A 144,179-nucleotide genomic window follows, 5' to 3' on the forward strand; every position below is an offset into this window, starting at 1 on the left:
CGAAAACTGCTCACTTCATTCCATTGAAAGGTCTTCCATCCTCCTCCTCGTTGGCTGATATTTTCATCAAAGAGATATTCCGCCTTCATGGTTGTCCTCATCACATTGTCTCCGATCGAGGATCTCAGTTTATATCCAAATTCTGGAGATCCTTTTGTCATAAATCTGGGATCAAGCTTGATTTTTTCCTCTGCATATCACCCCCAGTCTAACGGTCTCACAGAGAGAACCAACCAGGAGTTGGAGAAATTTTTAAGAATATTCATATCTGCCAATCAAGACAACTGGGTGGACCTCCTTCAATGGGCTGAGTTTGCCCATAATAACCATTTCCATGAGGCTCTCTCTAATTCTTCTTTTTTCGTTCTCTATGGCTGTCATCCTAGATTACCCACCTTTTCCCAAATTACTGCTTCTGAAGTCCCAGCAGTGGACGTATTATTTCGTAACTTCGCACATATCTGGGAACAAACCAAATCAAGTCTCAGAAAAGCCATCTCTCGTTCTAAAGAGTCTTATGATAAAAAGTGAGGAGCTGGCCCTAATTTCTCTATCGGGGATAAAGTGTGGCTATCTACACAGAACATCCGGTTAAAGGTTCCCAGCAAGAAATTTGCTCCCAGGTTCATTGGTCCATTTTCCATCTCAGAGATCATCAATCCAGTAGCGTTCAGATTAAGCTTACCACGTTCTCTACGTATCCCAGATGTTTTTCATGTATCATTGCTGAAACCAGTGGTTACCAACAAGTTTTCCACCCCTCCTAGGGCTCCTACCCCTGTTATTATTCAGAATCAGGGTGAATATGAAGTAAAACAAATCTTGGACTCCCGTAAAAACAGAGGTGGTGTACAATTCCTAGTAGACTGGAAAGGTTACGGTCCCGAAGAACGCTCCTGGGTAAGAGCAGTCGACCTTCATGCACCCCGTCTACTCAAACTCTTTCATAAAAGATTTCCCTGTAAATCTGTATAGGTGTTCGGAGTCCACCTTTAAGGTAGGGGGTACTGTTACGATACTTACCTTTCCACGCTCCCACGCCGCTCCGTCGGACCCGGAAGCCGCACTTCCGGGTTCAGCGATCACGTGACCGCTACCTAGGGCGGTCACATGATCACCCAGGGCAGGGAATTCAAATGGGACTCTGCATAAAAACCTAGCTCTGACACTTGGAGAGTGTCAGAGCAACTTACCAGTTCCTGGCTCCTGATTCCTGTGTCCTTCCTTGTTCCTGCTTCATGTGTATTGACTCCCAGTGTACCGACCCGGCTTGTTCACTCTTCTGGATTCCGTTGTCCTCTGTGTACCGACCCGGCTAGTTGACCTCGCTTCTGTTCTTGTGACCCGTGTACCGACCCGGTTTGATTGACTCCGAGACCGCTTCCTGATTCTGTCTGCATTGCCTGCCTGTGTACCGACCTGGCCTGTCCGACTACTCTCATCTTGTTCCTGCTCCGCTGTACTACACCTTGGGGCAAACCTGCGACTCCTGGCAGCAAAGCCCATCCTGCCTTGCGGCGGTTCTTGGTGAATACCGGGGAGATCGTTAGACTCCGCACCTCAGGTAAGCCAGCATTAATCAAGGTTAGTAGAGAATCCAGTAAATCCGTTACACTATCTCCGCTGTGCCGCTGGCTAAAGAGCTTACGCTCCGCCTGTCTCCGCTGTGCCGCTGGCTAAAGAGCTTATGCTCCATCTGTCTCCGCTGTCCGCTGGCTAGAGAGCTTACGCTCCACCTGTCTCTGCTGTACCGCTGGCTAAAAAGCTTATGATCCATCTGTCTCCGCTGTGCCACTGGCTAAAGAGCTTACGCTCCATCTGTCTCCGCTGTGACGCTGGCTAAAGAGCTTACGCTCCACCTGTCTCCGCTGTGCCGCTGGCTAAAGAGCTTATACTCCACCTATCTCCGCTGTGCCGCTGGCTAAAGAGCTTACGCTCCACCTGTCTCCGCTGTGCCGCTGGCTAAAGAGCTTACGCTCCACCTATCTCCGCTGTGCCGCTGGCTTTAGAGTTTACGCTCCACCTGTCTCCGCTGTGCCGCTGGCTAAAGAGCTTACGCTCCACCTGTCTCCGCTGTGCCGCTGGCTAAAGAGTTTACGCTCCACCTGTCTCCGCTGTCTAAAGAGCTCACGCTCCATCTGTCTCCATTGCACTGCTGACCATAAGAGCCTACGCTCCTCCATTCCATACCTTTATCCTCCATAAGAGCTTACGCTTTACCATTCAGCTACATTACTGCCTACAGAGCCGGTGTTCCTTCTGTTTTACCGTATCTTGTTCATCTCTCTCTCCACTCATTTCCCTAGAGGGTCTCGTCTGACACTTCTGGCAAGGGATGTGACCTGCGGGCGGACGCAGCTAAGACCAAGCCACCTTACAGTGGTCCCTGGTGAACACCGTCCGTTCGGTAGACTCCGCGCCTTGTTAGGAGTAGCGTCAAGTTGGGCAGATCAGAGAATCCAACCCCCTAAACCGTGACAGTATCAACAGGCCATAATGGATTCTACTGGGAAACCATCTGCTAAAGATATGCTTCAGCACCTTCTCAATCGGGTGGAACAACAGGACGGAATTCAGCGGCAACTTCGTCAATGTTTTCAAACGCTGGCCTCCAGAATGGATTCTATCCAGGTTGCTGCCTCTACAGCTCCTCCTGCCATCCCTGGCACCAGAACCTCCTGCTCTCGAGGTACCAGTTACCACCTCCTCTACTCTTCGGATTCCTCCTCCTTCCAAGTTTGATGGGGATCCTAAGATTTGCAGAGGTTTCCTCAACCAGTGTTCAATTCTATTTGAACTACAACCACAAAATTTTCTCACTCAAAGAGCCAAGGTGGCCTATTTAATCTCGTTACTTTCGGGTCAAGCCCTGGCCTGGTCCTCTCTCCTCTGGGAGCGTGATAATCCACTTCTCTCTGACAGCACTGGCTTTATTGCGGCCTTCCAAAAAAATTTTGATGAGCCCGGCCGAGTTGCCTCTGCAGCATCCAGTATCCTTAGACTCCACCAGGGTTCACGATCGGTGGCTGAATATGTCAACAGCTTCCGCACTCTTTCATCTGAGTTGCATTGAAACAACGACACCTTGGTGGCTACATTCTGGCAGGGATTATCCAATAAAATCAAGGATGTCCTGGCCTCCCATGAGCTACCAACTACCTTGGATGCCCTTATCTCTCTATGTAATCGTGTGGAACTTCAGCTGCTGAAAGGGATAATTCCCGACGTTCCATGCGTAGGCCAACACCACGTTTCTTCTACCCAACTTCTGAGGACGAACCAGTGCAACTGGGACGGTCTCGCTTGACTCCAGAGGAGCGCAACCGAAGGTTTAAGAACAAGCTGTGTATCTGCTGTGCCGACCCTGGCCACATGCTTATTAATTGTCCTAAGAAGTCGGGAAATGCCAAGCCCTTATCTGTTCCAGGGAGGTCAGATTGGGTAATGTTAAATCCTCTCCTCTATCCAACCTACCTAAGATTTGTTCTTTTTCTATTACGTTGTATGGCCCATTAGGTCCTATCCATTCCCACACCTTGTTGGATTCTGGAGCCGCTGGGAATTTTATTTCGCTCTCCCTCGTGTCTCAAGCTTCTTTGCCTACACAGCTGTTGGAATCTCCTGTCTCCATCCCTGCTATTGATAGCTCCCGCATCTCTAACGTGTTAATCAAGTGCAGCACTAAGCCTATCACCCTTCAGGTGGGAGCATTACACAGAGAGTTAATCTCCTTCCATGTGTTACCATCCTCCACCAGTCCTGTCATTCTGGGATTGCCATGGCTTCAACGACATTCGCCTCAAATGGATTGGACCACCTCTCAAGTTTTATCCTGGAATCATGAATTGTTTTCGGGACTGTCTTTCTCAAGTTCGACCCATTGCCTCTACTAGCATATCTCCCGAGACCAAGTGTAAACTTCTCGAGGGCGTGTATATCCTCTATCCCTGCCAGAGACCCTAGCTATGTCCGATTACGTTCAAGAAAACCTCCAACGTGGGTTCATTAGACCTTCCTCTTCTAATGCCGGAGCTGGATTCTTTTTCGTTAAAAATAAGGACGGTTCGCTGCGACCGTGTATTGACTACCGGGGTCTCAATGCTATAACGATTAAGAACCAGTATCCCATCCCACTCATTACGGAACTTTTTGACCGCATCAAAGGAGCCAAAATATTTTCTAAATTAGAGCTCGGAGGAGCCTATAATCTCATCAGAATCAGATCTGGCGATGAATGGAAAACGGCCTTTAACACCCGTGACGGCCACTATGAATACTTGGTTATGCCCTTTAGATTGTGTAATGCTCCGGCGGTCTTTCAGAGTTTTGTTAACGAGATTTTCAGGGACCTCCTCTATCAGTATGTTGTAGTCTATCTGGACGATATCTTGATTTTTTTCTCAGAATATTCAGACTCATCGTGTCCATGTGGCAGAAGTCCCTTCTCGACTCCACAAGAACCAACTTTTTTGTAAACTTGAAAAGTGTCTTTTTTAAAAGCCTCGGATGTCATTTCTTGGCTATATAGTCTCTGGTACGGGATTACAGATGGATCCAGAAAAAGTGAGAGCTATCATTGAGTGGCTTCTTCCTCTCGGTTTGAAACTTGTGCAGCATTTCCTAGGATTCTCAAATTACTATCGACGCTTTATTAAAGGATATTCTACCATTGTGGCACCCATCGTGTCACTCGCACGGAAGGGCGCCAATCCTAAATCCTGGTGCCCGGAGGCCCTGGAGGTCTTTGAATTTCTCAAGAAAGCATTTTCCTCTGCGCCCATTCTCCAGCAACCCAACACCTCTCAGCCGTTTTTTCTTGAAATTGATGCCTCTAATATGGGAGTTGGGGCTGTCCTTTCTCAGAAATCTCATCTCAATCTATCTCATCCTTGTGCATTCTTCTCCAGAAAATTCTTACCGGCAGAGAAAAATTACGCTATCGGAGAGAAGGATTTACTTGCCTTTAAAAGGCCCTGGAAGAGTGGCACTATTTGTTGGAAGTCACTATTTTTGCAGATGACAAAAATCTTCTGTATTTGCAGTCTGCTCAGTGTCTAAACCCTAGACAAGCTAGATGGTCTCTTTTCTTTTCTCGTTTTGATATTCGCATCACATTTAAACCTGGAGATAAAAACAAACAAGCTAATGCCTTTTCTGTATTGATGCCAATACTAAAGAGATACCATCTCGACCTATTTTGGATCCTAAATGTCTACTTTCCTCTACTTTGACGAATGCCTGCCTACCTCCACCTGGGAAGACTTTTGTTCCACCCAGTCTCCAGAAGAGACTTCTAACGTGGTTCCATTTCACCCGTTTTGTTAGTCATACCGGGGTTCGCAAAACCACCAAATTAATTTCTCTGAACTATTGTTGGCCCAAGTTCCATCTCGATGTCAAGGAATTTGTCTCCTCCTGTAGTACTTGTCCTCCCGTCAGTCTCCTGCTGGTCAGCTAATTCCTCTGCCCATTCCGGATAAACCATGGACTCATATTAGCATGGACTTTATTACTGACCTACCACCCAGTAAGAAACATATCTGGGTTGTGGTAGATCGGTTTTCGAAGATAGCCCATTTCACTCCACTCATTGGTCTTCCTTTCTCCCCGGTCCTTGCTGTACAATTTGTCAAGGAGATTTTCCGGTTGCATGGCTGTCCTACTGAAATTGTTTCGGATCGAGGTGTCAAGTTTGTGTCCAAATTCTGGTGAGCCCTTTGTAAACTTCTTGGGATTCAATTGAATTTTTCATCCTCCTATCATCCTCAGTCCAACGGACAGACGGAACGTGTTAATCAAGATCTGGAAACCTTCCTCAGAATGTTCTCCTCTGCTCTCAGGATGATTGGGTAGACCTCATACCATGGGCTGAATTTGTACATAACAATGCTCTCCATGAATCCACCTCTGCATCTTCCTTTTCAATTGTCTATGGTGTCCATCCATCTTTTCCTAAGTTCTCTTCCCTCCCTCCCACCCAGGTACCCGCTGTTAACACCTTTCAGCATAGATTCATTTCCATTTGGAGCCAAGTGAGAAATTGTCTTAAGAGGTCTTCCAAACGTTATACGTTCGCGGCTGATAAAAAAAGGCTGAGCTACGCCTGCTTAAAATGGCTGAGGGGGAGATGAGTTGGCTGTGGGGATGGATAATCAAATAACTGAATGGGTGATGAAATCACTGGGTGATCAAAAATTGGTCACTGGGGATGGATTCATTGGCTGTGGGGGAGAGGTGATGAAATGGCTGGTGGGTTACATGATCTCTGTATTGTGTGGCATTCACGAGGATGCTCTCTGTGGTCTAAACAGTCACTAGAATGCAAAATAGTAGTCAGATGGGGGTGGGAGATGTTAATTTATCATCATAAATAATTTTTAGATATTTTATTGTCTATATATGCCTGTACTAGGGGGTTGTTTATTTGGTCATAATGGAGAGTTGTGTTTGAACAGTCAAATCTTCAAGAATAAGGAAGAGTGAACATTAGGCAGTCAACGCTGCAAGATGAGGTAAAATAGAATGGTTTTATTTGTCTAAATTTTAAATATTTATAAATTTGTGTGTGGGTCAGTAAGAGCCGCACAACACATCCAAAAACTGTCAGGCGCCATCCCCGCTGTTCCTCCACGAAGCGGGGATGGTCACCTTACGGATCCAGCCGGGGGCTGGGCAACAGGCACGCAGTGTCCCTGGCCATCCTGGCTTCGTCGGGCACATGCGTACTGCCTCTGGATGGTGAACCCTCTGCCCGTGACCTCCTTCTACACCTGGCTCAATGTGTGGAACAGCAGGAGACTAACCGGGCGCAACTACTTCAGTGCATCCAGGGAGTAGTATCCAGACTAGACTCCCTTCAGGGGTCCTTGAATCCAGCACAGCCACCACCTAGTGTGGTACCTCCTGTTAGCGCTAGCACTAGTGCTACCACCACCAGAAACTTACACATACCTGCCCTTTAGAAGTATGACGGCAATCCCAAGGGTTGTCGAGGCTTTTTAAACAGTGCCCTATCCAGTTTGAACTTGCCCTGCAGAACTTTTCTTCTGAGAAAGCTAAAGTGACCTACATCATCTACCTCCTTTCCAGACAGGCTCTGGCCTGGGCTTCTCCTCTATGGGAGCGTGATGATATTTCACTCCGTAACTCCTCTGTCTTCATTGAGAAATTTCATAGAGTATTTGATGAGCCTGGTCGAAATATAATCTGCCGCTTCTAGTTTTCTGGCTCTCCGGCAAGGATCCCTCTCAGCCGGACAGTGTGCTGTCCAATTACGAACTCTAGCATCCGAGTTAAAATGGAATAATGAGACTTTAGTCGCCACCTTCTGGCAAAGACTTTCTGACCAGATTAAGGATGTTTTAACCTCTCGAGACCTTCCTCCTAATCTGGATGATCTAATTTCGCTTAGTATCAAGGTGGACATTTGTCAGCAGGAACGTCCCTTGGAGAGGGGTCAAAGTCGACGCCTTTCCTCTCGATTGGCTCCCTGCTTTCAGGCTCCCGTTTCTTCTGCGGAGGAGGCCATGCAGATTGGAGGCACTCATCTTTCCCGGGACGAACGGGAGCGCCGCATTAAGAACCACCTTTGTCTTTATTGTGGAGAGGCTGGTCACTTATTGTTTGCTTGCATCAAGAGGCCGGGAAAGGCTATCTCCTAGGCGTGAAGAGGGAGATCGTCCTAGGATCCAGTTCTCACAGGAATGCCAACTTTTTGATGCCAGTCACCATTAATACATCGGACGATTCTCTTGTATGTGTTGCCTTTATGGATTCTGGATCTGCGGGGAACTTCATTTCTGCTAATCTCGTGTCAAGACTCCATATTCCGTTTCATTCATTGTCGCAGCCCCTGGTTCTAACTGCAGTGGATGGTTCTATCACCTGTATCTCCAGTCCAGTTCGGTTGCAGGTAGGAGTCCTTCATCACGAGTGGATCACGTTCCAGATTATTCCGCAATCTGTAAATTCCATCATTTTTGTTTTACCCTGGCTGAGGACACACTCTTCTCGCTGAGGACGCACACTCCTCAATTTGATTGGCACCAGGCCCAGGTTATTTCCTGGGGTCCTTCCTGTTTCCAAAACTGTCTTTCCAAGATTCCTCGTGCAGTAATACTGCTGGCTTGTGTTTCACTTTCCTCCAAAGTGACGCTTCCTAAACTTTACTTGGACTTCCTCGCTGTGTTTAGCAAATCAGCCTCGGAGAAACTGTCTGCACACCATCCATGGGACTGTCCCATTGAGCTCGTTCCTGGAAAAACCATCCAAAAGGGAAAGGTATACCCCTTATCGTTACCAGAGACTAAAGCCATGTCCCAGTACATTTCTGAGAACCTCCAGCATGGCTTCATTCGAAAATCCTCCTCTCCAGCGGGGGCTGGATTCTTCTTCGTCAAGAAGAAGGAAGGCTCTTTGAGACCCTGTATCGACTACCGCCACCTGAATGCCATAACCATCAACAATCGCTATCCTCTTCCCCTCATTCCAGAATTATTTGATCGCATTCACAGTGCTCAAGTCTTCACCAAATTAAACCTTAGAGGAGCCTATAATCTGGTACGCACCTAGTAATGCCTTTCGGGCTCTGCAATGCCTCCGCTGTGTTTCAAGAATTCGTCAACGAAATCTTCAGAGATCTTCTCTACCAATCAGTCATTGTCTATCTCGATGATATTCTAGTTTTCTCTCCCGATTTGTTCTCTCATTGCAATCATGCTAAAGTATTTCTCTCCCGTCTCCAGGCTCATTTCCTATATTGCAAGTTAGAGAAATGTCTTTTTGGATGTTCGCAAGTCCCTTTCCTCGGCTACCTCGTCTCTGGAACAAGTCTCCAAATGGATCTGGTAAAGGTAGAGTCCATCCTCAACTGGCCACAACCCTGTGGTCTCAAAGTCGCTCAGTGGTTCACTGGGTTTTCTAACTACTACCGTCAATTCATCAAAGGATTGTCCTCCCTCATTGTTCCAATTACTGCTTTGACCCACAAAGGAGCCTGCTGCAAGGCCTGGCCTCAGGATGATGTTTCTGCCTTCAAGTCGCTTAAGGAGGCCTTTATTTCTGCACCGGTTGGGATTGGAACTATACTATCCCCAAAAAAAACCTTCTGGACCCTTTGAACTTTGTGGGTTTTTCTCTAAGAAATTCTCTTCCTGTGAGCAGAATTATGGGATTGGTGATAAGGAGCTGTTAGCCATCAAGAACGCTCTGGAGGAATGGCATTACCTCTTTGAGGGGGATCAACATCCTGTTATGGTGATGACAGATCATAAGAACCTAACCTACCTGCAGGAGGTTCAATGCCTTAATCCCCGCCAGGCTCGCTGGTCTCTTTTCTTTTCTTGTTTCAAGATAATTCTCACCTACCATCCCGGTTCTAAGAATATCAGAGCAGATGTATATCTAGAATCTTTGATGATTCAGACTCCTTGAGTCATCCTGACACTAAGCTCAATCCCGTTCAAGTAGTGGCTTTAACTAACTCTTCAGTAAAGTCTCCTCCTCCTGGACGCTCTTTCATCTCCGTTCCAAGCTGTTATGATGGGCTCACGATTCCAAATTTGCTGGTCATTCGGGCTACAAGAAGACTATTGCTCTCTTATCCAGATATTATTGGTGGCCCTCTCTTGGCTCTGATGTCCGTAAATATGTTCAGACTTGCAGCACTTGTACACGTCACAAAGTTTGCAGACAATGTCCTCCTGGTCTTCTTCTACCTCTTCTGATCCCAGATTCTCCCTGGTCCAGCGTCATAGCTACAGTACCATCTGGGTCGTCGTAGACAGATTTTCAAAAATGGTTAATTTCACACCATGTAAAAGACTACTTTTGGCCTCTGAACTTGCACAACTATTCCTGAAGAACATCTTCCGTCTCCACGGCTGCCCACACAAGATCATCTCTGATTGTGGAGTTCAATTTGTGGTAAAGTTTTGGAGAGCCTTCTGTGGGAACCTTGGAGTCAATCTCAAGTTCTCCTCCGGATATCATTCCCAGACGAACGGAGTGTTAATCAGGACCTGGAATGTTTTTTGCGATGCTTCTCTTCTAAACATCAATCCTCTTGGAATGATTTTTTTTGCTGGGCAGAGTTTGCACACAATAGTCATGTGCATTCTTTTACAGGTTTATCTATGTTTTTCTCTGTCTATGGCAGACATCCGGTAACTCCTTTGTTACAAAAAATTCCTGTCTCATCCGTTCCTGCTGCAGACTCTCCTACTCGCAATCTTTCTCAGATCTGGTCTCAGACCCAAGCAAGACTTTTGGAGTCCTCCCTGCATTATAAAAAACACTGCTGATCACCATCGGAGGAATTTTTCTGTATTAAAGTTAGGAGATCGTTTATGGCTATCCACTTGCAACCTCAGACTCCGTGTTCTTTCAATGAAGTTAGCTCCACGCTTTATTGGGCCCTTTTCTATTTCGCAAGCCATCAATCCCGTCTCTTACAAAACTTGCCTTACCACCCTTTCTCAAGATTCAGAACACCTTCCACATCTCATTATTGAAGCCCCTGGTCCTCAACAAGTTCTTTAAGGAGCCTGTCACTCCTCCCCCCATCAAGACTTCTCTTGGAGATGAATATGAGATTGAAAGAATTTTGTAGGTCTGTTCCCTTCGTGGTAAAACCCAGTTCCTTGTACACTGGAAGGGCTATTGTCCAGAGGAGAGATCCAAGGTTAATGAAGTCGACCTCCATGCTCCTTGTCTCCTTGCTGAGTTTCTGGACAGAGGTAATCTTTCTTTAAGGGAGAGAAAGGGAGGGAGTACTGTCAGGCACCGTCCCCGCTGTTCCTCCATGAAGCAGGGACGGTCACCTGATGGATCCGGTCGGGGGCGTTCTGTTGCTGGGCAACAGGCACGCAGCGTCCCTGGCTGGCCTGGCTCCGTCGGGCGCATGCGCACTGCCTCGGGACCGCCTGTTCGGCGGTCAGCATCTCTGCCCGCCCCTGTCCTCAACCAACCAATCTGCTACAGCCTCTATTTAAATCTCACTCTGGCACTATTAGGGTGCCACTCTCTGGCACCATTAGGGTGCCAGAGTATCAGGTTCCCTGTACTCCAGCGTTTTCCTTTGTTCCTGTGCTTATTTGGTTTTGACCCGGCTCCCTCTGATTCCTCTCTGGTTCGTGTACGCTGCTTTCATTATTCACCCCATCTTGCTAACTATTCTCTGAATTTCTCGTGACCCTTGACCTCGGGCTGTCTGACTTCGCTTTGGATCCTCCCTTACATATTGCCTGTCTCCGTTTGGCTTGACCCAGAAAGTCCTGACTATTCTATCACCACTCTGGTAACTGTCTAGGTGGACCGAGACCTGCGTACCTCTTGCAGCGAAGCCCAAAGCTCCTTGCGGGGGTCCCTTGTGAACACCAGGGGTACGTTAAACTCCGCACCTCCTAGTTCAGTGGTGCTAATACCAGTTGGTGTTTCAGTATTCTGCGTTCAGCAGCTATCCCAGCCTGACAAAAACCTAATAGTTGGTGCCAGTTCAATAAATTGCACATAAATTTCTATCCAGGCAAGAATGGAAACCAGCACTCCATATTAAAATAATCTTTATTATTGCTTGTAAAGTCCACAATAAAGCTGTTCTATTATACGGAGTGCTGGTTTCCAGTCTTGTCTGGATAGGGATATAGATATATATATATATATATATATATATATATATATATATATATATTGAGTGTATGCAAGGCTTCTCTGAACAGCAGCAGTGAAGGATTTGTATCTATTTATTTCGGTAGTAATATTATACATACATTGGTCGGTGGACTGGTATACGATCAGTCTTCATTGACCACAGTGGTGTGTGTATGTGTGTGTTGTGTATATATATATGTATATATATATATATATATATATATATATATATATATATATATATATATATATATATATATATATAATACAATTTGTATCAGCAATCAATCATTGAATCTGTAGTGAATGTAGACACATATTTAGAGTTTTGTAGCTAATTATAAGTGTAAATGGGGCAGGGGGGTGCTACCGGTGTATTAACCTAGGGCGACAGGAACCCTTAATCAGGCCATGGCAATGACTGCCCTTCCAAATGCATGTTAAGGCACCTGGCTTGGGCATTACCAGGGGCACAAGCATTTTGGGCTTCTGGACACTGGTCTCTTGGCCTCTAATCAAATCTGCATGACTTTCTCTGCTGCCTCAGCATGTATCACGAAACTAAGGTAGTATGTTCATTGTGGAAGAGGTAACCACTCTCTCCTAAATCAGATCCTACACTTGATCTTGAGAAGCCATGAAGTTTCACTCATATTATAGGGATTTGTTTTCTGTGGAAGTTAAACTCCCTTTCACAGGATTAACAGGATGTCTTGAATACAGCAATATATAACAAAAAAGGTGATTAAATTAAACAAAAACTATATGAAGGCTGATGTGTAAATAAATCTGTTGTCTAGTAGTGTTTCTTAAGCTGGGTACACACTGAAGAATTGTTCAGACCGACGTGTTATCTCAAACGATTGTACCTACGACTGAAGGTCCGATCAGTCTGTCGATTCATGCATACACACTGACACGATTTACCTTCAGATCTGTGCTCTTCATCTGGTCCTTTGTCTGGTCCTCTAGTCCGGAGAATGACAGCACAATATTCATTCATTCACTACTGTCACTTTGTCACACTGATTAAAACCACCTTGTTATAGCTATCCACATGTCCTAACGAATTACGTTAGCTTCTGTGACTCTGAAACGAAATATTCTGTCTCGGAATGAATAAATGAATTATTCCTTCTACAGCACTCTCTACATTTATTCACTCTGACATTCAGTGCTAACATCGGCTGAAAAAAGCCCGACTCTGTAAACTCTATGGAGATCATCAACATGAGTGCATACACACTACATGATCGTTAGGTGATTGATCGGAAAAAATTGAACGGTACGACCAAGCAAATGAGGCGATAATCGTCTATTTGGGCAGACTTTCGACTATCGTGTCACTACACACACTGACCCGACTTTCGAACGAGCAGTCGTATGTCGGCTGGTTGAGCCGATTATTGGACAAAAACCCTGTAGTGTGTACCCAGCTTTACACAGTATGTAAAAGTGTGTCTGCTGTAAAGCTAGGTACACACTACACAGTTTTCATCCAATAATCGGCTAAATCAGCCGACATACGACCACTCGTTCAAAAGTCGGGTCAGTGTGTGCAGTGACACAATGGTCGAAAGTCTGCCCAAATGGACGATTGTCGCCTCATTTGGTTGGTCGTACCGTTTAATTTTTTCGTTCCAATCTCGTTTCCGTTGTGTAGTGTGTATAAACTTCCGACCGATCCACAAGAGTGAGTACGAAATTACAGTCATTGCTCACGACATCATGGCTGTAAAAAGTCGCTAAAGGGACGTCCGCTCTTCCCTTTATCATCCTAAACAAGGCTAGTGTGTATGCAGTCCATGGACCGAGCGATCGGACCATCAATCGCATGTAAAATCGCTCTGCAAAAAAAGTTGGTTGAAATTCCTGTAGTGTGTACCCAGTTTAACAAGGTACCACACCTAAAATTCGCCTCTCACACTAAGTGGCTATACAATAGCAAGATCTCTCACATAGTGGAGCCTTTTGTTATTCATTGGGGTTTTTCATTAAATGTTATTGTGTGCACAGTATTTAGGCATGCTTTTTACATTAGTTAATTTACCACTGATTGACTAGGACAAAAATCAACATGGCATATAATTACAAAGCTTAAAACTTAAGCTTAAAACTTAAACGTAAGAGTTAAAAATAAATTAAAAAATTCAGTATAAAACAATCTGTATAAACCGAAGCAAGTATTCTTTATTTTCAAATAACTTCATTTTGAACTCCTCTTCCCCACACTTTAACGTCAGCAAATGTGATATGGTGATGGTGCGCATGATATTATGTTCCCAATATGTGCTGTTTGGAGGAGGCGGGCTGTGATCCCACATTCACAGGATCACCAGCCAGGACTGATAATAATATTTAGAGCAAGCTTCATGACAGCAGCAGTGACAGCCTCAAAATGTATATAACTTGGAAACGGGGGGGGATTTTAAACATTATAATTGTATTTTAAAATGCAAGTCATCTGATATAAAGTGTATTTATAACTGAACAGTAACTTATATATTCTGATACTGGGTGGAATATATCTGTTTATGAAATGGGAATATTATTAATTTAACATTGGTGCTAGTGATTATTACATGGGGATGCTGTCAATTTAATGTTTCGAATGGTGGGGTGGAGCATGTCAGGAGAAATGAGTCTGTTTATTAAATGGCAATACTATTAATTTTATGTTGGGGCTGGTGGGGAAAAAATAGGTATGTTTATTAAATGGGGATGATGTTAATTTAAAATTGTGTCTGGTGTGTGGGGAATATGTCTGCATACCTCCCAACAGGAGGGTGCATAATGATTTTGAAGTGATAGGCTGTCCCATTCTCTCCTCCCCTCCAAACACCTCCATTGCTGTGCAGACCAGTGCACACCACACCAGTTCACTGCTCCTTTCCCTTGTACAGTTCCCAACTTTCCCACCCGCAGGACAACGCAATTAAATATAAATGCTATTAATTTAATGTTGTGGGTAGTGGGAGGAATAGAATTACATATAAAATGGAAACACTATTAATTTAATGTTGGGCTGGTTAGGGAGAAGGAGGTCGAATTATTAAACATGGTTGCTATTAATTTAATGTCAGGACTGTATGCGGGGATATACGCATAATTATTAAATGTGAATTTTGGCTGTCGCTGATTGGTTGGAAAGAGGCCTGTTTATTAAACAAAAAGGCTACTGCTTTAATGTCAGGCTGTTTGGGGGAGGGAGGCCTAGATTATTTAGTCACTGCTCTGCTTTCCAGGAGGTGAAAAGTAACTATATCTTTCTTAAACAGGACTCCAACATTCCACGATCTGGCCAAGCAGTATCTAAGCTTCAGACACCAGCAGCAGCACCAGGTAGTCAAAGCAGCAGGTACAAGTAGGAGAGCACAGCACAGGGTTGGAGAACGGTCTTGCTCAGGTGTGTGTGTGTGAGGGGGGGGGGGGGGGGGTGCAATGACATCATGTTGGTCCCAGCCCGTACGGAGAAATGCCGCAATCACGTCTCCATGGCACAGGGAGCTGGCCAAAATGACAGGTTTCAATGTGCCACCCACTTTGTTCGGAAGTGGGCAGGATGTGGAAGGATGGCCTGCTCTCCCGGGGGTATGGTAGCGGTATCCTAAATTCAGTAATCTCCTGGACTTTCTGGGAGAGTGGGCAAGTATGGACTAAGCATGTCTCCCCGTAGAATGGCTAGATCTTCTCCTGCAGTGCGATGTCACTGAGAGGCAGCTTCTACTCCAAACAAGATGCAGGGGTGAGTGCGCCAGGGAGCTCTTAAAAGGTGTGAAGGCTGCAATGTTAGCTTACAATCACTGTACATTTTTTGTGAATATGTACTGCTCAGTACGTATTCATAAAAAAATATTTTCAAATGTTGAAAACGATGTTATGACATTATTCTAAAAATAGTCGAGAAATTATTTACCACGAGATGGCACAAATTAGTGTGCAAATACACTTTATAGTGCTGCATTTCACCACCAGATGGCAAAAAGTTCAGAATAACATATAGTACAAATGCTATTTATGTAACCAAATAACATACAAGTGTCATCATATTTGTACTACATATATTTCTCCACCAGAGTGCATACACTGTGAGGCTTTACTGCTAATATACAACTTCCAATACTTCTTAACTCATATGTTTCATTGGTTCAGCACTCTACATTTTTTAACTCCAAAAACAGTTACAGAACTGGGTTTATTGATTTTTTTTCTCTCTCCTCTGACCCATGAATTTCAGATTATATAAAAAAATGTATCTATGACATGCACTTCACAAAGCCATAGATCTGTTCCACTAAAGCAGAATTATACTCCTGAAAATATGTTCAAGCTGTTGTTTGAGAGATAGATAGATAGATAGATAGATAGATAGATAGATAGATAGATAGATAGATAGATTGGTTGAAGTGCAAATTTATAAGTGGTGGTGGGAAAAATGTAATAGAAAGGTTAATAAATATAACTTTATAGTTGTACAATAAAAGTAGTAAGAAAAAAGAAATAGCGGTATGGTATACCACCGTACATCCCCCCCTCCCCCCCCCAATATATATATATACAGTACATATAGTCAACACAGGCAGCATGGTGGCTAAATGGGTAGCACTTCTTCCTTACAGCACTGGGGTCATGAGTTCAATTGCCAACCATGGCCTTATCTGTGAGGAGTTTGTATGTTCTCCCCCGTGTTTGCTTGGGTTTCCTCCGGGTGCTCCGGTTTCCTCCCACACTCCAAAAAACCTTACTCGTAGGTTAATTGGCTGCTAACAAATAGACCCTAGTCTGTGTGTCTGTCTGTCTGTGTGTGTGTTAGGGAATTTAGACTGTAAGGGACTGATGTGAGTTCTCTGTACAGCGTTGCGGAATTAGTGGCGCTATATAAATAAATGGTAATAATAATAATAATATATATATTATAATTGGCATTAAGAATATATTTTACTTAATTTTAGTTAATTTCACTTGAGGTTTGTCTGTGACATGTAAACTGTACCTGAGTGAGTTATCCATTCTAAGAATTATTATTGACAAAAAAAATTCATCACTCCGTTGCAGAATGGATAAACACAGCCCTGCTGATGTACACTGTTATCGGTGATTTTTCATTTAAATAGTTCATATAAAAATAGCAAAACATAGCCATAGAATGATGTAAAATCTTTAAAAGAAAAAATCATGTCTTGCAGTGTCAATAGTGAAATGTGTGAGTGTCTTGTTACATAAGTCCTAATAATGTTATATAAAAAAAGTTATAGCTCTTACTACGGGAACAGTAAGATGATAAAATGCAAGAAATATAAGTTTTGTGTGCCACATGTACTGTACATAAATCCAAAACAGTGGAGGTCACTTACAAAATAAAAAATAAGAGAAAACCCAAATCAGAGAACTTAACTGAAATTCATTTCTTTTATTTTTTGCTAAATTCCAATTTTACATAATTTCAAAAAAATGTAGTCAACAATTATGTATTGCTTTATTTAACGTATTTACTCATGTTTTTTTTTTAAAATAAATTATTATGGTTTTACCTAGTAGTCACAGTAGCCTGGTATGTGGTGGTATGCTATAAAGGGCAGGGTGGGCATCTCCCAGTGACACAGCCCAAGGTAGTGCTACCTTGAAATATATATAAATATATATACTGAATTGTACTAAAAAATCCATGTTGAGAAATGAGGGTAAATTGAGTGAACGGTATAGTGCAGATAACAGAGCGCTTCCTCTGCCATGTCCGCACTGTGCAGTGTCCTCAGTCTCGGTCAGTTCTATGCTGCACCTGTGTGGATGTAACAGAGAGTTCTACAGAGCACATCCTCCTCGTACTACAAACGGCCAACATCTCTCGCTTAGCCGGGAAACAGACTCTGAGCCAATAAGGAGCCGAGAATCCACGGCCCCGCCCCCTGCACACAGGACATATAAGGAGCGGAGAATCCAGTACAGATCATTGATCATTACCGGAGCGAGTACTTGTACAGGGGAGGATTTGGGTCTGTTGGATTATTCCAAATCATTCTGGATTACACCACTCTCTATTGAAAGCCTCTTATTACACTATGACATTGGAGGATAACGATACCTGCGACAACCACGACGAGAAGTAAGTAATGTTTCCACCTGCATACGTTATATTCCATAGGTATACGTGCATAACATATTGTTGTCATATTGTAGTTTTACCTGTTGCCATCATCTATGGATGTGTCGCTTCCATCCTGACATTAATATGAGTAATATGTATATACGATCGATTGTCTACCACAATACTTGGTCTTGTTGTTCTACCTCTCCCCTGTCCATGTTTATCTCTGTATAATGCCCAGCTTCCCTCTATGGTCCCCTTGCACTACCCGATATGTGCACATTACACTTTCATCCCTGTCTGTGTATATTACACCTGCTCTCCTCCGCGCCGTGTACATTACTCACCTGCTCTCCTTGTCTATACAGAATGCATCCTGCCGCCTCAGCTCTGGAGCAGGTCCTGGCTGCAGCCCAGAGACGAGATTCACTGACTGTGGGAGTGTATGAATCGGCCAAGCTTATGGATAAGTAAGTTCCATGGGGCTGTAGCAGTTTACTTATTTTCGTCCATAGTTGTATGCTAGATGTAAGGGTTCTGCAGACAAATCAATAGTAGCATTATCACTAGCTAAAAGTTTCCAGCCTAGTGCTTTTGCAAAACTTGATTCTTTATTAGTTCAATGTAAATGTACATAACTGCATATAAACATAGCTATAAATGATGTCTGCATACAACCTACCTGTGTGTATATGTGTATGTAGATATAGATAGATGTATTTATAATATTAGGAGGAAGAGATCTAGGGAATAATCATTGGGCAATATGACCATTGAAATATTAAAACACATTGGAATGCCAAATTTTTACTTTATTTTTGACTTATGTTTTGGGTTTTTTCTCACTCAGGGATCCTGACAGTGTGGTACTATGTCTTCTAGCAGCAGATCCAGAACATGAACATAATGTTGCATTAAACATCCACTTCACACTGATACAAGCCTTCTGCTGTGACAATGACATTGATATTTTGCGAGTGTCTGGCCTGCAACGCCTATCGGAGATTATCCAGTGTAAGAGCGAACCAAGCTCAGAGACTATGGACTTGCATTGCATTCTAGTTTCGGTAAGATTCCTCCTTGTATATTTGTACTGCCTTATTTTTTATGCAGTATTTTGACATGATTTTCAATTAATTTACATTTGTATTACCTCTGCAATCTGTCACTGCGGCATTGTTTCATTCTAGACTTTGCTAATTCTCTATTTACTTTTTACAGACTCCACACAACAATCCATGGAAGTGTTCAAATTTGGATGAGGTCTTCAATTACTGTGCCGAATGCAGGTCTCGGAACCAGTGGATCCCCTTTATGTCACTAGGGGACAGATAATGCGGCTGGTGACGCTGTTGGACCATTTGAATGTCAATGAATTTGTGAACTTGCAACGGTGTAAAGAGTCTGTGTGGATTACTTTAAATCATGCCATTTTCAGTGTTATGGAGTCTAAGTGCTGCCCAGTCAATGGAAAAAAAAACACTGACATTGAATAGGCTTTGCTCTGAGCAATAACATTTTGTATTAAGAAGTGAAGAAGCAGCTGGATCTGCCACTTATTTAACCCTTTTTTGTAGAAACTCTGGACAAGATGGATTTAATTTTATACATTTGCAGGGATTTGAACTAAGTGTTTCTGCCAATGTTGCTAGATGTATGCTTTCCAGTAGTGGTGCCTTGGTCATGGATATACTGCCAGGACCTCATCCTGTTGCCTTCAAGCCTTATGTCTTATTCGTTGATGCCTCCATTTAGTTCTAATCTGCAAAGAGTTGTTTTCATAATTAAGGGTTGTAAAATGTTGTCTGCTTAGAGAACCATCCATAATGTTACCTTGAAGTTCTTGGGAAGACCTGAGACACGATTTTCAGAAACAAGTGGATGTTACATGTTTTCATTTTTTGTAATAAATTTTTGCAACTAGTTTTGTGTCAGTTATCTGAATTATCTTCATCTTTTCCTTTTTACAATTGCTAACCATGCAAAGGGAATTTGGTAAAGGGGTTACATTTTGCAACAAAATTACTGGTTTGCAGACGTCTTGCTTTCTGGCGTACTGTTCACAAAGAAAGGGTAATTTCATTTTAAGGTTAATCCACCAAAACACACCACACTCCTCTTCTTATTAAGTTGTGCTGTGAGTTCTTAGTTATAAAATAATTATTCACAACACACTACATGGTTCTGTCAGTTGATCCCAGATCCCCAGCTATTATACTTTACTTATAAAGTACTAAGATATCATGCTGTACATTGTGGGGGTCATGTGACACATAAACATGGTTATGTCCTGTGTTTGCTGTGTTACATGTATGCATGGTCAGCTATAATCTGTATTTAATTCTGCAGACAGAATAAGATACAGAGGAACAGCTCACATGGATATCGCTAGAATAGGAATTAACACAATACCTTCAAAAACAAGAAAGAAATGGATGAGTGCTATATACAAGGTGCTTAGCGAACATTGCTCCATGTGATTGTGTTTTTTATCCATTTTACTGCTGGCACTGGACAATATCTATTTCCTGAAATTAAGGGGGATCTTGAGTGACGTTGGAAGGGGGTTGAAAATAGACATTCTAAATACAAAGTGATAAGTAGGAATATCACAGAATCAGCAATGGTGACTGAACAAACAATGAGGTAGCTTTATTCAAATACAATCTATTGCCTTTATGCTCTACAACATACTTTGCTGGATCAATCCGTTTCTATATCACAGTTGATCCACTTCACATTTCAGCACAGGTTGTATCATTACAAAAACAAACCTGTATTAATCTCTAGTTCATCTCACAGGTTGTAGTGCCTCTTTACTAAGATGGCATCTCTTTCCCTGTTCTTCTACACTGGTCTCCACTCTCTTGGCTCATATGCTCACTGTCCATTTCTCTGCCTTGCCTCAGCTGTAACAGCTTTTAGGGGACATGTAAAAGCAGCATGGGGGTTACCATGTGATGCCTGGTTAGTATATCATAAAAGCACCACGCTTGCTGCGGCTCATGTGTCCTTAACCCTTGAGTCCCAGCTTTGAACAGAGCAGGGATTAGAATAGGTGCCTGAGTATGGGGATGCTCACGTCCTGAATTTTCTCAGTTCTGGAGAACATCTCTTGGAATTCAGACAGGGAGTGAATTGAATCAAAGAGTGATCCTACTCGACTTACTGGCTGACCTACTCATGCGACCAACTTGGACCTTATTGGGACTTTATTGGGAGCCCAAACACTGCCACGGTTACCCTGAGTCGCACATCCTGAAAATCTCTGGTCCTGTCCTCACTCTGGCTGCTGTTTCTAGTCCCCTTACATGTCACAAAGAGCATGGTATTCAGAATCTCACACTTTTATGGCATTACTTTAAATAAAATGGACTTTAATCCTGTGAATTATTTGTAAAAGTTTATTCTGGATCCCACATACTGCACTCTATGTCCTCCAATTCTCAGCAGTGTTCTGAAGACATCATTCTGTGATGTCCCTCATATCTAACTGCAGAATTTCTCTTTCAGCCCAAAGCTCTTTGTGCTACAATATCTCTATAAACAGCCATGATCAATTGTTAACACCCTGTAAAGGCTCACTCACTTGCAGGTGGTTGCCTTACTCATTGCCACTGTTAACTATACTGTACCCTGCTGGTCTGCTAATGTGTCCTGTCCATTGCATCAAATTATCTGAACTTAATAAGCCCCTACTAGAACAGGTTCAGTGCTGGGGGCAACCAAGGATTTGTAAATATATAACATTCTAAAGGAAAGGGGGCTGCTAAAGGTGAAGACCACATGCAGACTTATTATCTAATGGGTATTTTACACCCTTTACATGTTTATTTCACTCTCAATCTTTACTTAGGAAGGGTATTTTGTTTCTATTTTGTTAGAGACTGTAACCAATGTGTCTGATTGTAGTTAATTTACCAGTAGAAGCAGCTGTTCTCAGTGCTAGATGGCAATGTAAACAAAGTTCAATCTGCTTACATCCGAGTACTGTGGCAGTTCTTGAGTTTTTCACAATTGTTTCACTGCAATCAAAAAGTTCAGTTACAGGGGGGTATTCAATTGTTAGCGAGTTTGGAAGTTCGAGCGTGCAAAGTCATTTTTTTGCTATTTTACCTTATTTTCGAGCGCAAAAACTTCTCACGCAATTCTAATCTTTTTTTTTTTTTTACCGAAACGGTGTTATCGCGCTCCAAGCGTTTGCCAATGTTAAAGTATAGGCTGGCTGCGAACCCTTAGCGGAAAAAGCTATTCAATTGTTTTTTAACGCCGAGTGTGAAAAAGACAAATATGCTGTTTTATCTCGCACCTCCATGGTCTGCTCAAAGAAAATTGTTTTTTATTAAGTTAAGAAAAATATACATTAACCTGAGAAAATAGGTGTAAAAGTTCATAAAAGTAACCTAAAAAAAGAAAAGTACTAAAAAAAAGTGTATAATAATTAATAATTTTTGGAAATTTCCCCCTTTAGAAAAAACCATAGTGGTGCATGTATTTAAACTTTTTTATATTATTTTTTAGTTTTTAAGGGGGGGGGGGGATAGTTGTGCCAAAAAGTATCATGTTTTTTTATTTTTTCTTTAAAAGCAAAATCGTTTGCTCCCCACTCTATTTAGTCTTCGCCCTAGTGCTGGCAGCCTATTAATGTGTGAAAAATTTGACGTAGGGTTCCCCCTAATTTAATTGAACCAGCACTAGGCAAACCAGCCGGGGCACTATAACAGGGGGGGGGGGGTTTGGGTCCCATGGCCATAATGACTAAACACCCACAGACTGTTCAGCGCTGGCCTCGAATCCCTAGGGATTGTGGTCCGCTGAAAAATGTAAGCGGGCCACCCAGGCCAGTGCCGATAGCACTAGGGCTCTTCCTACTACCCCTGGGCTGTGGGTAGTAGGGTAATAAATGGGGATTTTGTATGAAAAAAAACCCCCAAAGTTTTTTTACTTGTGGAACTACATGTCCCAGCCAGCCATGTTGTCCTAAATAGTGTGGGCATGCTGCTACTTGTCTAACTACAAGCACCAGCGTACCCATAGCACCCAGGGCATGTTTGCACTTGTAGTAGAACCACAAGTGCCAACATGCTCTTATACCCACGGCTGGCTGTGATCTGTAGTTCCACAAAGCAAAATGTTAAATAAAAGCACAACACCCTCATTCCAACCACAAATCTTTATTAAAAATAATAAAACCCCAAGAAATACAGTAAACACCCTCATGTACACCATAGATTTTAATTAAAAAAAAACAAAAAAAAAAACTCACCATGGACGAAATCCTCAGTTTTATGATGCTTTACTTACACACACTCATTTACATAAAGTCCCAACAAATATTTTTACCTTCGAAGAAATGTCCGGCTTGCCCACTGTCCCACAAATATTTGTACCTTACAAATGTCCATGCTTGGCCAGTGTTCAAATGTTTGTAAATTTCAAAAAATGTACCTCCTTGTAAAATCTTTAATTCTGCTGTACAGGGGGGGCATTGTTGCTTGCAGTGCTGGGGCCCTTCTTCATTGCAGTGTGGGGGCCCATTCTCTTGTGCAGTGCTGGGGCCCTTCTTGATTGCAGTATAGGGGCCCAATCTCCTTTGCAGTGCTGGGGCCATTCTTAATTGCATTAATTTACTTTTATTTTTTTATAGAAAAATGAGTGCCTTAACCACTCCTCATTTCAAACTCACTAGGACCAATAATAGAGCGCGAGGGGGTGAATGCAAAAAAAAATTGAATTGAGCGGTTTTTTTTGTTAAAACGCACGATCGAACAGGAAAAAACGAGCGCGGTTTTTTTTGGTTTTTTTTCGAGCGCGAAATTTTAACGCATCTCTCTAGCAATTGAATACCCCCCACAGAGTCAGATGTTGGGAATACATTGCTGCATGCAGACCACTAATTGGCTAATTCTTACCATTTTAGTTAAGACGGAAATATGAGAGAACTGAAAATGGAGGAAGAAAAGTGCAATCCTATTTTGCACATAATAAACGATCTTCATATTTAGCTTTGCCACATAATGTAAATTATATTATACATTGGGGGGATATTCAATTGTCAGCGAGTTGTTTTTTTTGAGCGTGTTAAGTCATTTTAATGCTGTTTTTTATCATTTTCGGTCGGGCTAACTTTACCCGCAATTCAATTCCATTTTTAACGCTATGTTTTTTTTTCATCAAACGGTCCTCTCACTCTCCAGTGGAAGGTCTACTGAAAGTATAGGGCAGGCCTGTCCAACCTGCTGCCCTCCAGGTGTTGTGAAACTACAAGCCCCAGTCCCACTTGTAGTTTTACAACACCTGGAGGGCCGCAGGTTGGACAGGCCTGGTATAGGGTGTGCGAGAGACAGCCGCGTTAAAAGCTATTCAATTGTTTTTTAGAGCGGCGGGTAAAACAGGAAAATATGTTTTATCTCGCACCTCTTTGAGGTTTGTTAAAAATAAAAAACCTCTGAAAAGTGTTTGAAATCATGTAATAATGTTGAAAAAAAGTTAAACTTATGTTTATCACTAATGCCTAACTTGTGTAAGTTGATTTTCTTGTGAAAAAATATTGAAATAAAAAAAAAACATTAAAAAAAATAAAAAATAAAATCACTAATTAATTAGATTTATGTATGTTTTTGGTACAAATATGAATGTAGTAATGTATTTTGACATGTTATAGATGATTGTATGGTAAAAAATATTTCAATAAAAAAATATGCTAAAAGAAAGTACTGTAATGTAGATATTATCAATGTGTATCAATTTGTAATGCAATCTAATGTGTGGAAATGTATGCATAACACCTTTTAATTGTATTATACATGACAGCGGTAAAACTCCCCTTCACTCCCTAAAATCTCGCAAACACAATTTTTAACACGCGGGGGCAGCGTTCCCTCTTTTTCAATTGAATTGCACGAGTTTTCCCGCTATGCTAACTCAAAACGGTCGCTATTACCGGCAAAAACCCGCAAGAGATTTTTTTATTTTTTTTAACACGGCGAGGAAAAATAAAATCTCGCTAACAATTGAATACCCTCTTATGATATTTTTAGTTGGCTATCTAAGGTATCCTATTATGTATGTTGTTTAATTATATAAGTGGCTGCTGTTAAGTCAGTATTACTGTAAATATGGCACCTAAGGACTAGTTCTTTACTAGTGAATCCTTAGGTGTTTTGAATAGATAACAGTAGAACACTATGTATAGACACCAATATGTTCTTGAGTCATTTGTTCTAACTGGAATTACATAATGAAGGAAATTGTAATAAATAAGTTAGTCATCTCTGGATTCCAAGTTAGTTAATCTCTAGATCAGTGGTATTCAACTTCTTTTTTTATTTGGACCTTAACTGTCAGTGTATCATAGTTCTGGGACCCCAGTAGAGGTGGTTCCCAAGAGAATGTATTGTATATTGGACAATGGGTTGATTGACAAGATTTCTCTATGAAGTACAAGAGCTTATATCTAAAGAATCTGGTAAATTACCCATGTCAAGACATTTGTAATCTTTGTACGAGACATTAAAAATATGACACAAATTAGATTAAAGAAAAAAACAACCTTTTTCAGCAGACACATTAAGTTTTTAAGATCCATTTTCAACTTTGGTTTGTTCCAGACAATTATATCCATATGTATAATAGGTTCTGTAAGTCATTTTACTCAGATTATTGATCCACTACATGGGGTACAACCCACAGATTGACCAGCTCTGATCTAGATCTACGTTAATACCATACAGTGGAAGATCTGGTCATTCAGTTAAATCGCCAAACATCTGTGGAGCTTATACACACATGTAGAGGGAAGGATTCAAGTTTCAGTTCTGTTTTTCAGTCCGAGATTCTAATTGTACAAAATAATTACTTTGGATCCCAGACAAAGTACAGCCAGGTTAACTTGGTGAAAAACAAATAATATTCCAGTGTATTAGTGGCTTTAGTGCTGTGGCACACCAGGCTCTCCTAATGTATTTCCCATTCAAAGTAAAGGGTAGAATATATTTATAAAAACACAGGAGCAGAGCATTTTGCACAGGGTGGAAGGGATTACTTTGAAAGGTCTAGTAATTTCTAAGCAACACAAATGAGGAAGTGGGCAGTAGGTTGTTTTGTAGGATAATAACGGCAGCAACTGGACAGCACACACCACAGGGAGACAACTAGTGTAGTGAAAATATATGTCATTTCAGGTCAGCTGATCTGTAGGTCATTGTAATCTGGTCACAAGAGCTCTGTTGCAACCAGAACTAGAGGATACATATTAAAGCTGGGTACACACTACAGTGTTGTCAGCCGATTATCAGGTCAATGAGACGATGAACACCCAGTTGGCCCGATATCATATTAGTGTGTACTCTGCGACAACTGATGATTATCGTTCTGAAGCCCATTGTATCATTGAACAATATAAACTGGACTAAAAATCTCGTTCATCGCTGGAACTGTGTCGTTCCAATCCTTCAATGTGTACGTGTTCACTACCAATGGCCCGACAGACTGCTGATAGTTCCTCCAACAGCGACACCCTTCTGGGCATTTATTTTTAAATTTATGATGTCTCTATATCTCCCACGTGGTCAAAACGTCAAGCAAATGGGAATAATGTGCTTTTAATGGAGAAGCAATAATAAACCTGTTTTAAATGCTCCATATGTTATTTATGTGTTCATGTATGCAAGTGTATAGAACATGCATTGTTAACACATGTGAAAATACATATTCTCATTAAAGTACCATATATTTACTGGTGTGACGTGTCCATCTCTTCAATTCTGTATTATTATATTAATATTATTACATGTTTTTTTCCTATACCTCTGAGTATTATTGTTTTTTTTTTAAATATAATGGTAGTGTAGGGATATATATATATATATATATATATATATATATATATATATATATATCTACATTTATAATTTACAAACATTTGTTTAGCATATTTCTGCTGGGAGGTCATATATCTGGACAGTGCGTACAGAGTCACTATCTTTTGAGACAATGTTATGACAGACAAATATCACAGCCTGGACACTAAGACGTGTAAAAAATGTTTACAACATATAGTCTGTACGCTTGTATCTGCATGCTGATTGGATATTCAATCGTTGGTAAAAACGTTATAGATAACAAATTGGTAGAAAATTTTGGTAGTGTGTATCCAGTCTTATTATATGTACTGTAAGTTAATAATTATATATATTAATTTAATCCACAGTTCATAAGTAGTGTGTTTATTCACAATTATAGATATCTTCAAAAGCATCCCTAACTAGGTCTCTTTATTTTTTTACATTTTTCAAAGGATTTGGCAATCAGTTTTCTAAGAAATCTTTTATGAGGGATGTTGTATTATGTCTAATCCCAAAATTGAGGATTTGGTGCATCCCTATAAATCACTAAATCAATTAATGGGACACCTGTTCTGAGGCAAAGTAAATGACAAACAAACATAACTTGTTTGGTTAAATTCACACTTGATAATTAATCTGTCCTAAACTGTATGAACATGTTACAATGTGCTGGATGGACCAAATCAAATAAAAGCAGGATTGCCCAAATCCTTTATATTTATTATATGGAAATGACAGATAATTCATTTTAAACTACAACTTATGAAATACATGTTGCATGAGTGCAATGCAATTATATACACTATATGGACAAAAGTATTTGGACGCTTGACCATTGCCTCAAAAGTAACTAATGACATTGTATTGTAAATTGTCATTCACTGCAGATAAGGGGTCTATCCCAAACCCTGAAAAATACTTTTGGTCATATAGTGTACTGGACAACATAATCCATTTTACCTTTGGGCAGAATGCACTGCTCTTGATTTTCACACTTAGTTCTCCATTCAGTTAACCTGGTTTGAATTATGTAACTGATGTTTGGTTTTTTTTTTAAAAAAAAATGCATATACTTATTTGCAGTAATTGCAATGCTGCCATACAAAAGATTGTTTATCACCTGAGGAAACTATATAAAACTGAGATGCTCAAAGAGAGTGACAGTTGCAGCACAGTTCAGACGCTGAATACAACAATGATCATTTTTGCACATGCTGGCAAGAGTAAAGGGTTGAAGGAAATATAAAAATATGGTCTGAAGATCAAATCAGTAACAGATTAGATTGTTCACAAATCTTTCCACAAGAGCATTCCACAAAAAAAAGTGATTAGGTTACCAAATTTGCTACTCACAGGGCCAAATAGAAAATTTATATAATCAGATTTTTATTATTGATTACAAGTGTAGATTTTTATTAGGTTTATTTAAATTGTATTTTACCTACTATGTCTGAGCAAGACAGTCATCAAATCCACTGGCAGTGACACATGAGCATAATCACACAGGTGAGAACTTTTCTCCTGGAGTGTTGGACAGTGCAATAGTACACTGGCCGATTGGAGCAGGGATTAGCATTGGTACATAAAAACAACCAGAAGGTAGAGACAGACTTGTTGTGAAGGGGAATCAAAACTTGTTACTGTAAGCCCCACCTGCACATTGATGTTATTATTTACATGGACTTTAAGCCTTGCCTACGACCCATCAGTGTCCACTAAGAAACATAGAATTTGACGGCAGATAAGAACCGCTTGGTACATCTAGTCTGTCCATATTTTAACCTATGGTAACCTCAAATCCTATTTAATCCTTTATTATTTGCAAGGATATCCTTATGTCTATCCCAAGCATGTTTAAATTGCTGTACTGTATTAGCCTCTATCACCTCTGATGGGAGGCTATTCCACTTATCCACTACCCTTTCTGTGAAGTCATTTTACTTCTCCAGGTGAAACGTTTCTAGGTACTGATATTGAATGAAACTGTACAGCTCCTTCATTTTTATGACCTATTAAAACACATATTGTAAATACAGCCCTGATGTTGGCAATTATCAGGCTATTTACATTCATTGCTAAATAGCTTACAATACAATCCTAATTTCTAACACTTTTCTGACATACACACAGAGAAACATTTCCTTGGTGCACCATAATCTGTCTCTAAATGCAATAGTTGATCTTTTCTTGTTTATCATATTGTTTTTTTATTAAGCCTTCATCATCTCTTGTGGGAGACAATGATCCTAACGCCTTTAAAAGAGAAACTATAAAATGTATATTAATAAACAAATATATTTTAAAGTCATTTAAAAAGCACACATTAAAGGTTGATAGAAATACCACTATGAAAACAAAAAGATGATAACTTAATGCACTGCCTAAACAGCATCTATTTTGGGAGTATCAGACAACAAAAATCACGTTTCCCAGAAAGTGTCATGGCAATACTGTTCCTTATGCATACTGTGGTACTTCTCCTGCCAAGCAATGTTTTATTCTGCAGGTGATGCACACAGTTATTAAGCAATTGGTTGAACATAATGACTAATGTGAAGCGGCTCACAGCATTCCTAGCATAACTATAAAGGTGGAGGCGACTTCAGGAATTTATTTAATGACATGATAATAAAAATAACAATAAATGGAATGAAAATTTCCCTGCTGAGTGGTAACACCCTGGAGGGAGCGTGTGCCTTGAAAGACATAAAATAAACAGACTGCTTTAGCTTCAGATTTTTTATAATGCAACAAGAAAAACATTTTAAGCATTCACACAATTTTAATACATAGATCCTGCAACTGTGCAAACTACAGATTGAATTGCCACATATCTATGTACCTTAATTAATAAATGGCTGTGCACTAAAATGTTTAAAAGTAAACATAAAAAATTAAAGTTACCTTTTGGTATGTTTCAAATTCATTGTTATGTTTTGTTTTGAAAAAAAACCCAATAAAAATTATTTTCAAAAAAAAAAAAAAAAAAATTAAAGTTACAAAGCTGAAAGAAAGCAGCACTGCAAAGCAAATAATGGTTTGTGATGTCATGGCGAATTTTTTGTGCTATAGCACCCTTTTGTTTGGGTACGTGCATGGCTCAGGGCATCAAGATGGTGGTGAATGTATGGGTGCAAATATCAACATGTGGCACACTTGATCTTATCTGGTGTATTTATGCCGGGGCACAGTAAGGGGCATGTCATTTTCTTTTGCACTTCCTGCTGTGAACAAGACTCAGATAAAGCTGAATTCTGGTAATGAATATAAACGTGTCTCTACATGACTGTACTGTTAATTCTCCTTGCAATGCATAAAAAGATGTAATTATATATAAGGCACACTTAGATGAAGGCACACATGACCACATTTGTAAGTAAAGTGTAGTGAATATTTTTATTTAAGTAAACATCGTAACAAGTACACCACAAAATATATCATTACAATGCAAAATTATTTGGCACATGATAAAAGATAACAATAAAATTGCAAGGATTAGTATGTAAAGATAAACACTGTACAGGTATTTTGTGTGTTATCAACACCTCAGTTATACAGGCAGCAAACACCAAGATGGGAAAATATTGTATACATCAAGAAAAGTAAATTAATCTCTTCTGTTTCAAACACATAACTACACAAAGCAGATCTGAAAAGACCAACCATGAGACACTGGGATTTAGTATAATACAGCATATGGTATCACGCCTACAACTTGCAGATAAACGTATACTATTCAATACAAAGGGAACCGCTATAATAACAATTTCTTTATCAGAGTACTGCAGATACACCAGCAAAAGACAAAGGGATGGAAAGTTTCAAATAATCCTATGTAAAGAAGGAATCATAATGTGAACAGGGTTTTTACAGCAAATTAATGATAGTGGCAGTCAAAATACTATCAACTTTTAAATGAAAACTGAAGTATTTATCACTTGCTGCAGTAATAAAAATGCGACTTCAGAGAGCGGTTCCTGCTGGTTTGGAGTGGTATACTTGAGTGTCTGGTTAGAACATGAGTTTTTGTCCGAGCTGCATATGTTAAACAAGCCTATTTACGGCACTATAATCATCATAAAAACAATCTACTGCCCCCTTCGATTCCCAACCATGGTCTTTTCTGTGTGGAGTTTGTATGTTCTCCCTGTGTTTGCGTGGGTTTCCTCCGGGTGCTCTGGTTTCCTCCCACACTCCAAAAAACATACTAGTAGGTTAATTGGCTGCTATTGACCTTAGTCTCTGTCTGTGTGTGTGTGTGTGTCCATGTTAGGGAATTTAGACTGTAAGCTCCAATGGGGCAGGGACTGATGTGAGTGAGATCTCTGTACAGAGCTGTAGAACTAATGGCGCTATATAAATAGCTGATGATGATAATAATAATCACATAAGCATCTTTTTCTACTGGTATATATACATACATGTGTGTACATAAATGAATATATATATATATATATATATATATATATATATACACATATATATACACATACACACACACACACATATATATATATATATATATATATATATATATATATATATATATATATATATATATATATATACACACACTCACAGATATGCAGAGCTAGGACAATGACGGTTTCACGACCAATCTCCTCAGAGTCACACCAGACAAGGAAAAAAATCCAAATTTTCACTAAATAAATACCCAAAGATGTACAATACTCTCAAGAATCCATTATTTAATTAAATATATGACACAATTTATTGAATATTCATAAACTACACACAGATGTCTTTGATCCCCACAAGGACCGTTAGCAATTCTAGCAAATATTAAGAATTTTGCAGGATTAAGAATTGTTTACGTATGAAATGTGTCGGTTAACACATCATTCTCTTTAACAGACACTGTGTTTTCAGTTAAAAACTGTTTTGATCTATATATTGAAGATGCACTGGATCATATGGGAAGTTGTTGGTTCAGGTCACTGTAAATATAGTGGTTGAATGTCATACCTTAAGTGAAAACAAAACTAAAATTGGCTACTATGGAACCCATCCTGTCCACCATGAGCAGGAGATGTATTCTTACCATATTATAGTAATTCTTCATACCATTCCATCTATAACATACTGCCCTGTGTGTTCAATTTAACACATATAAGCTGTGTTGTTTAACAGGACACATCTTATTCAATATAGGTATCACTGCAGCATTTCAAGTATCAATGGGTGTTTTACAAAATACCATGCTGAGCATTACAGTGTGCATAACAAGGTTTAAAGGAAATCTTAAGAAAGGATAGGTAAACTTCCATTCCAATCTTTCAATGACATAAAATAAAATGCATAACACTATGCAAAGGAAATATCTATATGCTTACTTGTGTTTGGAACATTTTATCAGCTATAAGAAACAAAGCCTGTCCAAAGCACAGAATGCCAAGTTAAAAACTTCAGTAGATCTAAAATGCCATGTTTTAGAAAAGAACATATCTCTCTAACCATAAAATATTTTTGGATCAGTGCCAACCACTGCTGGGGGTACGCCCGCTGCAGGGACCCGGACACTGCCCCGAGGGCCCTACTCTGGTCTCAGAAGAGCAGAGTGGGTCCTCTTCTCAGCATATGTGGGTCCAACGCATTTGGAGCCGCACATGTTCAGTAGAGGACCCACTCTGCTCTTCTGAGTGGGTGCCCAGGAGGGTGAAGCACCATCGCTAAGCCCTCACCCAAATTTTGCTATGGAGCCCTGCAAAACAGTTTTCTGCCCACTAGTACTGTACCCTCATATAAAGATCAGTATGAGCATCATATTACTTCATCACACAAGATACATTCCAATTTGAAAAACAATCCTGAAACATGTATTTCATCTCACACATAATGTTGTTTTAGAAGCAGAGTGCATTTGGAGATTCTAGTACAGCGCATACAAAAACTTTAATATTTTTTTAATAAACACACATTTTATTCTAGGAAAAAATGTAGTGTAAACATTACCCACTTGATCAAAACGAATTTCTAACAAACAGGCTTTTAGTTCAGTGTCAAGAGTTTCCTTCGTATTCTTATATCATTGTTAGAACAGTATCATTGCGTCATATTAGTTTTAGCAATGTCCCAAAAATATATGTTAGAGAGTACTCGAAAATTCCTACCAAATCACTGTCTGCTGACAAATAAACCAAACTAAAATATATAACCATAAAAAATAGTCAAATTGTAATTGTATGAAACACACACCACACAGGCCAGTATCAATGTTATCTGTTCAATCCTTGATGGTACACATACACAGAACGATAAAGACAATTAATTGAAGTATTGGAACAAATCTGTTCGGAACAATTACTGATTATTACTGACACAAATGCTTCTCCTCCAAAAACACCCAAAAAATAATACCTACCCCTGCAATCATTTGAATTTATGAACATAGCATTTGAAATCTAAGCGTCTCCCATATTATGTGCAATACTTTGTTCCTTTATTTTGCAGTTGGCAAAACATTTATCACTCTCAGTTATCTGCAGTTAACATGGAATTGATCAGACCATCTGTCTCAGACACCATCAGCTGGCCATACTTGGAAAAGAGAAATTATAGAATAGAACATGGCTTTTTGTCCTTGAAGGGGTTCTCTGAAGTTGGCACTCCAACCAGCAGTGGGTCATTTTTGGCATGTTGCTCGCAGTAATTCATAAGGTCTGCTGCTGCTTTAGAAATCTGAAGTTTGATAAAAAAAAGAACACATGCTTTACTATTATTTCATCATGACTTCATTTATCTAAGTTAAATAATGTATGATTTCCTTCATTAAACTGTAGGCACCTGTTTGAAACCCTAATCTAACCCCGCAGCTTTTTTACATTATGTAGCCCTGGCAGTCTTATCGAAGAGCAGGATGCATTGACAACACTCTGCACAATTTATGCCCTTACCTAACTGACATTCCTCAGGGAAGGGAAGCCTCATCCAGTTAATTTAACATTTCTGCATTAGTTTAAACTACGCCTGTTGAAGCGTAGGTTAGATTCATTTTTCTGTGGAGGGTAAAAAAAGCTTCATATACACTAGTCTGCAAAAGTATGGAAAGGGGAAGCACTGCTTTGTTTCAGTGCTCACAGTTCCTGACAGAAAATGTCTGCATCTTGAAATCTATGGTATTTTAAGTATCATTTTAATAAAATAGTCAAAAGTGAGCCTAACAAACTAGATCAAAAGAGCAGAAATTCTGAATGTAAAAAGAACAGGTCTGTAAAAAGCCGATATACAGACCACCAATGGGTTAAATGATTTCACATTGGTGTGGAAGAGTCAATACTAAACCAGCATATACATTCCACGTATTTGCAAGATGATGGAACTGAACATGCAACTTGCCATATATTAAAGTATAAAACGTGTGTATTTATTTATGACGATGATTCCAACAGTAGGAGACAGTAATTGTTATCCAAAGCAACAGTTGTGTCACATAGCTAAACTAAACCATCTCAAAATATGATGGGACAGGTCAGACATTGAAATCTCCAATACCATCATACAGTGAGAAAGCAGTTGAGCTGCAAATTTTGCGCAAAAACTGTTTTCTGCTTCAAGATTCTGTGTTCCGATTGTTTTATCTTGCAAGATGAAAGAATGTTCTGCCTTTATTCCAAGGCAAACAGAAATTGCCTTTGTTACAATCATCAGACATGACAGCCACACAAAGGGACTGATTGATCTTCGAACGACATGTGAATGCAACTTGCGTTTAAAAAAAAGGCTTGTAATTTTACACGCAAGTACGACCGTGGATCTCAAAAAACGTTTCAATTTGAATTCTTCTATAAGTAGGCTCTGGCTATATTTGCCATATGCAGACAGAGAGAACACAGTGCACTATAGGCACATGCATATGTGCAATATAAAGTCCCATCAGAACGCATGTATAAAATAAATTAACAACTCAATACTATAATCATTAATAAAAATATATATACATTCATTACATGAAATATATAAAATAGATTGTTCTTAATGCATACTGTACATAAAATGCATTTTTATAGTTTCTCTTACTTGCAAACACATGTTCTGGCATACATACGTGTAGTTATCACTATCAGTCAGCACTTGCACCTGCCCTGTAGCTGGTGCAAGTGATACGACTAAAAGAACATATAAGAGATGCCCTGAATGTGAATCGGCCGAATGTGCGAACCTCAGCACATCCTTACTGTACATTGTCTATATCCGTCTGCCACTTCCCACCCCCATTCAGCCCACTGAGTTGTAGGCAGTCAGAACTGTCATTTGCATTTGGACATGAATTTCATGCAATTCTGTTCACTGGCATAACGTCCGTTTCTGAGCATGTGCAGAGCAATTTCACGCAAGATATGGCACGCAAAGGAACTTATGTCCGAAGATGAGTCAAGCCTAAAATGTTTAAAATGTATTCATTTGTTTCTGAAAAGTCTTGCAATGAAGATTGTTGAAAACTAAGCTCAAATCATGAAACATATTGCTTTTCAGCATATCATGTGATTTAGCATAACTTACTTGAAGGCAAAGCATCATAATAATCAAACATACATTTGGGTATAGACAAAATTATTTGGATTCTTGCCCATTACACCAACAGGGACTGTAATGACACTGTATTCAAATACATATACTTTAATATGTAGTTGGTCACCCTTTTGCAGTGACAACAGCCTCCCCTCTTCTTGGAAGAATTTCCACAAGATGTTTGAGTGTTTCTTTGGGAATTTGTCCCCATTCATTATGTAGAGCATTTATGAGGTCAGGCACTGATGTTGGATGAGAAGGCCTGGCTTGCAATCTCCGTTCCAGTTCATCCCAAAGGTGTTCAATGGGGTTGAGACCAGGGCTCTGTGCGGGTTAGTCAAGTTCTTCCACACTGAACTCATCAAACCATGTCTTTGTAATCCTTGCTTTGTGCACTGGGGCAGTCATTTTGGAATAGAAAAGGGCCTTCCACAAACTGTTGCCACAAAGTTAGAAACATAGCATTTTCCAAAATGACTTGGTATGCTTAAGCATTAAGATTGCCATTCACTGGAGATAAGGGGCCTAGCCCAAAGCCTGAAAAACAGCCCCATACCATTATTCCTCCTCCACCAAACTTCACAATTGGCATAATGCAGTCAGGCAGGTAACGTTCTTCCAGCATCTGCCAAACGCAGACTCGCCCATCTGACTGCCAAACAGATAAGCGTAATTCCACAGAACACGTTTCCACTGCTCCACAGTCTGTGTGCTTTATACCACTCCATCTAACGCTTGGCATTCTTCTTGGTGATGTGAGGCTTGCATGCAGCTGCAGAAGATTTGCTCAGTCTTTGATAAACTTTTACTTTAAAGGCTGCTCTGAGCATGCTCACCATCTCAGCAGAATCAGATGACAAATAAAGGCAGAATCAAATGCTAATGATAGTATGGATGGAAGTTTGTCAGCAGTTTCTGATTGTGGCAGTGAGTTTGAAGCAAAGGCATATGACACTATTCCTTTCCCCTCTACAAAGAATGACTACCAGACATCTTAGGTTTTGGAGCAGAGAAAATTGCAGCATGGTAGACAGCAATTAATCTGGGAGCGGATACATCTTGTGCTACCCCCCAATACCTCTCTTTGATTTCATAACCCTTTTGCTTATTAAATGCTGAAGTCCCTGTCAAGATGTGTGAGAATCCATAATCTAGAATGTATTTGAGTTGATCCTTGACCTTACTAGTGGCTGCAGTAGTGAAGAAGTAGTTCCAGCAGCAGCAGGCTCAAGCAGCAATGTATGTACTACTGAATGGCAGCTCCAGATGATAATTCACTGGAGACTTTAGAAGGGCCCAATACATGTTTCAGGAAACTTCGATGTAGGTCTATCGAGGCATAAGTTCTTCGGTGATAACCAGACTACTTGGCTTACCTGATCATTTTTGTGCTCAGGATTTATCAGTGTGTTTCTTGTAGTGTGATTAAGTTCCCAATAACATCTATATTTGGGGCAGCACAGTGGCCTAGCGGTTAGCACTTCTGTCTCACAGCACTGGGGTCATGAGTTCGATTCCCGACTATGGCCTTATCTGTGTGGAGTTTGTATGGTCTCCCTGTGTTTGCGTGGGTTTCCTCCGGTTGCTCCTGTTTCCACCCACACTCCAAAAACATACTGGTAGGTTAATTGGCAGCTATCAAAATTGACCCTAGTCTCTGTCTGTCTGTCTCCCTCTCTGTCTGTCTGTGTGTTAGTGTGTGTCTATATTAGGGAATTTAGACTGTAAGCTCCAATGGGGGCAGGGACTGATGTGAATGAGTTCTCTGTACAGCGCTGCGGAATTAGTGGCGCTTAATAAATAAATGATGATGATGATGATGATATTAAAAATTCTTAGGAGTACTGTAATAAGATCCAGGGCCAGAGTTGGACTAAAAATCAGCCCTGACATTTAAAGTACACAGGCCCACCTCAGTTCCAGCAGGAAAGAAACTGAGTGCCACCATGCAGCAGCGCCACCGAAAAGGGCGTGACCACATTGTGTTGTGGGTGTGGCCAACATGGGGCATTGATACATACATTATAATAAAACATTATATTTATCACGCCATCCCCCCAGGCACATTATGACACCCCAGCCTACTGTACTTATTTATGCGTCTGGTGCTACTGACATCCATAAGGGTGGGAACTTCCTGTAGAGTGAGCAGGGAAGCTCTTTGTCTCACAAGATTACTTAGATACAAGATACTTAGAGCTCCTCGGCTTGCTCTGCAGTCTGTGTCCTGTCCGGGAACTGGGAGCAGCTATCAGTTCCCTTCCCCTAACCAGAGGTGGATTAAGGCTCAGGGGGTCCAGGGTTTTAAAGATAGCAGGGCCCCTATTATGTAACATGGTTATCATTTTAGACAAATACACAGGCAATACTGTGTGCACTACTGTTAGAAGCACACAGCTCTGCCTTCACAAGCAGTACGTTGTGAAGCGTGACATACCTCCCAACTGTACTTGCAGTTGGACCAAATCCTGACTAAGTGAGACAGTCACCCAAATTCAAGACTGCCCCACCAAATTCAGGACAGTTGGCAGACTGTCCTGCTCTCTCCTACCTAACTTGGTCACTTTCACCACTTGTAGCAGCTGGTTCTTTAGCTCAGTTCCTTCTTGTCTTAATCCTGGAATATTGGATGCCCTATTTTGAAAAAAAATGGGTACATGAGATGTAGAAAACTCCAACCAGCCCCGGTGTTAAAACAATAGAACTCACGTTTTATAATTAGGCCTCCCTCCAGTCCCCACAATAATAATATTCACATTTAATAAGTAGACCTATTTCCCTCCAACTAGCCCCAAAATTAAATTAACAATATACCCATTTACTCAAAACATATTTCCCTCCCTCCAAACAGTCACAGCAATAAATTAAATAGCATTAAAGTTTAATAAATAAAGCCATTTTCCACAACCATCCCCAGCAATAAATAATTAATATTTACATTTAAAAAAAGCCATCCTCCCCAAAATCAGCCCCATATTCAATTGTTAGCCCTAAATCCCCCCAGCATTATATTAAAGGTTCTTTCACCTCACCTTAAATAATTAGCCCCCACCTACACTCCACCATTAAATAGCCTACCTTCCACACTATATTAAGATCCTCCCTTCCCTCACATATTATATTAAAATACTGCACGCACACACACGCACGCTATATTAAAATACTGCACGCACGCACACTATATTAAAATACTGCGCACACACACACACGCACACAATGTTAAAATACTGCACGCACACTATGTTAAAATACTGTGCGCACACACACTATATTAAAATACTGCGCGCACACTATATTAAAATACTGAGCGCACACACACACGCACGCTATTTATTAAAATACTGCGCGCACACTATATTAAAATACTGCAGACACACACGCACACTATTTGAACATGGCCAAACACACACACACACACACTAAATGAACATGGCCAAACACACACACACACACACACTATATGAACATGGCCAAACACACACACACACACACACTATATGAACATGGCCAAACTCACACACTATATGAACATGGTGAAACACACACACACACACTCACACACTATATGAACATGGCCAAACACACACACTATATGAACATGGCCACTCACTCACTCAATATGAACATGGCCGGCCACACACTTACCTTGTTACCTCCCTGCTCGGCGGATAGAGTTTCAGTGATCTGCGGCCGATGCAAGTAATCACATGGGACGCGCACCACGTGACAGGTGCCATCCCATGTGATTAAAATCATATGGCCGCACATCATTGAAACTCCTTCCACCAAGCAGCGCGCAGTGGGGTGCTGCTGCTCGGGCAGGCATGCTGCCAGGTGGATCGGCCCAACTAGCCATCGGCCCTTCTGGCATTTGCCAGAAGTGCCAGATGGCCAGTCCGGCCCTGATAAGATCTGTCATAGCAGGTAAGGATCATCCCAAGTCAGAAAAATGCCCATCTGGGGATAAAATACACAGTTAGTATAGAAAAAACTTTGACCTGCACACTGATTTATTGAAATCAAACTTAACTGTAGTGGCCTGTAAACTGATACTAGAGGAAAACAATCTTTAATGCCCATGAAGAATGACTGGAGCACAAGTGTGCAAAGTACACTGACAAATGAAGCACTTTCCAAATTCTCAGAAATGCATTATTTGCATGTTTCATGCTAAATACATCATGAAATCTGTATATGAATTCAGCAGTGTTTCTATACATGAACCATTGGTCATGAGAATTTGATGTGCAGTTGGCTGGCTTTGGTATTAAAGATTTTCGTTGTAAAGGATAATATCCTCTTCTCCTAGTTTACTTTGAGGTTATGAAAACATAACCATGGAAAACCTAGCACCACCTTAAAATTTGCAGTCTTAACTACGTTGAACTACAGTCTAAGATGATAGTAGAGCCATCTTCTGTCTGCAAGGGGACTGGCTGATCTTCAGACTGTGTCAAATTTTTCTGCAGTTGCACAACGGATACCGGAAGCAACAGATTCAGACAATGTCAGTATCCATATGGTAAATGCTTGAAAGCCAAAATGAAGCTCAAGAGACAAGTACTGTGGTCTCTTGTATGGTATGCACCCAGAAGAGAGGAGATAATGAAGGACATAAACAGCGTTTGTATCAGTGCATTTTCTTGACTGCTGCTGAGACTTCCTTCATAAGGGACACTCCTAAAGGAAGATCCCATGCTGCCACAGCAAAGATATAAATAATTATTCTGTCACCCCATGTGTTTTTTTTCTGTGATTTGTCCACATATAAAACCAAATTGAGTGGGTTCTTCTATTGCCCTGGCAGTGTTATTCTTTTATTTCAGAGGAGAAAAGGCAGCAACTACACATTTAGGCAGAATCTGGGTACTCATGTTCTATCAAGGGAGCATCAATGGTGAGACATCTTGAAATAAAATCCTCCAGCTTCTCTGGTAGATCCAATAGAGTGAAGTTACCCTTGATGTCAACTCTCAAAACATATATGAACTAATGTCACTGATTAGCATTATTCCAGTCTGCATCGTACACCCAGACTCCCAGGTGGATTGAGGGCCTTGATGCTAGTGAAGTAGAGCAGTTTCATCAATCAAATCACGATAAGGATCATTGAAAGCATCAGCAAAATCCTCCAAGAAGCATGATATGAAATTCAACAGAGGGAGCCTTATTTCCAGGCCAGGGTGTGCCTTTTAATGATGGTGAAGATCATGGGCACCTTGAGTGGCATAATATCTGGGATGCAGGTGAAAAAATAGTCAGCACTGTGAAAGCAATTTCTGGAACTACCCTTGGTCTCAGGCTATTTATCAGGCATTGCCACTCAAGTTCAGGCACCAAAACAGAGTGAGAGACCGGCCAACTGCATTCACTAACTGGCTTAGACCAAGGGGCTTTGGTATGAAATTTTTCCAGTTGAGTCTGTGGGGTAAATGTATTAAGCTGCAAGTTTCCAATGGGTTTAAAAAGTGGAGATGTTGCCTCTAGCAAACAATCAGCTTCTAGCTATCATTTTGTAGAATGCACTATATAAATGATAACTAGAATCCGATTGGTTGCCACTTTTCAAACTCGCTGGAAACCTGCAGCTTGATACATTTACCCCTGTATCTTTTTCATCAGTGTTTGTATATCTTGAAAGACCTGTGAACTCAGTAAGCAGCAAAAGATTACAGAAAACAGCAACAGAAAAGCTGGAATATTGTATGATCAATATATATATATTTTTTTCCATAAACCACCTTAAATAGGAGTGGTAATTATTTAGATCAGACACAGTGACTGTGGGCGGAGTGCAAGATTTGCACTATGCATGGTCAAAGTATGATAAATTTCCACTTTAAAGTTTTCACTGAGCATGTTGAAAGTATGTGATAAATTGTCACATAAAAAGGTTGCTTTGAGCATGCTCATTGTCTTCTACACAAACAAACAGCAAAATTAGATGATCTTTATATTATTGGAGAATAATAGTAGGTCCAGAAATCCAACTGTGACAGACTGATGTTGGAGCAGAGTCCCGTTACAGAAAGTACATCAGAGATATTTGTACAAAGAAATTGCTTGACATTTTGAAGAACTCATCTAGAATTTACCATCTTCCTAAAGACAGACATGGAAGTATTAGAGATTTTTATTACAGAAGGAATCCATGTAGATTTTGTACACCTTTGGACAAAATAATGAATTTAACTTTTATACGGATGTTGCCATATTTACTTTAGTCTTTAAATATATATATCTTTATGAATTATACATTGCAGATTATTTCAATTATTATCGTTTTTGCTACACTATGAAGATTTTCACACATTTGCATTTTAATGAATATAAGTACTTGTGTGATATAGTCATCATGTTTTTCATTGATCATCAATTAATAATATATCTTATCCATTATTTCATTTTTTATTTTTTTTGCTTAGGAGAGGATCTTGTCTCAAGTGTTAGAATATTAGGGACGGCAGAGACAAGGTACTGCTCTTGCCTCACAAAAAACAACCTGCTTCCCCTCCCTGCAATATTTCCACTTCTTATACCTTCACTACAAGAGGAGCCACATGATAGCACACAAAGTAATCACTGTGTGCTTCCTCCTGCAGTGACTGCAAGAAATGCACTGGTGATGGACAAGAGAAAAAGATGAGGCAGAGGAAGGATACTTCCTCTCCCCCTTTTTCTCCCACTGTTAGTTGCAAGCACTATTTTAATACAGTCACTGCAGTTGGAAGCTCACATTGAGTGTATTGTTATGCGTCAGAGGTACTGGGGAGTCAGATTCTTGGGAAAGAGTGGTGGAACTCAGAGGACTTAAGAAGCAGAAACTCTCCTGAATATGATAATTAGAAGTGCTGTCAAAATGCTCACTGGGAGTATTACAAAATAAAAATAGTAAAATAAAATACATAAATTTAATAATATTGTAAAACACTTTAAAGTAAAATGTTCAACAATAACACAAAAAATAATTGTATGCTGTAGATGTGTTGTTTATTAGAAGAGAACAAATAAAATGTTTAAAGGTGGTAGAGAGAAGTCATGACTTAATACTTTTACAGTAATGTTCATATCTGTAGAATTACTTGAGCTTACATTGATGTGGAAAGCATATCTCATTAATTAACTAATGGCTAGCATTGTGGTAAGAGAATGAATGGTAACCCAATGCTAGTTCTCCATTGACTTACATATACATTTTGTGTTTTAATCTCCACGGGGCTAGCATCAACATGCCAGACTGGTCAGGCATACAGTATATTATGCAAGAAAGTATGAAGCAAAGCAATGGATAAATGAACATATATGATATACAAGACCTCTGTATTTTAATACCTTGATTCTCTCAAAACCAGCCTCGATTCGGAGCTGCTCCACCAGCTTCCGAGCTTGCGCTATGTTGTTAGAGGTTGACATTATCTGCCATTAGATCTTCATCCAAAATTGGAGAAATATCTGTAAAAGTCAATGAAATATTTATAGCATAATATAATGCAAGTCAAGACCTGGGACATTTGATCACAATAACTTGTAATGTAGGTTATATTTACACATAGAAGGCCTGATTCACCTTCTGACTTAAGTCCTGTTGCATGCGGTATCTTGTGTGAAATTGCTCAGAAATGGACCTTATGCTAGTTAATGCAATTGGATCTAGTTCATGTCCAAACGCAAATGATATTTCTGACTGCCTAAAACTTCAAGGGCGGAATGGGGGCACGAAGGAGCGGGCGCATGTAGACAATGTACAGTAAGGTTGTGACAATGTCAAGCATACGCACATTCGTACAATTCAATCTCAGGGCATCTTTGAGGTATGCTTTTTTAGCTGAATCACTGGCACCAGCCACAGGGCAGGTGTAAGTGCCATCTGATAGTGATGATGGACACATATGCATAGCAGAACAAATATTTGCAAGAACCAGAAAGTATAAAAAAGCATTTTATGTACAATGCACATAAAGTACATCCTGAATTCTGAATTTCATGTAAAAAAAATGTTTTAAATATTTTTACATATATCATTTATTAATGATTATAGTATTAATAGTTGTAAATTAATTTTATGAAATCTTTTATTTTTGTTGTATGTATGTCACATCAGAGTGCATGCAAGTTATCTCTGATTTTTTAAAACGCAAGTTTCATTCACATTGGGTTTGAACATGAATCAGGCCCAGAGTATTTAAAGTAATGCACTTACAGACAATTTAACTGTTCATTCCAGAATCCCTGAAGTGATAAAGGTAAAGGTAAGTGGTTCTGAAGGAAACCTTTTATAATTTTGTAAAGGGCAAATCCGGAGGAATGCTCACAAACCAATTGCATAGACATATTTGTGCAGAATTAAAATTAGCAATGTGTGTGCATCATTTTTAATAGTGTGTAATAATGTAACTAATCCTCACATTAAAGGGGACACACAGCTAAAAATCAAGCCTGGTTAAATTACCTTTTAATAATGTGTAGTTTGCAGTTTCAGTCTATTTGATGTGTACACGTAACCAGCTGGAATTTTACACACATAAGCAGAAGACATGTTGCTGGACCATTTACCAAAATATAATCAGACAGTATGTGCAAGGACAAGACCAAATAACCCAGTGTGTTTAAGTGGCGCAGTGGCACAGCGTTTGAATTTGATTCTAAGCATGGGCCTATGTGCATGGAGCTTTTATGTTCTCCCCAGGTTCGCATGAGTTTCTTTCAGGTGCACAGGTTTCCTCCTATGGCCCAAATTAGAAAACACAGTGTAAAAAATGTGCCGGGCTCACTGACCATTAACATTGAATTACATTGAGGGTGAAGATTTCCACTACATTTGTAAAAAAGTTTTTGTTTGTTTAATGAAGTGGTAAAAATGGAATTTTGGTTGTTTAATGTTTATTTCAGTCTTTGTGTGCATTTATTTATTTTCTATTTCAGCTATTGTGGAACTGCATGTTGCACAGCACACATTGGCAATCAACGGGCACATTGGAGTTTGTAGATAAACAGACTTCAGCATGCACTTACAGTCAATGGCTGCCGGTGGTCCAGATTTATTTATACTATTGATGTCCTGGTACCCAAAGCCCAACAATTTTGGGATGAACCCAGTACTATTCAGCAAGGGGCTGCTGGCCAGTAGTAGAGAGTTCTGCTTATTGTTTTTTCTGGGCCTCTCCGCAGAGGCTCCAGCCCCGTTCTCACCAAGCTCGAACTTGATCCCACAATAACAGGGGAATTGCGTGTTTCCCTGGCATAGTGAGACTGGCCCAACCTGCCCTAGTCTGGTGCTATTTATCACTTTTCTGGGGGAACTGATGCTGGCAGCACCTCTGCTGCCAGCAAGTGAAAACCAGTCCATACTGCAAGTACTGGAGCTGGTTAAAGATTTTAGGGGTGGGGATGCACTATAAATATAAAATAAATACAGCAGTCGTCATTAACAACATATAATCTTACATCAAGGCTTATAGATGTGCAAAAGATGTGCCTCCTAACAGGCATCTAAGTTACTTTAAATTGTAAATAAGATGTACCTCTAAAGGGTGTAATTAACTTGCGTGTGCATGCCCTTGCTGTTTGGCACTTACATGTGAATGCCTCCGGCCTGGCTTTGCAGGTGCAAACGACCACAAGTCCAAGTTTCATAGCATGCAAAGTGCATTAAAATGCATTTTACATGGAACAAATAGACTTATATCCAACTTTAAAAAGGACCCTAAAAATGTATCAATGCAAAATATGAACTCATACACAGAAAAATAAACCTGAATAACAAATGGTAACAGTATACATTTTTTTTAAATCCAGTGAGAGAAATTAATTTACTTAATAGAGGAGTGACATTTAAAGCTGCTATGGAGTGTAGTTATCTTCGGGAAGGCATGTTTGTGTTCAGGCAGGTGCATAGGCGTGGGCTATAAGAATGTAGTGCAGAAATTTGGAGATGTATATAACAACTATTTCCATTGGAATCTGAACCAGCTCCATTTTTACATGTTCTCCACCTTCCTCAACAAATTGTTAATGTTGGTTTCAGTAATTTGCATGCAAAGTTAAATAAAGAAAAGACTTGCTGTGACATGCTGGAGCTGCAGAAACATCAACGCCTAGAAATAATGAACTGGTCTGAGAGGTATGGGATAGTATACTGCTGCATTGTATGTTTTCTCTTTCAAGTTTCATTTTATTATAATGACAGGAAGTAACATTTAAAAAGATGCGCTGGAAAGGAATTCCATACATATTTCTCTCTGCTACATAGCAGCTACACCTCAATTACGGGATAAACAAATTAAAGCCTTGTGCTGCACGTGAGTAGATATTTATATTATACATGTGCAGATAGGACATAATATGGCTTTGTGTAGACACAATGTTTAGGGCTATGCAATGACTGTGGGTCATTTGTGCCATCGTGAAGAGAAGCCACATGAAAGACACATGCTTCATAATTAGAGGTCAGTTTAGTCCAGGTATAAGTCATTTGCAACTTTACGCACCGGCTGCAATTTTTAACTAAAACTGTAACACTTACCTATAACCTGGTGTTGTCCTTGCAATTTAAGGATATTTGGTAACTATAGAAATTCAATTAAATAAGTAAATAAAATAAAAAAAACAAAAAAAAACAAAACAAAACCTATACAAATAAAGGGTCAAACGGACCTGTTTGTTCTTTCTGCCTATGTACAGATTCGTAGATTCACACACAAAGGCATGAATAGTGACGTCATGCCCAAAATTTGAAATAAAATAACTTACATGCTAAGATTTGAATGTATTTTACTATTGTCTAAAACGTGTGATGTGGCTTTTGATGTTTGTGAAAGAGAGGGCAGAAATGTTTAATGGGGGCAGCCATCCCAGAACGGCACAGACCCCTCGAGAAATGTTAAGGATGAATCACAGTAGTGGAATTTTGAAACTGAAATTTTACCTACTTTTATTGCAGGCTTAAACATAAAATATTGCCTGACCATAACACAAAAATATTTCTTGTCTTGCACCCAGTGTCCTGAGATTTTAAGCACTGAAACACATCATCTGATCAGTAAAAGGGCATTTAAAAAAGCCTATTATTTTCCCTAATAGAGTATTATTATATTGGTGCAGACTTGATAGTATCCATATGGAAAATGCAGTCTGCCCGTGGCAGCATCATTCATGCTGCCATTTATTTCAAGGTGCAAATGACAACAACAATGGACATACTAATCACAGCTTTATGCTACTGTTGGATTTATAAAATTACAGTGTTTTGAAGCTAAAAGAAAAGCAACATCTTATTTTTCTTATTACAACATTCACGCTATACCTCAGCGTCCCCCAGATGGGCCCTGCCAGTTTCATATGTAATGGGCCCTGCAAGTTCTGATGGCAGCCCTGCCTCTGCAGCAGGCTTTCCTCCAAAATGTCAAAATCTTGCTCCATCAATTATGCCCTCTATTTTGCTAAGCTTCCCAGCCCCTGAAACAGAGAAACATCACCACATAATTATGCACCTGCCACCATGGTTCAGATGGAGTTCTTTGGTATGCTTGCACCAAACACAGCGTTTAGAATGGAGGCCAAAACGTGAAATATTACTCTCATCAGACAAAAGACTCTTCTTCTACTTTCTTATAAGTGAGATCTGGGGCATTATTATTATTTATCAAAAACATAGTTTTCTTGAAATTGCGTATGTGAGGTTGGAAAATATATATTATTTTCCAACTCAAAATGGGGGGTTTTGCTTCTAATAAAATTACAGTTTTAAATCACTCTGGTAAAATTGCTGAAAATCGATGATTTAAAAAAAAAACCAAAACAAAACAATGCTTGATAAATAATGTTCTTTATGCGAGTTTTCTTCAGCAATTCTTTTCTTATTGCCATTCTCCATTTAAAAGCAAATTTGTGCATTGCCTGGGCCATTGTCCCATAGACAGTTTCTTCAACTTCCTGCCATGAAAGTCTGTTACTCTGCCATACTTGCCATTGGCCTCTTGCTGGTCTGTTCTAACCAAAACCAGTGCTTTCAAATAATTGTTTCTCAGATTTGCTTTAAATGTTCTTTGATCTTCACTTGATATTCTTGTTTGAAAATGCACTAACCAACTGACCTCTCAGTAAAAGCTGAATTTATTTTGAAATTAATTAATTTTTTAAATAAAATCTGCAAAAAAATTAATCAAAATAACAAAAATAGAAACTGAAAAACATATTGCTAAAGCAAATTTAATCCTAATGGTTTTCCAAGTACATAAATAACAACAACAACAAAAAAGATAGTGTTGAGCCACTAAAATACTGTTAGGGGAGTTTGGCTGGGGAGATAAAGGAAAAATAGATCTCGCAAATTCATTATTTTCAACAGTGTTCACAAAGGAGGAAATATGCTGGATAATGTATTGTGTAGTATGGATACATGCATATCTTTAAATATTACTTAAATAACTCAGCAGAAAATGATAATTTGTCTAAACAAACTTTAGATAGATAAGTCACCTGCACCAAATAGCATACCACCAGGTGTTCTAAAATAATTAAGTAAGGTAACAGATAGACTACTATATCCTATAGTTATTATTCCTATATAGAAGTAAATTCTTCCTTCCTTCTTCAATTAAATATAGAATACAAACAGCAAGCTTAAATTGTTGTCAAAGTTCAAAGGTCCTTAACATCTGCATTGCTAAGGACAAGTGTCATTTGTTTTCAACATATACCTCAAAAGTGCTAAGGAAGCATCCCAAATGAGGGAAAGTCATAGTTACCTGTGCCCAACCACCGCTAGTTACTGCCAGGTGGAGGAGGAGGGAAATGATGACATCGCACTGATGTCATCATCTCTGTCACCTCCCAGTCACTACACACAGAAAAATCTGTAGAGCCAGGGGATGGGGTAAGGGCTTCAAGTGCACTATCTCCCCCATTCTGGCACCGAGAGACTCGGGCGTACCCTCGATCGAAAGATTAAGCATTAAGAAGCATTGAGAAATCCAGAAAGCAATAAGAAATCCAGAAATAGGGGAGATATAATGGCCAGATCTCATCCATCCTGGCTTCTTAGAGTTGTGGCAGGTTGTCTACATTTCAAAATGGTATGCATTGTTGGGCTACCATATTATTCCTAAACATTTTCATTCAAGATGAAAACCTATGTGTTGATCCCTTTTTTTGTGGTTTTGGAAACGTGGATGGATGCTAAAGCAAGAACCACAAAGTGTTTTTTTGTGGTGGTTACAACCAAACCCACTCAACTCCCTCTTCCCTGTCTGGTGGTAGTCATATCTCCTCAGCCGAAAATGCAGACACCAATAACCCTGACAGTAAAATGGCGACAAATAAAATAGTGACAAGTAAGAAATACCTAACGTCATAACCACAGATGGGAACTAAATCCCGACATCATAAATACCTATATCTAAGAAATGCAGACACAATAAAATGCCAACAGTGTGATTGCTGACATTTATGGCACTAAGGGGGCAATACAAGTGGGTCCAGAGGCTGTATAGCTGCAGGACACGCTGGCTGTATAATTTCAAAAACAGAGGGATAAAAAAGAAAAAAAAAAGCGTGGGGTTACCTCTGTATTAACCCTAGCACTGCTGACCTTGTAGCAAAATCGGGAAAAAACTGCGTGGGGTCCCCCTGATTTCAGCGCAACCAGCACTAAGCAAACCAGCCGGTATGGGTGGCACTTTAGCAGGGAGACACGTGGCATGGACTTGTGGATATAATTTGGGGTCTTTGGACCAGAGGACAAGCAGATTATTTACATGAACTATTGGAATTTTTTATTTTTGGGACAGCTACTGGACCTTTTGGAATATTAGGGGTTTTTTTGTACATGGATCCAAGCACCCCTTAAATCAGTGTAAAAACAAGGCTGCCCAGTGTTTGTGAGCTACAAGCAAAAGGAGACAGTATTTTCCCACATTTGCTTCAAAACATGGTTTGTCCAGGTCCACGTTTGCACTCTTCAGCTGGATTTACTCTTAACTATAAATGAAAACAATAATCTATCTCTAAAAGAATTTGGACAAACTGGTTTTATGAAGACTAATACAGTCATGGCCAAAAGTTTTGAGAACGACACAAATATTATTTTTCATAAAGTCTGCTGCCTCAGGTTTTACGATGGCAATTTGCATATACTCCAGAACGTCATGAAGAGTAATCAGATGAATTGCAATTCATTTCATAGTCCCTCTTTGCCATGACAATGAACTTTATCCCCAAAACAACATTTCCACTGCATTTCAGTCATGCCAAAAAAGGATCAGTTGACATCAGGTCAGTGATTCTCTCGTGAACACAAGTGAGAGTGTTGATGAGGACACTGCTGGAGATCACTCTGCCATACTGATTGAGTTAGAATAACAGACTGGAAGCTTTAAATTGAGGGTGGTGCTTGAAATCATTGTTCTTCCTCTGTTAACCATGGTAAACATGTGTAGTCATCATTGCTTTGCACAAAAAGGGCTTCTCAAGCAAGGATATTACTGCTAGTAAGATTGCACCTAAATCAACCATTTATTGGATCATCAAGAACTTCAAGGAGAGAGGTTCAATAGTTGTGAAAAAGGCTTCAGGGTGCCCAAGCATGACCAGCAAGCGTCAGGACCATCTCCTAAATTTAATTCAGCTGCAGGATCGGGGCACCAGCAGTGTAGAGCTTGATCATGAATGGCAGCAAGCAGGTGTGAGTGCATCTGCACGCACAGTGAGGCGAAGACTTTTGGAGGATCGTCTGGTGTTAAGAAGGCCAGCAAAGAAGCCACTTCTCTCCTGGAAAAACATCAGCGACAGACTGATATTCTGCAAAAGGTACAGGGATTGGGCTGCTGAGGCCTGGGGTAAAGTCATTTTCTCTGATGAATCCCATTTCAGATTGTTTGGGGCATCTGGAAAAACTCTTGTCTGGAGAAGGAAAAGTGAGCACTACCATCAGTCCTGTGTCATGCCAAGAGTAAAGCATCCTGAGACCATTCATGTGTGGGGTTGCTTCTCAGCCAAGGGAGTGGGCTCACTCACAATTTTGCCTAAGAACACAGCCATAAATAAAGAATGGTACCAAAACATCCTCCAAGAGCAACTTCTTCCAACCATCCAAGAACAATTTGGTGACGAACAATGCCTTTTCCAGCATGATGGAGCACTTTGCCATAAAGCAAAAGTGATAACTACATGGCTCGGGGATCAAAACATCAAAAGTTTGGATCCATGGCCAAGAAACTCCCCAGACCTTAATCCCATTGAGAACTTGTGGTCAATTCTCAAGAACGGGTGGACAAACAAAAACCCGCAAATTCTGACAAACTCCAAGCATTGATTAGGCAAGATAGGGCAACCATCAGTAATATGTGATTGACAACATGCCAGGACGAATTGCAGAGGTCTTCAAAAAGAAGGGTCAACACTGCAAATATTGACTCTTTGCATAAACTTAATGTAATTGTCAATTTTACTTCAGTATTACATAGCAACATCTGACAAAAAGGTCTAAAAATAATGAAGCAGCAAACTTTGTGAAAACCAATACTTGTGTAATTCTCAAAACTTTTGGCCATGACTGTAGATTAAAAACTAAAAAACAGCACTTTGGGATACATAAAAAAGGAAACAGCTGCATAGGATGCAACCATCATTTTATTGGTGCATAAGTAACTTGTTAGAGCACACCTTGAATATAGGGTTTTGGTCATGTGACTACAAGAAAGACATAGCAGAAGTTCACATGGTTTTAAAGCATAAGAGTACTCAAACTATGGAACTTTTTACAAGTGATGATGCACATTTCATTATATAATTTAAACAATGGATTTATTATCTTTGTTATCTTCAGCTATGATTATAAGGCGGGCATTGATTTAGGGGAGTAATCACCTTGCCACTTAACGGGGTCAGGAAGCAACCCCCCCACCACCCCCCCCCCCACAGTGAGGATAAATCGGCAGCTGTCTGGTGGATATTATTTTGTTTTGGCTTCTTCCAGATCAACACAACTAGACCATATAAGAATATGTTTATAGATTTCTGCTTTTTTTCAACCTTGCCATATAATTTTTCGCATGTGGTCTCCAAACAATTAATTATGTGACCTCTGGGGGCAACTGATTCTGCCAGGGGCATCTTAGAAAAAGGAGTGACTACTTATATAATCCATTATTGTCTGTTTTTTATTTGTAATAAAGAGAAAAGCTTTATAGCTGTTTTTATAATATGACATAGCGGTCTATTTATGATCTACCGCAAAATTGACATATACATTATCATCTTTTATTGCCACAATAAGGGATAAAGTACCGGGCCATTATCAAAAAAGTCATGCCAGAACAGTGCATACGATAAGGGGCTGTAACGACAATGACACTGTTTCATTTACAACTCCAGATTACGCCATCAGAGTCAAGCTCTTGAAATGCAAGCTTTTTGGAGCTTGATAAATTTGCCAGACCACAGCCCCCATTGAGAATTATAGGGACTGCAGTACTGTGCGTTACTTTGCTTAATGCAGGAGACATCTCTGATATCTCTTGCGTTAGGCTTTTGGTAAATTGTTAGATACATGAATATGCCTAAACCATGTGGAAACGGCTGTTTGATAAATAGGCCCCATAATAGAGTATGTTGTGATCACCAGTGGCATGAATTTCCTAATAATTCCATTTTCTAATGAAATCCATGGTGTAAGAAAATATAATGTGAAAAATGTCAAAGTGAGTTAACACTTTTTATAGCAACTATTTCCTGTTATCAATATTGAGCTGCACATAGCATTCATTGTGAGTGCTGTGTACAGTGACTATGTGGCTAGGAACCGCTACTGCAGTGGAACTTGAGGCATAGACAAGTGAGTTTCAGGTATGCAGCTGCATGCTCTATAATAAGCGAAAGTTTATTTAACTCAACTGAGCACAAATCCCACCCAGCATGTATAGCTGTATGTAACAATTCTCTATTTTCCATATATAGATGAGAGGAATTGCCTTTCTGGACAACTGGAGGATGTACACAGAACCTAAGATTTAATTAAATGCTTTTCTATACGAGTTATATAGTCATGCAAATGGGCCAAGAGGGCAACTAATTTTACACAGAAAGGTATTTTCAAATCATTGATGTCTAATTACAAGAGTCACATAAGTGGTATGTTTAGGCTTTCACAGCAGTTTCACCTGCAGGAATACCTTGTAACTCATAACTAGAATAAAAAATTTATTAAAATATTTATACTTCTGGGACACAAAAGAAAGAGGTCACTGGTATAGTAAAGGGATCATAAAATGTCATTCACTTCTAATAACATGGAGAAATAAAATGTAATACAAAAAAATGTGTTTAATTACAACTTTCAGAAACTTTACATGCAATTTTATGCCCTCGCTAATCAAAGATACACTATGTATCTTAACTGAGTATAAAGAACACTTTCCCCACTGTTGTATTAGACTTAAAGAAGAACTTAGGGCAAAATAATATTACAATTGAACGTCCCACTCCTCCAGTTACTAAAACCATGGGTCCAATAGAATGACCGATGTAGTCTTGTAGACCACTGACCACAGGGTACCACCCCCTGTAACTCAGAGGCAAGCAGAGGATTTTGGAGCAGGGATGTGAAATGTAAAATATACAGTAGAATGGGAGCGTTAACATTGTCAGACATAGGACACCTGGGTGCCATTCCTCCTTTACTTTTACTAAAGTTTAGAATATTTTATATATGCATACCTTAACAGAATACAATATACAGTCCTATATGCATGAATCCTGTCTCCAAACTGCATATGGAGAATTTTGAATCCATGAGGATATGAAAGCAGGATGTTGGAAAGGACAGATAACGGGGAAAGGAAATAAGGGAAGCAAATATGAAGCATGGCATCGAAAGGCAAGATCTACATGTGAGGCACTGGGAGCATGCAAAAGGCTAACAAAGGAGACAAATGTGAGTCCACATCAAGACAGAGAGCAGTGAGTAGAACATGAGACTTTGTAGAAACTTCAAGAAAGACATGGGGTGCACAAGGAAGGACAGAGAAGAGGCAAAGGGATAAGGCAGCTAAGGATAGGTACAAATTAGAAATCAGACAGATGAGACAATGGTTTGCAAACATAAGGACATGGGAGATAATGGGTGGTGGTGGGGACTAAATGAGTAGAGGTAAAAATAAGAAGAAACAGAGGGGAGCACAATGTCATCCCAATGGAGGATTATTCACAGTCCCACCAGATTGGAAAAGAGCACAGAACGTGCACTACACTGTAGAAAAGTAATTGCTGGAAACACAGTAAGGCCAGACAAATAATAAAAATGATCACAAAGAACACCTTATGGACCAGTCCGAGGGATCCACCTGCTACTGCAGTAGATTCCAACAATCCCTTACATTCCATGAAAAATGGTTTTTACACCTCGACACTGCTTTCGAAAAGGATGGTACCAGCCGATAAAGACAGTCCAGAAATTCTAGTAGCCTACTTTGTGACAGGTTACTAACACTTTTACTGCTTCTCATTCAGGGAACTTCAGCAAGCACTTTAAGGAGCCTGAACACTAATAATGCTGACTCAGATGCTGCCTGGAAACTAGACAGCACAGGTCACTAGCAGCTCCTGCAAATGCAAATCAGTGACAGTACAAAGAAGGGGGTAAATAATAATGGGGCTATTGGAGAGCTATCACATGATAGCTGTTTGAGTGAACTCCTCAGAAGAAGCAGACACTATTATTATTTCATAAAAGACCTTATGAAAAAGTACCTTGGTAATCTTTTCAAAAAAAGGCACAGGAGTATTATGATAACTGACCAAATTTTCATGAAGTCTCATGCTCATCACATTCTACAGGGTCCAGAATGCTCTAGCAGTCAGTCACCAGCATGCTGGCACATGTAGTTTCATCTACTTTCCCTTTCTGGCACCCACCGCAGCATAACTACAAGAAAGAAGCCTAGTGCTATTCAGCATGGGAATAGCTGTTTGTAAGGAGGGTGCAGTTTTTTGTGAGCCCCATTCCCACAGGAATTTCAGCCTCATGCTGAGTAATTCACATTATGGTAGAAGGACCTCACGCTGTCAGTCTACCTGTTATAATGTGACTAGCCCACCCTGGCAAAGACAGGTTCTGGTTACTGCTTTTACAATAGAACTCCACACATTTTCTTTCTTGCTTTGTTGGTAATCATCCCAAATTATAGCACATTTTTATTTATTATTTATTTATTTATATCTAATTTTAAAACAGTAAAGATATGTGCTGATGCTGTCATCATCATCAGCATGTTTCTTTGCACCTGGCAGAGATACAGATAAGATATCTTGAAATGTGCAAGCACCCGATCTGCCTCTTCATATGTAAAGAGCAGCAAGTGTAAGTTTCTTTAAACTCAGAATATTTTCCAAAACAAAGCACATTTTTAGATGCCTCTGTTGGATGTACATCCAAATCTAAATCAAGCTTATTTATAAAAAGAGTCCCAATCACGGCAATAAGGCTGAGTTATTATCGCCACTTATTGAGATCATAAAAATCAGTTATTGATACAATTTAACAAAAAAAAAAAAAGATATATTGTTGTGCAGCTTAGCAGTACTCAGATGCTCCAGCAATACTGACCTGGGGGTAAATGTATGAAGCTCTGGGTTCTTCAACACCCGCGAGTTCGGCGTCTTCAGCGCTTAAATTTAAAGCGGCGCTGCCTTGTAAAGGGAAACTTCCCTTTACAAGGCAGCGCCGCTTTAAATTTAAGCTTCATACATTTACCCCCTGGAGTGATAACTGTTACGATACTGCTTCAGTGGGACAGTCTTTGCAAAACAAATGTTAAAAAAATAGCTAAAATTTAAAAAAAAAAAAATTTAAAAACTTTTACTAATTTCTAAAATTTCTAATTTTACTAATTTCAAAGAATAAATGGTGATAACAGATTAAATAGTGTAATAGAATACTATAAATGTTGTAAATTAACTGAAAACTCTGAGCTGTAAATATTTTGGGGTTGATGCAGAGTTGGATGTATGCCAGTTTGTGTAGTGCAAAATTTGTACTGCACATGTCCACAAAGGGAACACATGCATATGTGCATATACAAACTTGCGCACATCTGACGCTTGCCAACTTTGAAACCATGTGCCAGGAGTATTAGAGAGTGTGGTGACACCAAAATTGCGTCACTAAACCCCACCTCCACCAAGGTCCAGGAGAATGTCTACTCTTCTGGGCGATTAGGCAAGTATACGCTTGCACCCCCTTACAACTGGAAGAAGAGACAGCGAGGGAAGCGGTGGTATACAGTGAAGTACAGTAGGGCATGTTCACGCAAATGAGGCTGATATAAATCACCATGGAAGCACATATATGCCGGTTAGGAGCTGTATCCTGCACCTGCTAGGTGGCAGTTGCAAAAACACACTGCTGACAATGGCGACTGACAATATTACCTATTCGCTTCTGATTGGATTGCAGATCAGATTCACCTCTGATAAAACTCCTTTTTGCAGGCAGATTGAGTTCTATACAGGTATATTTGCACTTGGTGTAAACCTGGTGCATATGCGTGCAATGCAGAGCCTGGAAGCAGCTGGTGATAGATGCGGCTCAGTGTATGTACGCAAATACTTTATTTTTGTTTGTGCCTTTTTTTTTTTCATACCATTAATTGTACCCAATTTGTGTCCAGCTCTGCATCAGGTCCCTTGTGTACCTTCCCTTTAGCATATATTTTCATAAGCCTTTACTCAACAAACATTAGCAGACAGAATTTCAGAATTTTTTTTAATGGGAGTAACATCCTTCACATGAGAAAGAAATGACTCCAGAAAATTGCTGCTCCTTATCTGTGCACTATTCTGCAAAAGAAATAAATCAAAATAAATCATCCTTGGGTCATGGTCACTACTATGTGAATCACTTATATAAACAGGAGAGTTATAAACAGTTTTAACTATGGTGGTTAAAAATAAAGCATATCTAAAAATAGACTCTGTAGTATCCAGCAAAAGATATAGGTCATCTGGGAAGAAATTAGGAGACAAAGGACTGACCTTGTTGAATCAGTGTTTTGCAGTATGTTTGTCGGCTGATGCCTCTTTTACATTTGCCCACGTTTTAGCCACAGACAGAAAATAAAGTCAAGCCTGTGATTTCCCGGATCTGAGCTTCTGTTTGAATGACATCATAATCATGTGAGTTTGTGAAGAAGGCGAGAATCCCTTAGTGTAATAGAGAATCAGGGCAAATAGAGCCCCCATTGTTTAGTGCTTGTTTATTGGGTAATTACTGGGATGAGTCTTGGACTGGAAAGAGCTGAGCATCAACACATGAGTGGGTGTAGAGAATCACTGACATGGTTTGACAGAATATCTACAAATGTTTCAGTCAGTCTTATAGGTGGGCTAAGCCTTTTATGAATATATCTGCGTACTCCGCCATAAAGGTCAAACCTCTTTGGTGTCTTTCACATATTGATTTTATTGCGCATTTTATATTTTTTAAATTGCAAGATAGGGCTGCAGACAGGAAGCATACTGCCACTTCTCCCTTTACATATAGTAAACATACACCAGGGGAAAACTTTATTAGGTACACCTGCCTTTTCTATGTAATTGTCAGTGACAACAGATTATGTGCAGACAATGCTATTAAAGAATGTAGGCAGGTACCAATGGAGTGCATGTGAAATTTACAGAGAATGAGCAAGGCAAAAGTTTTAAGTGACTTTAAATACAGCATATATATGAATGTACCATTTCTTTCCAGTAAACGGACACTTGGGGCCACATTCTGATGAGGTGCCAAAAATTAGCATCTTTCTGGTGACACCTAACACATATAATCGGTGGTAGAAGTTGAAATTTAGAAGTGGCGCTATGGATAATGTAAGTTAATAGAATGTGATGGTTTTACAATGAAAGCAGTAGAAGTGGTGTTAGGACATATCACTGCATACCAGCCCAATGCGACCAGTGCATATAATGATACAATTCCAGATTTATGTAATTTAGTGAGTTTAGTAAGATTGTTGTACTATATATTTCCATGAATATACTAACCTATTGTTAGCACGTGCTGATATCAATAGTGGTAATTACCATCTATCCTATCTGTCATTATCTACTGTTATGGGAATACAGGCTGATCACTTGTATATATTTGAAAATTATTGTGCTAATAGCCTGTCACCGATCAATATAGTCTATAGTTTAGACGTAAGGCCCTCTCATGAGAATCTCGGTCGTCCGAATCAGGGACTTTGAGTTCCCAGTATAGTAAGGAAATGAGACCTTTGGTAGAAGATCGCCAGAGCGAAAGCGCTTCGAAAAAGGTCAACGGTCTACGACCTAGAGTTAATTTATTGGTAGAGTAAAAATTTCTTAATTGCAGGTATTGGAAAAAATATGTGTTTGGGGTATTAAGTTTTGTTTTTAATTCATCAAATGAGGGAAACGAGATGTCTTTGGTGATATCATTGAGGTAGCGTATGTCTTTTCGTTTCCAGTGTTCAAAAGATGAAGCTATACACCCTGGTGGAAATTTGGGGTTATCAAATATTCTCCTTAAACACTTTTAATTAGAAAATGAGTAACACAATATAGAAATTAAAATCAGTATAGGAGATAAAACATATACAGATACACAATATTTTCAATACTTTACTTCAATATATGTTGGCATCCACATTGTACAAGATAAGAAAAGGCTGCCTAGATATGTGTAGACAATAATGAAAATAGGATTTGAAGAATTTGACTATTGCATGGACAAACAATTCTGAGAACAAAGCCTGAAATATGGGACTGTCTTAGGAAAACAGAAATGGTTGAAAACTATTTACAACAGAATGGCCTATTTTAAAAACACTTCCCATGAATAAAGTGCATGTCCTTAACTTGTTACATTTAGAGATAAGTTTATCTTAGTGACATGGAAACTGCAGTGTTCCTTTTTCAGCACCCAATGTGTAATGTAACTGGTGAAAAAAGGAGACAGTTAAATTCCAGCTAGAAAAAACTACTGCCATTAAAGGTCCTTTCGGAAGCGCTAAAGTGCAGTGCAAATGCTGTTTTCTGATGTCATGCCTTTATTATAGCACAAATGGTTTATATGAAGAATTAGATGGCATCTGCGGGGATGCAAAATTACCAACTTTTGATGGGTGGAGCAGGTGGATTGCGTTCATTCCTTGTTGAGTGTGCTAACTTATGCACCCACATGCAAAAATGAGAATTTTGCATAATGAGATACTTTAAATGGCATCAAGGGGTGGAGACAGAGCATTTAGGTGGCGGCCCCTGTTTTGTGGGGGGCCAATAAAGCATTTTCATCATTGCAAAACAACATACATTTTACAGATACTGAAATGGCCCCGGTAATCAGGAGATGTCCTATATCAGGTGCACTTTTTTTTGGAAAAATGCATTCCATGAAATACACAGTATAGGTATATGTAAAAAGGAATGCACATCTTGTGGAAATACTTGGAAAGACTAAAGTAACTCTAACCCATACCTTACCCTAATCCTCCAATACAAACAAATCCCACGTTATTACAAAAATTCAAAAGTGTTAATCCCCTTCCTCCAAAACTAAGCCTAAACGTGTTACTAGTCCTAAATATATTACATTTCCACTGACTTTGGCAGGCAGTTACATTATGGAGTACAGTTGTCTGTCTCCTGAGTTTTAGAAATGCCCCGCAGGTGTGCACGGTACCAGGTTCTGGAAACTGCATCCCTGAAGGGGCTGGAAAGTTATTGTCCTGCATGCCAACTTTCATGTAACTCCGTCATAATAAATGTTACCTATATCGTCTGCACAAAGACTATTATATGCGAGTTTAAAATCAGAGAGATGAGTCACAACAAAGCATAACACAAACACACCCAAGACTCTCACTCAACTAGACCTTCCTGGTTAAATAATTATGCAGCCTAACAGGGTCAGAACAAATGTATATCTAAGGAAATCCACAACTATTCATGTGATACATGTGTGTGCAAGTAACTAGGTCACGTTTTAGCATTAATAGCTTCATCTCGCCACACAATACATGACAATATAAACATGCAAACTTGAAGAGACCTCACAATGCTCTGAGGCAAATAAATGTATATTGTAACTGAAAGCATTATTTGTCACACAAGCTTTTATATAATAAAAAAACAGCACACACACATAGACTAATGTCTATGTTTAAACATAAGATCCAAAAATGCAACACAAAAGCCTATTGCATTATAGTCGTATCTAAATTTCCTAGGTTCCCTGACCTATTGTCTGAAGCATAGGAACAACCTCACTCCTGTAAATGTGCTACTGATTCTCAAGCCTGCAGATCACTTTTATGCAACAAAGAAAATCTGCTTACCATCCTCGTTATGTGAATAGCATATAAACAGTGCTAGATTATTTACTGTGACAAGCATTGGACACAGATTGTTAATATAAAATCGTGTAATTGCAAAAAACTCACACACTCACAGCATCTTTGTGACAAGCAGCTCTACGTAGGGCCTGGAGAAACCATTCTTGGAAGGACAAATAAGGTAGCAGGAAGTTGCTGGATTTGCTTCCAGTGAGAGAACAAATGCAGACGCTGCTTGCAAGGAAAAGCAGTGATTGGCTAGCAGTTTCTGCACATCCAGCAGCAGATAAATCCGAGCTATCAGCGTTATTTTCAGCACACACTGAACCATTTCAGGAGCATTCACAAGATAAACTACTATAAAGCTATTGCAACACCTGAACGCTAATGTTAGATTTTATGTTATGATAATGACTGTTGAATAGTGTGTTTTATGTAACATAAATAATATATAGGGTTATATAGGGTTAACATAGTACAGACAATACAGTGCTCTACCCCAAAATATTGTGAAAATTGATTCTCTGCAGTAGCCAAAAACAATATGCTATTATAAAGTCTTCAAGCTGAACTCTGTATTGAAAGACAATGAATGTTAGTTCCACATATTGCAATAAATATTAAGCTTACCAACCCACTCCAAGGGGCATATTCAGTTGTCCGCGGGATTGCCGAAAATCCCGCGGTCCGCGCAGGATTACCGTTATTACGGTAATCCTGCGCGGAAAAACCGTTAATACGTCAGGGAGCTGCGAGCTGAAATCCAGCGAGAGATTACCGTATTAACGGTAATAGTTTTTCCGCGCTGGAACCCGTGGACAACTGAATACCCCCCCAAATGTCTATAAATCTATATTTATATATACATACAGTACACAAACTCCTGCAGAAATCTAGGGGGTCTATTTAAAAAACATCTGCAATAACCTAGATTTTCTATAACAGCTTATATTAGAGATAGAAAATCTAATATTGATTCTCACTCACCGGCGGTACTGGCTGGCAGAGGTGAGAGGTATGGTACCGATACGCCACCCAGTGTAGTGTCCCTCGCACATGTGCACAGGAACTGGAGACCGGACTTGGGCTTCTAATTCCAGATCTGCCAAGTTAATAATAATAATTAAAAATTAAAATAATATATATATATGTATATATATATATATACAAGTTAACCCGTGCATGATACTCATGCATTCTAGTCATGCATTCTAGTCAAATCAAGCTACTTAAGGTGTCATGCATTTGGCCCTAGCCCAGGCCTCCTCAGGGGTGCTGCAGCTTGTTTTTTTTGTTTTTTTCACACACGCCACTAGGCATTTATATAGTAGATATATATATATATATATATATATATATATATATATATATATATAATATATATATATATATATATATATTTTAAAGATATAAAAATAAGTAGTTTAAATTTAAGCCAGAGAAAATGCTTTATTTAAATAAATAACAAATTTTCTCTATGTAAAGACCCTAGAATCTGCTAGATAGGGAGTTGCCCTATCTCTGACAAAAGCACCCGTTTTGCAGGAGAAATGGAGTTTCTCCCTTTAACAAATATTCCGCTAGGTCTGTTAACTAGCCCTTTTATAGTAATTAAGAGGTTTCAGTCATACATGTGATTAAAATGAAACATCTTTTTAAATGTTATGCACAGCTGCCAAAATTTTACCATCCTTTCAATGGACCTTTTGCTGTTGTCCAAGTTCAAATATACAGATCCTAAACAATGCACCCCTTGTGATAACAAGACCCATTGGACATTAAGCCAACACATTACAGTCAAAAACCTTCTTTCTTTTTAAGAGCACAGTATGCCAGTGTGCATATACTTACACACAATTACACATGTACTAAAGTCTAGTCCTCTTAGTGCTTGTCTGGCAAACAAGGACAAATGCATCAAAGCCGTGTGCATTGTGTCTTATGGCCAAGTATGCATGGAAAAAATGATTCTTATTATTATTTGCAAAAGCATAAAGTAACACATCTACACCATAAATTCAAAGGAGGAAAGTGAGACAGCAAACAGAAGGCAACCAATATTATATTTTGTGTACAGTGCATTGCACTGATGGCACTTAAGTAAAAGCAATCACAGAACAAGTCAGTATATTTTTAATGGCAATGGCCAGAGGTTTTGTAAGTTTAGGCACACATGCTCTGCTTTCCCTACACCTATGGTTCCTAGCCAGTGTGTTGGGACAATATTTTAAGTCTTAGAATATGTCTAAATGTTTCACAAGATTATGGGCTAGATTTACTAAACTGCGGGTTTGAAAAAGTGGAGATGTTGCCTATAGCAACCAATCAGATTCTAGTTATCATTTATAGAATCTGATTGGTTGCCATAGGCAACATTTCCACTTTTTCAAACCCGCAGTTTAGTAAATATACCCCTATAGGTGAGATTGGTGAATATCACACTAGACGAAAAATTGAAATTTGAAATATATTTTAATATTCATTAATATTTTTAAAATCAAAATCAAAATAAATAGTTAAAATCTGTCTTGGTTTCTTGGACATTTTTATGATTCCAGTTTAGATTGTTCAAAGTGCTTTAACAAATGTGCTTCATGAAAGAGTTCTATAGAGTACTTTCCATTGCTTCTGGAATTTCCCTGAGCACTAGACAGACTCAATAATAATATTGTAAGGCTACAGGCTTTACAGCTCAACTGAGACAGACTGATTGGTTCCTATCAAGTAGTGCTCCTCTGTAGGATCCACATGCTGCATAAGCAAAGAGCTTAAGGGGCCTATTTATCAAGCCTTAAACCATGCAGAAATTGCTTTTTCGGCATGGTATAAGCATTTCTAAATATAGTGGCAGGGGAAATTACTGCACAATACTCTACTCCCAACTGTCCCAATTTTAGGGCGCTGTCCCACTGTCTGGCCCAGGGAAATATCTGTCCCACAAGTGAGAATGTTGGGGGAAGGGAGGTATGTAAAGGGCAGTCTAGCGATTTACATTGCTAGGAGCCTTCTGGGGGCGTGTTCACTCCTCTGTCGTCCCATGACCACGTCTGTTGTCATCTTCGGATATCTCTCCGGCAGCTTTCGTGCTCTCCCCTGTTTTGATTAGTGGAATTGACCCTTACATGCGCAGTAAAGACTTCAGGTCAGAACCCGGAGTTGTCATTAGAACAAAGTGATCACCAGGACAGCTTCTTATTGGATGTGCTGTTCCGACATGATTTAATGGTAAATTGCTCCATAAAGTCATCTGCAATGGCAGATAATACCTATCAGGGCAAACCATGTTTAACAGGCCCCAAAGTTAAACACTAATTACAAATGTTTGGGATAAGCTAATTTTCTTATTTATTTTAATGTTTATGTCTCAGGGTTTGTATTAATGGGCACTTCCTATATCCCAGTTGTACATTCTACCAGAGATGCATTCACTGCCGTTGAAAAGCAGTTAAAATATAGTTAATTTAACCCCGATGAGGTGCGAGCAACAAATAAGCGAAGATCATTACCTAAACATCACGCAGAAATGTAACACATGATGCTACTATGGAAACTCAAGGCCAACTGAATCGCCCCCTGAATGTCAGGAAGGACTCTTCAATCTCTATTCTATCATAGAGTTCACAGCATGAGCATGTACTATATTTATAACATCTATGTGGCCCACCATGGACAGTACTGATCTAGAAACAGCACTGATAAATAATCTTAATGCCTACGATATTTTACAGCACTTTAGTAAATAGCCCTAGCACATGTACATGGATGAATGTAAAAGTATTTTGTTTAATTATTTAGTAATCCACTCAGTAGCAAGAATTAGTGCTGGCACTGATTTACATGGCAAATGCCATGTACACATATTTCTCCTTAAAGCTCCAATGATAGTGCTGAGAGAGTAGAGATGCACCATGTTAATATTTTGAGTGGAATCTGAGGCTTAGTTTATATGACCTGGCTGTGAATAGAGACACCCAGCCTGCCAGCCACTCACGTGCCCTAAACAAAGTAAACAGGTCACATCACAAAGGAATGCTGTCCTCACCCTGAACTTCATATACTGAAATGTTAGCGGAATTGCATAAGGTGCCAAAAATTAAGCTCAGTATGCAATATTGACATTAACAGAGAAAAAAACAATGCAATGTAACATAAAAGTATTTGCGAACCTTGCACATAAAATAAATAAGGTCTTATTAAACAGTAAATAAGATTTCTGTACCTTTCTGTCTATAGGTTCACAGCGTATTAAGAAATTTTCTTTTGTACATACAATCTAGATTGATTGTACATGCAATGCTTCAAGCTGGATTTCACAAATAAAAACATTTTAATTAAATCAAGCTAACACAAATACTATTCTGAACATTAATTAAAAATGTATATAGGCTGGGGACGCCATGTAAGGCTTTTTTGTGTCCTCAACTCGAAAGAGTCTGAAATATATATCTTTATTTTATACATCTTGTTATTGTAATACATACCTGCCTACTCTCTCGGAATGTCCGGGAGACTCCAGAATTTCTGATAGTCCTCCCGGACTCACGGGAGAGCAGACAAATCTCCCGGATCCCGGGCAGCTATGTAAAATTAAATGGAGGGGGCGGGGCTTAGTGACGTTGTGCATGTGTCACCGAGGCCTCGCCCCGTTTTTATTGGTTCAAAATCTTGACGACAGTTTGGGGCTAATGATGCGATTCTTTGAGAACGACCCCATACACCCACCTGCCCCCCAGACCTCCTGGGAAACAATTTGCCAATGTTGGCAAGTATGTTATAATATGGTTGCAAACACATGTTTATAAAAAGCATTTGTTCCTTCTCATAAAAAAATTGGGACCTAAGCTTACATGGCCAGATACAGTGGGCCTGATTCATTAAGGAAAGTAAAGCAAAAAAACTTTGCACCTTGGCAAAACCATGTTGCATTGGAGGGAGAGGTAAATTTAAAAAGTGATGGCAGATTAATAGCTGGGGTAGGGCATGTTCTAGATCAACTTTGAATTTCAGTGTAAAAGGAGCTTTTAAGTATTTGTGTGCTACATGAAAAAACAGCCAGTATTTAACTTATGTGCAAAATATAAAAAACTAAGTTGCACCCCTTGCATTGTAACATGGTTTTGTCAAGAAGAAAACATACTAATTTTTTTACCATACTTTCCATAATGAATCAGGCCCTGTAAGTGCACAAAGGTCTCAGGCTTTCGGAATCCTAATGAGATCCTCAGAAAATCCCTTTGACAGATATGCTTTAAAAAACAAACAAAAAAAAGCTACACCTAGCCTGTTTTATCTCAATGATGCACAGTCTATGCTTGCAAACAAAAGCAATATTTCTTATCATGTTTATAAATAAGTACTGTGAGGTTAGCATGCTTATTGGCTCACTTCAATATCTCAAGCAGCTACAAGATCATAAACGGTTTACCATGGCAATGCATCCACAGCTGTTTAGCTCATTCATCATTAACATTATATAATAAATTAAAAAAGACATTGGAAATGGTGAACAATCATTTTCAGTATGTAGGAGCCAGACACAAATACAGGAGTTCAGTAAATAAATGTAAACAAATTATAGATTGGCTGCTAAGCAGTCTTAATCAGAATGTTTTCCAGGGCTATAAAATGAGAGAAATGTAAAAAAAGATAAACAAAGACTCAACTAAAATAAATTTCTTTACTAACCCCTCCCAAATCAATAAAATAGTGTAAAGACGTAATGCAAATTTGCACAATAACAAAGTATCTGATTAGCAATAAACATTTAATAGTTAACAGCAGGTTGAACGCCGCCCAAAATATTCTGAACCTTTGCACCATTGCAAAAAGCATGAGACAGGCCTTAAATGCACAGAATGTATCTAAAATGAAAAATGTTGTAGCTATATCAATAGTGACTTCAGTATGGCTGCTATCTGGTATAAAGGATCACATTACATCACATTCAAATCAAAGATGTGATTTGATCTAGGTAGCACGATGGCAAAATGGTTAGCACTGCTGCTGACAGCGCTGGCATCCTAGATTAGATTCCTACCATGGTCCTATTTGTGTGGAGTTTGTATGTTCTCTCCGTGTTTGCATAGGTTTAATCTGGATGCACCATTTTCTGCCCACACAGACTAAAACTATACTGTTAGCTTAATTGGCTTCTGACAAAAATGGAATCTAGCGTGTGTGAGTCTGTGTTAGGGAATTTGGATTGTAAGTTTTAAAGGGGCAGGGACTTAATGCTTCCATATAATAACAGTTGAGCGCACCCAAGCTGTCTGTCTCACCCTCTGCAACAATGTAAACAATTGTGAGAAAGGTGCTATATAAATAAATATTAGTATTACTAAAATTCATGCAGCAGAGCTAGCGATCAATAATCTACAAGCAGATAAAGAGGTTCTCTACGTAAACCCTTACATTCTCCAACTTCTGCTCTGGAAGCTGCAGTAAGACAGACCGCAGCAGGATTACCATTTTTGACACCTTAACCTGATTTTATTTTTCCTGCCTATTTCCCTTGCCATGGCGCCCCATCACCCCAAAATCCCACACATTATCATTTGTATCACAAAAATAAGTATATTCTTCCATTTTTCTTTTAAAGTGTCAATGTCTGTGGTATGCTGGCAGGTATTCTTAGGGAAACAATGTTTTATGGGTTGTTTACAAAAGAGCAAACCATGCTCAACCTGGCCACATTTTTTATTTTCAAATGGGTCTTAATTCACTTTAAGTTCTGGAATCTTAGAACCATTGAAAAAAAAAAGCTAGAAATTCAAAATATTCAAGACTACATTCAAGATGATTCACACACATTCAAGTTATATTTCAGATATTTTGGAGCTCTAAATCAAACAATATATAAATCACTGAGTCATCATATACAAAATAGGAGAATTTTGTGCACAATATAGCTATAAACTCACCTACCAACGCCAAGACATTTCCTCTATGTGAGTTCTTAATTGTCTTGACTGCACTTTTCAAATAATTTTATTAAATTGTACACATGCATTAATTTAAAGTAGCACACCTTGTTTTCACAAATTTCTAGTTTCATATATCTGGGCATTTTTGTTTTGTAAATAGCAAACTTTGAACACAATAGTTTTCACAGCTTAATTTTTAAAAAGCTGTTAAAATACTTTTTTATTACTTTGAAAATAATACGTAAATATTGCTTTAAAAAGTCACACTAATTTTAACATGAATAGCGAACGTGAGTCACAGATTTCTAACTCAAACTTCAAATCGCGGTTTATTGGTGATTATACCAGCAAACATGATCAGGATATTAGAATTGTTGAAACTCTATGGAATATCAAACGTGTTTGAAATTGTCAGGCATCTCCACAGTAGAATATTTTTCTGCAATATTCTGTATTTTAAGCATTTTGCATGCATTTAAAATGTGCTTGAAGCTTGCAAAATGTATCAATAGACAAAAAAATGAAAACGGCAAGTACTTTGTGTATGCAACTTTAAAATAGCAATAAATATGCAGATATGTTTCCGAAAAATGAAAATGAATACATACCCTTTCAGGTGATGAAACAATGACAGCCTGCCACCCTAGTCCCCAGTGGCGCATGCAGGGGGGGTTTCTGAGTCTCCAGAAACCCCCCCTGCGCTAACTAAGTGGCCGCTATAGCTGCACTGTCCTACACAGCAGCCGCGGCGCTGTCAAAGAAGCGTCCGCGGCGGTGCTGCAGTGTATACAGCCCCCCCCCGACAATCCTCCGTTCGCCCCTGATCCCGGGAATATGTGTCCTTTCCCCAAATTTAAGACTTGCTTCTGGGAGCTCAGAAAGCACCATTAGCAAATGTACTCCCCACATTGCTCATTTTTTGTTGTAACTGCTGATCCTATTTAACTTCTTGCTGCCTAGGGGTCCAGGCCACAATGCCACCAAAACCATTTTACATTTGTGGCCATCGTCAAACCAACCCGAGGAAATAGCTTTTCTTTCTTAAGCTACTTTAAAAACATCAACAATAAGTTTGTATACACTAGCCTAAAAAAGTGCAGTGCAAATTTTTTTTGTGCCGTCATGGGTCTGCTTCTTCACAAATACCCATTTTTATGGGTAAATGCATGTATGTGCAAGCCAAGTTGGCAACATATGCAGAGGTAGTAAAGGTTTTACCGTCTGATGGGTGGTTATTGTAGTCCTTGACATTGTGCACAAATATAAACTAATAGCAGCCTGAAGAAGCAAACCATGGGGGGAACGCCAACCCTCTTCTTATAGCCTGCCACAGTAATTTACGTTAAAAAAACACAACTATTTTTTTAATGGGATTGCTGCTTTAAGTGATGCTTTACTGACAACCTGTCTGTAAAATGTAAATGTAACTTCCTGTTGCCAGGTCACCATAGCACCTAAACAAAAACACCCTGCGAATGAAGCATCTTCTTTTATGCATGCTCTCACCTTCCCCTAACCAGCCACCATCTCCTCCTTTGGAGTGGGTTCTGGCTGACAATCAGTTCTCAGAATTTAGCCTCCCAAGGCACAGCATAAATACTGTTTGGTACAGAAACCAGAACAGCACTTGTATATTTCATGGGGTTTCCTCTAGGACCAAGTGCAGTTCTGGCTACTGTAATATAGAGAACACAGTTCTTCAATGCCCAGCATTGTGCATGGGGAAGCTAAACGTCAGGAGCCAATTCTAAAAGGTCCTGGCAGATGCACTAATGGAATTGGAAGTATAAGTATAGTGCTATGTGGGGATGCAGGTTGGTGATAATCTGGCGGTCGGGCACAATCTGATGATATTCTGTGGGAAATCAAGCTGGTAATACTATGTACCCCTGATTCAGAAAATATGAGTAATCAATGTAAAATTTACAAATCTACTAATTCTGGATGTACATTTGTAATTTGAGGCAACATCTAAATTGAACAAGCTTGTCAAGTATAGGGCACAGAGTGTGGCTGTATATTTCTAAAATCTTATATACTATTACAGTTATGACTTACATAACATTACAACTATTGCTACTTTACAGAAATTCACGTAATACATGTTTTGCTTTTAATAAAGTAGAGCACAAATTGTTATTAATGCTTAGTATGAAAAAAAACTTATTAACGGCATTGGTTTTTTTTTCAAAATCAAAAGTAGCACATCTTGTGAAAGAACAGTTATAAATAGAATCAAATTATCCAATTTACTCTTAGAACCAATTGGAGAACCCAACAATTTGTGTTATCAACCTAGCAATCTAAATTTGACAATACATTGGTATAAGTTATTATTGCTGATATATAATGGAGAGTGCTAAAAAGGTTATAAACTATATATAACATGCACAAGTAATATACACATTGTTTCAAAACTTAAGGTTGGATAACCTCTGCTATTTAGAAGCAGTCTGCCATTTACACCTTTGGTAAGGATGGTGTCCCAAACCACCATTTCCTGATTGCAATCATGCCATGTTGGCACTGGAAGAAATCTGTTAGCAATGACAGTGAAAACTTGTCAGTGTAAACACACAAGCACTGCATTGGTAGAGGGAGCAAACACAAGCAAGCAGAGTCAGAACACCAGTGTGTGGGGTACAGTTATGGAAGTGGTGCAGATTAATCCAGCAGCAGGGAGTTCCCAGGGTTAGCATTAATGTATTTTAGTTGGGTGAGGGAAGTTCTTGACATTGGATGAAGCCCGGACACCATCAGATAGATCATTTCTAACTTAGGTCATCAACGTCAATCTCCCACTGATTCTAAAGTCTCCCTAACAGTATAAAAGAAAAAAAAAATCACACTGCCTATCTGTATGCAAAACTTTAGGGTGCCCCCACCATGGTAATTGGCTCCTTGAAGCCAGAGCGCCCATGGTGTTACCCACGCCGAAGGTGCACAAAAAATGCACATGGTGACAGCTACAACCTGTGCACAGAGTTAGGCACTTAGCACTATGATTTTTGAGCTGCCACTTTCCTTTTCCCTAGCCTTTTCGCCGGGTGCATGGATAATTTTTATATCTCTGGTCGAAAGGCTGGGTCCTATTTATTTATTATCATGCAGCACTTAGCATTTTTTTTGATTGATGTGTTTTGTCTTCACATTTTGATGGGGTTTGGGTATAGACCCTTATGGATGACCATCCCTCAACTCATTCAAAGCTCCCTTGTTCTGGGGGGGAGCTGAAGAACCAGTTCACCGGGGGAAGCTTTGTGGTGGAGGTGGTCCTGAAGACCCTTGCCTCCTAAAGAACCCTTTGGCTCCGGAGGTCAGGGATGTAAAGGGGCCCTCCCTAGCATCGGCCTAAGGAGATGCCTGAAGATCTCTTTTTCTTTCTCTGAGGACTTTTGGCTCCTGTGGGAAAAGGAGGTGAAGGGCCCTTTACCTTTTGGAAGAGTCCAAAGTACCAAGCCCTCAGTACAGTATTGTACTGCACTGCACTATGTGATTTTGAGTCACGCACCTCGAGCTTCAATAAAAATAAAATAATTGGTATGTCCTTACCCCCAAGAAGAGGATCCGTAAGAAAGGACTGTGTGAGTGTGGAAGGACACTGGAGGACCTGGAGAAAACCCACACAAACACAGGGAGAACATACAAACCACATATAGATAGGCTCCTAGTGGGAATTGAACCAATGAATCAGCGCTGTGAGGTAGCAATTCTAATCACTAAGCCTTTGTGCCACATTGACAGATTCTCAGTTTCTCTCATTATTAACTACATAGCCTTGTCAGGAACAATGTTTGATGCATCAGACTTTATTTTGTTTTATTTAATTTCTCTGCTTATAATCACACTTTTACATAAATAGACAATCAGAGAGTAATCACATTGTTATACACTTTTGTATGATTTCACTATATCAGAAACATCACCAACCATTTTGAGATAGAACATCATTGCAGCTCACAGTCATGTGAGGTTGACATTACAGAACTGATTTAAGTCAGTATATTTAAGATTCCTCTTTCACATAGTGTGAGCTAATCAGACCGAAGTTACCGTCTACTGGGGTAGACGGCTGCACTTTAGACAGACCAGCCAAGGATATCACACCAGTCAATTGTTTGCTTTGACTAGCCACAACTAGTGTTATTTTTCATTTTTCATAAAAATTAGCAAACAGAAACAAAATCCTTACCTATCTGGCACTTGCACTAACTAAACATACAGGAACACCATCTCTCAAGTGAGGGACGTTGTGCCCCATATTCATATAAAAACACTAGACTTACTAGTCACCATTTGCAGTGTTTCTGAGAAGGCATGCAACCTCCTCCCTAGACTCAGAGTCAGCATCTTGCAAGTGAAACTCCTGATTAGTCTGCTGTGAGACTTGGAGATCAGAAAACTCGGACTGGCCTTATATATGGAGACCACTCATCTTTCTCTCTCTAAACATAACCCAAGAGACACTTACAAGCTTTTCCTGGATCTGAATACACTCTTTGGGGTAGCTCCTTCCCATACAATACAATCTCAATGGGGATTTAGAGCATACAAGACAGAAAGCCTGGGACATATACTTCTGCCATTCACCAACTGCCCAGTGCTCCTGTCACAAAAGTTTAAAAGAATGGCTTAATTTATTTTACTTTATTTCCATTTTGATAATAATAGGCTGTGTGGTTTCCAAATGTTCTATGGTACCTTGCTTCATAACACCATGTTTCCACAGATGTCAACCTGACCCATTTCAGACAGTTATCTGTTCACGTTTTTAGTGGATGAACCTAGGCTAAACTAATTAAATAATGTAAATGGTTTCTTTTATATCCGTTAATTAAGCCCAAGTTAATTCAGTAAAAAAGATACTAAGTTCAGGAGCAAAAAAATATCTCTTGGAAGAAATGGGTCAGGTTGATGCCAGTGTGTTTCTGGTGATATCCTTTACCAATTCATACTAGTCTGTGATACCACAAATTCTCCTGTGATGCAGTTTTATCTCACTTTATATTCCATAAGATGGTGTTAAAGGAATAAGGGATAAAAAGGGATAACAATTTGATAATGACACACTGTAAAACAATGATAGCGATGTCAAAAAGCATAAATCCGATTATGACTATAACTTTCCTAAAAATGCATTATGGGATTCTTTTATCTGGAAATCCAGTATACAGAAAGTGGTGAAAGAATAATAAATAAATTCAATAATAATTTCATACATACAGCCATGATTAATGCAAGTGCTTTTTTCTAGTCAATGTAAGTAGTACTCACTGTTAACAATTCAAATGTATTGTTTATTTTGAACATCCTCTCCTTGTTTATTACAGATGATGTGGACTATTTAAAACCTTGTGTGTCAGTGTTGGTATACCCTTTGATAAAGTTTTGATAGACGAAATGCGTCAGAAACGGTGGACTTTACTCTCCAAAAGCAAGCAGTATTGGGACATTTTTCTACTGACCAGGAATTTGCCTACCCCTGGAGAAGAACTTGCTAAATGGTGGACTACAGATAAGCCTTTGTATGTGATTTTTAATGTGCAGGCAATTGCTTGTCTTTATGTTATTTTGATATTAAATATAGTTTATGGAAGAAGATCTTGATTTTATTGAGAACACTGTGACACATAATCTGGAGAATATTACACTATTTGCTGCTATGTTTCCTTGAGTTCTAGCTCTTTAATCGGGAATCATCTGGGAGATCTGTAGATTGTTTTAAGAACATTATCACCTAATACATCAGAAAAAAGGAAAGATAAGGGACAACAGCGCTGCTCTGAAATGTATAATGTGTACAGCTGCCAATGTGGGTCTGTATGGGACGAACTCCATAAATATCCCCAATAGTAAAACCAACAAATCTAACAAGGACCCATGACCCAAAATTAAGTGTATAAAGGATATAACAAACCAATGCAATACTCTCCAAAACAAAGATTCTAACAAAGGTTTATTAAAAATAAGCTAGCTGAGAAAAAATGGTCTAAATGAGCCCAAAAGTAAAAAAAAAACCAGCATGGTCATGTTTAGAATGACGTTTAGTGTGGACAGGGTAATGGAGTGAATAAATAGCTAAAAATCCATAGGGTAGCTCATGAAAAAGTTCAAAAGATTTCAAACATGCACAAAAATATCAATAGCATAAAAACCAAAAGTATGAAATGTTTAAAAATTAACTCACAAAAAGATGTTCCAAAAGTATCCCCAAAGATGTAAAAAGTTCCAAATTCTAGCCAGGATTTAGTGTAGAAACCTCTTCCTCTCAGGACGTGTCCTATGGACTATTTTTACTATTTTACTGTAAAATACACCACATGATCAAGTTAAAGCTTGGAGGTTGCTATAGTAACATGTATCGCCATATGATTGTAACAAAAATTCTCAGCGTACACACTAATACACATGCTTCTATCTATAACACACGGAGATGAGTCCCATCAATCGGTTCTTCATAATTAAAGCTTGATCAGAACCTCAGGGAGAAAAAAGTAGATTAGACACTCCTTAAATGTAAAAAATATAATGATGTTAAAACAATTTATATTCCTCTGAAACCGCTGACACAGCAAACAATGTACATAGATGTTACAAAAACCACTTAATTTCGAAATCTATGTTTAAACCAAAAGGGGCTAAAGTGTTCAAATTGAAAATCCATCTAATTTCTGCTTGAGATAGAGAGGTAAGGATATCTCTATTCTTCCAACTTTCTTCCACTTTCTGTATGCCCCAAATATATTTAGTTTAGCAAGAATGTACAGTCTTAAAGTGGTTAGACAATGAGTGGGTGTCTAGACCTTTCTGAATATTATATAAATGCTCTCGAAGTCTGATTTTTTGGGGGCGTGTAGTCCGACCTATAGATATCTTATTACAGCTACATTGGATAGCATATATCACATTTTTGGTGTGGCATGTAATAAATTGATCTATGCTCAATTCATAGCCATTCAAAGACAAAGTAGTGGTCTTATTTTTATCTGCTTTGTATGTTTTACAAGCCCTACACAGACCACACCTGTGAAACCTAATGGTGCGGATGGAATGTCTTACATCCTCAGGTAAATAGCCTAAGGGCACATTGTTTAACTAAGTTCGATGATGATTACTGTCATAACTTATTGTATCGGTAGTTTGATTGAAAGGTCCTCGTATGTAATTCATTGTCTTTAATATATACAGAAATATCTAAGAAGTCTACACTGAGCCTACTTTGTGTGAATGTCAATTCAATGTGTTGATCGTTCGCATTGAGATATAGACAGAAAACTTGTAGATCTTTCTCTGACCCGCTCCAAACAAAAAAAATATCATCTATGTATTGGTACCAGGACACTAGGCATGCCCCATAGTCATGTCCTGCCCATACACATGACTCTTCCCATTGAGCCATAAATATATTAGGCTGATTCCATAGTTGAAGAGTACCAAACTTCAACTAGCATTAATGTACGCACAAAACCTGTGCGGTGGAAGCTTGATGGAATGGCTTTCCATGGCCGAGCAGCTGCATGCAAGCCTCATTATACAGTGTGGAGATAAGCCTCATTATACAGTGTGGAGATAAGACTTTTCGAAGATGGTCCGGAGAGACACAGACTTTCAAATGTAGTGGGTGATCTGGATGACAACTGAGCTTTAACCTTATGATAGTAGTGCCTAATCTGCAAATATTGGTGGAACTGTCCTATCGTAAATCTGCACTGGTTTGCTAAGACTGAGAATTGCAGGAATGTTGGAGAATTGGCGATATGATTTAGCAATAGTAGGTATTCCTCACCTGCTCACTTTGTATACAAGGAGCATGAAAGTCCAGATATGAAGGCAGGATTGGACCAAAGGGTTATCCAAATCGAGGAACTGGAAGAGAGAGACACACCGATCTATTACATCGGGACGAAACTGAGAGAGAGAGGGCCATTACTGGGTGGGTATGGGCAGGGGCTTGGCATTGTGTACTTGGGAACCAGATAATAGAACAAACCGGTGAGCCACCTAGTAAATCTGATGCTATATCAACCCAGGTCCTGCTTCCAGTAGGGGAATGCCATTTCACACATTGTGCTTATCACGCCACGTATGGTTGCAAAGGTTGGGAATGCCGAGGCCACACGCTGTGGAGGGACGTTACAAGATGCGGGCAGAGATAATGTAGAAAAGGTATCAAGTTCTTGAAATAGATTAGGGAGCGAGGTTAGATGGCTGGTGATGGTAAGAAATATATTGTCTGCATAGAGTGCTATCTTGTGGGTGTTAGAAGGTAAATGTATGCCGGTGATATTAGGATTCATGCGTACATCCGTTAACCTGAGACATAGGCAGATGTGTTGAAGTACAAGGCTGAGACCCGGTCTTGAAAACCGTAGGCAGTTAAGGTCTGCATCATGAAGGGCCAGCCAACGCGGTCAAATGCCTTCTCGGCATCTAGAGATAAGAGGAGGGAGGGTTATTCACTATCGTTAATGTGTTGGATAAGGTCTACAATCCGCTTGGTATTATCCACGGCCTGTCGGCCTGGGACGAACCCGAATTGAACAGGGTGTACTAGCTTAGGGAGTATGGCGTTTACCCTATTCGCGAGAACTTTGGCATATATTTTCAGATCTACATTTAGCAATGATATGGGATGGTAGCTACTACAAATAAAAGAATCTTTGCCTTCTTTTGGGCTGACCGTGATCTGGGCTTGGGCTATTGCTGGATCAAAAGAGGTCCCATAGAAGATGGAGTTAAACTAGGTGGTAAGCTTAGGGCTAAGGATATCCGAAAATGTTTGTAATACTTTGCTGGACCCGGAGCAGAGGTCGCTTTCATGCTACGTAGGGCTGCAGTGGTTTCTTCTCCAGTTATGTCAGAGCTGAGGAATTGAACCTCTAAATCAGAAAGCTGTGGAAGGTGGCAGGAATGTAAGTAATCGTTTATTCTTTCATCTAGGTCCGGCAGCAGGGCTGAGGCATTCAAATTATATAGTGATTAATAGTATACTTGGAATTCTTTTAATATCAAACTCGGATTGTATGTTAGTTGAGGATTTTTGATAGATGAAATTGCATTGTGTGTATGTCTCTGCCGCAGCCTCCAGGCCAAGAGGGAGTCCTCTATATCACTCTTTTCATAGAAAAGTTGTTGAGTCCACTTAAGATTACGGGCTGTTTTCTTGGACAAGACCGCGTTGAGCTGAACCCTCATTATCGTCAGTTCCTGCAGGTGTAATGGGTCTAATGAGCCCTGATGTTGGGTAAGAAGGGAGATGAGCCTGGTTTCCAGTGTGGATATCTGTTCCCGTTCCTCTCTATGTTGGGCAGCTGCTATACTAATAAGACCACCACGAATTGTGGCCTTGTGTACCTCCCAAACCGTAGATGATGATATGTCAGGAGACTCATTTATGACACAGAAATCAGTTAGTGCCTCAGTCAGATCTATGCATGTTGTGGGGTTGAGCAAGAGGGTATCGTCTAGCTTCCATGTCCTGCTTTGCTTGGGGAGGTTTGCTATATCTAGTTGGAGAGATACTCCTATGTGATCTGTCTAGGCGAACGGGTGGACCCCAGTTCCAAGAAGTTTGGTAGCGAGTGGTGAGTCTATTAGAAAATAATCTTTTGCTAAATGCTATGGGGATGTGAATAGATTGTATCTCCTCTGTCAGTGCCATTGACCACCGGCAATCTTACAATCTTAATGCTTCAGCATACCAAGTCACAGGGCACAAAGTAAAAACTACAAAGGCATGGTTTGATGAGTTCAGTGTGGAGAACTTGACATAGCCCTGACCTCAACCCCTTCGAACACCTTTGGGATGAACTGGAATGGAGATTGGGCCAGGCCTTCTCATCTAAGATCAGTACCTGACCTCATAAATGCTCTGCAGAATGAATTAGCAGAAATTCCCACAAACACTCCAACATCTTGTGGAAAGCCTTCCAAGAAGAGTGGAAGCTGTTATCGCTGCAAAAGGGGGACCAACTCCATATTAAAGTATATGTATTTGAATACAATGTCATTACAGTCCCTGTTGGTGTAATTGTCAAGCGTCCGAATACTTTTGTCCATATAGTGTGTATATCCATATATTTGTGTTCATTTTCTGATTTTTTCAATACACCCATTCTCTCGTTCACACATTTCTATTACTAACTAACATATTTCAGTACTTTCTGTTGATTCTTCTGTTATATCTCCTCCTTTTTCTCCCCAAAAAATTCTCAATAATTATTATTGTAATTATGATACTTGCATAATCCTTAATCGATTGTCTACATTGTGAGATAACTATCATATTAAATGTCTAACCTATTTAATTTTAATTCAGCCATTTGACCTCTTACAATTCCATAACCTTATTTTCTCTATTAGTATTTCACTAATATTCTTAAATCCATCACCTTTGCTATATTCATTTTAATTATTAATTTATTACTAATTTATATACCTACTTTTTACCAACCAATTAGTTATTTACTTTTTGGTGTTTTTTGTTTTTTTTTAAACATAAATTACTATGCAAAAGCAAACTATAAGAAAAATCTTTGTAATTACCATGTCTCCTTGGAATATTTATTCAGACTGCTATTAATTATTTATAATTCTGTCCACAGTGTCATGTGACTACCATGGCACCCACAGTCATATGGTATGTGATGTGGTGAGCGGGTAGGCTTTGGAAGGCCCCTGAGTTTTGTATACGCTATGCACTGTAAAATCATCCCCCTTCCTCTCCCTTCTCTACCTTCATGTAACATTCTGAGAGCTGCGAGACTGTGTGTATGACTGGCAGGCAAACTGGTCACCCCTCTGGAGAGATTTTGAAAAGGAGATAATGATGCATGCTTCAAAAGCACTTAACTTGCTTTTTAAAGGGGGAAAAAAAACCTGCTATGTGGGATTGTAGCTTTAACATACCGATCTAGGTTATCCAAAGCCAAATGTGCTCACCATGCGCTCCACTAAGCATAACTTTATTCTAATATTACTAGGTAGAGAATATACCTAGTTATACTTCAACTAAAAAGAGGGGATACAGGGACAATCTGTCTCTACAAACGCAATGCCAGCAGTACACACGCCACAGCTGCTGTCCCTCCCTCCTTCTCCTAACTTGATTCGTCTCCATATTTTGTAAAGCAAAACAAAAATATGAACACCAATAGTTTCACCAATCACATCGGCAATATTGACAGATTAACAATATCAACCACATCCCTTTTTATAAGCAACATGCTCAAACTGAAAGAGATTTCAACTGCCACTTGAAGCATTGTATGTTTCCAGGTCTTAAAATCTACATAGCAGTTGTAGCTTTGGTTGTTTTAAATTATGTAGTTTGATGTGCGGATTTGTCTTCGATACATTGCAGGGTTTGCAAACCTCACATTATACTGTGTGAAAAATGGAAGTTTGATAAAACCACAATTTAGTAAATCTCTGCCAAGTGTCTGGGGAATAACTTATGGCCCAGAAAGTGACATAATATAACCTAGTCATGTTATCGCTCCAGACTAATAGCTGTTCAGTTTGCTCCAAGTTCTTGTCAGTTATGCAAGGAAAATACTTCTGCTAAAAGTCACTCTGTAATGACTTGAAATACTAGCCTGCCTATTACTAGCACATGTATTTTCTGTGTGCTATGGAACAAGCTGTTAGAGAACAGCAAGTAGTGGTGATCAATACCTGACTCATATTAGGAACATTAAGAACATAAAGAACAAATTATTAACATGAATAATGAAAAATATTAATAAAAAAATAAAAAAACAAAAGCAAACAGACCTCAAATACTAGGTATTACCCCATTATCATCAGTTTGGAAAATTCAGGTGGGGCACATTTAACACAATGGCTAGTATTTGCACTTCACATATCTGCTGTTCTTATTTTTAACATGTTAAATGCTCATCAAATGAATAGAAAACAATAGTAGGCAGGGACTCAACTGCTAGTTACATCACATCATTCACACTGTTCTCCAAGTATTGTGGCACACAAAATAAAGTCTATCCTTAGTTTCTGTCGCCCCCTAGTGGGAATGTCCCCAAGATGACCATGTATGGTATTGAGCTACAGTACAGAATTATTAGATGTGCAGTGTGACTAAGAACAGATTTGGCTGGCAAAATACACAAGGCACATATTTTAAATTTAGCAAGCGATCTGACTCTCAGACTGACATAAATACAGACCCAAAACTTAAGTATCAGCAGTCATTTTTAGGCACATTTGCCACCTGGTTCATGGGGTTTCTCTACTCAGATATATGACAATTTTTACTGAACAAAATCGGTGGTTATTAAAGTAGCAAATCAAAGAAATAAAAAAATAACACTATTTTTTATACTGATTTACTAGTACACAAGTCATTATACTTGCAACAGAGTAAAATATAAAAAATATCAAATACAAAAATCATATAAACACCTAAAACAGACAAACCCATAAGTATATATACAACCCCCTTCTAACCAGAGTATGAAAAAAATAAGATTTTTTTTTTAAAAAAAAAAAATAAGATTACTTTGATTTAAATTAGATTTTTTTATTTAAATCAGATTTTTTTTGATTCTTTTGATTTGTAAAAAAAATGATCAAGTAAACGAATAAACCAAGTAAAAACAATAATACAAAGTTATTTTAAAATACTGTATCTTTAATATATTCAATTTAAATGACTTGACAGTGTCACCAATCATGGCAGGGCACAGCAAACTACACACAAATCACAACACAAACTGCAAAAGGAAAGAAACAGCAATGATGTTAAAAGATACAATAGTTGGCAATTTCCTTAGCCTGATTTGTAAATCTGAATGAGCCTTCACATTAGGTTTATTGAACGACTTAAAAAGAAACAAAAGTTTTGCAGCTTTGTCAGTACCCAAGTAGTTTCTCAGTTTTGAACGCACCGATCCAAATTTAAATTATTCTTTCTACTGAAGCTGATGATGTTGCAGCTGTTAGCAATTGCTCTACCGCTACCATGATATTTTCATGACCAGCTATACTTTCTGAACCAATGTGCATTTTCCACCAGTCTATTGGTGTCACTGTTGACACAACATCATGGTCAAACAAGAGGCCATTAAACAGGGTTGCTTTTACAGTGATAAGTTACTTCTTTTTTAACTGTCCTTTCTCTCTGAACTTGAATCACTGGTGTAGGGTGGTGTTGGTCATTCTCTCTGAATTCTGGAATTATCTGTTTCTTGTCTGGACTTATCTGTTGCCTGTGCCTCTTTGTATCTTGAGTCATAATTAAATTAGGTCAGCAAGCAATAGCCGTAGATACAGACCATTCACTAGTAGAACAGCTAATCAAAGGACTATGGTCCATATTGCACAGTACGACAATTATCATTTAAAAGCTTGTTAAAACCCTGGATTTTTTTTAATGGTGATTTACATCAATATTTTTTGTTAAAAAAATCATGTGATTTAACTCACGATTTAAATCGTGATTAAAATAAAGTTGATTTAAATCGGCACACATTGCTTTGAATACAATTATTTCTTCCTAAATACATACCCAATTAATTACAAGTTGTAAGAGGGGCAGATTCAATTCAGCATGAGGTGCCGCTAAACATTGCTTTGATGTTCAGATGCGCATATTGCTGGCCATTACGGTAAGATATCTCGGTATATTTTTCTGCGCACCTCTATGGGACACAAGGACAAATGAACGCAAAATTTCTGTAAAACCTCTAATTCGGGGGGGCTTGGAAGCCAAAGATGGCGGATCGTTCTCTCCCAAGCTGCCAGCTATCTCTTACATTGCGGTTTTAACACCTTTGCTACTCCCTTGACTCACCTTTTGAGTAGACTTTTTCACATTTGTGGTCACTCTCTGCCCAGAGTCGAATCTGGCGTTACCTACACGCTGCTTACCTACCTACTTCTACAAGACTAGTCCTGGTGCCGTGGGACCAGCTCCCAGAACAACAGTTTCACCTGTACTACAGACTAAGGAATCCCTGGCTGGTTCCTCCTGTTTGGAGTGAGTCAGCGGTCATCCAAGTGTCACCCTGACTGTCTGCCTGGTTCAAGGTCTGGGCCGCCCGACGGACCTGCAACCACTGAGAACACCTCTGCGCTGTCTCTGGATCTTGGTGGACATGTTCCGATACTTACCAGCCCTGCAGGCAGGGCCGTCTTTCCCATTGGGCACGCTGGGCAGGTGCCCGGGGACCCTGCAGCCCAGGGGGGCCCTCCGGAGGCAGAAAAAAAAAAACCCTGCAAAAAAAGAAGAAAATACTTACCGTGCTGTCAGCTGGCGATCCGGCTCCCTCCCTGGTCTCCTCCTCCGTCGCGCTGGCAGTGCATGTCGGGCGTGATGTCATCACGCCCGCCCGACATCCATTGCGGAGCGCGGCGGAGGAGGAGACCAGGGAGGGAGCCGGATCGCCAGCTGACAGCACGGTAAGTATTTTCTTCTTTTTTTGCAGGGGTTTTTTTTTTCTGCCTCCGGAGGGCCCCCCTGGGCTGCAGGGCCCATATATATATATATATATATATATATAAAATCATTTTTTATTTTTTTTGTATATATAGGGGCCCCGGTGCACTGCTGTGTCCGGGGGCCCAAGAGGTTCTTAAGAGGGCCCTGCCTGCAGGCGGGACCCCCATGACTTTACCCGCCTGACCACCAAAATAGCCACTTTAAACACCTCCAGCACATTGTGAGGTGCGGATACTCCTTTTCCCCTCATCACTGTGTCCCGGTATTTGAAGAGAGCTTACTACTCCTGAAAACTACAACTGTAACTGCAGGCATCCACTTCCCGATATCTCCCCTGTTCCTGAACTATAGCCAGACATATATAATCACATTCACCACAGATCCTCTGACACATGCAGACTCTCTGCTGCCACCTTGTGGCCTACTTGAAAGTTGGCAATCACTTACTATAATCTACTCACTGGTGGCCTTGTGTGGTTTTGGGCAGTAACTGTTGCACAGGATAGCCTTGTCTTTGACCCTATTCACATCCAGGCCTATTACCATCATCAGATCTTGACCTTAAGTGCATACTTTATCACTCCTTAACACCCTGTGCACTGGAGACACCTGAACCCCACATGTGAATCTATAGTGACTATGTAGCTTAAAGCCTCCACCTTTCATCATTCGTGTCAAGCCTCTCAGTAAACCTGTAACAGGAACATTCCTTATCTTACATCTGTAACATTGAAAAATTTCTGAGCAATCTAAACCTGCAAAATCTTCATCCTCTATCCCACCGGAGAACTGTCAAAGCCTCCAGTCTAGCAACTTTGATTAATACACCTCTCAGCAGACTTCGCTGAAAAAATCAGATTCACAAAGCTTGCCAAAGCATCGAAAAAGAAACCATTGGTTCTTGGGCCATTGTTAGAAGAAAAACAGTCTAATCCTCTAGATTCAGCTCTCACTCAACTCAACCATCATGTTCGACGCCTTGATGAAACTGAACAGAGAATTTCAAATGTAAAGGATGTACTCCGTACTGCTAAGGGCACCATAGAATTGCAATCAAAACTGCTCACTTATTTTGCTGAAAAGGTTGACGATTTGGAGAACCACAGTAGATGTAAGAATCTGAAAATTGTGGGCATACCCGAATTCATGAATTCTCTCCTGAGCTTCTGGCTCCCCCCAACAATTGGCAATGAACTCCAAAGGTGGTCCCTTGGTCATTGAAATGGCACACAGACTTGACCCTGATAAATGATAGGACTCTAACCACTCTAGGCCAGTTATTATAAAATCTTAAATTATGCTGATAAAGCTGAAGTACTGGACGGCTATAGGAGGACCCCTGGGGGTAAATGTATCAAGCTGCGATTTTGAAATTCTAGCAATTTTCTCGGGCGAGTTTAAAATAGCCGATGTATCAACCGACGGAATCACCGGAAATGAATTTCTTTAAAAATCGCTTCAAATCCGGTCTTGATTTTTCCCAACTCTAGCTATACAAATCGCCAAATGTATGAAGCTCGGCCGAGTTTAAAATCAAAATCACCAGATACAACACGCTGCCTTCTATAGGCGATATTGTCAAACACATCACTGTTACTCTGCCTGCCTGTACAGCCGCAGGACCAGGCTGTCTAATCTTAAAATCTTATGAATATGTAAAAAAAAAAAAAAAATGCGTGGTCTCTCCCCTCTAAGCACTATTAACCCTAGTGCTGCCAGACTACTGCTGGTTGAGCTAAAATAGGGAAAAAACTTGCATGGGGTCCCCCCGATTTCCACGCAACCAGCAATAGAAAAACCAGCCAGGGTGGGTGGCACTGTAGCAAAGGGACACCTAGCAGGGGGTCCCCCTGCCATAATGACAACCAACCCCAGGCTGTTCAGCGCTGGGCAGGATTTCCTAGGAAGTAATGTGATAAAAAATAAACAAAACACCGTTTTTGTGTGTGGAACTACAAGTCCCAGCCAAGCCGGGCTGCCATAAACAGTCTGGGTACGCTGGTGCTTGTAGAACCACAAGTGCCAACATGTCGACACCCAAGCCTTGCTGCGACCTGTAGTTCCACAAAGAAAAATATTAAATGATTCACAACACCCTTATTCAAACCACACAATTTTGATAAAAATAATAAAACCTCCAAAAATACACAAACACCCTCTTTATTACCACATCTATTTATTCAAAATAATAAAAGCCCACCAATCAGATTTCTTCATTCGATGTCAGCAGCTTTTAATCCAAAATGGCTTGTAACCCATGCTCAAAATATTTTGTAATTCCAATAAAGGTCCATGGAAGATGTCCAAATAAATTGTAGATCCAAATAGTCCATGCTTGAAAATGTCTTCTTTTCTTCGGGTCATATAGACACCCATTTGTAAGTCTACATGGCTTGTAATCTTCTTCTTTTCTTCTGGTCACAAGGACCCCATTTTGTAATCCATCTTTAACATGCTTGATCAAAAAAACAAACACATACATAAACACACCGTTTACTATGCGTGTACATCACACAAGCAACCCGTCGCAAATGAAAATAACAGAGCCGCAAGCTCTATTTATAGTCTAAGGCAGTGTTGGCTAACCTGTGACACTCTAGGTGTTGTGAAACTACAAGTCCCAGCATACCCTTCCAGCAATAAGCTGCTATATATTGGCGAAGCATGCTGGGACTTGTAGTTTCACAATACTTGGAGTGTCACAGGTTAGCCAACACTGGTCTAAGGGGTTTTCCCATGATGTCATGGTGGCTGCGTATTTTTACCATTGCTATGGTAAAATCTCCACTCATTTTTTTCCCCGCACCTCTATGAGCGGAGATTTCTGCAAAAATCCTGCGACCACGATGTTCCTCAGAAACATCACAGCTAATTGAATTCCCCCCAATATGTCTACTCTACATGACTCACGGATAGGACACTGTCTCAGCCCCTTATGTTAATAAACAGAGAGGAACCGCAAGTCACTTACCTTCTCCATTGAAAAGTTGTTCCTCAACCATCAAGGCAGATTTATCTTGCTATATGTGTCTATTGATGATGCAAAATTTACATTGCTTAACTTGTATGCTCCCGTAAAGCAACCTAATCATTTGTTTTCACAGGCATTCTTCAAAAGGTTCTAGAATGGGGAGGACGACATCATTGGAGGGGACTTCAATTCAGTCAGTGATCCATGCCTGGACAAATAATAGGTCAATAATCCTAGACATATCACCCCACCTAACAACATATCCCTTCTCATGACACACTTTGGCTTGCTATATGCAAGACGCATTCATAAGCCCCTGAAGAGGGATTACACCTTTTACTCCCATCCACATGGCACCCAATACCATATAGATTACCTATTGGTTTCCAAACTTCTATTTCATAGGATTAGGTGTACTTCTATTAAAGATATCATAATCTCCGATCATACCCCACTCCTTATGACACTCAAATTGGACACACCTTAATACAATTCGAAAAATTGGAGGTTTCCCGATTATATGTCTCAATCGGAAAACCTTTAATCAATTCCTTCAAACCACAAGGCATAACTATAATGATGACAACATTGAAAATGTTGACAATTCGATATTATTCTGGAGACCTGAACAGCAGTCCTTAGGGTCCATGTTATGTCTTTCATTCACAGTAAAAACAAGGAATTATTGGGCAAACGTTCTGAACTTAGCACTGCCTCACAGCATATCAACTGTATAAACAACAGGACTCTGCCACTAACAAAATTAATTACTTACAAGACAAACAAATATATGACAGATTCCTCATTGAAAAAGCACATCACCAGTATGATTGCCAAAAGAATAAATTTCACATATGAGGTAATAAGTCAGGGAAACTCCTTGCTAACCTGGTAAAAGGCCCCTGATTCAAAACTTAGGTCACGCTCTTGAAGCAAAATAACACATTTTTATCTGACCCAGCCACAATCTGTGACACCTTTATGCACTATTATAAAGCTTTGTATACAGTGGAACCAGATAGCAAAGATGAGGACATCAGGTTCTTGCAAAATGCCTTAACTACAACCTGAGGAGAAGTCAATCTTGGAAGATCTCATCACAAAGCCAATGTTGCATGTACTATAGCTTCCCTAGCCAATGATAAATGTCCTGGACCAGAATTTGGACCTGAATATTATAAACTTTTGAAGAATCATCTCATACTAATTATTTAATCATATATTTACCAATGGAACTACTCCCTGTAATTTCAATGACGCCAGAATAATTCTCCTACTCAAATCGGGGCAATGACCCCACACTTGTATGCCCCTATCTCCCTTCTTAATCAGTATTTCAAAATTCTCACCAAAATAATGGCAACCCGATAACAAACCATTAGTCCCTAAACACTAGAAGAAATTAAGAAAGCCACTCAAGTAACACTACGCAATAAATTCCATGGCTCTGATGGAATCTCTGTGTATACATTCTCTAGATTAATAGATATCCTTGGCCCCCGATTAATGGATTTTTAGATGATGCATAGAGGTTTGGGTTTCTTCCCTCTTCAATGTTCATGGCATGCATAGTGGTATTTCAAAAGAAAAGGAATAGAGTTTCTGTAGTCTGAAAGGCGCGTGTGCACCTGCCCACAGATCAGGTAATCCACTCTTGAGCGGAGGGGCGGTTTCAAAACCTGTAGTTGAGAGGTCTAAGAAAGGGATAGATGCAGTCAGGAAAGTCTGAGAACTGGATATATGCAGATAGAAAGGTCTGAGACAGTTAGATGCAGTCAGAGAAGTCTGAGAACGGGCTAGATGCAGTCAGAGAAGTCTGAGAATGGGATAGATGCAGTCAGAGAAGTCTGAGAACGGGATAGATGCAATCAGAGAGGTCTGCGAATGGGATAGATGCAATCAGAGAGGTCTGAGAATGGGATAGATGCAATCAGAGAGATCTGAGAATTGGATAGATGCAATCAGAGAGGTCTGAGAATGGGATAGATGCAATCAGAGAGGTCTGAGAATGGGATAGATGCAATCAGAGAGGTCTGAGAATGGGATAGATGCAATCAGAGAGGTCTGAGAATGGGATAGATGCAATCAGAGAGATCTGAGAATTGGATAGATGCAATCAGAGAGGTCTGAGAACGGGATAGATGCAGTCAGAGAAGTCTGAGAACGGGATAGATGCAGTCAGAGAAGTCTGAGAACGGGATAGATGCAGTCTGGTAGGTCTGAGAACGGGACAGATGCAGTCAGAGAGCTCTGAGAACGGGATAGATGCAATCAGAGAGGTCTGAGAACGGGATAGATGCAGTCTGGTAGGTCTGAGAACGGGACAGATGCAGTCAGAGAAGTCTGAGAACGGGATAGATGCAATCAGAGAGGTCTGAGAACGGGATAGATGCAGTCTGGTAGGTCTGAGAACGGGACAGATGCAGTCAGAGAGGTCTGAGAACGGGACAGATGCAGTCAGAGAGGTCTGAGAACGGGACAGATGCAGTCAGAGAGGTCTGAGAACGGGATAGATGCAGTCTGGTAGGTCTGAGAACGGGACAGATGCAGTCAGAGAGGTCTGAGAACGGGACAGATGCAGTCAGAGAGGTCTGAGAACGGGACAGATGCAGTCAGAGAGGTCTGAGACAAGATAAATGCAGTTAGAGAGGTCTGAGAAGGGGATAGATGCGTTCAGAGGGCAATAAAAGAGCTTTGAGATATGGATAGATGCAGTCAGAGAGCATTCAGAGATCTGAGAATGGATAGATCTACTGTGAGGGCCGTCTAATAGAGACATAAGTAGGGGATGACAAAATCTGAAGCATGTCTGAAAGAGGTCTGAGAGTGGAAATATAGAGAAATGAGGGAGGAAAAGATAGGGAAACTGAGAGTAACAAGGAGAGTGCAGGAGTAATTAGGGAACAAACAAATAAGACATAATGGGAATCAGAGACTGAGGGAAACAATTATAGGGGAAGATAAATTATGATAATAAGGGGGAAATTGATAAGTGTCATAAGTCAAAATAAGAGTCAGTGACAGACATCTCTAAATATGCAAATGACATTTAGGGACAGGGGTATTTGATATAGTGAAAACTGGAAGATGCAACTGTGACACTTTAAATAGAGACTGCTGAGTGAGATGTAAACAAAATCTGCACAATAAAGTATAGAAAAATAGAATAGTACTCAACCATTAACAGATAAAGTGGAATTAATGCACTGTGACAGGGAGAAGTTTTTTGATTAATTAATTTAAAGAAAAGTTAGTGTCCGGCAGCAGCTGAGGCAGTATGTAAGTATGTCAACATAACTACAGGAATGCCAGTGCCAAGGGCCTCACAGGAGCATTCCATGAACTTATAGTGATTGATATCATTTTGTAAGCTGTCTCCAGGAAAGATAATATTGATTATGATACTATTATGATACTAAAAATTAGCAACTTAAAAAATGTCTTATTCATTTTTTTGGTTTAATGGCTAGTTCCACCTTACAATATTTTTAAATAAACATCAACCTCTCTCCGAGTAGCTGAGCTGTGGGAGTCTTGGGGAGCACTCACCCATGCCAGAGCTCCAATACTGCTTCTACTGGCGTTGACAACCAAGGTTTCTAAAACAGAAATTTAATGAACACAGAGGAAAGTCTGTGCAAACAATATCTCTGTCAGCCACTAAAACAGCTCTCTTTGCAACACCTTTTCTGATCGTTGTTATTGGAGAACATTGCTGGTTGGGGTACCGAATTGCAGAGACACCAGGCATGGGTCCCCACAGCTATATCAGTGAAAAGGGGACATTTTTAAACAATAATGCAAGGGTATAATCAGATTTCAAATTGATACCATCCAATTTAAATGCAATGGCATACAAACATAGTTCATTTTGTTGCTCCCTTGATAAAAAAAAAAAGATTCTGGATTCACTACAGCACTAAGATTTAATTGTTTTGCAGAGAACTACAACATTGCTATAATGGCACAAAAAACAAAACAAAACCCTGTAGTCTTACTTGTGTTATTGTACTGAATATGGATTAGAGAGAACAGACTACAATTGTTTTAAAGTAAATCTATACATGTCAGCTGAAGGTTCCAGCTCACAAGTAGATCGGTTAAAACCAACTTTAATACATGCTTATATTTGCACTCGAAAATAATGGAAATGGCTATCTGATCTGAAATAATGTTTATCAAGGTTTTAGTTACTGGTGCTCCGATGGATCTTATGGTCTAAGCTGGATATCTTCTCTCCTGCTTACATAGATTTTGATCAAATAGTAAAATAGTGTCCACCATACACGTTCCATTCACACGAATGAGTATTAGCATTTAATAGCAATCATTTTCAAATCATCTTATTATGAAAACGATAATATGGAACCCACTGAAAATGACAGGTTAATAAATTGAATACCTAAATGGGTTATGTCAGGAGATAACTATGATTTCTCCTGAGTTGAACCCTTCATGAGTTATGAGATGGACATCTTATGGAGAAAAATTCTGTTTTTCTCTGTTTTTATGGCTGATCGCACTGTAGTAAATAGACTCCTTAGTCTTACAATATGTAGTGTAATAGAGACTTGTCACAACAGAAGTGCATTCTACATCAGAGCTATGACATAGGGTTGGCAAGAAAATACCATCCAATGATATTCATTTTGTTGCATATTCACAGCTGAAAACACAAGTTAAATCACAACTTTTATTTGTTAGCTCTACATTAAAGGACCACTAAACCTAAAATAAAATTAGTTCAGGGCTGGAAATATTTCTCCAAAACATACATATATAAACGTAAGCATTTATGGGGGAGATTCAATTGGCAACGATGTCCAGCTGCGCACATTGCCGGCCATTATGGTAGGGAATCTCCGCTCAAAATTCTTTGAGTCACACCTCTATGGGGTGCGAGGAAATGTGTCTGCATGGACGTTCCGGAGACATATTGCGCTGAATTGAAAATCCTCTTATGAATATAAAACTTAAATAATATAACTTATGACAAGATGAATGAAGTGTTTCTATTTTAGTGCCTGTGTGTGCCCCATGCGCCAGTGAAATTATTATTACAAGCGTATAGGGGTGTTTCATTAGGAAGAGAAATGGTTATCAATCGAATCAATGGCACTCTAAATAAAATTACCAAACATATGCTAAACCAAATTAATGTAGCACAAACTCAACAGATAAACTAGGATACATATTAACCCTTGCTGGGCTTGCATAGTGGCTGAGAATGCATCTGCAAGTAGATTTCCATTAATAAACACGAAACACCACTGGCAGCACTGAGAATCTATGCATGGGTGCTTCGCACTTTTGCATTCAGAGCTGTGGGCAATGTAAAGCAGCAGTAACGTATTGCTCACACAGTTCCATTAGTAAGAAGGACTCCTGCCGGCTCAGAAAGAGCAGTAAGGAAAGCCCAATATAAACCCGGTATAGCAATACTCATATTTATCAGCACCTTATGGCAATGAACAGCTCCTGTGACAGATTAGTGTGGCGAGCATGCACAGTGTAAACGAATCTAATAGCGTTTTGTGTCAATGTATGGTGAGTGCTAACATTGTGTGTTGCAGCACATAGTTTGCGATGCAATATAAAGTACAGGGTGGGTGGGTGATTCCCCCCCTCCGCCCACTTCCCCGGTCACATGACCTCTCACCCGCGGGCTCCGGGAGCAGCATCAGCCGCCTCTCCTATCCGAAATGAGCGCAAGAGGCGGGGCCGCGAGCACGCGGTGGTAGGTCAATGCGCGCGTCCGCTCGCTCTGAGCCGTGCACGTGTGTGGACGAGCATTTAGTTGTTACAGACTATTTACTTGTAGGGTTTTTAAACACATCAATCGAGTTGGGTGTGAGATAAATGTGTGGGTATTCTGCCAACAGTTTTCTTATCACAACCTACTGTTTTGTAAACTTTATTTACTCCACAGACTTGAGCAGGATTGCCAAGAGGAATTTTGCCCACCCCCTATAGGTGATTAGCATGTAAAGTCATACCATTGGGGGTGTGGCTGTGCATCTTTGGAGGTGTGTCTAGCAGGTGAAAAGCCCTAGGCCACCTTCCTGCAGAAAGATGCATTACTTACACATGCCCCCTCTGCCCAGCAGCTTTGGTTACACATGTCCCCTCTGCCCACATGCTTTAATCACACTTGCCCCCCCTCTGCCCACGTGCTTTAATCACACTTGCCCCCCAGCTTTAGTTACACATGCCCCCTCTCTGCCCACATGCTTTACTCACACATGCCCATCTCTGCCCAGCACCATTAGTTACACATGCCCATCTCTGCCCAACACCTTTAGTCACACATGGCCCTCTCTGCCCAGCACATTTAGTCACACATGCTCCTCTCTGTCCAGCAGCTATAGTCACACATGCCCCTCTCTGCCCAGCAGCTATAGTCACACATGCCCCCACTCTCCCCACATGCTTTACTCACACATGCCCATCTCTGCCCAGCACCATTAGTCACACATGCCCCTCTCTGCCCAGCACATTTAGTCACACATGCCCCTCTCTGCCCAGCACCTTTAGTTACACATGCCCATCTCTGCCCAGCACCTTTAGTCACACATGCCCCTCTCTGCCCAGCACATTTAGTCACACATGCCCCTCTCTGCCCAGCACCTTTAGTTACACATGCCCATCTCTGCCCAGCACCTTTAGTCACACATGCCCCTCTCCAGCATCTTTATTCACACATGCACCTTCTCCAGCACCTTTAGTCACTCATGAGCCCTCTCTAGCACTCCTCCTTCTTTTCTTACCTTATACTCCACTGCACAGCACACAGGACGGGAACATAACCAGCAGTCCGCCCGCACAGAGTACCATGTGACCGCTGCAGTCACATGATCTGGTGATCTGGCGTCTGAAGGTACCTTAGTTGAAAGGGTTTTACCCACTATCGATCCCCCCGCGCACTCGCGGGCGTGCACGCAACAACCCCAAGATTTTTTTTAAAACTTTTAATTTTTTTTTTTTTTTCTAACTATAGATTTCCAGTGGGGCCCCGGGCCCCCTTGGCAGGTCCGGGCCGGGTATTTTGTACCCCCCCCACCCTCTCGGCACCCCTGGACATGAAAGATTTCCTAACCTGGCTTAGAAATGTTCTCACAGGTGAACCAGTGGAAAGTCTAAACCAGGGCTCCTGGATGTGCGGAAGCAACAATGTGACAGTACTCAAGATTTAGAAAGCTACCTATAACTGCTGAATAGGCCGTGCTAGTTCTGTAGCAGTAAGGCCTGACAAAGAACTTGCAATTAATAGAACTCTTCCATATTGTTGATGCAGTAGAACTGTGGGGAAGTAAGCTGAAGAACAAGGACATATTAGGTTTTGGTGTGAAAACCTAGGCATCGTTCAGGCAATAAATACCCATTCGGCAATCTTGCCCCCACAAATTAACCTTTTGTGATGGCTGGTGTTGAAATGCTAAACATTTAACTTCAAAGCAAGCCAAGTGCCGGGAGTGTAGAACACCATAGCAGATTTTTTTATCCTGGTTTCGGATGGATGAGTTTCAGTGGGACTTGTTTATGTATTGGACCCCAATTGGGCAATAACAGGATTTAATCTGCCCTTCTCACATATGGCAAATTGGCCTGTCAGTGTAGATGCCCTGGTTAAAAAATCTTTACTGTTCAACACATGGCATACAAGGCAGCTGGACTAAAGTAGTAGGCACACAAAGAACCTGATCAGGGGATAGCTGCAGTGCATGTTATCCAGTACAAAGTGAAGATCAGGCAGAGCAGAAGGAGAGTATATTTCTGGCACAAGGATAATACACCTCTGTCAAAATACCAATTTGCCGCTATTTTTAGTGTGTGATAGCAGCAATACACAAAGAGTATGGGGCACCCCAATGCGAGAGATGAGTTAGAGATAATGAACATAAAAATGGGAAAAAAAAGTGATTGCCTCAGTATTTACCCCCTTGCTATATCCATATTAGATTTCCACTGAAGTAAACAACCTTCATCATCATCATCACCATTTATTTATATAGCGCCACTGATTTCGCAGTGCTGTACACAGAACTCATTCACATCAGTCCCTGCCCCATTGTAGCTTACAGTCTAAATTTGCTAACATACACACACAGACAGAGAGAGAGAGAGACTACTGTCAATTTTGATAGCAGCCAATTAACCTACTAATATGTTTTTTGAATGTGGGAGATAACCGGAGCACCCGGAGGAAACCCACACAAACACGGGGAGAACATGCAAACTCCACACAGATAAGGCCATGGTCGGGAATACACCTGTTTCTGTGACCGCCTCCAGACAGTTAGTGCATTTCCAAACAAAGAGTACAAAATGAAGACAAAACAAAATTCCAAGCAGATCCAGGACAAGGTTATTAAAAAGTACCAATTGGGAAACCTGGAACAATTCGCAAAAGGCTGATATTTGCAGGGCATACCTGCAGCACAGTTGAATCCATCATACAAAAATGAAGAAAATATGGAACAACTGTTAATCTGCTTAGAACAGGCCATCCTCCAAAACTGAGTGTCTTTGTGAGAAGAGCTGTAGTAATGGAGGCCAACAAGAGGCGAATATAAACTCTAAGGAAGCTAGAAGCTTCCATGATGGAGATGGGAGTAAATGTGTATCAAACAACAATAGTAAGCATGCTTCATAAATCTGTGTTGTATGGGAGGGTGGTAAGAAGAAAGCACTTGTTGAAACAAAGTTGCATCAAAGCCTGGCTACAGTTTGCCCAAAGACATGTGGGAGACATGAACATGTGGAGAAAGATTATATGGTTTGATGAGACCAAAACTGAACTTGTCTGCCTCAATGCAAAGTACTAGGCTTGGGGCCAACCTAACAATGCACATCACATTGAAAACACCATCCCTACTGTCAAGCAAGGTGATGGCAGTATCCTGTTATTGGAATGCTCTTCTACAGCAGGACTGGAAGGCTTAGAGATGTTGAGGGTGAAGTGGAGATCAGACTACAGTGTAATCCTGAGGGACACCTACTGCAGTCTACAAGAGAGTTTGGAGTTCCAACAGAACAGTGAACTAAAGCATATAGCAAAAGTCAAAATGGAGGGGCTCACCACCAAAAAGGTTAATGTCCTGAAGTGGCCTAGTCAAAGCCCAGATCTCAATCCAACTGAACATGAATGGCATCATTTAAAAATTGTAACCTGATGAAGTTTGAGCAATATTGGAATATTCCAATGTCTAGGTTACATAGTTGGGTACTACAGCAATTGAGTGGTGGTGGGTAGGGCTTCGCTGAGATAGACCTGGCAAATGTTTTACATTTGTCAGATGGAGGCAGTGGTTAATTAATTAACAGCACCTGATTGAAGACATGGTTTATCATGACAGCAACCCCAGAATGTCCCACTCTGACACTGGGTGTTGTTAATTACTTTTATGTCAATCCCTGCCCCTGTTCAGGAAGTGTAAAATACTGTGGAAATCTCTAAGTCTAAAGTTCCTACCTGTGAAGGAGCACCTATATCGCCGCTGATGACGCAGTCGCGGTGGGCGGAGCTTGAGCCACGCATAAAGGCCACTAGCATTCCACTGCTGTTTACATGCGCCAAACTTATGCACAGATTAAGATATGAACTGGCTGTAAGCCAGAGCATTCTAACCAAAGACATTGTCTCTCATATGTGGCTCCACAGTAAGTTCTTTGTTTGAACCTAAAAGCCATGTGCTTGCTAGGAAACACAGGGCAGTGAGTCATAATTACAGGCCGGATCTAGTTGCGTGGGCGGGGCAGAGATCAAGCCCTCCCATCCGAACCAATGCATTATGGGTAACGGTTTATAAGCTAATGAGAGAGACACATCAGTCTCTTTCGATCACTCCACACACATACTTGGAAGCTGGGGACCTCTCTTACACCTGGAGCCCTGAGGACATACCAGTAAGCTTCTATCTGTAACTTTTAACTTCTTATATCTGTCTGTACAACTCTCCTTGCTTGCATGTATTTCTATTAACTTTCTTTTGAATCCTTTACCTTATATGTAAAGTTTTCCATTTAACTTTCTGGATCTTAGCCTTTTCACATATACTTTCAGGAATGTTTGCTAATTACATTACAATGACTTTCCACCCCCCTTATCTCCTTCACTCTCTATGTTCTGACCACATGCCACTCTCTCTGTTATCTTATATCTTTCTCTCTCTTTCTTTTAATCTTTCTTTATCTACCACTTAAAGAAATATCTGTTTATTTACTGTGTGTGTATATATATATAATTACTTACCTGCAACTTCTAATCCCATCCCCCATCTTTCAAGACCACATGGCATACACACATGCATTCTTAAAACACATTCATTCTCTGTCTCTATACACACAACACGATTGAGCAATACTGATGATATACTCACTCCTATACATTTCTCTTACAGCATATACACTAGTAAATATATACAAACACACACACACACACACAACAGAATAGGATATTATATACTTTTGAAGTTTTAGCATTGTCTGTTTAATCTATAATGTATTATCTGTATTGTATGTATGCAGTTATGTACTGTATGTTTGATTATCTTTGTAAAGTAAAAGACTTGTATCCTTATGCCTGCTTTATATGTTTAGATAACTGGAATGAATAGGATGAATGGATGTTTATATAGATAATGCAGTATAGTGAGGTAGATGATAGATTTGTATTTATTTAGTGATTAACACATAATTGTGGGATATTTGTGTAATATTTAGGCGAGATATATATGTATGTATATATTTGTATATAGCCTTATCAAACGCAGGAATCGCGTAAGTCACTTCTACGGCTTTCTAGTTGTCATGCGCAAGCATAACAACTGGGACACCTTGTTTATGGTTGCCATGGTATTAGACGAAAGCTCAAAAGGTTGAGTGAAATAATGCCTCTAAAGCACATCTGAGATGTCACGGGTGCGTATTACTCGACGTGACTAAAATGGCGAAAAAGACGCAAATTGCATTATATCCCAATAATTAATGAGATTGGTTATTAATAAGATCAAAGGCATTGTATCATTATTATGGCGGATCCCAGGATCCTATAACAATGGCGAGCCAGCCCAAACTGCGTTAATTATGATCTTCAATGGCCAAGAAGACCCATAATTAATTGCAACAAACCTATTTTTATTTATGTATTATTATTATTATTTTTTTTACATTTTTCATAATGATGAAACAAATGATCTTTAATGACTGAATTATCTCCTCAAGGGAAAATAGGGACAATCTGGCTATTTAATGTTAACATTTTTTTATCTAGATGGACTAGCGATTTAGTGTAGTACAATAGTAGGTTTGATTGTGAACTAACTTGAGAATTTTTGGGTAAATGCAATATTTTTTGTTAAATGGCTGTGTTATAGAATACGATACTCGGTTATTTTGTTCTCTATTTCAGGGTAACATCACACTGACCCTAAATAGCACAGAACCATTAAAGGCACCTCAACCTTATATTTTCATCAGAAACTCATCTTTGAAAGTTGTCTAGCGGGTAAGTGCTTCGGTGACGCTTTGGAATTCTGAGTAGACGGCGCGCACTGGTCACCCCGTACAGCCATTAGTCGCTCTTTTGGCTGGGTGAATTCAGGTCTACAAGAGGAACCAATTGACTTCATTCCTACGCAACAAACAAGAAAGTATTTACACAGGTCGTTAAACCAGTCGTTAAGATCATCAGACAGATCATGGAGCCCAAGGAAAGATCTGTAACACCAGCACCCAGAGGACACCATTACAAATCTTATTCCTCCGTAGGAGCTCAGAGGTGCTCAGTATACTTCCATCTGAGCAAACTAGTATTACAGACACTGGTACTACTGGCAGGTGTGGTACTAGTGGGTTTTGCTACTCCTCAGAATAACGAGAAGGACAGGGGTTGGTCAAATGCAACACAAATAAGAAATGCCCAAAAATCTAATTCTACTAACCAGCTAGAGCTTTTGGTAATATAATGTAAGGAAGGGAAAATTCTAGAGCCCTACTCCAATTACAGCTTTGTGGCTGGTCAATGGTATTTGTATGGTTTTTGGAGATATGGTTATGCTGGGGATAAGGTCCGACACTATACCCCCAAAGAAAATGTGTCTGCCAATCAACATGATCTACATACACTCTGCCTTAAAGAATATAACCATTATAAGGATATTGATTTAGTGCCAACTAAATCTGTCAGGTGGGTATCAAAGAATCCTCATTTACCACCCTTTAAGAAAACACCATATAATATAACAGTACTGGACCCAGAGGATACTACAGGGGGAGAATATGATGGGTGATATATTCTAAAAGCCACCTTCATAGGATCTAACGCTCAGGATAGTCTGCGTGTTCGAACATATTTTGATAGACACATTCCAATTATAGGTACTATAAAGGGATACTGCATGTTGAGAGATTCCCAATTGCTAATCACAAGAGAATCCAAATATGCCCAAGGACACGTTCCCACAGATTATTTACAAACTAGTGTTATGATAATGAACTTGAACTGTAGTAGCACAGGCCAAGCTATGTGGAATAACAACCATGGGCCAGTAGACATGGAAGGTTTGTACAGAGCTGCCATTTTGAAAATTAGAACAGATGCAAAAAATCAGAAGTACATCTGGGTAGAGGGATCACCATCTATACGGTCTTTTATGATAACAGTTATGAGAGATAAATGTGTACCAGAAGTTGCTGTATACTATTTTATTACATATGCCCATTGGGAACCAGATAAGCAAATGATTATGTTAGATCTAAACCCCTGGAAGTGGGATATAGTATGTAATGGCATAGATACTCCGGTAATTGATGTATGGATGGATGGTACCCCTATGACTGAGAAGTACAGGTACAGATATGTGTCTGTTGACTGGAAGGACCCTAGTGGCAGAGATATTAACTTTGATATAAACATTGACGGACCTTTTAAATGGCCATTCTGCGAAGTAGCAGATGAAGGGTGTTGGACATTCTCTCAGTGGACTTATCTCTCCAAAACAAAACCTGTTAAATATCTCTCCTTGCAACCAGGGGATAGTGACCAGTGGTATCATCTGTCACCCAACTTCGCTGCCTGGGTGTCACCCTCGACTCCTCTCTCTCTTTTGCCCCCCACATTCATTCCCTTGCCCAAGCCTGTTGCTTCTAACTACTAACCAAAACTATCATCCATGCACTCATCATCTCCTGCCTCGATTATTGTAACCTCCTCCTTACTGGGCTCCCTCACTCCTGTCTCTCCCCCCTCCGCTCTATACTGAATGCGGCCGCAAGACTCATCTTCCTCTCATGCCACTCCTCCTCTGCCTCCCCTCTTTGCCTTGCCTTACACTGGCTCCCCTTCCCCTACAGAATCCTTTTCAAACTCCTCACCACCACTTACAAGGCTCTCTCCAACTCTACTGCCCCTTATATCTCTAAATTCCTCTCCATTCACACTCCTGCCCGCTCCCTGCGCTCGGCCAATGACCGCCGCCTCTCCTCCACTCTTATCACCTCTTCCCACTCCAGAATCCAAGACTTTTCCCGTGCAGCCCCCTTCTCTGGAACGACCTCCCTCGTTCCATCCGTCCTACTCTGTGCTCCTTCAAACGTGCACTCAAAACTCACCTCTTCCTCAAAACCTACCAACCATCTACTTAAACCCCATCTCCTCCCTTTAGCTCGTCCTACCTTCTCTCCTCTTGCCTCAACTGGCTCCTCTTGTGCCTGGTCTGTTTACCCTCTCTTAGGATGTAAGCTCGTATGAGCAGGGCCCCCTCCCCTCCTGTCTCCATACCTGTTCTTCCGCTCCATCTTTACTGCATATGACTGGCCGGAGTTTCTGAAGTATTGGTACTTTTTGTTCATTGTTCTGTATGGTTTCACCCTGCATAGTCTACTGTTAGTACTGGGTGCGGCGCTGCGGATACCTTGTGGCGCCTAACAAATATATGATAATAATAATAATAATATCCGTTTAAAGGGAGAGGACAAGTTTGTGTGACTGTAGTTAGAATACCCTATGAAACATAAGTCTTAGAACCAGTCAGGCCATATTTTGATGACTGTAACATCACTATCTATAAAATAGCAGATGTGATAGCGCCCCAATTATCATCTCCATGGACAATAATAACCAACGTCAAATTTATGCTATACACTTGGAGAATTTCAGTGGAGGATTTCAGAGTAGATCGTTGGGATCACAGATGTGAGGAACTAGTGAGGAATCAACTAGATATGCTAAAGGGATGGGTAGAATCCGGGCAAGAAACAAGAAAAGATGACTGGAGATTTAAAAAAGATAGGGGGAAGCGAGATGCCATTGCAACCGCTCTTGGAGGAGGTGCAATGGGAATAGGTACACTGAATACTATGGATTTAGAGGTTCTGAGGAATAAACTTGGGAGCCTGGCACAACATACGGGAGATGGTATAAGGACTCAACTGGATGTAAATCACATTCTTGAGAACTTACAACATGCTCATATAGATGCCACTACCTCTCTATCTGCAGCCCTTCGGAAAAAATTTAGAGGGTTGGTGTTGGGTCTCGTTGGAGAACAAGATAGAGCTCAATTGGCTCTGGCATGTACACAGGTTCAGAGTGAACGCTCAGAAATCTAAAACACATAGTGTCATCTCTCCATAATGGTCACTATCCATTCAACCTTAGACAGAGGATAAAGCAATTTGTCCCTGACTTTGTATTGAATCATACAAACTGGTGGCTCACACAGTGGCATGGTTGCCTGAATCTGACTTGTACTGCCTCCTCTCTAGCTCCTGTTTCTGGTAGAGAGAGGAAGGGGTACACTGCAGTAAATTTAGGTATTCCGATGCCAGGAGATACAATACTCCATCCACGTCTCCAATCTGACACGTTAACATATGAAGGGTCACATCTATATCTATTTGACACGGATGGATGTTGGAGACGAGAAGACGCTATATTGTGTCAAGGGAATCATGACAGAGTACTCAGGCAGCAGTGCTGGGATACTGAAGGATCATGTTTGATGGATGTTAGTCCAAAGCCATCATCTAATTTAAAATATCTGGGTCAAGGTTACTGGTGCTGGTATCAATTCCAAAATGTCTCGTATACTGTTTATGCTACTAACTGCACCCAAAGAGGAAATCTCCTCTGAGGAGCATATTGTACTCTTATTCCCACTCTAGGTATCGATGTAGCAGACGACATGGGAAGAACACCAGTGACCCCAGAGAAGTGACTAGATATCCGCCCAGATACTCCTGTGAGGCTTCAGAAAATTCCACTTGGTTTCGGGACAGAGCTCAAGAACTGGCTGCTCGACTTCGGGAAGGAGGACAACATCTTGGAGAAACTCAAGGAGACGGAGAAACAAGCGACCATCAAGCTGGAACATGATGCCATCAAAATCACAAAGATCCTGCACGCCTTAGAGGAAGACGCCAAAGTATCGTGGTGGGAAGGCCTATTTGGTTACAGTCCAAAAGCAACATCATTTTTCATTCTCCTTATACATCCCATAATAGTTCTCATTTTGCTGGTAGTAATCCTATATATTGCACTACTGGTTGTGTACAGAAAGATAAAAACAATGACTAAAGAACTTAAAGACACTGTAGAGCTATACAAAGAAGAGCATCGTATAAGAACTAGAAGACAACAAATGTCGAACTATTAAGGGAGGGGGGTTATGGACTGTTATGGACTATTTCATTTATGGACTAGTTACTAAACAAACTACATGGACGATGTTTGTTATGCACCACCAGATATTACAAGATTCTCATTTTTTTCATGGACTTCACTATTAACAGTGCAAGACTAGCTATTTTTATAGAATATCCCTTGGGAGAGGGGATACTTTTTCCACTATGGATCTCCTAGGGGGGTTTTCCTGGGATGTCGTCAATTGCATAGAGGTTTTTTTTTATCTCCTCCATAGTTGGTAGGAAGAGGACAAGTCAGAGTTGGTGATCATTGGGGTCTCTCTCTCTTCCTGGATTCTTATCCATCTGGACTTGACTCTAATAGAACGTTCAAAGTCTTTACTATCCTTCAAACATCATTCTGCTTGAAAATTTATTTACAGAACTTGTGAAAAGACTTTGTAATAACTTGAAAAAGGACTCTGCTAACTTTGGAATAGAGAAATTATTAACAATGAATTTTATTCCAATGCTTCAGGACTTTAAACAAAATCTACAACTAAACAAGTATTACTCAAGGACTCTTTTCTAAGATATCTACTTATGGACTTTCTCAAGGATTTTGATTATGGACTTTTGAAGATTACCAACCGTTCTTGTGGACTTCCTTTGAAGTTGTTGATTTGTTTTTATATGTTACTTTAAAAACTGTCTTATGTTATGCTTTTTGTCACTAAAGAAGTGAGTATATAATAGTACAAAATACACTTAGATAGAGACAATTGATTTTAAGTAAACCTTCCAACTTGTAGTGTCGGCAGTTACCGACAACAGGCAGAATGTGAAGGAGCACCTATATCGCCGCTGATGATGCAGTCGCGGTGGGCGGAGCTTGAGCCACGCATAAAGGCCGCTAGCATTCCACTGCTGTTTACAAGCACCAAACTTATGCACAGATTAAGATATGACCTGGCTGTAAGCCAGAGCATTCTAACCAAAGACATTGTCTCTCATATGTGGCTCCACAGTAAGTTCTTTGTTTGAACCTAAAAGCCATGTGCTTGCTAGGAAACACAGGGCAGTGAGTCATAATTACAGGCCGTATCTAGTTGCGTGGGCGGGGCAGAGATCAAGCCCTCCCATCCGAACCAATGCATTATGGGTAACGGTTTATAAGCTAATGAGAGAGACACATCAGTCTCTTTCGATCACTCCACACACATACTTGGAAGCTGGGGACTTCTCTTACACCTGGAGCCCTGAGGACATACCAGTAAGCTTCTATCTGTAACTTTTAACTTCTTATATCTGTCTGTAGAACTCTCCTTGCTTGCATGTATTTCTATTAACTTTCTTTTAAATCCTTCATCTTCTTATATCTGTCTGTATAACCCTCCTTGCTTGCATGTATTTCTATTAACTTTCTTTTGAATCCTTTACCTTATATGTAAAGTTTTCCATTTAACTTTCTGGATCTTAGCCTTTTCACATATACTTTCAGGAATGTTTGCTAATTACATTACAATGACTTTCCACCCCCTTATCTCTTTCACCCTCTATGTTCTGACCACATGCCACTCTCTCTGTTATCTTATATCTTTCTCTCTCTCTCTTTCTTTCAATCTTTCTTTATCTACCACTTAAACATATATCTGTTTATTTACTGTGTGTATATATATATATACAAATTAACCCGTGCATGATACTCATGCATTCTAGTCAAATCAAGCTACTTAAGGTGTTAAAAAGGTTCTTGTCATGCATTTGGGCCTGGCCCAGGCCTCCTCAGGGGAAGAGCGGTACTTCCCGATGCAAGCGCCCTTTTTTAACGTGGTTTTGTCCACATGTCACCACCTCATCATTTTTCTCCATCACCTCATCCTTTATCTTCATCGCCACATCCTTCATCAAGCTACTTAAGGTGTTAAAAACTCCCCACTGTCGCCCCCGGCAACCACCAATCACTCCCAACTGTCACTTCTCCTTCAAGAAATATATAGGTCAGTGTATGACTCTGCCCAGCAGGTGGCGCTGCAGCTTGGTGGGTTTTTTTTCACACACGCCACTATGCATTTATATAGTAGATAATTACTTACCTGCAACTTCTTTTACCATTCCCCATCTTTCAAGACCACATGGCATACACACATGCATTCTTCAAACACATTCTCTGTCTCTATACACACAAAATGATTGAGCAATACTGATGATATACTAACTCCTATACATTTCTCTAACAGCATATACACTAGTAAATATATACAAACACACACACACACACACACACACACACACACACACACAACAGAATAGGATATTATATACTTACTACTGAAGTTTTAGCATTGTCTGTTTAATCTATAATGCATTATCTGTATTGTATGTATACATTTATGTACTGCATGTTTGATTATCTTTGTAAAGTAAAATACTTGTATCCTTATGCCTGCCTTGTATGTTTAGATAACTGGAATGAATAGGATGAATGGATGTTTATATAGATAATGCAGTATAGTGAGGTAAATGATAGATTGGTATTTATTTAGTGATTAACACATAATTGTGGGATATTTGTGTAATATTTAGGCGAGATATATATGTATGTATATATTTGTATATAGCCTTGTCAAACACAGGAATCGCGTAAGTCACCTTGTTTGTGGTTGCCATGGTATTAGACGAAAGCTCAAAAGGTTGAGTGAAATAATGCCTCTAAAGCACATCTGAGATGTCACGGGTGCGTATTATTCGACGTGACTAAAATAGCGAAAAAGACGCAAATTGCATTATATCCCAATAATTAATGAGATTGGTTATTAATAAGATCAAAGGCATTGTATCATTATTATGGCGGATCCTAGGATCCTATAACATGGCTTTAACTCTTTTCATACATTTTTACATTCTTACTAGCATTTGTCCCTCCATTTGACATAGCTTTCTTGTGAAGGTTGGGTATAGAAACCTTTTAACTCCAGAAGCAACCTATATGTATGTGGTACACCTTACTAAATTGTCATATGATGTATTGAATTAGTATTTTGGTACCAAATAATGACATTGTGATATGCTTGTCCAACTTGGCAGGTCACTTGTTCTTGTTATCATCATTAATTTTATGTCACGGTTGACAGTAGAGAATAGGATCCCTAGGGCTTGTCTGACTGGTATTGCTCTGTGAGCAGGTATCCGGGAAGGAGTTACATGAACAGCGGGGAATCAATACCAGAACAATGGGTTAAAACCTAAGAGCTGAAGTCTTGAGCGCTGAGTCAGTAGCGTAGAGACACTGGGATAAGTAGTAGCACTCTGTGAGGAAGTATCCAGGAATTAGCTGCACTGAGCAGCGATGAAATAATACAGGAACAGATGGTAAAACTCTATGAGCTGAAGTCCTGAGAGGAGTAGCGCTAAATAGCGGTGAAGCAATACAGGAACAGATGCCTTTTTGGTTAACTGTACTAAATAATATCGATGGGTCTTCCATCAACCCTTGTGAGGCTGACAAAGCAGAGTCCTGTCTACTGTGTATTGTGAAAGTTTCAAACTAGGGGCTAGATTTACTAAGCTGCGGGTTTGAAAAAGTGGGGATGTTGCCTATAGCAACCAATCAGATTCTGGCTGTCATTTTGGAGCAGGTACTAAATAAATGAAAGCTAGAATCTGATTGGTTGCTATAGGCAACATCCCCACTTTTTCAAACCCGCAGCTTAGTAAATCTTGTAATATTACCCTTCTATTGGTCTCCCCCTATATAATTCGAGAACCTCAGAGATTTTTATTGTAAAAGGTAGTCTACATTATTTTGTCCCTGATGCACGTGAGAGCACACCCAGCATTCAGTTCGGTTTAAGACCTTACTCACCAATGAATGATAATCATCTAATGGATGTCCGCCCAGGTTCAAATTATTATTAGACTGATATTGCTGGATGCACCTCTCTTCCATTATGTGGTTACAGTGCTTACAAATGCAATATTCTTCAGAAAATAGCCCCTCTCACTGCCTCCGAGTTCCAAGGTTAACAGACCTTTTCTTTACAACCTAATTGAATAAAGTGTTAGATTGAGTTGATTTTGCTAACAAATTCTTCTTCATTTCTACAACATCAGTACCATCAATCTCTGTCACCAGAGCACTGCTGCAAAAATAGATTGTCCTAGAAAAAATTAAGGATGAGAAAATACTGGAAAAAGAAAAACAGAAAGACTAGCTCCATGATGGGAGAGTAGACCCTGCGGAATCCTTGGCTCAGATTTTATTGACTGTGGTTTTAAGTCTCACTAAACAGATTCACAAGTGACAGGGTTGTAGTGTCAGCCTCGGTCTTGTCTTGAACCTTCTTTGGATCGTAGACTTTTGTGCAGTGGGTGGAATGGATCCAAATGTCTGCTAGTTTCAGAGACATGGTGCTCAACATGAACACTTGGTACGGGCCTTCCTTCCTGTCTGTTTAACAACCCAAGCATAAGAAATTGCAGATCATAATATATTCCCCAGATTTAACATCATGACAGATAGTGTCTGGAATATTAGGAGACAGTATTTTGAGATTCTTTTATTGCTGTCTCAAGTGTTTACTTATATTTATTAGATATTGAACAGTCACTTCATTGTATTTTAAATCATCTTGCAGATTTACCATTAAGTGAGGCTGTTTGCCAAAAAGGTGACAAGTTAAGAGGTGGTCTAGGAGTGGGTCTAATGTTGTGAAGTACTAGTGGCAAAGCTTTAGGCCATACCAATCCAGTTTCAGCTATCACCTTACTCAATTTGTTCTAAAAAGCACCATCTACTTTTCCATTCGCTTGCAGCCTATAGGGAGAGGGTAACTTACTGTCAATACCTATGAATTTAATAAGCTGAAAAACATCCCCAGTAAAATGTGTACTCCGATCACTTTCAGTGATTTGGGGGATACCAAACCTACATGCAAACTGATGAATGATTTTCTTTGCACTATCCATTTAGAAAAAACATCAATACATACTAATATATACTTGAGATTCCTGCAGGGTGGTAATTGGATGAAGTCGATTTGTAAGACCTGGAAATGTCCATCTGTATGAGGAATGTGGGATTGCTCTGTTAATATAGTTCTTCCTGTATTCTTTCAGAGACAAGTAAGACAAGACATTGCCTTCTTTCTAGCCTGTGAAGAGAAGCCTGGTGCACACCAATATGCTCTTACCAATTTGCACATACCATCATTACTGTCATAATGGAAGTGTGATGGAGGCTATCTGCTGGTGTTGATGTGATTGAGCAGGGAGGTGCATGGTATTCACCAGGGAACCCCTGCAAGGAGTTATGGACTTGGCTGCAGAGGGTGCGCAGGTCACGGTTCTCCAAGACAGTCACTAGCGAGATAGGTGAAAAGCAGATAGTCAAACAGGCCGAGGTTGTAACCAGGAGGACGATGCAGTACCGGATCAGGAGCCAAGGAGTAGTCAGGGGAGCCGAGTAGTACCAGGAGAGCAGAGTCAGTGCCAAATAAGGATCCAGAGAGTAGTCAGTAACATGCCAAGTCAGCAGGATACTAGAAACAGAAGACTGGAACAAATGCTGGAGATCAGGGGGTAAATGTATCAAACTGCGAGTTTGCCAGCGTGTTGAAATCGCGGCAAAAAAACCTGGAAATGTATCAAGCTGCGATTTTGACACTCATGTTTAAAATCGCTGGTCATCTCTGGTGATTTTGAGCGATGTAAACACTCCCGAGTTTAGCTAACTCTCCTGTGTTGTAACAGTGAGTTGTAAACACATCACTGTTACACTGACCTGTCATACAGCTGCCAGAGCTCCGGCAGCTGTTAAAATACCAACCTAACCAACCCTAGACTGTTCAGCGCTGGGCTGGATTCCCTAGGGAGTGGGGTCCGCTGAAAAAAAAGAGCGGGCCCCCCCTAGAAAGAACCAGCCCAGTGCTGATAGCACTAGGGCTCTTCCTACTACCCCTGGGCTGTGGGTAGTAGGGTAATACGGCGTTAAATGGTTTAAAAAAAAAAACTGACATCAATTTTGTTTGTGGAACTACAAGTCTCAGCCAGCCAGGTTGCCAAAAACAGTGTGGCCATGCTGGTGCTTGTATAACTACAAGCACCAGCATACCCACGGCAGCCAGGGCATGTTGGCACTTGGAGAACCACAAGTGCCAACATGCCCTGACATTCCTGGCTTGCTGGGCCCTGTAGTTCCACAAAGAAAAAAAGTTAACAAAACAACAACACCCTCATACAAACCACACATATTTATTAAAAATAATAAAACCCACAATAAAGACACTAACCACCCTCTTTTAAACCACAACTATTTATTAAAAATTAAAAAAAACAAATACTTACCAATGATGTATTCTTTCTTGATCCAATGTCCCTTATTATTTGTACATCCATCTTGCCGGCTTGCCCCAGTCCCAGCCATTTGTACCTCCATAAACGAATCTGTGCCAACTGGAACACTTCACCCAGAAGGGGCACATATTTGTAATTTCCCGATTCTTTAGTCTTGATTGAAGTAAAAAAAAAAGTAAAAGCTACTGTTCTTTTAACACCAGCATGACCTGCAAAGTTAGAAACATGAGACCATTGGAAAACTTTGTCATGGAGATGAGGTTCAACAAAGGAACGAATAACAGGCGGAGTCCTGACCGAGGAACGGGTGAGAGCAACAATGCTAGAAGGATTGAAGATAAGTTTAGGTTCAATTGACGAAATGGCATTGGAATTCTCAAAGGATCTGGAGAGAGCATCGGCTCTGACATTTTTAGAGCCAGGACAGAATGTCAGATTAAGCTGAAAACGAGAAAAGAATAAAGACCAACGGGCCTGACGAGGGTTAAGACATTGAGCAGTCTGTAAATAAATCAGATTATTCACAAACACACTTTGTTAGTGCCATTTCCTATCGTTGGCAACTTTCTTTCCTAGATACATTTAACAATTGTGATAATGTACAGCAAACACTGCACTGCTGAATCAATCTTGCTGTTTATTTGGGATTGTCAGGATAGCATAAACAGCAATTTTCATCACAATTTCTCCCACAACGCTGCTTCTGGCTGAACAGTAGTTTCCTCACTACTAGCCAGCCACTAACTGTCATTGGTGGCCTTGCGCACAAATTCAGTGTTTTTATCCTCCACCCTAGCACTACAAACGAATCACAACACAACAAACCAATTACTACACCCATGTGGTACAACTGTGTGTGTGCTAGAAGTACCCAGAGGGAATTTAACTCTGTCTGCAGCCTGCTCCTGCAGACTAGCTGGATTTTTACCTGTTTCAGTATAGGAGAGGTGTGGCAAATAAGCCTATTTGCCACACAATGTACTTTAATTATTATAACAAAGCAAAATCTATTATGATGGGGTTATTCTATGTACTTCAGGTACCTGATTCCTGGAAATGACAGTAAGTTACAGATTTACATAGTCAAAAATTAGTACAATCTTTGGGAGCTCCATGTTAATTCCTCACTGCAGTTTGTAGGAGAAAGAACACAGACGCACATATGTTTTTGTAAATACACAAGAAGATTGTTGAATTTTCCCATTTACTCTGTATCATGCGTACAATATTTTTTTGTGATGCCAGCACTTTTCTCCAGATTTAATACTCTGTGTAATTAGTGTTTTTAATGTATATAGCCCCTTCACTCTTCCATCCAGGGTCAGACTGGGCCACCGAGGGACCCACGCTATCCCCTGGTAGGCCCCGACCCTGATCTCTCCCCTCTACGTTGGTGGGGGGAGCGGATTTTTTTTTTTTAAAAAAAAAGAATACTCACGTGACCACGGCGCTCCCCGACTTCTCTCTGCTCCATTTGCACTGAATGTCGGGCGTGATGACGTCATGCCCTACATTCAGTGCGAATGGAGCAGAGAGGAAAGAGAAGAAGAAAGAAAAGGTAAGTGAAGGAACGGAAGCAAGGGGGGAGCAGAGTGAAGGGGGAGCATGGCGCAGAGTGAAGGGAGAGCATGGCGCAGAGTGAAGGGGGAGCATGCCAGAGAGTATAGGGGCAGCATGGCAGAGACTGAAGGGGGAGCATGGCAGAGTGTGAAAAGGGGCAAAGAAAGCATGACAGTGTGAAGGGGGGTCAGAGCTGCATAGCAGAGTGTGAAGAGGAGCCAAAGCTGCATGGCACAGGGTGATGGGGAGCAAAAGCAGCATGACACATGGTGATGAAGGGGGGCCAGGAGAATGGGGGGGCAAAAACAGCATGGAGGGTGCAGTGTAATCATAAGGATGCACAGCATGGTGATGGAGGGGCACAGTTAATGTGTGTGTAATAGCACAGGGGCTTGTGGCAATGTAATATGTGTGTGGTAGGTGGTTGCTAAATAATGGCTGCTATTTTGTTTGTAGGGTAAAGGTGAGACAATTTAATTTTATTGCGGGGTGGTTTGGGTGGATGGGGTGGTTTGGGTGGCTATTAATTGAATGTGGGGCTGACTTTGAGGAGCATGAGGTCTATTTATTAAATGTGAATATGAATTATTTAATGGTAGTAAGTATTAATTGTGGGTCCTATTGATTTAACGTCGGTGCTGGTTGGAATTTTCTAAATGTACCCATTATTTCTTCCAAATAGGGCCCCCAACATTCCAGGATCCAGACAAGCCACAACTAAAGAAACCAGCAGCCACAGGTGGTAAAAGTAACAAGAACAGGTAGGACAGACTGTCAAATGTTCTGAGTCTAGTGCAGGCTTGGCTAACCTGTGGTACTCCTGGTGTTCCATCCCCATAGAAGATGCTGCAGTGCAAGTCCTAGCATACCCTTCCAGCAAGAAGCTGCTATATATTGACAAAGCATGCTGAGGCTTGTAGTTTCACAACACCTGGAGTGTCACAGGTTAGCCAATCCTGGTCTAGTGGGACAATCCTGATTTTTGCTGACTGTTTTGCCCAATCTAAGGGGCAGGTCAAGACTGTGTACTCTTTATATATACACATTGCATTCTTTATATACTACACTATAGTGCTAGCTGTCCTTCGTGGACTGACCCCTCCCCCTCTAGTGTCTGGTCTTGCCTCTATGATGGCTGGCCACACCCCCTCTGGTGGGCCCCTAGTGTTGCAGTCCTCCGGTGGGCCCTTCATGCCCCAGTCCGACACTGCTTCCATCCTTCACCCTCCTCTTTCCTTTTGCTGTTTTGGTGCTCCTAAACTTGAGTCTAATAAAGCTGCTGTGGAAATGTACATGTGTCTCTGGAGTCCTCACTCAAACCCTGTCTTGCACAAATTGTTGGTATTGGATGGATCAAGTAAATTCCTGACCCATAGGAGTCAAGCATGCCATCATGAAAGTCCTTGTCCATAATAATTTTGCTTCAGAAAAAATTACAAAATCTGAGTTTGCAACAACAGTAAGAACTGTATTAAGCACAGCTCATAAGGTGGAAATAAAAAGATCAGCGCTGAGGTGGTTCCAGCAGCTCTGTCTAGTTGCTGTTGATGGCACTTATCCCAAAGATGAAGGAGGGAGATGAGGCCTTCATAATCTCATTTGAGAGAGTAGTCTCAGCCCAAGCATGCACTGAGAATTCCTGGGCAATTCACCGGACACCCTGTTGATAGGGGGAGTACAAGTGGCTTATGCAGTTTTGGTTGCTGAGGATGCTGGGGACTATTAAAAGGTTGGTTTCTGGAATTATCTTCCTGTCATCCAGGTTAGAAGTGGATACTGCCAGCTGTTTAGAATGTGGATAAAAATGACAGTTGGATTCCAGCTTCCCCTCAAAAGGTCTGTCCCTTTTAAAACCTCATTACCACTGCTCATAGTATGACTGGATGGCATCTATTATATGTACTGGTACTGATTAAGGAAAATGTAGTCATGTGAGAATTCACAACACTAGCCCCAGGTGACATCTGCAAAACTGCTCAGAGATCCACAAAGAGGAGACTGCCATTCTGAAGCAAGCAGTTCTTGCAGCTAATGCCCGCTATGAATGGTTCGACAGCCAACTCAACCACCTGACCACAGGATCTCAGTTTGTTGTTCAGCAGCCTAAAATTTCTACACCTGTTATGATTACTAGTGAATGCAGGAAGATGCAACAGAAGTATAAGAACCAAGTGTTTTTATTTATTCAAAATATTTGAAGAAGGATTGAGTTTGTGGAATATGCAGATTTCAGGTAGCAGAATAAGTAGGTATACTCCAGTACACAAATATGAACAACTGTGGCAGGAATTGTCCACAGAAGCAACAGGTTCCAAGCAATGACAAATACAGTTTAAATGCAGGAACAAGTATATTGAGTTACCCAATTGCCAGGAGGCACGAGGCCCAGACTAAGGAGGCTGGGATCAGGATTCCAGATTGCCAGAGGCAAGAGGCAGTCCAGGGAAGTAGACAGACTAGCTGACTCCAGTGACCAGGCAGAGGTCAGGGCAACAAGATTTCAAGCATAATCCAGTAATCAGTCAGAGATCAGGACAAAAGGCAAACAAGCAGGGTCCGGTAATCAAGCAGAGGGTCACAACAGGATTTCAGACAGCAGCAAAGACAAACTGGAACAGGGATAAACAGGAGACAAGCAACAGCCAGGTATAAATGATGAACTGCACAGAGAACAGATTGAGGCAGGTATTTGATGCTGTGAGACAGGTGCAGTTCTAATCAAGTAAGGAGATTAACTCCTACAGGCATGGTGTACAGTTCAGGGGCAGAACAACAGCACATCTGGTGGATTTGAGGTACTGCTGACACATACAAAGAATAGGCAGATTAATAACAACAGCCTTGTGTTTTGATGGCAACCCAGAAGGGTAGAGGGAATTCTAGATCCAGATTTGCCTACAGTTTGAATTACAAACAATCTCATTCCTCACAGAGCAGCTCAAAATAGAATATATCATCTCTGTCACGATCTGGCTCTGGTTGCACTGCAGCATCTTCTATGGGTATGTTGCTTTGCATTTTGCAGCTCTTCCCTGTAAGGAATTATGTCTGGACTGCCATAATATGTATCTAGCTTGCAGTACCACCAAAGAATCTGCTGTTGCACCTGGACTATTCTCCTTCCTACAGGAGTTTAGTTCATTACCATTGGATCCCTTTCACCTGTGTCTGGCCTTTATAAGACTGCCTTTCCCTGCAAACTAGGTCCGTTCAACTGTTGTCTTACTGCAGCTGGTTCTTCTGTGTATTCCTGTGTATGGATCCTGATTGACTTCCTGGCACAGATCCCTGTTTGTTCTTCTGCCTGCATCTGAACTTATGACCCTGGCTTTGCTTTGACTTCGCTCCTGACATTGTTGTGGACCTTCTGGCTTTTGACTCCTGGCTTGTTTGACTCTCCTTTGTCTGTGCCTGCAGACCATTACACTTTCTCTGTTCCAGCCATCTAGGTGTCTGGACCTCTGTGTACTCTTGCCTACAGAGGTACTACAAAGGCTACTGAACAATCAATTATTTTCCAAATTAGAGGAGTGTTCCTTCAACCAGTTCAGTGTGAGCTTCCTGGTACACATTTTCTCAGCAAGGGGTATAAAAATGAAACTAGAGAAGCTGTCCACTGTGTGCAATTGCTCTGTGCTCAGAGGGATCAAGCTCATCCAGAGGTTAATGGGGTTCAGCAACTACTATAGTCATTTTATCCAAAACTTTTCAAGACTTAGGCCTATCAAGGCCTTGACCAAACAAGGGACTCCCAAGGACCCATTGACTTCCCAGGACAACAAGCTGTACCTCTACACCCATCCTCCGGTATCCTGACCCCAGTCAGGTTTATACCCTTGACCAGGACGAGAGTGGAGCGGAAGGCATGCTCTCACAAACTAACGTCAAGGACACCCTCCATCCCTACTCATTCTTTCTAAAAGGTTCAGCCCTGCTGAGGTTAATTATAAGATGTGAAACCGTGAGCTGCTGGCCATCATCGTAGTGCTTGCCGAGTGGAGGCTCCTTCTAAAAGGGGTGAGATTCCCTTTTTCTATCCTCTCTGTATCTGATTACAAGAACTTGAAGTATTTGTAAGAGGTACATAAATAAACAAAGAACAAGGTTGAATGAGGAAGCACTCCAGTCCCTAATCTAAAGGTTGTACAGTGATTAAAACTAATCTTTATTGGTTTCTAATAAAAATGGGGCACTCAAATAGCAGTAATGATAGGTGAATTATTCAAAAACATATAGTAAAGAAGGTGGAAAAGAAGGAATAAGTGAAATAAAACTTATTATGGACCCTAGTGAGGGGTTGGTCCTATATCATCAAACACTATTATGTTGTTTGTTGAGAGTTATAAATCCTCCTTAATCCCATAATAGATTAAAGTATATACATGTATCAATGTTTATTATTGGGAGAGGCACAAGAAAGAACCGCTAAATGGGTAAATTCCCCTATAATGAGAAGGTTTATTATTATAATCCAAACTATTCAATTGCCTAATTCCCCATATTATTATAAAAATAGTATGATACATTTATCAGGAGAGATTATTTTAGTAATTGTGTATATGTCAGCATTATCATTTGATGATACATTTGATGTTCCATCTACATTGACCATATATACCAAATTTATCAGTATCATGAGTAATCCTGTATATCAAACGGGTAATTTAAACCACTATATCTTAGGATGCACTATTCCCTCTCTATTGATCCATATGTGCTCTCATCTCAGTAAATGGGCGTTGTTGCATAGTTAATTAAGATCTCAGATATGGAGAGGGTAATGCTTAATCCTCAATCAAATTGCTGGATTTCAGGAGCGCTAAGTTTGATACCTAGGCTTTGAGAAAGCATACAAGCGAAACGCGCGTTGGCGTTCGCATTGTATCTCACACGCTGCTGCTATACAATACCTACTTTATAATAGAGATTAATACAATATCTTCTTGTACTAGATTAAGTCATTATAACAGGTCAATACACTGCCGTTTTACCAATGCTGTGATAACGGGTCAATACACGGCCGTTTTACTACATTCTGTGATAATCTGATACGCTATAAGAGTTACACTAACCACGGCTCAAATAGATTCATTTATTGACTCCTCTAGATGACTCTCGGTGAACATAGAGATCAGCTAATTTACAAATGCATCTCTTCATATGAAACTATAAGGCTTTACTCAATATGGTCCTAACAAAATCTATCATTACTCCTTTAGACAATCCTTTGTGATTATAGAGACCAATTAGCCTGTAAGTGCAGTAATTGTCTTCACCCTGCCATAGACGATCCAAGTGTTACTATAGAAACATATCATCGTGCACTATTGTGTGCCTCTGTAACATAGGAACGCAGACTTTACTTAGGCATGCACGGTCATTTACACTTACCAGTATGAATCACAGAGAGTAATTATATAAGAGATATTGTTTATCATAATAGAAAAAATAAGGTTTTATTAATACTCTATACCATCCATAGTATTAACTATATATCATTGGGGTCTACTTTTATTAAGATCTCTGGGATGAATGAGTAATCAACTACCACAGCGGCATAATATTGTGATACCAGTACTTATTACTAATATAATCATAGTGAGAATACAAGCGATTTTGCAGCTGTAACTGCAATTTTATTTTCACTTTCTTCACTTTGTATCTATTTTTAATATTTTCGCTAGTTGTATCCAGATATTTTAATGAATACCAATAAAATGTAACTTTTAAACTCCATACCCCGGAGTGCCCCTGTATACACTCTTTTTCTCTTTGTTCAACATTCTTAAACAATTAGTGTTAGGGTGCACCCTCCAGTTATGAAAATCGATTAATTTGGGAACTAATATATGTTCAATAAAATTGGGGTTATTGATTAATTGACTTTATTGATAAACTTGGTGCGGTTACCTTTGTACTGAACATTCATAATCAAAAATGACACTAATCCCTGAAGAGAGTCCATCCACGAGTAGTATTTATAATCGTGACCATTCTGATAGTGTACCCATAAAGAAGGGCCCTTTCAGCATTTCTGATGATGTGTGCCTGAACAGCTCGAGTGTAGCCGGTGATACACCAAGTGAGGATGACACTTTGGAATTAGAAGAGGATGAGGGGGACATTTGTGTAGCTGACGAGGGCGGTGATGAGGATGCGGTTGATTGTGTAAGTGCTGCACCAGTGGCAGCAGTGTGGCACCAGTGGAAGCAGTGTGGCACCAGTGGCAGCAGTTCTGGCACAAAATTGCACTTTCCAAACAGAAGCAGGGATGACGCAGGTGGCAGACCACAACAGTTTGACATCTGGGCTGGTTTGAAAGATTTTACCAAAAAATGTGTGACCTTGCCTATAACTCCAACCAATCCTACTATTAACATGCAAAGGATGGTGGAGGGCCTAACAGGGATTAAACTGTATTTTTTCTAATTTGCACTAATAAGGTTTGGGTGTAATATACACCCAAAGACTACTGCTCAATTGCTAAGAGTCATTGATGAAGAGGAAAACAAGTAGGCTTGTCTGTAGAATTTGCAGGCAAATTCTACAGCGTTATATAGGTAACACCCAAAGAGAAGAGCTCCATTGCTCCATTGCTAATTGTAATTGCTGAAATAGAAATTATAGGCCTGTCTGGCTTGGTCTAAATCTGCACTTACATTTTATTGTACCATAGCTCACTCAGAAACAGGAGAGGTGGCAGGGTTCAGTGCTAATTTTCCTTAAACAATACTAATTCATTCCACCATCATAGAGGTCTGTGTACTATGATGTAATTGTCGATAATGGCCTTCCAAATGGAATTAGTAGTTCATTTTAGGGCAGAGCTGTCACAATTCTTTTACAGCAGAGCAAATATCAAAATGTTGTGCTGACTCATCTGCATCACCACTGGGTGTCTTAAGAAAGCTACTTTTTTCCGACAAGCAGTTGCCAGAGAAACTGAAGGAGTAGACGTCATTACAAGATCTTGATAGCTCTTGGATCTTGGCGAAGCGAATTAAGTAGTTAATCTACAATTAAAATATAGTTAGCACATTTACTTTGTTTTACCTAATCCATTAAATTTCTGTAGCTCCTTCTCAAAATGTATCATTAAGGCAATCACTTGACTCAAGCTAACCATGTCTGCACTCTCTTCACGGGTGACTACTTTGCTGAACTAACGTACATTCAACTCAAATGCTAGTCTTTTTGCAGGTGCTGCATTCTCCTACATGCTGTTGCAGAATCCCGAAAATGACCCTAAATTTTTTGGGAGATAAACAGCATCGCCTGCATGGTATTATCATTTTTTTAAAAGTTCTGTAACACCAAGTTGATTGTGTGAGCAAAACAGGAAATGTGATTGAATGACCCCCCCCCCCGCTGTAATGCTTGAACAATATTGGTGTCGTTATCAGAAATGACATTTGTCTAACCCTTTCTTAAACATATCTATTGAATCTGCCATCACAACCTTCCCTGGCAATGAATTCCATATCTTGACTGCCCTTACTGTAAAGAACCCCTTCCTTTGCTGGTTGTGAAATTTCCTCTCCTCTAACCTTAGGGGATGACCACGTGTCCTGTGTATAGTCCTTGGGGTAAAAAGTTCCCATGAAAGTTCTCTGTATTGACCCCTAATGTATTTGTACATAGTAATCATATCTCCCCTTAGACGCCTCTTTTCTAAAGTAAACATGCCTAAACTGGCTAACCTTTCCTCATAACGTAATGACTCCATACCCTTTATCAATTTTGTCGCCCTTCTTTGAACCCTTTCTAGTCCCAAATTATCTTTTTTATAGAGTGGTGCCCAGAACTGTACTGTATATTCAAGATGAGGTCTTACCAACGATTTATACAGTGGCAAAATTACACTGTCTTCCCTTGCATCAATGCCCCTTTTTATGCATGCCAATACTTTGTTTGCCCTTGCAGCTGCTGCTTGACATTGAGCACTATTGCTAAGTCTACTGTCTACGAGCACTCCCAAATCCTTTTCCATTATAGATTCTCCTAAATTAATTCCATTTAATTCATAGATTGCGTTCTTGTTTTTGATCCCTGAATGCATAACCTTACATTTATCTGTGTTAAACCTCATATTCCATTTGGCTGCCCCATCCTCCAGTTTATTTAAGTCCCTCTGTAGAGAAGCTACATCTTGCTCTGATTTTATTACCTTACAGAGTTTAGTGTGATCTGCAAAAATAGAAACTTTTCTCTCTAAACCATCACCAAGGTCATTAAGAAATATATTAAAAAGGAGTGGCCCCAGCACGGAACCTTGAGGTACTCCACGTAAGACTTTTGACCAATTAGAAAATGTTCCATTTATCACAACTCTCTGTTCCCTATTCTCTAACCAGTTTTCGATCCAAGTACAAATGTCGATTCCTAGACCCAGTTCCCTAATTTTGTAAACGAACCTCTTGTGTGGCACTGTATCAAAGGCCTTTGCAAAATCTAAGTAGACCACATCTACTGTGCTGCCCTGGTCTAAGTTTCCACTAACTTCCTCGTAGAAACTAATTAGATTAGTTTGACATGACCTATCCCTCACAAATCCATGTTGATTCCCGCTAATAATTTTATGGCGTACCAAGTAATCCTGAATACTATCCCTTTATCTTAATAGTCTTCATTCGCCTTTGGACTTCTTCCTCTGACAACCAAGTATTAATTAATGGCATGGTTTCATTTCCATTTTTATATATTACTTCTACCATTTGTTCCTCTCTGGTAAATACTGAAGAAAAGAAAGTGTTTAATACCTCTGCTTTTTCCTTAGTATCATTTATCAACTCACCCATCGCACTTCTTATGGGTCCTATATTTTTAATCCTTTTGCCATTTATATACTTAAAAACTTTTTGAGGTTTGTCTTTCATTTTCTAATTTAGCCAATCTAATTTCCTTTTTGCATGTTTTATTACATTCCTTGTACCTACGGAAGGACTCCTCTGACCCTTCAGACTTAAAGAATTTAAATGCATGCTTCTTCCTTTGCATTTCTTCCCTTACCTTTTTATTTAGCCACATTGGTTTAGTCTTAATTCTTTTACATTTATTTCCCATAGAAATGAACTTATACGTGTATGTTTCCAACAACATTTTAAAGACAGCCCACTTTTCTTCCGTATTTTTTCCTTCAAAGGCTTTGTCCCAGTCTATGCTCTTTATAGACTCCTTTTAGCATATTAAAATTTGCCTTTCTAAAGTTTAAAGTCCTAGTTGATCCCTTATTCCGTTGCTTCTGGAAACTAATTTCAAATGAGACCATATTATGATCACTGTTTCCCAAGTTCTCCCTTACTTGAATATTTGATATTACGTCTACATTGTTTGTTATTACTAGGTCCAGTATAGTCCGGTTCCTAGTTGGTTCCTTACTAATTGGGACATGTAATGATGCTAGACTGCTTGTTGTTATTTTTTAGCATAAGTTTCTGATTTTCCCAACAGCTTTCCATGAACTCGCTTCAAATACCGTAACATGGATGAGAATCCTAGATGGTTAAGGTCCCTACCTCTACTGAGTGTGGCTTTAAAAATGCTACAAATGGCTAGACAACTGTTGTTAGGATTTGTGTAAAAATAATTCCACACTTAAGAGTTGGATTTTTGGTCTTATGCCCAGACATGACAATGGCCTTTTTCTTATCACTGGCAAGAACTGCTGCAATCTTTGTTTGAAAGTGTATGAAAATAATATTGTGACCTATGAGGTGGTCAAAATTGAATGTAAATGACTGGAAATTAGACAAAATTATACCTAAATTAAGTTATTTTAGCCCAAAAAATTTAATTTTTTAAAAATAGCAAAACAAAACCAAACAAAACCAAAACCAAAACACGAAGGTAATCCAGTTCCAAAACCAAAACCAAAACACGGGGGTCAGTGAGCATCTCTAGTGCAAACATGCCCTTACTGTACTCATCCTATATTAGACGTTACCAAATCTGCATATGCGCACATGCATGCACTTTTTTTGTGGGCATGCTCAATACAGATTTGCGTATTTTACGCTAAACAAGCGGGCATAGGACCAAGTCAGCATCAGTGCCTATATTTTCTCTATATATCTTAATTTACTTTTCCTTTCTTCGTAAAGTATAAATAAATAGTATAGTTAGATAACGTGTAGTTAGATAGATATAACAACCGTATGTATTAAAGGTAGTGGTTATTAGAGTAGTATTCTAAGAATAGATAGATATAATAACAGTGGTTATAATTTTTAAGGTATAGATATATATAGTAACAGCAGCAGTTATACAGCAATGTATATTCAGGTATAACAAGACCAGTTATATAGCAAGGTATAGTTTGATATAACAACAGCAGTTATATCACAAACAACAGTAGTTTTGTATAACAAGGTGTATTTAGGTATAACAACAGCAGTTATATAGCATTCAAGGTGTAGAAAGATATAGTAGCAGTAGTTGTAGTATTAGTGTTGCCAGTTCCGGATGTCTTTAAATGTCCTCCGATGCCGGGATGGTTAATACCCTGTCACCAAAGCGGTTAAAGTATCAACGCTAGTTGCCATGTGTACTAACTAATGTTTAAAGATGTATTTAATAAAATATAAAAATGTATTTCAATGTGCGCCACAGCAGTGAAGGCAGAGGCCGAACTAGCGAGCTGTGGGCCTTGGTGCAGAGAGGCGGGGAGGAGGGAACCGGGGCCCCTGAACCTCTGCATCTGCCATTCAGCGGGCCCCATTATCTCCATGGGCTCCGATGTGCGGCACCTACCACACCAATGGTTGTTCCACCTCTGCGTGAAGGGGTTAAACCCCAGTGCAGAGTAAAAATATATGTTTAAATTAATGAATGAAAAGAATTAAGGTATAGGCGCTGCAGCGCCGGTAGTTAACCAGTGTGCAATGCCAAAAGGGTTACCTCCCAGCTCTAGGACGGGTGTAAAGGGGTTGCTCAAGATTACTTGGTCGGCCATTTTCAGTAAGTCCTGGGAATAACAGCTCAACCATGTAGGGCAGGTGTTGGAGAAGATTCAGTGGGCATCAGAGCAGACAAATGTCAAATGAGGATATCAGAGGTACAATACTTGGGGCATTGTGTGGGGGGAAGTAGCGTTAGGCCCAAAACACCAAAAATAGAGGCAATCCATGACTGGCCCCGGCCCACAACCCAGGAACAAGTACTGGGCTTCTTACGGACTGCAGGGTACTACAAACATTTTGTAGCAGACTTTAGTAATATAGTGAAGCCCCTGACGGATCTCACTAACAAAAAACTCCCCAAAAGTAGTGGACTGGACACCTGCTTTAGTGCTGGCATTTCAATCATTAAAGGAAGCCCTGGTTCGCAATCTAGTACTGTTGGCGCCCAATTGTGACAAGGACTTTATTGTGCAAACTGATGTGTCACAGTATGGACTGGGAGCAGTCCTCAGCCAGGTGGGGCTGGATGGGCAGGAGTACTCTGTGGCCTGCTTAAGCAGGAAACTGAACTGGGAGATGGGGTATGCCACAATTAAAAAGAAACGTCTGTCCATTGTTTGGGCAGTGAAGAAACTGCAACCTTTTTTGTATGGATGACATTTCATGGTGGTGACTAACCACAACCATTTAATGTGGGCTTAACACACCTCAGGGGAGAACGGGAGACTATTGCGGCGGAGCCTTCAGATTTATGACTTTCATATCATTCTCAAAAAAACGAAAGGCCCACAGCAATGCTAATGGACTGTCTCGACAGGAAGAGCCAGATCCCCTGGGTCACATCCGGTAGCTCCAAGAGACTGCGGGGCCAGGAGCCAAATTGTGGGGACATAGACCGCTGGTGGCCCGCATGGACAAGGGGGGAAGGAGTTTAGCCGGATCCAGCAGCCATCTTTACATGACGGTTAAAGTACTGGCGCTGTGTGCTAATTAATATTTAAAGATGTACAATAAAAAAATGTATTTAATGTGCATCAGGAAGAGTAAAAATTTATGTTTAAATTAATGAATGAAAATATTCAATGTATAGGCGCTGCAGCTCTGGTAGTTAACCAGCGTGCAGCGCCGAAAGGGTAAACTACCATCGCTAGGCATCAGGAGTGTAACTAAGTTTGTTTAAAATGTATATTTTATAAACATGTGCCTACCTTCCATGGTGATCGGGCTGCGAACCCCACCCCCGGGAGACTGACCTTCCTCCGCCGGCCAGCCACTCTGGCTTGGGCGCCGCCATCTTTGATTTGGTTCATCAGGAGGAAGAGTTTGAGTTCAAACAAATCCTGGATTCCAATATTACAAAGGTGGCCTGAAGTATCTGGTGGATTGGAAGGGCTTCAGCCCTGAAGAGCGATTCTGGGTGAGTGCCTCAGACATTCACGCCCCTCGCCTGTTGGAAATATTTCATAAGAAGTTTCCCATGAAGCTCAGCAGTAGGCGTGCAGTGCCCGCCTTTAAAGGGGGTGTACTGTCACACACTGGGGGATCGGCTGTGAGCCCAACCCCCGGCAGATTTACCTTCCTCCGCTGGACGGCCACTCCGGCTTGGGCGCCCCCATCTTGGATTCGGGTCTGCCCCGTTCTATCTAAATCCTCTGCTGCTCTCCCATTGGCCGATCAAATTGGCTCCAAACTTTAAAAGGCACCTCCCCTAGATGTTTGGTGCCTGTTCATTTAGCTACCTCCTGGTGCTAAAACGTGGCTTCTTCATTCCTCCCTGTCTGCAGAGCTGACACTCTATTCCTGTGCTGCACCTCCATTCCAGTGTATCCTGCTGACTTCTGACCTGACACTTCCTAAAGCACTCCTGCCGCCATTCCAGTGGTAACCAGTCGTCCGCAAAGCTGACACTCTACTTCTGTGCTGCACCTCCATATCAGTGTATCCAGCTGACTTCTGTAGTGACACTTCCTACAGTGATCCTACCACCATCCCTGTGGTAACTGGTTGTCTGCCGTTGTTGACCATCTTTGCATGTTCCTCTAAAAAGGTTTCTCCTGGTACTCCTAGTAAGGGCTGCAACCTGCAAGATTTGGCAAAAGCCAAATCACCTTGTGGCTGGTCCCTGGTGAACACCGTCTCTTCGTTAGACTCTGCACCTTACTTGAGTAGTGCAAATCTAGGCAAACCGTAGGATCCGGTCTCTGTGAACCGTGACAAGGGTATACTAGCAGCAAGAGCTACCCAGAAGGAAGCTGTTCTAGGTGCCACTGAAGGAGTCTAGTGGTGGCAGCAAAGCCCCTCCTACTGTATTTAGAGAGGCGCAATTGGAATAAAGAAAGGGGACGGTGTCAAAGCAAGCCAAGCTAGTCCCCAGCAACATGACAGGATGGCACAGGAGGTCCATCCTGTCACAATTAGTATTGAAAGTTTAGATAGATTATACTGATATACTTGTGCTCCTTGACCTGGGATCCTGTGTTTCCGTATTGCATCTCAGTGCTAAGAATAGATATGCTTTATGCTCCAGAGGTGTAGGAGTGTGGAGTCATAGCTTTACACATGAAGAGGGAAGAGCACAGGAGTACTGAGTCTGAGAGGTGGAGTACTGAGTCTGGGTTTATATAACCCAGACTTGTACTCCCAGAACCCCTTGCACCCCCATGTATCACATCTGGCCAGGTATCTCAATGATGAATAGGCTAGCTTAAGCAGGCCACTGGGCAACCGCTGTACACGAGAATGCCTCAGATTTTTAAATATTGAGTTGAGAGGACATCCAAAATGAAATGGCAGAAAGACATTCAATAACGCGGGCAAACATAGATGGTGAAAGTTCCAGAGAAGATAGATATATTTGGAATCAGCTACATAGAAGTCATATTGAAATCCAAATGAGCTTTTTAGTTTTTCCAAGAGAAGTGGTATATATAGAGAACAGCAGAGGGCCTAGGACCGAGTCTTGTGGTACTCCAACTGATAGAGGAATTGGAAAGGAGGTGAATCTAGAGAAAAGAACACTGAAGGAGCCAATTGATAAGTATGATGGGAATCAGGAAAACAATGGAATTTATATTTAGCAGTGATCAAATTTTTCACCTCCTTAGTCAGTTAGGTCTCTGTGGAGTGTTGGGAATAAAAGCCAGACTGAAAATGGTTCAAAAGCTGTAAAAAAAAGAACAGTGAAGCGAGAGATTAGAGATGATTGTTAAGTCTGGGATGAGCACAGTGATATACTAATTTGTGAGGGATAGGGTCAAGGGGAAAGGAAATAAGAGTGGAAAGAGATAAAGAGAGTAGATACTTAAATTTAATTTGCGGATTACATTTTTGAAAGCTGCCAGAGTGTGCAGGATGGGAATTTAGCCGGTTGCTTCTCAGGGAAGAGGATATCATTTCATGTTAAATCATGTTACTCTTGTAAGTGGTTTTAGGGTGAGCACAATAATGGTCTCATTCTAAATCAGCTACTTGGTTTATCAACATTTCTATTTCTTGTTTCTTGTGTTTGTGCCCTATTATGGTGGGGAGGCTAGCAAATAATATTGCCCCGTATATTGTGCTTTATGGGCCTCATATACGATTGCTTTTCTTATCTGTGTGTTGTAAAGTAGACTTGAAGAACTTCTGCAAGCAGGATGGAAGGATATTTAACAATGTAAGTTCTTCCCTTGGGTGTGCTCAATAATTCATATTTGCTGATACCATAGAATGGGCCATGGTTTCCAAATGAAATTCACATCTAATATTTCTAAGCAATTATTACAACCTTGCACCTTGTCAAGTTTAGAGTAAGAATTGTGGGGGCACGAAAAAAGTATAGTCTATCATACAGCAAGTAGAGGACCGATCTAGTTCCGTGAAGATTTTTTTATAGTAGTTATCTTGGCAGGCATTAGGCACATATGCACTAACTGTTGTAACACCCAGTATGACTTAGTTTCCTTCATTGCCTGTTTTAATTTTGGTAGGCACAAATGGTATAGAGTTTCTTTTTTTTTTTTTTTCTTATAACTATTTATTAAAGGTAACAAATGAACACATTCAAAGCACAGTAAATATCCTGTGGAGAAAAATTAAACAAAGACAGTTGATTTATTTGAAATCTAATTGTGAGAATACAATAAAGGACATGAAAAAGTCATATTGATGGTTTAATATTGTGGAGGGTAAAGGGCAAACATGGGGGAAGAGGTGTCTTCAAGGATGATTCCACACTCTACTGAAATCAAGGTGGCACCTGGCCCTGACAAAGGTCAACAAAACAGCAGCAATCTAAAGATACACATTTTGTAACAGGATGAGGAGGATTTTATCACTATAAATTTTGTAAAATATCCAAATTATTTTAGTTAGGGCAGGAAGGGTTGGGGGGGGACAGCTACCAGTCGTGTGAGGGGTATGGAGTTGTTCTTTCAAAAATATACTAGAATACCTTCTCAGTTCAGTTACTGGACCCAAAAGAGTTCAACTGTCATTGCTGCTGATATCTTTGTACCTCCTTTGGTGATTTCCGCGGCCTTCTTGGTGGCAGCAGCTGCAGTCACAACTTCTGCCTATATGCAGAACAAGTGTCCTGGCTCTGTGTCCAGCAGCAAACAAGATGGCAAAGAAAATTGCAGGCATATATCTACTCCGAGCTGGCAGATAACCAATAAAGGGCTCACTGTGTATGTTCCCACAAACTTCACATCAACCTTAAACTTTAAACATTTGCATGCAAATAAAGACGCGTAGACCTGGATAAGTTATTAAAAAATGGCAGAAATTTTATTGTAAGGATTTTATATTAACTAAACCTATGGTGGCGGAGAAAGGGCACTGCGGAACAGCTCACGAGCTGATAACACAAGATCACTTAGTGGACTGGCGCAAACCGCCGTAAGCCCGCAAACCACGGGGAACAAATCCCTACATACTTAGCGCTGAGTTGGCGTCAGAGTGACTGCCCCTTACAACTCACACTGCCCTCCCTCACCGAGCCGAACAGGGACCCTCCTCACCGAAGGACCAAAAGGAGTTACTGATGCTTCAAAGGGGGCAGTGACCTACGACCAACTACCTGTGCGCCCATTAATCAGCTGCTGAACGCAGTGCCTTCCTACCCCGCTGCGCCCCACAGACGCCGCAGCCCGCCACCAACTAACCGAAACACGCCACCACTCCCCCGCAAATCCTATCTATGAAGAAACAGATAACATAGAACTTGCTGACCTGCGCCAACACCAGAAATCAGAGAGAGGGGGTTGACTTTACAATAATTCACCCAAAAATAAATCCTATCGAATAGCACAAAAAGTCTTTCTGGAAGTCTTCAGATAGGTGTCCTGGGTGTGGAAGATGTTTAAGTTCTTCTACAATGATGAAAGTCAGTTCACCCGTAGTTCATATAGCGGCATAAAAATAGAAAGAAAACAAAAAGAAACAGCACATAGTGCGATCTGTAGACCAATCACATAAAGGAATAGACACCCTTCACAACTAAACAGTGCATCGATAGTAATAAGATCAGGCACCACGTGAAATCGATAATCTTCTTAACCCCTTAGGGTATATACTTACTAGACACAAAACGATAAAACAGCATGTAGATATCATAGAGTGGAATTGTCTTATATCATCATTCCTCTGATATAGAGTGTCACTTCCATCATAGTGAAAAGCAAAAAAGACTTTATAGTGTAAAATCCTTTATGCAGTTTATTACAATCAATATATAAAACAAATAATCACTGACTTAGATAATCAGCAAATCTCGTAGAGACGGAGACAGTTGGACTCTTACCGTCACAGACTAGACCCAGAAACGTAGCAGGTATTCATGCACTGCAAGGCATATCCCGGTAATGTAACGAGCAATGTCCGCTACATAGAGGAGAGAAGCCAGGCTGGAAGAGTGATCACTATCAGCGTCAAACATATGATCCGATCCACATAACTCCCATAACCAACGCATTTCGGCTCTCTTGGAGCCTTTGTCAAGGTATGTGAGAGGAGTCCATACCCGAATCCTTTTATAGCCACAATTTAAAAAACGTCTAAAAATCTGTAATAATATACGTATTCACTAAGGAGTCGCAAATACAACATAATAAAAAATATACAACATACTAAAATATAAAGTAAATATACAACATACTAAAATATAAAGAAAAGAGGGGACAATGTGATAATCTAATGATCAAAAACATAGTCCCCCATCCACAACCTAACCCGAAACACTGCTGCTTAGCTTCCCAGATATAACACATACCTAAGGTTACAACCCACACAGCCACCAGTATCGACTCCAAATTCCACTAATCATCTGAAAGAAACCACTTTAATTCAAAGTCCTGTTTTAGACCTTTTGGAGACAGGGTTCCCAATTTGTAAATCCATCTCATCTCGCATTTTACGAGAGATGTCAAGGTATTCCTATGTCTCCAATTACTCTCTACTTTATCGATAGGTAAAAAAAAATTTAGGCCACTCGTGGTACAATTATGGTGACTTTTAAAATGAGCAGACACAGAGTGTTTGTCATAGCCCTTCTTTATGTTACGAAGATGTTCCGACAGTCTAACCTTAAGATGGCGGGTGGTCCGCCCCACATAAAAAAAACCACATTTGCATTCTAGCAAATAAATTACATTTGAAGTGTTACAACTAAGAAAAGTCTTAATAGGGTATTCATGGTCGTCAACCACAAAACTAGAGATCTTACTCTTTTGGTCTATAAATGTTGCTTTACATGCTATACATATACCGCACCTAAAAAAAACCTTGGAAACAACTCCTGATCTCTTATTCTCACCAAGAGAACTTCTAACCAAATTATCTTTCAGGTTAGGGGCTCGTCGATAAATAAATTTAGGGTTATCAGGAATAATATTAACCAACAGCGGATCTTTTCTTAATATTCCCCAATGTTTAGAGATAACTCTTTCAATTTTCCTATATTGGGAATTGTACTATGTGATAAATGCTATCTTGTTATCTTTTGGTTTGCAAACTTCAGAGTTTGATCTCAGCAAAGAATTTCTATCTTTATCATTTACAAACTCAATAGCTTCATCAAGTACTTTCGCCTTATATCCCTTACTAAAAAATTGTTTTTTCATACTAGTTGTTTGTTCTTCCAATACATGGGGATCAGAACAATTTCTTTTTAAGCGTAGAAATTGTCCTTTTGGGACATTTTCCAACCATTTAATATGGTGCCCACTTGTAGCCAAAATGTAAGAGTTAGAGTCTGTGGGTTTTTTGTATGTTTTAGTCAAAAGGTGATTCTCAGAAACATAGATGTTAAGGTCGAGGAAACTCACTTCGTGTAAACTAATGTTGAATGTAAATTCAAAATTAATGACATTACTATTCAATTTTTCACAAAACAAATGGAGGCTCGAAAGATCACCCCTCCAAACAAAGAAAATGTCATCAATATACCTCATCCATGTCACCAGGTCCGCCCCAAGCTCGTCGCCCTGCCATATGGTGGACTCTTCCCAGAACGCCAGAAACAAATTAGCGTAGCTCGGAGCGAACCTGGTGCCCATGGCTGTACCATTCCGCTGAATATAGTAATGTCCTTCAAAAAAGAAATAATTATTCGTCAAAATGAAACGAATACTCTCTATCATGAGGTCTTTGATATCTCTATATTCTTCCTCTCTATCTAAAAAATATCTGACAGCCTTAAGCCCATCATCATGTGTGATAACTGTATATAAGGACTTAATATCGGCAGTGACCAAAAACCATCCTTCCTGCCATTGGATAGTTTCTAGTTTTCTTAACACATCACCAGTGTCTTTAAGATAGGAGGGATTCCTTACCACTAAGGGTTGTAAATGATGGTCAACCCACTGGGATAGATTAGATGTTAAAGACTTCGTGCCAGCCACGATTGGACGATCCGGTGGATCCTGGGTGTACTTATGGATTTTGGGCAAAATATACAGTACAGGAGTGTCTGGATATGTGATTGTTAAAAATTCTATAATTTCATTATCCAAAAACCCCTTCTCTCTATATCTCTCAAATATTGTTCCAAGATCAGATTTCATTTTCTCCGTGGGATCATTTTTCAAAATACCAAAGGTCTTGCTATCCTCCAATTGTCTTAAAACCTCAGCTACATACTTAACTCTATCCATTAGGACAATCCCGCCTCCCTTATCTGCAGGCTTGATTACTAAGGAAGGATCCTCTTTGAGGGATTTAAGTGCATTCCTTTCTTTTCTAGTAAAATTAGGTGAACAGTTTTTTCCCACGATGGATTCCAGTTCTTTTTGGACAAGTTTCCCAAAACAATTAACATAACAACCCCTATTGAATACAGGGTTAAATGTAGATTTCTTCTTAAATGGGGTTTTAAGGGACAAATTATCGTCTACCTCTACTAAATTGAGTTCTTTAGCTTTCTCCTGAAAGAACTTTTTTAACGAAATCAACCTCAAAATTTTTTGTAGGTCTAAGTATACCTGAAAATGATCTAACTGAGAGCTTGGGGAGAATTTTAAACCTTTCTGAAGAACCTTCTTTTCATCATCTGTAAGGATATGATTACTTAAATTGAAGATCTTAACCTCTTGGTCCTCTTCTTGAGTGTTCTTAATGGGTAACATAACCTTCTTCTTCTTTTTTTTATTTAATTTCCTCCTATTAGGTCTAATGATCCCACCCCTTTTACCCCTTTTTCTTATATTTCTTTTAGTTTTCCGAGTTTTAAGTCTTCTTCCTTTTATCTTCTTCTTGCAAGGTTTCTTCCCCACTCTAAAAAAATCCCTGCTAGTGCTGGGCAATGCCACATCATTATCCAATACATCGAAGGGATTCTTATGATAAAATGGATTATAATCCATTCCTGGGGGTCTCTCATCTCCCTGTGATTCCAAATATTTTCTTTCTCTCAAAAATCTGGGAGTCTTTTGGGGGGAGTTTCTAAAGGAGTGTTTTCTCCTATGTACTTCAGTCCATTCCTCCCTATTCTTCCTCAAATAATGATTGTCCCCTCTATAACGTATCATTGTTGCGCCATTTTTGGATTTGGTATACTTTAATTTTCCACCTATCTATGAAGAGCCTCATACCCTTTTCATTAAGGTGAACGCCGTCCCGTCTAAAAAGGTGTGGTGACTCCACCCCCAACCCCGGATGGTCTATGACTATACCTCCCAAGGACCGCACTACCTTCCGGATGGCGCTATTGAACTTCCTAACCATAACCGTCATCTTTTTCAAGGGAATGGTCGTTCTCCATGCTAATCGGGGAATTAGTGCCGACCAACCAATAATGATGTCTGGCCACGCTTTGTGTATTCATCGCAGGTCCTCCCGAATTTTGATGATGAGATCTAAGGACTTTCCCTTTCCCAAATCAATACCTCCTGCATGCACTACCAGTACATCTGGTGGGCCTTGTTGTCTAATGAGCCTCACCAACCACGGAATAAGATCCGGCCAGCCTCAACCTCTTTTTCCCCACCATCTTATAACCGTACCGCCGTGATTCGGGATAACCTTAGACCCGGGGTGGCCAGCGGCCCAAAAAACAAATGAATGACCGATGATCCACACCATCTTAGCTGGAACACCATCACCTGAAAGCAGAAAATCCGTGTTAACAACCATACCCTTAAGTTGGGAAGACAGCCAGGTTTGGTATAGAAAGGTATGAGAAGAATAGTATGCAGGAAAAACCGGTCCACAAGGAGGGGAAAGGGAAGGAACACACATATGGGGGGCAGACCGACCAGGCGAAGGTAAACAACACCCGGAAAAACCCCGGCAGCACACCACTAATCAGGACTTACGCCCAGGGAAACCCGGGTGAAAATCCCTTCGCGCCCCCGCCTTAAAGCGGCGAGCGGAAAAGCCCAGGGTAGCCCAACGAATGGAGGGAGAAGATGGGATGGGTAAGGAAAATGGTATGGGATGGTTGGAGACTCAGGAGAGAAAGAAATGTAGAAAAGAAAAAACACTGTAAAAAGCCAAAAATTGATTAAACATTACAACAATCAGTCAACAACCTTGTCAATTCTAACATAAGACTTGAAAGTTGTAGATTTCCATCGCCCCAGAGCTTTTATAGCTTCGTTAGAAGAACCCGCCAAGGCAGCGGATGTAGCTGCACCGATCCTAAATGAGTGTGTCCCGTATAAGGTACTGTTTAAACTAAGGGACTGCAAGGTACGTTTTAAAATGGCCGCAAATTGATATTTTGTCAGAGGGATACCATTAGAATGACACAGAAACAAATTGGCCTGAGGTCTTTTACTCATAAACAGTGACGCTAACCTCACCGGGCAAATATGACATAGCTGCTGAGAGGTTAACTGAACCCATGAGCCCCTCCCGCTCTGATCAGTCTTAGATCTAACTATTTTGCAGGCTAAGATCCCTTCGCCCAGACTGACATGCTCCGCTCTCAAACCTGACTCCTGATGCCCCCTGGACCTGGCTACCAACTCCGAAATGCGAAAGGCTCCAAAGTAAGCCATGGAAAAAGCCAAACTAAATAAGAGCTTCTCGTAATTATCTAAGGTAACCAACCCCACATTCCTTATCAGATCTTCCAGGATGTTAGAGGTAATCGGTAAACGAGTATCGGCATGAGAGGGACGGACTCTTCCCCAACCCTTCAAGGCCTTATTAATTAAAAAATCTTTTGTGACGTCCGGGTAACCCTGCAGCCTAGCCATAAATGATATCCCGGCCAGGGTGGATGCCATAGTGGTCCTTGAATCTCCCTCAGAGTATCTGTCCCACATAAAGGCTAGCATGGCATCTCGCTGACCTGCCTCGGATTGCTCCTTTTGTCTGCTGAAAAGCGACCACCGTCTCCACGCCGACTGATATGTTCTCAGGGTGGAGGGAGCTATTGCCTGTTCCGCGAGCCCTCTTATGCCGGCTTGATGATCTGCCAAACACAAGGGGGACACGGGGTACCAACACCGTCCGCCTGAGGAGCCAGGCTGCGAAACCTGCTACAATGGAAGCGAGATAACGCGTCAGCTAGGCAATTCTGCACCCCCGGGACATGTTTAGCCCTGAACGAGATGTCATTCTGCAAACAGCGCAAAACTAGGTGACGCAGCAGCAATATTGCATGTTGGGCCGAGGCGCTCTGCTTGTTGATGGACTGGACCACCCCATATTGTCGCACCAAAAGACTATGTGCCTACCCCGCAATGCGGGAGCCCACAGTTCGATTGCTACCACAATCGGGAATAGCTCAAGGACCAACAAGTTCTTAGTGATCCCGTCCCTATGCCACTCCTCGGGCCATCCCTCCGCACACCAGTGTCCGTCGAGATAAGCCCCAAAACCGGATGCTCCGGCAGCGTCTGTGAACAAGTTGATCTCAGCGTTTGTCACCGGAGGTGACGGCCAGATACACTTGTTATTGAAACCCCTAAGGAAAATGAGCCATATCTGCAGATCCTCTGTAACCACTTTGGATAGACGTATGATTGCATGTGGCCTACTCCTACCTGCTGTGGCTCTTTGCAGCTTCCTACAGAAAACCCTCCCCATGGGGATGACCCGGCAAGCAAAGTTGAACCGCCCCAACAAGGACTGTATCTGCCTCAGGGAACTAGCGTTTTCCTCTAACACTTCTGCGATGGCCTCGCACATCTTTGTAACCTTATCCTCTGGGAGCCTACAGATCCCTGCATTCGTGTCAATCTCGATCCCGAGGAATGAGAAACACGTAGTAGGGCCCTCCGTCTTGTCCGCTGCAATGGGAACGCCTAACACCCTAAACAAAGCCTCCGTGGAAAACAGCTTATCGCGACAACTCGTGGATTCAGGAGGCCCGATCACCAAGAACTCATCCAAATAATGCGCAATCCACCGACACCCCGTCCCCGCCTGAATGCACCAATGCAAGAAACAACTGAATTTCTCGAATAGTGCACACGAAATCGAACAACCCATAGGAAGACAGCGATCGATATAGTATCCACCACGATGACGAAAACCCATGAATTGATACGACTCAGGGTGAAGGGGTAACAATCTGAAGGCCGATTCGATATCCACTTTGGCCAACAATGAGCCCCTGCCGCATACCTGCACCAGCGCTAGTGCCGATTCAAACGACTGGTAACTGACTGAACTGAGATTAACGTCAATTGCATCGTTCACAGACTGACCAGCGGGATAAGACAAGTGCTGGATCAGTCTAAACTTTCCTTCTGTTTTTTTGGGAACTACGCCTATCGGGGACAAAATCAGGTTGGGAATAGGAGGGAGTCGGAATGGGCCAATCATGTGAACCAAAGCAACCTCCTTGCCTATTTTCTCGTCTAGCACTTCCGGGAGAGCGAGCGCCGATTTTAGATTAACCGGAGCTGCTGTGGAAATGCTACCCTGAACCGGAAGTCTAAAGCCGAAATGGAAGCCGTCGTGGAGTAGGGCCGCGGTATCCCTATCATCAAACCACGCCAGCCACTTGTCCAGCTCGGTCAGGTCAATTGGCGATGGCCCCTTGACTCGGCAGAGCCGCACCAGCGCCTCTTCCCCTTCCTCCACTTCCGCGAGCCTTAACGCACTCGGCGGCTGGGTGCTGGCCGCCGCAGGATGTGCAAATGTGTCTAAATCTGCAGAATGAACCCCTGCATTGAAATCATAACACCTTCCTTTCTGAGGGAGGGCATTTTGCGCCCTCCCCAGCCCTTGAAACCTCCTTCCTGCGCTACCTTCTGCGGTCTGATTGCTAGGCCTCATTAACTCCAACCACATGACAATGTCTTTAGACCCCAGGGGGAGCCTCTCCCGCCCACTCATCCGCTTCCTGAAAAGCTCGTCATATGCTCTCCAAATAACCGGGCCGTCCTTTACGAACATCCCGCTAATCAGATGCATATATCTCCACACCTCCGCCTGCTCGCTGGGCCTGGTCTCAAGGTATATAGTAGCAAAAATGGAGAAGGCATTCACCCATCTAGAGAAGGATCTGTACTTCTCCTCCCCCATTCCCGACTTCTCACAGGCTGCTGCCAGCGCCTTCTTATCCTCACCGGTTAGTGCGTACATATCCACGTACTTACCCCTTCTGATTCTATCCCTTACGCTAGGCCTAATGCCATGTGTAATTTCAAGGGATTCTACCTGCCCTAACTCACTACGAACCGCTGGTTGGTCTGTGTCGCCTGACTGGGGTGCCTGCTTACCCCGCTTACCTAACAATTCTGTCTCCAACAATTTAATAAGCTTCCTGGGTCTATCACCCGAGTCAGAGGACCCGCTGCTGGTAGAGAGTACAGGTGACCTCAACAATAGTGACTTATGTGTATTAGCTGAAATGGACTCACCACTAGGGGCAGGATTCTCGGCACTGACAGACGTCTCCCCGAGCATTGCTGATGCAACCTGTCCTCCAGACGCATCCTGGGTCACCTCCTCCCGAGTCCCAGCCGGCCTCTGATCACGTTACTCGGATCCCGAACGAGCACCACTGGCAAACCTTGCTTCCAGATTCGTGACTGTAGGCTCTGAAATGGAGAGGGGAACAGTCAGCTGTGGCCTGGGCAAATAATCCAAACGCCGCCGCGCCGAGTTAATGTCCCTGTCGTCAAAAAACCTGCCTGACGCTGAAAAATGGCCCGGGCTGGGGAACGCAGGAAAATCTTCCCGCCGCTGACGACTATCATAGCTGGTATGGTGATAATCAACTACAAAATTATCGGGCCTGCCCCCCTGGCCCCAATAGGCGGAGCCTGCCGTAATGTTCCCCAGGGAAACAACCCTCTGTGACATGAATGGGCGGGTCGACGGAGGAGACAGACGCTGGCGTTGAAGCGAGGGCCTCACCGGCGCCTCAATTCTGACCCCAAAATCTCCTAAACCTCTGGTGGGAAGAGTGTCCCCCCCTCCATAGCGATGGTAATCCCCGTGTGTTGTAACATGACCCAGAGACCTGCCGGACCCCTGAAGGCCCCTGTCATAATGTGACCCCCAAGCTGACCCCCTGCTACCGTGGGGCAGGAAGGGACTGGGAGGGAAGGACAATTGATGAAGTGCGGGCGGGTTATACCCCTGAGAAATGACCCCTTGGGATGGCAAAGGGGGGTGATAGGGCACTGCCTAAAATGGTATTGACTCCGGCCACTGCCGATGGACTTGACGCAGACCCCCCAAACCTCTCTCCTGATCGGATTGTCTGTGGAGGGGGAGTGCTGGCTGCCTGCTGCTCCACCTGCCTGGACACTAAGGGGCTGACTGTGCCTGCAGCGGTGGGATCCAGCCCAGCCACGCTGCCAGAACTGGCTGGGCGAGATGGGGCGCGCCTTCTGCGCATGCGCGAAACCGGAAGGGGGAGAGAGGAGGGGGTGCGACCGCGGCGGGAGGCGCGGGGTGCCGGGGTAAGGCCGGCAGATGGAACCGCAGGAACCCGGGAGCTGGAGGCACTAAGGGGCAGGGGAGGGACCAGGGAGGGTAAGGAAGATGGACGGGCGGAAAGAGAAGAGGCAAGATGGCGGGCGGGAGTAGAGGGGGAGGGGGACCTAAGGCGCGCCGGGCGCGGGGCACTTTTCTCTTAGACGGGGCATGGTGGATAAGCGGGGATGAAGGCAAAATCCCGGGGAGTACAGGGGCAGAGAAAAATGGCAAAGGGAGAGGCGGGAGGATAAATGTGATAAGGGGGAGAATTATATATTGGATCAGAGGGGGGAAGTGGTCGCTAAGGGAGGCAATTAAATAGCACAGGGCAGACAACTACAAAGAGGGACAAATGATAAAACAGGTTTGTGAAAGGAACAATGAATAAACCACTAATGGTACTTATCCGTTGTCACGCTGCAGGGTCTCCTACTGGATCTCGTGCTGCAAGTGAAGCCAAGCAGGAAGTACAGCCTGCTATATTCTATCAAGGTCCCTCCCACGTGAGCCACCATTGGTCGGTACCCACCGCATGTTAAACCACACAAGGTAATTATTCAGCTTGTTACAAACCCTGTCGCCCTTTAAGTGCGTTTATCCTAAAAGCCTCACTTGTCAATGTGTGTCCATGCAGCATTGAAATGAAAGCCTTCTTCAGTATCAAAAGAGAAAGGATGTTCAGCTAATATAAATGGTGAAAGACATGGTCGGCAACAGGTGATATTGTTAAGGTTTTATGTCTCCACCTTCCACACTACCTGCTTATTTCAACCATACCACACCACCAATGTTGTCAACTATAGGGTATAGAGTCCTGCCACAGAAGTTGTGACTACAAAGTACATTGGTTCGGGTGACTTTCAGTGCTTTATATTTTTTATATAAGGTAGAAAAACAAAATACTCTTTCTAGTCCATATTTGAAAAGATATCTGTACAGATCTGTAACTAGTGAAAATAGCCACATAAAATGTATCATCCATAATATGGAGTTATATCCAGTAAAGAGCGTTGTGCTGAGAGAGTGAGATAAATTTAGGAATGACTCTGAGTGCTTATTGAAGGGGATTCGTTTCTCTGTTTATAAATCGTCTTTTTTTTTCTTTTCCCTATTAGAACTAGTAGGTGTGTTTAAATTGCATTATTCGATACAGCTGATTAGTGAAAGGACTATTTAACAGGAGGTGGTAAGCAATTTCATTGAGCTTGTGATTTCAACTGCATTTTGATTTTAAGTGAATTTTGTTTAAAGTGTGGAGTTATCCAGAAAGAAGTTGAATCCAGGAAAGGGATGAATCTTGTAAGGGGCTAGCAAAGGTTAGTAGTAACGATTCCACTGTAGGTTATAAGGGGTTAAATTAGTCATAATAAGATGAGTGGTAGCGGGATTGAAGATCTCGCTCAATGCGTATCTTGTCATATGTATGCACACTTGGAGCAATTGTTGAAAGGTTTATACCTCTGTGAGAAATGTGAGCTATTGGTCTCTTTAGAAGTAACTGATCTAAAGCAGACCATTGCAACATTGAGGGAGATTGCCAATCTGGAGCAGCATTTACAGCTTACTGTTGATGCATTGGAGCAGAGACTGAGAAGGATGCACAGGTGGGTAGCTGGGTAACAGTTACAAGGGGTAGCATAAAGAGTAAGAGGCAGGACTGTTCTGAGCTAAGGAAGCCCAGCAGATTTGTCAGCTTGGATAAAAATACTGTGGAAGGCAGCAAGAATTGGTAGAGTTGGGTGAGTCTGCTTCCACTAGCAACCAGGGGAACGGTCTCTCCAGCATAGAGGAGACCAAAGTTACTCGGGAACCTAGGCAGATTGGGGTGGTAGGTAATTCAATTATTTGGAAGGTAGATAGGGCAATCTGTTCCCGGGGCCATGCATGCCAAACAGTGTGTTGTCTCCCGGGTGCTCGGGCTCGACATATTGCGGATCGGGTTGACAGATTGTTGGGACTGGGAATGACCCAGCGGTTTTGGTGTGGTGCATGTTGGCAACAATGACCGAGTTAGATGAAGATGGGTGGGGTGTCTTAAAGAATGATTTCAGGGACATGGGTCGTAAACATTGGGCAAGGACATCCAAAGTAGTATTATCGGAAATACTGCTGGTGCAACTTACTAGTCCATCGATGCAGCAGGAGATTAGGGAGGTTAATGTGTGGCTAAGATATTGGTGTAGGAAGGAGGGTTTGGGATTCTTAGAGCACTGGGCTGATTTCTTGGTCAGTTGGCAGGTTTATTGTTGAGACGGATTGTACCTGAATGAGAAGGGGGCTGCTGTGCTAGGGGAGAGGATGGTTAGAAGGTTGGAGGAGATTTTAAACTAGGCTTTGGGGGGAGGGGCAAGCAAGTATTTACGGGATAGACATTGAGGGGGTTATTTAATTGTCCGCGGTCTCCGCCGCGGAAAAACTATTACCAGTATTACGGTAATAGTAAGCTGGATTTAAGCTCGCAACTCCCTGAGCCGCGAGCTGAAATACCGGTATTTACACACACTATTACGGTAATGATGGTAATAGTGCGCGCACCGCGAGAATTTGGGCTATAACGCCAACAATTGAATATGCCTCTTAGAGTAGTAAGGGGGAACTTACCAAGAGTCAAGGGGGTGGAGAGGAGGGAAGGGAAGCATAGCTATTCTGGAGAAACCCTTGTTAAAGCCAATTAGAAAAACAGTGATATCTAAGCAAAAAGGAATACCAAAGAGAAGAAAAGGACTTAAGTGTATGCTTGCAAATGCAAGAAGCCTGACAGGTAAAATGGGGGCGTTAGAACTGGTAGCAATGAGCAAGTAGTATGATATTATAAGAATTATTGAAACATGGTGGGATGATACACATGACTGGGAACTGGGTTTAGGAAACAACATTTGTACTTGGGTCAAAAGCTGGTTGGAGAATAGGGAACAGAGAGTTGGGAATAATGGAACATTTTCTAATTGATCAAATGTTTTAAGTGTAGTACCTCAAGGTTCCGTGCCTGGGCCACTCCTTTTTAATAAATTTATTAATGGCCTTGGTGATGGTTTAGTGAGAAAAGTTTCAAATTTTGCAGATGACACCAAACTTTGAAAAATAATAAAACCAGAACAAGATGTAGTTTCTCTTTGATTTGAATAAACTAGAGAATTGGGCGGCCAAATGGAAGATGAAGTTTAACATAGATAAATGAAAGCTTATGAATTTAGAGATCAAAAACAACCATGCAATCTATAAATTAAATGGGATAATTTATAATGGAAAAGTATTTGGGAGTGCTCGTAGACAGTAGACTTTGCAATAGTGCTCAATGTCAAACAGCAGCTGCAAGGGCAAATAAAGTATTGGCATACATAAAAAGGGGCATAGATGCAAGTGGAGTCAGAGTAATATTTTCAACTATATAAATCGTTGGTACGACCTCATCTTGAATATGGAGTACAGTTCTGGGCACCACTCTATAAAAAAGATATATTGGAACTAGAAAGGGTTCAGAGAAGAACAACAAAATTGATAAAGGGTATGGAGTCATTAAGTTATGAGAAAAGGTTAGCTAGTTTAGGCATGTTTACTTTAGAAAAGACGAAGTGGGAACTTTTTACCCGAAGAACTGTACACAGGACACGCGGTCACCCCCTAAGGTTAGAGAAGAGGTAGTTTACCAACCAGCACAAGAAGGTGTCCTTTACAGTAAGGGCAGTCAAAATATGGAATTCACTGCCAGGGAAGGTTGTGATGGCAGATTCAATTGATATGTTTAAGAAAGGCTTAGACAAATTTTTAGAGGAAAAGGGTATCCAGGGTTATAATTAAAATGAAGGCTAGTTGTGGATCCAGGGAGAAATAGGACTGCAATATTGGGTCAGGAAGTATTTTATACGATTGAAACAGATTGCTTGCTTGCTTCATCTGAATCAATTTTAAATATAAGAGAGAGAACGCAGCAGATCCAAAATTATAGATGTTCAGGCTTGGTTCCCTGAGAACCGAACACACCCGAACTTAGCAGATCCGAGTACCGAGCTGAACCGCTTGGTACTTTCGCGCGCCCTCGGAATTGAACATGAGGCAAAACGCCATTGTTACGTAGTCGGATCTCGGATCTCGTGAGTTTTGGATTCTATACGTACCGCCCTCCTTGGCGATCCAGCGTCATTTCACAGAGGGACATAGAAGGGGCAGCACAGTTCTTGGCAGTCTGTAGAGCAGATGGGCAGCGTCATAGGTAGAATAGAAAGAGGAGGGGGTATCAGTGTTCTTCAAAGCCTACAGTGAAATTCAGGAGAGCTCCATTGCTAATTGTCATTGCTGAAATAGAAAGAATAAGGTCTGGCAGGCATGGTCTTCTAAATCTGCAGTCCCATAATGTACAGTGTTATATAGGTAACACACAAAGAGGAGAGCTCCATTGCTCCATTGCTAATTGTCATTGTTGAAATCCAAATACTAGGGCTGGCAGGCTTGGTGTAAATCTGCAGTCATATTGTACTGTGTTATGTAGGTAACACAAAGAGGAGAGCTCCATTGCTCCATTGCTAATTGTCATTGCTGAAATACAAATACTAGGGTTGGCAGGCTTGGTGTAAATCTGCAGTCATATTGTACTGTGTTATATAGGTAACACACAAAGAGGAGAGCTCCATTGCTAATTGTCATGGCTGAAATACAAATACTAGGACTGGCAGGCTTGGTCTTCTGAATTTGCAGTCAAATTTTAAGGTGTTATATAGGTTACACAGAAAGAGGAGAGCTCCATTGCTAATTGTCATTGCTGAAATACAAATACTAGGGCTGACAGGCTTGGTATTCTGAATTTGCAGTCAAATTGTACTGTGTTATATAGATTACACACAGAGAGGAGAGCTCCATTGTGCCACTGCTAATTGTCATTGCTGAAATACAAATGAAAGGGCTGGCAGGCTTGGTCTTATGAATTTGCAGTCAAATTGTACAGTGCTATATAGGTTACACAGAAAGAGGAGAGCTCCATTGCTCCATTGCTAATTATCATTGCTGAAATAGAAATACTCGGGCTGGCAGGCTTGGTCTTCTGAATTTGCAGTGAAATTGTACGGTGTTATATAGGTTACACAGAAAGAGGAGAGCTCCATTGCTCCATTGCTAATTGTCATTGCTGAAATAGAAATGCTAGGGCTGGCAGGCTTGGTGCAAATCTGCAGTCACATTGTACTGTGTTATATAGGTAACACACAAAGAGGAGAGCTCTGTTGCTCCATTGGTAATTGTCATTGCTGAAATAGGAATACTAGGGCTGGCAGACTTGGTCTAAATCTGTAGTTCCATTTTACTGTATCATAGCTCACTCAGAAACAGGAGAGGTGGCAGGGTTCAGTGCTGAAGCAGAAATTGTAATAATAGGGCTGCAGGTGTTCTTAAAAGTTTCCAGTGACATTCTACTGTGCTATAGCTCATACAGAAACAGGAAGGGTTGTTCTTGTCACTCTCCAGTTTTAGTCATGATGATACTAATCCCTCTACCTCATGTGCTAAAGCATATGTTCAAGTGCATAGTGGTTTTAAGTCAGGGAAACAAAAATGTAAATAAAAAGCTTGTACCTTTTTAAAGAAAAAAAGCCTCTCTAATAAAGGTGAATGTTTACTGTAGAGAAACATAAAATTGCCAAGATGCCATTCTACCCAAAATATTACCAAGCATACCAGCATCAGGTAGCTCCCTTTTCTCAGCTAGATTTCAGCACCTGCAATCTACACTGTCATCATATTCACCCTCCTCAGTGTGTACATCATCCTCAAACAATACTAATTCATCCCTGCTGGAATCCAGAAGTCTAAGACCTCTGTGACCTGTTCTACAAGTTTATGACACTTGCCGTCAGCCATAACAGTTATACCTGCCTCATAAGAAATATAGGGAGATAATGTATCTCACCAAGGCAGCCATATATCATAATCATGGTCCTTATATCTATATCTATCTATCTATCTATCTATCTATCTATCTATCTATCTATCTATCTATCTATCTATGCACACACACACACACACAGACACAGAGCAGGAGACCAGGTGGAACACCTAGTGTAATCAATTAAGGCCTGACAGGAAGCTTAAAAAGCTGGGTTTGATCTGTGTGTGGGAGACTGGTGCTAAAAAGTGGCCAGTGACTAGTTAGGGACCTAACTGTGATAACCAATGTTTACCGGACCTCCACATACTGTGCAGCCGTCAGCAGCCTTAGAAATTAGAAAGGGGTGGGGCCTAAATCACCCCCCCCCCCTAAAATCGCCCCAGGTAGAGCAGTTGCCTAGATCCGCCCCTGTTGTTTGCTGCATGCAAAAGGTGTTGCAATCTCTGAACACAAAGGCAAATGCATAATTTTTTTTTGTTGCTTGCAAGTTCTGCAAAAATCTGCTTATTTCAAATGTTTGCTTGCAAAATGTGTAAAACCCTACTTGTCCAGGAGAGTCCCACATTTCAGGTGAGTCTCACGGACTCCCAGGAGAGTCTGGCAATCTCCCGCATCTGCCCACTTCCTAGTGAAGTGGGCAGAATTTGGTCCAAAAGGCCGCAATTCACCGGGAATCGCGACGTTTGGCCCCGCTGTAAAATGATGCGTCATTGCATCACGGGGGCGGGGCCAAAATCATGCGATTTTTGGAGCCCCATCCCCTGCACGCCAACCTTCCCTTGGCAGCTCCCGGATCATACTTGCCATAAGTTGGCAAGTATGTGTAAAACTGTTGACTACTAAATCTTTGCTGCTAATGTGAGGAATTTATAGGTGACACAAACCTTAATCACAAAGCAAATGTGTAAGACTGTTTATTACAAAATCTTTACTGCAAATGTGTGGAGTTTATAGGTGATGCAAACCTTAACCACAAAGCAGGTGTATGAAATTGATTTATGGTTGTTTGTTGTGAACTACAAGTGACATACACTCTTTCCCACAAAAAAGTCTGTTTAATTTATGCTTAGGGAAGCAAAGTTTCATTTTCCTTCACACCAAAATAGCAATATGGAGGAACTTTTGAGGGCTCTGGTGAATGTGATCACTAGGCAACAGGAACAGAAGGGGGCATTACTAGCTGTATCTGCTACACAACAAGCACAGCAGGCCCAAATGCTACAGGTTGCAGAGGCCCAGATAGAGATAGAGATAGAGAATACCAACCTCTTTTGCAAAGAGCTAGCACAAGTGAGACAGGTGCATGATGTGTCTGAAGTGCCTGTCTTGCAGGAAATGATCGCCTCAGATGATGTGGTGGTATATCTCTTAGCCTTTGAGAAGGTCGCTACGAGGCTAAAATGGCCACCAGGAACCTGGGCGGAGAAGCTGGCACCATATGTGAGCGGTGAAGCTTAGCATGCTAATGTTGATTTATGTGATGAGCAGGCTGCTGTCTATCAGGAAGTAAAAGCCCAAATCTTGGCCCGGATAAGTGTGACTAGAACGGGGAGAGCTCAGCGCTACCATGACTAGCGTTATCTCCTAGGAAAATCGGTTATCGCACAGATGGCTGATCTCACTAAAGTGTTAAAGAGTTGGTTGCAGCCAAATACCAATACACCTGGCCGTATGGTGGAGATACTAGTAATTGACCATTGTGTCCGTGGGCTGGAATGGAGCTTACAAAAATGGGTGCTACAAGCAGATCCACAGTCTTATGAGGAACTTGCTATGATGATAGACCATTACTCAGCAGTGCAACACATGTCTAACGCTCCAGAGGAGAATCCAAAGCCATTGCTCAAGCCAAAGTGGATACCATGGCTGGCAGAACCAGTAGGAAAATTTTCTCCACCTGTTTGTTTTGAATGTAATGAACCCGGGCACTTCCGTGCTGAATGTCCAAAGCAACAGGAATCAATGGACTGTACTATGGCATGGCGGAGGTCAGCCTTTCCTAGTTGCTGTGCTATGTTTTCCTTCATGGTTAGTCCTTCATCATTCCGTGTGCCTGTCCTGGTGAAAAGGTGTGCTGTTTCGGCCCTGGTGGATTCGGGAAGTGAGTTGACATTAGTTTCCAGTTCTTGGTTCCAAGAGAGGTGCCTGCAAAGTTACCTAAAGTGAAGGTGCTGTGCATTCATGGAGCTACTGTGGAGTACAAGCAAACTCTACTTACAATTACCCTAAAAGGCCAAATGGTAGTGGCTACTATAGCCCCAAAATTACCTTACCCCCTTATCCTGGAGTGAGACTTACCCATGTTTCAGGAGGTTTGTAGTGACCGGATCCAGCTGGACATATCAGCAACATACACACCGGCTGAAAGTCCAATCTTAAAGAAACCTGTCACTGGGCCTGGGAAAAGAGACAACAGAACTGTAGCCTATGGATACATAGAATACAGGTCCACGACTGCTACTCGTCCCAAGTCTCACCCAAGGAAACAAAAGGGGAAATTGAGCCAATTATTTACCACTGACACTGTCATGGAGACTTTGGGGTCAGAAAAGGAAGTTGAGTTCCAGGACTCATTTCATTGGAGGACTTTGCTAGGGATCAACATAATGATGCTAACCTAGAAACTGCATTTAGATCTATGGTAAAAATGAATGATGTGGTGAAAGCTGCCAGGCCGGCAGAATGTGTACCGTATTTCTTTATTAAAGGGGATTTGTTGTATAGGGCAGGGGTTGTTCAGGGAAGGAAAACTGAACAGCTGTTAATACCGCAGATATATTAGAAAACGCACACACACATCTTTGTGGGGGTCATTTAAGAGAGGATAAGACTCGGAAAAGAGTTTTACTACGCTGTTACTGGCCAGCAATACATAGGGCTGTAAAAATCTATTGCTTATAGTGCCAAACTATAAAAATACCTCTCCAAAACCTGACTACATGGCCTCATTCTTGTATTAGAAGAGAGATAGGGTCCACCAGTTGAATAAAAGTCAAGAACGACAAGTTAAATATTTCGCTATTCTAAAAATCTGGCATGAGGAGACCCCACTGAGAGGGCATAGACTAGGACCTAAACTTAAAACTCCAGATGCCCACTTCCATAAAAATGCACCTCCCGTAGTATCTACTTCACTGGGGTTGATGAAGCCAAAGGGACGGGTGTATGAGAAAGAGGGCAGTTTTATATATATATGTATATATACGCACATCCAAATTCAACAATGAGTGAATCTGAAGATACTTCTGTTGTTGAACACGGGTCTAGGTCTGCTCTGTTCTAACAGACAAGACATTGCAGAATACGGTGGCTGAGTGGTTAGCACTTCTGCCTCACAGCACTGAGGTCATGAGTTCAATTCCTGACCATGGCCTTATGTTCTCCTTGTGTTTGCGTGGGTTTCCTACGAGTGCTCCAGTTTCCTCCCACACTCCAAAAACATACTAGTAGGTTAATTGGCTGCTATCAAAATTGACCCTAGTCAGTCTCTCTCTCTCTTTGTTGTCTGTGTGTATGTTAGAGAATTTAGACTGTAAGCTCCAATGGGGCAGGAACTGATGTGAATGAGTTCTCTGTAGAATTAGTGGCGCTATATAAATAAATAGTGATGATGATATGTGGAATAAGTCACAAAAGAAAGCACAGAAAAAAAATAATATTCAATTAAAGTCACCAGTTAATAATATAGGGCCTTATTCATTACAGATCTTGGGGTAAATGTATCAAGGTGCGATTTTGCAAAATCAGCGACTTTTTCGAGAGAGTTGAAACTCGCAGATGTATGAAGCAAAGATTTCATGCAAAATCGCCAGAGTTGTGCTTCTGTCAAAAGCGCTATTTCCAAAATCGCCAGAGATCAAACTCCCGACTGTTTGCCACTGGAGAGTTTGCTTTTAAACACGCCAGATACAACATGCTGCATTCTAGCAGCGTGTTGCATAAACACATCACTGTTACACTGCCTGTCAGTGTAAAAATTGTAAAGAATAGATAAAAGTCCCAAAAAAAAATGCGTGGGGTCCCCCCTGTATTCATGCTTAACCCTAGTGCTGCCTGACTACTGCTGGTTCCGTGAAAATCGTGGAAAAATTTTGCATGGGGTCCCCCCCGACTTTCACTTAACCAGCACTGCTTTCTCCACTAGCGTGGGAAAATGACCTAATACTGTAAATAGACACAGCGCATGAGCTACGCTCATTGCGTAGCAGAGTTCCTAGCTTGCTAGGAGCTGTTTGCGGTGGCTCCTGTCTTTTTTTTTTTTCTTCAATCAAGATCAAAGCTTCGTGGGATTTACAAATATGGACCCCCCCCCTGGGTGAAGATATGAAGACTTCTATCAACAATGGGCCCCCTCTGGGCAAAGAATTTAAGAGATTACAAGCCAGGGCATTTGGAAGTATAAATAACTTGGGGACTGGGGCAAGCCAGGACTTTTGGATCTACAAATTGTTTTTGGACTTGGTCAAGTCTGGACATTTGGAAGTATAAGTAAATTGGGGACTGAGGCAAGCCGGACTGTTGGAATTACAAATTTATTTGGGACATTTGTGACAGCCATTTTTGGATTCAAAGCTGATGACAAAAGACAGAAAACTTCATCAATGAGTATCAGGGAATTTATTATTTTTAATAAAAATATATGGTGTAAATGAGGGTGTTTACTGTGTTTGCAACCTAGAGGGATTTTGAATCCCCGGCAGTTCCTGGCTCCTGTGCTTCGTGGATTGCTGTGCCTTCCAGTCTCCTGTGTCTGCCTGTGTTCTGATCTCTGTCTGTTTGACGATTCTGGCTCTCCAACCCCTGTGTACCAACCCGGCTTGCTGACTATCCCTCTTTTTTGTGACCCGTGTACCGACCCCGGCCTGATTGACTCCGAGTTTGCCTCCTGATTCTGCCTACCTCCATTCCTGTGTACCGAACCGGCTTGATTGACTCTGCATCTTCCGCTCCACTCCGCTGCACTACATCTTGGGTTGAACCTGAGGACCGCGACCTGGGACTCCTGGCAGCGAAGCCCACCCCGCCTTGCGGCGGTTCTTGGTGAACACCGGGGAGATCGTTAGACTCCGCACCTCAGGTAAGCCAGCGCTAATCAAGATTAGTAGTAGTAATCCAGCAATCTGTTACAGCTTCACAATGATCCTCGAGTTATTAAGATCTTGAACTCGGATCAGTACGTGTTGGCCACTGTGCTTGATCAAAGGTTTAAGACCTACATTGAGTCTTCGCTTCAAAATGAGCGAACTTTTGCAAGGAGCTATTGCTCAGCAAGTTGTCCGCTGAACTGGGCCTTGGCTCGACGACGTGTCCTCCTTCAGTTTCTCAAGCAGCTGCTGCTCGGAAAAAAATACATTTTCAAAAAAGAAGCAGGGAAGACGCAGGGGGCAGACCAGTACAGGAACATAACTCCATCCAATACGAGTATTAATTCGAATTCCTTTGGCCAGTTGCCTCTGGATTCCGCGCATTGAGTCCTGATGGAAAGCTAGCAAGTTTGCCTGCACGTTACTAAATTCTCGCACAGATTCACCTAATGTAGGTGCACTATGTGGGTTAGGTTGGCTTGGTGGTGGCTGTTCAGTTGCAGCTGATGGTGCCGATTCTGGCTGCAGCTGGACTTCGGCCATATGTGTGACTGGTTGTAAGATAATATAATCGTCTGTGATGTCTCCACCATCTGTGTTGAGTGTCTC

The 144,179-nt window shown here is 40.8% G+C and overlaps 2 protein-coding genes across 5 annotated transcripts; one reads left to right on the forward strand and one right to left on the reverse strand.

Annotated features, from left to right (window-relative positions):
* The first annotated feature begins 17,580 nt into the window (after window positions 1–17,580).
* Window positions 17,581–19,657, forward strand: GADD45B (growth arrest and DNA damage inducible beta). Its single transcript, XM_075190497.1, has 4 exons — window positions 17,581–17,752; window positions 18,103–18,204; window positions 18,585–18,801; window positions 18,956–19,657. The coding sequence occupies exons 1-4, from the start codon at window positions 17,709–17,711 to the stop codon at window positions 19,067–19,069; spliced, it is 477 nt and encodes a 158-aa protein (XP_075046598.1). The 5' UTR covers window positions 17,581–17,708; the 3' UTR covers window positions 19,070–19,657.
* Window positions 19,658–29,949: 10,292 nt separating this feature from the next.
* Window positions 29,950–89,562, reverse strand: GNG7 (G protein subunit gamma 7). Of its 4 annotated transcripts, XM_075205405.1 has the most exons (4): window positions 89,468–89,540; window positions 60,444–60,558; window positions 42,442–42,561; window positions 29,950–33,279 (listed from the first exon to the last, which is right to left on the reverse strand). In XM_075205405.1, exons 3-4 carry the CDS (start codon window positions 42,520–42,522, stop codon window positions 33,154–33,156), a joined length of 207 nt encoding a protein of 68 aa, XP_075061506.1. In that variant the 5' UTR covers window positions 42,523–42,561; window positions 60,444–60,558; window positions 89,468–89,540; the 3' UTR covers window positions 29,950–33,153. The 4 variants fall into 4 exon arrangements, with proteins under 4 accessions (XP_075061506.1, XP_075061517.1, XP_075061499.1 ...); XM_075205416.1 differs by lacking the exon at window positions 60,444–60,558 and having other exon boundaries at window positions 89,468–89,562; XM_075205398.1 differs by lacking the exons at window positions 60,444–60,558; window positions 89,468–89,540 and adding an exon at window positions 59,573–59,694.
* Between the last annotated feature and the right edge of the window lie 54,617 nt (window positions 89,563–144,179).

Source organism: Mixophyes fleayi, chromosome 1 (genome assembly GCF_038048845.1).
Source record: "Mixophyes fleayi isolate aMixFle1 chromosome 1, aMixFle1.hap1, whole genome shotgun sequence".
Taxonomy (NCBI): Eukaryota; Metazoa; Chordata; class Amphibia; order Anura; family Limnodynastidae; genus Mixophyes; species Mixophyes fleayi.

Coding starts and splice junctions, on each gene's coding strand:
- GNG7 (XM_075205416.1), bottom strand. CDS start 42,522: ATGTCAACCTCTAACAACATAGCGCAAGCTCGGAAGCTGGTGGAGCAG. Junction 33,280..42,441: donor CTGGTTTTGAGAGAATCAAG/GTATTAAAATAC, acceptor ATCAAACTTCAG/ATTTCTAAAGCAGCAGCAGA.
- GADD45B (XM_075190497.1), top strand. CDS start 17,709: ATGACATTGGAGGATAACGATACCTGCGACAACCACGACGAGAA. Junction 17,753..18,102: donor TGCGACAACCACGACGAGAA/GTAAGTAATGTT, acceptor TTGTCTATACAG/AATGCATCCTGCCGCCTCAG. Junction 18,802..18,955: donor TGCATTGCATTCTAGTTTCG/GTAAGATTCCTC, acceptor TACTTTTTACAG/ACTCCACACAACAATCCATG.